At 45.8% G+C, this 144,179-nt stretch overlaps 1 protein-coding gene across 3 annotated transcripts; it reads right to left on the bottom strand.

Moving 5' to 3' along the window:
- Positions 1-29,375: 29,375 nt before the first annotated feature.
- Positions 29,376-85,243, bottom strand: LOC123429749 (ABC transporter G family member 25-like). 3 transcript variants are annotated; one of them, XM_045113760.1, is made up of 15 exons: positions 84,942-85,243; positions 84,737-84,813; positions 57,807-58,070; positions 57,541-57,604; positions 57,298-57,441; positions 57,193-57,218; positions 56,749-56,822; positions 34,922-35,646; positions 32,423-32,719; positions 31,625-32,071; positions 31,399-31,547; positions 30,758-31,047; positions 30,543-30,667; positions 29,717-29,869; positions 29,376-29,635 (listed from the first exon to the last, which is right to left on the bottom strand). In XM_045113760.1, the coding sequence occupies exons 1-14, from the start codon at positions 85,154-85,156 to the stop codon at positions 29,719-29,721; spliced, it is 3,048 nt and encodes a 1,015-aa protein (XP_044969695.1). In that variant the 5' UTR covers positions 85,157-85,243; the 3' UTR covers positions 29,376-29,635; positions 29,717-29,718. The 3 variants fall into 3 exon arrangements, with proteins under 3 accessions (XP_044969695.1, XP_044969687.1, XP_044969702.1); XM_045113752.1 differs by having other exon boundaries at positions 57,184-57,218; positions 84,942-85,242; XM_045113767.1 differs by lacking the exons at positions 84,737-84,813; positions 84,942-85,243 and adding an exon at positions 58,440-58,762 and having other exon boundaries at positions 57,184-57,218.
- Positions 85,244-144,179: the final 58,936 nt, after the last annotated feature.

Genomic DNA, 144,179 nt, shown 5'->3' with positions numbered 1-144,179 from the left:
CGCATTTGGAAAGCTTTTCACTCAGTCATCAAGCCTTCACTCGGATAAAAAAAAGTCCACTCGGAATTCATGTAACTGGACTCCTTGACCGAAGCTCCACTCGTATTTGGAAACCTTTTCACTCGGTCATCAAGCCTTCACTCGGATAGCTATATTTTCACTCGGATGATAAGCTTTTCACTCGGATTTCCCAAACGAAAATACAGCCTGAGCTCGTTTCGCCTGTGCAGGCTGCATATGACCTCGGATTTAGAATTGACCGATTCGACGAGACGAAGACAATCCATGTAGAGCATTCCTTCATCCGAGGTTGTCTTGTAAGTGTAATCGACCAAAAAGGCACTCAGAACATCCAATCATGACAATCCAAGTGTAATTTGGCCCTCAAAACGACACTGAATGTCGACGGCCTAAACATCAAGGTTGTTTCACTCGGCAATATGAACTTTCTCGTATAAAAAACCTTCTCGTCTGAGTCCATCTTTACTGAATTTTGCATCATGCCAAAATCAGGTGTCAACACATGCCCCCCTTTATTCGGCAAAGCTTGCATGCCGAAAATAATTTGCACTACTTTTGTTCTAAGGACGATGTCAACACTCCATCGGCCATCTATATTTCTCAGGGGATAATTATGTATCGGCCATATTTATGCTAAAAGCGGTAATTATATATCGACCATTGCCTAATTAAGCTTCTTCCCATACACTCGGGTGGTACTTCTTCAGATATCTGCCATTGAGAGCTCGAGGCAATAATACTCCTTGTATGGATTCCACCAAATATCAATTCCCGGGAACTATTCTTGCAGTCCTAAAAGGACCTTCCCAGTTTGGAGACCACTTCCCAAATTTTCTATCTCTAGAACCAATCAGCAAAATTACTTTCCACACAAGATCGCCAACTTGAAAATTCTTCAACTTGACCTTTTTATTGGAAGCTCTCGCTACCCTCAACTTGTCCTTCTCTATGGCTTTTAATGCAACCAAACGTTTATCCGCAACTTCATCAATATTGTCCATCATCAAATCATAAAAGTCCACCGCCGATAAATCATTTTGTTTGGCTATTCTCAAAGCACTCAAATTTACTTCTATTGGTAAAACAGCCTCTTGACCATATACTAGCTCATAAGGAGTCACCTTTGTAGCACCATGCCTTGAGATTCTATGTGCCAACAAAGCCTCAAACAACAACTCATGCCACTTTCTTGGATTATCCAAAATCTTCTTCGTGATCATTTTAATCAATATTTTGTTGCTAGACTCAGTGTGATAGCCCGAGACCGACGTTCCAGAAGATTCCCCTTTCTTTCCGTTTTCGTCGTGTGTCTATTTTCTTTTGCCGCATCATCATCGCATCATGCGCATCATCAGCATTGCATCGGCATCTCTGTTGCCGCCAGTTTTCAAAAAGTTGCATCCGTTGTTAGTTGCCGGTTCTCGTCGTTGTTCGTTCTCAGCCCGACCGCACGCGCCCGCGGCATCGTTCGAATCTTGTTTTTAAAAGTGTGTTGAAAACTTTCTCCGTTTGGGGTGAAATTTGACGTGAGGTGTTATTTTAATATAGCTAGGCCGCCTGTCGAATTTCGTCGTGATCGGAGTCCGTCTGGAACCCGAACGGTCGATCGTAGCGGCACCGTATTCGGTACATCGCCGGACGTCTGTCGGTGTTTTCAAAATCGTTGTCGCGTCGCCCGTTTCCCCTCTCGTCTCCGGATATCTATACTACACGGCCACTTACCCGTTCCCACGTGCGGAATCGTCCGAATCCGACCGCATGGTTCGATCCGGTACGAAATTCCGGCTAACCTAGCCCCCCCCTTTTGTCTATATATAGTCCCGTGTGCATTTTTAGACAGTCTCCCCCTTCCAAATCTAGCCCTAACCCTAAACCCCTCGGGATCCGCACCACCTACCTCCTCAGCCTCCCTCTCTCTCCCTCCCAGCCGCCGGGCCCGCCGAGCCCATCTGGCGAGCAGCCGGCCTCCCTGCCCGAGCTCCTGCCCGTGGCACAGAGCTAGTGCCCCTTGGCCCGCGCCGTCCCTGACCGCCTCCCGACGCCGACCGTGCCTCGGTCACCGGAACGAGCCGTTGTAGCTCTTCCCCCGCCCAGGTCCTGCTGCAGCTCGAAGTCACCGCCGCCGGAGCCTCGCCCCAACTAGAGCACTGCCGCCATCTCCAGCGAGCCACTTCCCCGCCCGGAGTCCTCGACATCGCCCCCAAGCTCCGTCCGCCGCGGGAACGCCTTCCCGGCGGCCAGATCCGCCCGGATCCGGTGAGCCCACACCACTCCGAGCCTCCAGGTCGAGCCCCGCTGGTCCTCTGCCTCGCTGGTGCCGTCGTTGTGGCTCCTCGCCTCATGCGGCTGGAGGAGCACGACGAGCACTAGCGCTCGTGCCGCGTGGGCCACGAGGAGCCAGCCACGCGCCGTTTCGGTCCAGGCCAGGCGCCTGCCCATCTCCGCCCCGCTGGCCGAGCCGCAGCCGGCCTGTCCAGCCTCTCCACCAACCGGCCCAAGAGGCCCCAAGGTGAGCCTATCCCCCCGCCCGTGGCGAGTTTTTACTAAGTTGCGCCCTCTTAGTTTCGGCCCGTAGCTTTTAGGATTTTCTCGGAATTAGTATTTTCAGATATTGCTAGATATTAAAACGCGTTTTTCTTTTTATCCGTATGTCGGATCGCGATGAATTAGATATGGTTTTCATGTAGTTTCTCGCGTAGAATACGATTTCACAACTTGTATATTTGTTTGACGTCGTATAGCGTGCCAAATGCATAGTTTTACGTGTTGTCCCAATAGGATATTGCCCGTGTTTAATTTTCGTGCGTGGCCGGATTGCTCGTATGCCGTAGGTTAAATGTCCATATTTTAAGAACACCTTTTCCATGAATTTTAGAGTAGTCTTTGGTATTTTTGCGTGTAGGGATTGCCGCTAGTTTATTTTTTGCGTTTAGATAATTATCTCGCATTTACGTGTGGCTTTATTTTTGTGTAGCAACCCCACATGTTTTATATATTTTCGGGGTAGAAAAATCCATGGGATTTTTCTGTGCAATTAGTTTTAGCTTTTGAGTAAGTTAGCTCGCGCGATATTTTTCCATGTTGCCCTCTTGACTTTTTCGTAGGATTTATTTCGGGCTTCGTTTGACAGAGTTGTCAACTAGAGAGTTGTTCTTAGATGTTTAGTCTAGCCCCTGGTATTTTTGGTTGCAATAGAAATACATGTTTAGGTGTAGTTTGCTTGCTCTCAAGTTGCTAGAAATAGTGCTGATTTGGAGGTGCTGAAATATTTGTAAGTCTGAGATCTGTTGTATTTTGTTGTTGTCTTGTCTTGTTTGTATCTTGTGATCTGTAGCTCTTTTGAGGTTGGTCCAATGGAGTTAGTTGTAGCCCTTGTGCTTCTCTAGCATGCTTTGAATTTTCATGCCATTTGGAGTCCTGTAGCTTATGGTTTTGCTGCTGTCAATATGGCTTCAGATCGAAAACTGCACTTTCATGAAGTATTATTTTCACTAAGTCTGAAATAGTGTGTGAGATGCCATTTTGTGTCTTCTTTTCTTAGTGTTCCCTGATGCCATGCTATTTGTTGTTAGTTGTTTGTTGTAGTGCTTCTTGCCCTCTTTCGCGCCATGCCTTGATTGATTATATTCGAGTTGTGTAGCTCGTAGTTGTGGGGTGTAGAAAATGCTATGTGGCTGATTTTGGGCAGATTGTAGTGATTTCTTGTTTTGCTCGTAGTTGTTGAACCGTAGCTCCGATTTGATCGTGTCCTATATGAAACTTGCTTAGAATCTCGTGTAGTTTCATTTTTCTCTTGCTGGTTGTACGATTTTGAAGTGCTCGTGACCGTCGTTGCACACATATTGCATTCATGCCATCATATCTTGCGGTGCTTGTATCTTTTGAACCGTAGCTCCGTTGGAGATGTTCTCTATGTGTAAATTGCTTGTAACAACACGTAGAATCACGTGAACCTATTTGTTTTGGTGTTTAACAACTAATTAAATGTGTTAGTTCAGATCTGGACAGAATTGTAAATTAACATGTGAGGTCGTTTCGGAGATGCTATATGTCATTTCTGACCTCATTTAAAATGCCTAGATAGGTAGATTAATTACGCTTCACCTCTTGACATGTTTAATAACATTTAATATTGCCGTGCATCTAATCGGGATAGAACTAAATAAATAAACGTGGAGTTTCGTCAATATGCAACTCGTTGCATATTGAACTTCACTTAATGTGTAGTGTTTGATTGTGTGAATTGTCATGCCTTGCATTAGATCGTTCATGCATCATATGTGTCTTGCATCGTGTGGTGTATATCTGTGTTGATGATTGTTTCCGGTTTCCTCCGTCTCGTTAGAGTTCCGCAAGCGTGTCAGATGTGAGGACCCGTTTGACTACGTCGGTTCGTCTGCTTCACGGAGGCATTCTTCTTCCAAGCGGGATCTCAGGCAAGATGACCATTTCCCCAGATACCATTACTATCATTGCCATGCTAGTTTTACCGCTTCTATCGTTATGTCTCGTTGCCTACCACATGTTAAATATCAGCCTCTCAACAATGCCATGTTAACCTTCAACATGTTCGACCTAGCAAACCACTGATTGGCTATGTTACCGCTTGCTTAACCATGTTGTTAGCGTTGCTAGTTGCAGGTGCAGATGCTTCCATGTGATAACATGGGTTCCTTGTCATATCACCATATTTAAATGCAATTTAATTTAATGCACCTATATACTTGGTAAAAGGTGGAAGGCTCGGCCTTTCTAGCCTGGTGTTTTGTTCCACCTTTGCCTCCTTAGTTTCGGCTACCGGTGTTATGTTCCATAATTGAGTGCTCCTAACACGATCGGGGTTGTTATGGGGACCCCCTTGATAATTCGTTTTAGATTAAAGCTGGTCTGGCAAGGCCCAACTTTGGTACTACATTTGCCTCATCACCTAATAAAATTGCATAGGGACTTTCCGGACCCCGAGGATAATTTAATCAACCCCCGGGCCAGTGCTCCTCATGAGTGTTGGTCCAAAAAGGACAGACTGCGGGGCCACCACGGGGCAACTCGAGGTTTGGCACCTGTAGGCTTTTCCATCCGCCGTGTCCTCAGAACGAGATACGCGGCTCCTATCGGGTTCGTCGACACGTCGGGCGGCCTTGCTGGATTAGTTTTACCTTTGACGAAATATCTTGTGCATCGGGATTCCGGTGATGCTTTGGGTAATCTCAGAGTTGAGGTTTTCCACTAGGGAATCTGACGAGATCGCGAGCTTCGTGATTGAGGATTTCTATGCGGCTTGTGGTAATTTGTGATGGACTAGTTGGAGCACCCATGCAGGGTTAAATCTTTTCGGAAAGTCGTGCCCGCGGTTATGTGGCAACGTGGAAACTTTGTTTAACACTGGTTCTAGATAACCTGAAGTTAACTTAATTAAAACATGTCAACTGTGTGCGTAAGCGTGACTGTCTCTTTCGTGAGTTCCTTCTCCGATCGAGGACACGGTGGGGTTATGTCTGACGTAGGTAGGTGTTCAGGATCATTTATTTGATCAACAGTAGTTCACGTCCGCTATGCGTAGATCTTCCCCCTCTTATTTCTGGTATTCGTAAGTTTAGCCATCAAATATATGCTTAGCCGCTGATGCAACCTCACCACTTAACCATGTCTCACCCATTAAGCTTTGCTAGTCTTGATACCTTTGGAAATGAGATTGCTGAGTCCCCTGTGGCTCACAGATTACTACAACACCAGTTGCAGGTACAGGTAAAGGTTATTTGACGCGAGCGCGTTGATTGTTCATTTGGAGTTGATTCTTCTTCTTCTTCATCATCGATCTAGGATGGGTTCCAGGCCGGCAGCCTGGGATAGCAAGGATGGACGTCGTTCTTCTTTTGTTGTTTGTTTTCGTCCGTAGTCGGACCCTGCTCTTACTCTTGATGAATATGTATTGTACTGTTGTGACTCTGATGTAGCATGTGGCGAGTGTAAGCCAATCCTATATATATATATATATATATATATCTTCTTTTCAGTACATGTACTTCTAATGATATCCATTCTTGCGACACGACGAGATGCGCTTCTATCCCTGACGAGGCCTTCGTGCCAAATTGAGGATAGGGTCGCATCTTGGGCGTGACACTCAGCTTGTCCAATAGCTTGGGCATAATATGGAGACGAATTGAGCAATTTTATGTTGTATGATTCATCAAATTCTCTAACTTGATATGACATGAAAGACGAACCTTGATCTGTAGTTAACGTGTGAGAAATGCCGAACCTATGAATAATGTGTTCGGTTATGAGTTGAATTACCTCTGTATGTGTCATGTTCTTGATAGGTACTGCTTCAGACCATTTAGTGAAATAATTGGTTGCCACCAACACGAACCGATCCCCCTTTGAAGAAGATGGATGAATTTGCCCAATGAAGTATGAACCCGATCCTCTAAAAGGCCACGGCTTGATAATAGAATGTAACATAGCAGCAGGAGCCAACTGAATATCACCAAATTTCTGACAAGCTTCACATCCTTTATAATATCTGAAGCAATCATTAATCATCATCGGCCATTAAACTCAGCACGTCGCAACAACCACTTCATCTTGGGAGCCGACTGATGAGTTCCACGAATACCTTCATGTCCCTCTTCCATAGCAATTCTAGCTTTGTCTTTGTCCAAGCACTTCAAAAGAATATCATCAACTGTTCGGCAATAAAGTTCATTATCCCTCATCACATATTTGAAAGCTATACGCCGAACAACCCTATCCACCCTTTCACTCGGATCACACAAGTAATCAATAATGGGCTTCCTCCAGTCTAGATTTTCATTTGTACTAGATTTTTTTGTTAGTGGCCGAAGTTGTATGTCCTGGTTCGGCCTCTCTCATACTGGCAAAGCTATACATCAGCTTTTTAGAAACATGAAACATGCCATGATCAACATGGTAGCCGGATGCTTGTTCTGCCAAATCGTTCGCTCTCCAATTGTCATGTCTAGATATATGAGCAATGCTAAAATAATCCAAAGCAGAAATTATATCTAGACATTTGTCAAGATAAATATTAAGTGATTCATCAATACATTGAAAAACTCTGGATATTTGTTGTACCACTAATAACGAATCACCAAAATCCTCAATATGTGTAGCGCCTATAGCTAACAACATTTCTAGGCCGAATAACAGTGCTTCATATTTGTCTTGATTATTTGTGAAAAAATACTCTAATCGACACGAGGCTTCAAAAACAGCACCATGGGGAGATATATAAACAATACCAACACCTTGGCCATTGCTACATACTAAACCATCAAAATATAATCTCCACGGTACTACCGAGACAATGTTTACATCAACATCGTGTTTGTCATTAACCTGATGCTCAACAATGAAATCAGCAACTATTTGGCCTTTCATGGATTTTAAAGATTCATAGGCCAAATCATATTCAATCAAAGCATAAGCCCACTTTCCAATTCTACCACTAAGAATTGGCCTATGCAACATATATTTAATGGCATCGGTTTGACAAGCTATTATGCAAGCACTCGACACTAAGTAAGGTCTTAGTTTTGTGCAAGCGTAATATAAACAAAGGCATAATTTTTTAATAAAGGTGTACCTTGTCTCGACGTCTAATAAACGTGTACTCAAATATGTAATAGCATGTTCTTTTCCTTCGGTCTCTTGAGTCAAAACAGCGCCAATAACACCTTCCTCCGCTGCAATGTAAAGCCTAAAGGGCTCTTTATATTTGGGTGCTTTCATCACCGGGGGAGTGCTTAAATAAGTCTTGATCATTTCGAATGCTTCTTGCTGTTTTGCCCCCCAAGTAAAATCAGCATCATTCTTTAACCGAAGGATAGGAGTGAATGCATTAACCTTCCCTCACAAACTAGCTATGAACCATCTCAAATAATTGACCTTGCCAAGGATTTTTTTGCATATCTCTCTTGCATGCTGGAGCCTCCACCTTTTGTATAGCTCCTATCTTTTTTGGATCAATTTCTATGCCGTGCTCATGAATAATAAAACCAAAAAACTTTCCAGCTAACACGTCGAATGCACACTTCAAAGGATTCATCTTCAGTCTGTATTTTTTCATTCCTTCACATGCCAAACGCAAATCGGCCAAATGAGATCTAAAAGCATCCGATTTGACAACAAAATCATCAATATAGACTTCAAGTATAATACCGAGTAAATCATGGAAAATTAAATTCATAGCCCTTTGATATGTGGCACCAGCATTTTTTAACCCGAATGTCATCACTGTGTGCTCGAATAGACCAAGGAAACCAGGGCAACGAAATGTCGTCTTGGACATGCCCTATTCGGCCATAAAAAACTGATTGTAACCCGCATTACCATCAAGAAAGCTAAGAACCTTATGTCCAGAAGCATCATTAATAAGCATGTCGGCTATTGGCATGGGATACTCATCTTTTGGTGTAGCCCTATTTAAATCTCTGAAATCAATGCACACTCTTAACTTGCCCGGCCCCTTCTTCTCCACTGGTACAATGTTAGAAATCCACTCAGCATACCTGCAAGGTCTAATAAAATTAGCTTTTAGTAAATGACTGATCTCCTCCTTGATTCGGTCATACGTTCTTGGGTTAAACTTTCTGGCCGATATTTTGTAAGGTCTAAAACCGGCCTTTATAGGTAACCGATGCTCTACTAGCTCTCGGCTTAAACCTGGCATCTCATGATATTCCCACGCAAAGCAACAAACATATTCTTTCAATAGCCCGATCAACTCAGCCTTACGATCGGCTCTCAAATTCTTGTTTACAAAAGTCAGCCGAGTGACTGAACCATCTCCTATATCTATCTCTTCTAATGGATCGGCCGACGTAAAACCTTGTCCTAATTTATCCATGTCATCTAACTCCTGTATAGACTCATACATATCGTTCTCACTAGACCGATATTTTTCAAGACGCTAATGTAACCACTCGGAATTTGAATCCATTTAAACATATCATACCTTGGAGTTGATTGCCTCCAACCGGCTTTAAATAAACTAGCACAAAAACACTCTTTGTAGCGCTGAGAAAATCAAACTCTGATATGTCGCGCCCTGTCAAGCAAGTAGCATTGGGATGTTGCCAATCCACTGATGCATCGGCCAAAGCAACACAAGCCGACTTATCTGCATGAATGACTTCCACTTCATCGTCAACCCACTGAATTAAGAACTCATGCATAGTAGATGGCACGCACTGGTTTGCATGAACCCAATCGCGTCCTAAAATCACGTTGTAATTACCTTGCACCTCGGCGACAAAGAATGCAGCAGCCAAAGTTTTACTTCTGACTATAAGCTCCACGTACATCACACCTTTGGCTTCAATTTTTTCTTTGGCTTCAAACCCATTGAGCACCATATTGTTCTTGATTAATTCATCATCGGGAAAACCCAATTTCCCGAAGAACGAATAGGGCATGAGATTCACCACAGCACCACCATTAACAAGCATCCGAGTGAGTGGTGATCCATTAATTTGACCTCTGAGATACAATGGCTCCAAGTGCGTCACTGGCTCTTTTGGCTTCTCGAATGTTGCATTTTTAGGGCCAAAATCCAGTTGAGACACTTCCCCTTCTTCATCCACGGCACGAAACTCAGGGGGTAGATAGTACACCATATTGATATCCATACCTTCATGAACTGGTGTAGGCTCATAGTCCAAAACATCATCTCCATCCTCAAGCATGTCCACTGACTCCGAAATATCTCCAAGTGAAGAAGTAGTAAACGGTGAAGTGGACGATGTAGTAGCGGCTGCACCGTCCTCCGTTAGTGGTATAGGTGTTGTTGTGATAGGTGTAGAAGCCGCTGCATCTTGCATTGGTTTAGGCTTCCATACTTGTTTTGTAGGCACCATGGGCCGAGTATTATTGAACAATTTATCTCTTTGTTTCTCGGCCTCTCATTCTGCCACCTCTTGATTCCTTAACGTCTGTAGTTTCCTCTTTTGTGTTTTCGTTAGCCCTGGAGGACACCACTTCGGTTGAGTGTATCTAGGAAATCGTGGCTTGGCTTGGCTAGTACTTGCCTTATGATCATTCGCTGAATGTTTTGGCGCGATGGCGAGTATTGGCTCAGTCGGATTGTTGTGTACACTCGGCTGTTGTATAGTGAATGTTTTGTCTCCCAAGATGAGTGAGTCGGTATTGACTTTTTTCCTTGCCTTTTCCAGACTCCATTGCTGCAGCACTTGGCAACTTGACATGCCACTCTTGTTGAGTTTTCTGGCCTACGAAATTTTCACTCAGGCGCACCCTTTTACTCGGATGAAATCCACTCAAACGTTCAACGGAGTAGAATTCACTCGGACGTATTCTTTCGTTCAGATAACTTTCATCCGGGTGCATTCTTACACTCGGAGGCATATTTTGACCAAGCGAGCGATGGACACCAATATTCAGTCGGTTTTCATATGAGCATCCAAGTCGATCCCAAACAGGCTGTCGTTGTCCTTGTAGAAACGGTACCCTCGATCCAGTCGGTTTTGCATACCGACTAAACATGTCAGCTGATGGTGACCTTGATCGCTTCAGGTACGATGACCGATTAGAGATAGAACCGGTCGATTGATTGGCATACTTGGACAATAACATGTCAAAATTTGGCTTGATCCACTTACAATGTACCTTGCCTTCATTCCTCTTCCACCTGCCAACTTCTGGACTCTTGGGCTTAACAAACTTGACATGAGTGTTCCCTTGTACTTGTGGTTGCCCCCGAGTGTAGGATTACTAACGGTGATCTTAATTATCTCCTTGCCACCGGGCTGTTTGTCAAGCATAACTTGTCTCCTCAAGATGTTGTCGCTCTCCTTGCTTTTCCTGGGCTCACCTATGACAACATCGGACTTATTAGCAGATTCGGCTACCTCCGGCCGAATGACCACCTTCTTCCCCTCCAAATCTATGGTGTTCATAGGAAAAGGCTGTTTATCAACTTGCATCTCAGAAAAGTTCAATCGTTCGTCATTAATGGCCGTTTGTATCTGTTGTCGAAAAACATTGCAATCGTTAGTAGCATGAGAAAAAGAATTATGATACTTGCAATAAGCACGCCGTTTCAGCTCTTCAAACCGCGGTGAAGTATGAGATATTCTAATAATCTTAGCTTGCAGCAAAGCATCAAATATCTTTTCACACTTAGCAATGTTAAAGGTGAACTTCATCTCTTCATCACGATTCTTATGAATTGGTTTCAGATCATTGTAAGTAAATGGTTTGGTCTTGGATGGCCAAACAAATTCAGTAGCATAGATGTCACCCTTATCGTCTCAGTGATCACTATCATATTCAACCATATTCACCTTTGGACGATCAGCTTTATATCTATGCACCTCTTTAAGATCTTTACTTCGGCTTTACTGAGCCAAAGCCCGTTGCAAGACTTGGTTGATACTTAAAAATTCATAGCCTTCTAGCTTTTCTCTTATGTGAATTTTCAAACCATTAAGCACAAGATCTGCTAAGTCTCTCTCGGTTATCACCAAACTATAACACCAGTTTTTTGTATCTCTAAATCTCTTGACGTAATCGGAGACCGATTCATCATGCTTCTGTTTAACCGGTGTAAGATGCAATAACTTAAGTTCATTGTCGCCGCTATAAAAATGATCATGAAATTTCTGCTCTAGCTGCGACCATACACGGATAGAGCCATGTGGTAAGGAAGAAAACCATGAAAATACAGTACCAGTTAAGGACGAAGGAAACAAACGCACTTTCAATTCATTCCGTGAACCTGCTTCACCTAACTGGGCTAAGTATTGACTAACATGCTCACATCTGGTTTTCGTGCCTTCTCCATTAAATTAAACAAAATCTGGGATTTTATATCCTGGAGGGCACTGTATTGCATCGAAGTACTCAGGATGCGGTTTTTGATAAATCCGATTCCTAGGTAATTCAACACCAAATTTTCTCGAAGCATTTTAGCCATCTCCTCTCTGAAATTAGCTAGAGCATCGTCCGTATTGGACGATGAAGTTCGCTGCAGTGGCATAGGAGGAGTAGGATTACTAGCGCAGGTAGGAACTGTGGTATATATGCCGAACCATAGTTCGGCAATGGCCTAGCAACGTTTGCACCTACAGGTATCGCTTGGCTCGGTGTTGCCACCGAACTTGGTATGCTCATGATAGGACTAATGGGTGCAGCCATAATATGGTTTGTTTGAGTAGGATAATAATTCATCGGCATGGTAGGTGTCGATGCAATAGGTAAAGACAAATTATGGTTTTCTGCACTACTCGGCATACCAACATTATGAGCAGATGATTGAGGCATATTTTTCTGAGCAATGGTATTTTCCAAAAAAGATTGATAGACCAGATTGTTACCATCGGCAATACGACTCTCAATCTCAGCCCATTGCTCAGGCGAAAAGGTAGTACTCACAGGGGGTTTAACCTGCTCGGCTTGAAGATGAGGGAACTTGATTTCTCCAATCGGAGTGATATTGCCTTGGCGATCCTTCTTGAAGTTTGCAAGGAACTCCTGCAACTCCTTCTCCTCGCGTGGCTTCTTGTACTCCTCATAGGCTTGACGATGATCGGCCGATAGTTCATCAAGCTTGGGTTTAATGATATTATTGGCGTTTACCTCAGATGGGTTGGGCAGATCAGACATGATGGTTGATGATGATGGTTGATCTTCCGTTCCCCAGCGGAGTCGCCAAAAAGTGTGTTGACACACGAACACGTCATGTGTACCCTTGACGCCGGGGGTGATGCACCGCAGTTCACGTCGAAGGTGCCCCGACCGACAGAGCAATGCGCAAGACAGTCGGCAAGTGCTTTTGAGGACATGAAGCCCCACACGCCCGGGAGGGACCCCGTCAGGGAGTGCGGCGGCTATGGGCTTCTCTAGGTCGATTCACTCGCCCCTAGAGCCTCGGGATTCGCAACTCTCAAACTCAAGGAACAACGAAGAACGAGAGATAAAATACGATGGAGAGATAAAATGTAGATGAAAAGTAGTATATTGATGTTCTGATTGTGTGTTGTTTCAATCGACCCTCACCCCCAATATATATAAGAGTCGGCTGGACTTCCCGTATAAGCAAAGGACTCATCTAAGCTTTCCTTACAAGAAAATTACAGCACATCACGTCCTAGAGTCCTAATTCTAGTATAATTCGAATTCAACCCAAATCTGGCTCAATCTTCTGTCTTGCTCCTTGCGTGGGCCGTGGAATCTGCATATGATCTCTGATGGAGACGATCCAAACACCAATTTTGTGCACCTCAATGAGGCCAACAATCCGTATGTTGATCACTTTCCCAAATAAAGCCATCTCGAATACTCCACGAGGTCATCTTTAACTTTGAATCAGCCTCGGTCATGTAGCGGACTGGACCGTCCGAGCGTTGTAGCATTCCTACAGGTTGTGTGCTACCTGAGATGATAATGGCCTTAAAAGCAAAGTTGAGCATGCAGGCCAATCTTTACCTTCTGGTTGATTCACTTGGATTTGGAGCCCTTTAGTCGGTCGAGTGATTTTCACTCGGACAACAATTTTTCTACTCGGAATTCATGTATCAGGACTCCTTGACCGAAGCTCCACTCGCATTTGGAAACCTTTTCACTCGGTCATCAAGCCTTCACTCGGATAAAAAATCCACTCGGAATTCATGTATCTGGACTCCTTGACCGAAGCTGCACTCGCATTTGGAAACCTTTTCACTCGGTCATCAAGCCTTCACTCGGATAGCTATATTTTCACTCGGATGATAAGCTTTTCACTCGGATTTCCCGAACAGAAATACAGCCTGAGATCGTTTCGCCTCTGCAGGCTGCATATGACCTTAGATTTAGAATCGACCGATTCTACGAGACAAAGACAATCCATGTAGAGCATTCCTTCATCCGAGGTTATCTTGTAAGCGTAATCGACCAAAAAGGCACTCAGAACATCCAATCATGACAATCCAAGTGTAATTTGGCCCTCGTAATGACACTGAATGTCGACAGCCTAAACATCAAGGTTGTTTCACTCGGCAATATGAACTTTCTCGTATAAAAAACCTTCTCGTTTGAGTCCATCTTTACTGTTTTGCATCATGCCAAAATCAGGTGTCAACAGGAGTTTTCAGGTGTTTTCGATCCTCCGATCGCGATCGGACGGTCCGATCGGAGAGGTGGTTTTTGGTGGGCTGCGTTAGATAGGCTAGGTGGGGAAGAGAGGGAATGTTTGCGGCCCGTGACTTGATGTTTTAAACACCGAAAACGTCCGACAAATTTTTGGTAACGTAGCATAAATTCAAAATTTTCCTACGCCATATTCACATCTTCCTATGGAGAGACCAGCAACGAGAGAAGGGTGAGTGCATCTTCATACCTCTGAAGATCGCTAAGTGGAAGCGTTGCTGGAACGCGGTTGATGGAGTCGTACTCGCGGCGATTCAGATCGCGGTGTGATTCTGATCTAGTGTCGAACCACGGCACCTCCGCGTTCAACACACGTGCAGCCCGGTGACGTCTCCCACACCTTGATCCAGCAAGGAGGAGGGAGAGGTTGGGGAAGATCTCCGGCAGCACGACGGCGTGGTGTCGATGGAAGGACGAGGTCTCCGGGCACGGCTTTGCCAAGCACCGTGGGAGAGGAGGAAGGAGGGGAGCACGGCTGCGCCAAGGGAGAGGGAAAACTGTGTGCAAAACAGCCCCAAAACCCTCTCTATATATAGGAGGAGGGGAGGGGGTGCCACCCCTAGGGTTCCCACCCTAGGTGGTGCGGCAGCCCCTCCATATGGGAGGTGCGGTGGCCAGGGCAGGGGCGGGGGTGGCGCACCCCTAGGTGGGCCTTAGGCCCACCAGCGCCTAGGGTTTGCCCCCTCTATGTGGGAGGTGCACTAGCCCACTTTGGGCTGGTTTCCCTCCACCTTTTGGCCCACGCTGCCTCTTGGGGCTGGTGGCCCCTCCCGGTGAACCCCCGGGACCATTTCCGGTGGTCCCGATGGTCCCGGTACGCTACCGGTAACGCCCCAAACATTTCCGGTGTCCAAAACCATCCATCCTATAGATCAATCTTTACCTCCGGACCATTCCGGAGCTCCTGGTGACGTCCGGGATCTCATCCGGGACTCTGAACATCCTTCGATGACCTCGTATAACAATTCCCTATAACCCTAGCGTCATCGAACCTTAAGTGTGTAGACCCTACGGGTTCGGGAGACATGCAGACATGACCGAGAGACTCTCCGACCAATAACCATCAGCGGTATCTGGATACCCATGGTGGCTCCCACATGTTCCACGATGATCTCATCGGATGAACCACGATGTCAAGGATTCAATCAATCCCGTGTACAATTCCCTTTGTCTGTCGGTATAGAACTTGCCCGAGATTCGTCGGTATACCTATACCTTGTTCAATCTCGTTACCGGTAAGTCTCTTTACTCGTTCCGTAGCACGTCATCATGTGACTAACTCCTTAGTCACATTGAGCTCATGATGATGTTCTACCGAGTGGGCCCAGAGATACCTCTCCGTCACACGGAGTGACAAATCCTGATCTCGATTGGTACCAACCCAACAGACACTTTCAGAGGTACCCGTAGTGCACCTTTATAGTCACCCAGTTACGTTGTGACGTTTGATACACCCAAAGCACTCCTACGGTATCCGGGAGTTGCACAATCTCACGGTCGAAGGAAAAGACACTTGACATTAGAAAAGCTTTAGCATACGAACAATACGATTTAGTGCTATGCTTAGGATTGGGTCTTGTCCATCACATCATTCTCCCAATGATGTGATCCCGTTATCAATGACATCTAATGCCCATGATCAGGAAACCATGGTCATCTATTGATCAACGAGCTAGCCAACTAGAGGCTTGCTAGGGACACATTGTGATCTATGTATTCACACATGTATTACTGTTTCCTGTTAATACAGTTATAGCATGAACAATAGATGATTATCATGAACAAGGAAATATGATAATAACCATTTTATTATTGCCTCTAGGGCATATTTCCAACATTCTCCCACTTGCACTAGAGTCAATAATCTAGTTACATTGTGATGTATCGAACACCCATAGCATTATGGTGTTGATCAAGTTTTGCTCGAGGAAGAGGTTTAGTCAATGGGTCTGCAACATTCAGATCCGTGTGTACTTTACAAATATCTATTACTCCACTCTGGACATGGTCCTGGATGGAGTTGTAGCAGCGTTTGATGGCTTGGTCTTCTGGTGAAACTTGGGCTCCTTGGCTATGGCAATGGCCCAGTGTTATCACAGAAGAGTGTCATTGGACCCGACGCGCTTGGAACCACTCCAAGGTCGGTGATAAGCTCCTTCATCCAAATTCCTTCATGAGACGCTTCTGAAGCAGCTATGTACTCCGCTTCACATGTAGATGTTGCCATGACTTCTTGCTTGCTGGTGCACCAGCTCACTGCCCCACCATTCAAAACATACAGGTATCCGGTTTGTGACTTAGAGTCATCCGGATCTGTGTCGAAGCTAGCATCGACGTAACCCTTTACGACGAGCTCTTCGTCACCTCCATAAACGACAAACATCTCCTTAGTCCTCTTCATGTACTTAAGGATATTCTTGAACGCTGTCCAGTGTTCCATACCGGGATCACTTTGGTACCTCCCTACCAAGCTTATGGCAAGGTTTATATCAGGTCTGGTACACAGCATGGCATACATTAGAGAGACCATGGCTGATGCGTAGGGGACAGAACTCATCTTCTCTCTATCTGCTGTCGTGGTCGGCGACTGAGTCTTACTCAATCTCACACCTTGCAAAACTGGCAAGAACCCTTTCTTTGAGTTTTCCATATTGAACTTCTTCAATATCTTGTCAAGGTATGTACTTTGCGAAAGACCTATGAGGCGTCTTGATCTATCTCTATAGATCTTGATGCCTAAGATGTATGCAACTTCTCAAAGGTCCTTCATCGAAAAACTTTTGTTCAAATAGGCCTTTATGCTCTCCAACATGTCTATATTATTCCCCATCAATAATATGTCATCCACATACAGTATGAGGAAAGCTACAGAGCTCCCACTCACTTTCTTGTACAGACAGGCTTCTCCGTAAACCTGTATGAACCCAAACGCTTTAATCACCTCATTAAAGCGAATGTTCCAACTCCGAGATGCTTGCACCAGCCCATAGATGGAGCGCTGGAGCTTGCACACTTTGTTAGCACCCTTAGGGTCGACAAAACCTTCTGGTTGCATCATATACAACTCTTCCTTAAGGTTCCCGTTAAGGAACGCTGTTTTGACGTCCATTTGCCAAATTTCATAATCATAAAAGGCGGCAATTGCTAACATGATTCGGACTGATTTCAGCTTCGCTGCGGGAGAGAAAGTCTCTTTGTAGTCAACTCCTTGAATTTGTCGAAAACCCTTTGCGACAAGTCGAGCTTTGTAAACGGTTACATTACCGTTTGCATCAGTCTTCTTCTTGAAGATCCATTTATTTTCTATGGCTCGCCGGTCATCGGGCAAGTCCACTAAAGTCCATACTTTGTTCTCATACATGGATCCTATCTCGGATTTCATAGCCTCAAGCCATTTGTCGGAATCCGGGCCCGCCATCGCTTCTTCATAGTTCGAAGGTTCACCTTTGTCTAACAACATGATTTCCATCACAGGGTTGCCGTACCACTCTGGTGCGGAGCGTGCCCTTGTGGACCTTCGCGGTTCAGTAGTAACTTGATCAGAAGCTTCATGATCATCATCATTAACTTCCTCTTCAGTCGGTGTAGGCGCCACAGGAACAACTTCCCGCGCTGCGCTACTATCCTGTTCGAGAGGGGGTGTAATTACCTCATCAAGTTCTACCTTCCTCCCACTTACTTCTTTCGAGAGAAACTCTTTCTCTAGAAAGGATCTGTTCTTGGCAACAAAGGTTTTACCTTCGGATCTAAGATAGAAGGTATACCCAATAGTTTCCTTAGGGTATCCTATGAATACGCATTTCTCCGCTTTGGGTTCGAGCTTTTCTGGTTGAAGTTTCTTCACATAAGCATCGCAGCCCCAAACTTTAAGAAACGACAACTTAGGTTTCTTGCCAAACCATAGTTCATACGGTGTCGTCTCAACGGATTTAGACGGTGCCCTATTTAAAGTGAATGCTGCAGTTTCTAATGCGTATCCCCAAAATGATAGTGGTAAGTCGGTAAGAGACATCATAGATCGTACCATATCTAATAAAGTGCGATTACGACGCTCAGACACTCCGTTGCGTTGCGGTGTGCCAGGCGGCGTCAGTTGTGAAACGATTCCACACTTCCTTAGGTGTGTGCCAAACTCGTGACTCAAATATTCTCCTCCACGATCAGATCGTAGACACTTGATTTTTCTGTCACGTTGATTCTCGACCTCACTCTGAAATTCCTTGAACTTTTCAAATGTCTCAGATTTGTGCTTCATCAAGTAGATATACCCATGCCTACTCAAATCATCGTTGAGAGTGAGAACATAACGATAGCCACCGCGAGCTTCAACGTTCATTGGACCACACACATCAGTATGTATTATTTCCAATAAGTCGGTTGCTCTCTCCATTATACCTCCCTACCAAACTTATGGCAAGGTTTATATCAGGTCTGATACACAACATGGCATACATTAGAGAGCCTACTGCTGAAGCGTAGGGGACAGTACTCATCTTCTCTCTATCTGCTGTCGTGGTCGGTGACTGAGTCTTACTCAATCTCATACCTTGCAAAACTGGCAAGAACCCCTTCTTTGAGTTTTCCATATTGAACTTCTTCAATATCTTGTCAAGGTATGTACTTTGCGAAAGACCTATGAGGCGTCTCGATCTATCTCTATAGATCTTGATGCCTAATATGTATGCAGCTTCTCCAAGGTCCTTCATCGAAAAACTCTTGTTCAAATAGGCCTTTATGCTCTCCAACATCTCTATATTATTCCCCATCAATAATATGTCATCTACATACAGTATGAGGAAAGCTACAGAGCTCCCACTCACTTTCTTGTACAGACAGGCTTCTCCATAAACATGTATGAACCCAAACGCTTTAATCACCTCATTAAAGCGAATGTTCCAACTCCGAGATGCTTGCACCAGCCCATAGATGGAGCGCTCGAGCTTGCACACTTTGTTAGCACCCATAGGGTCGACAAAACCTTCTGGTTGCATCATATACAACTCTTCCTTAAGATTCCCGTTAAGGAACGTTGTTTTGACGTCCATTTGCCCAATTTCATAATCATAAAGAGCGGCAATTGCTAACATGATTCGGACTGACTTCAGCTTCGCTACATCATAGAAAGTCTCTTCGTAGTCAACTCCTTGAATTTGTCGAAAACCCTTTGCGACAAGTCGAGCTTTATTAAAGGGTCACATTACCGTTTACATCAGTCTTGTTCTTGAAGATCCATTTATTTTCTATGGCTCGCCGATCATCGGGCAAGTCCACCAAAGTCCATACTTTGTTCTCATACATGGATCCTATCTCGGATTTCATAGCCTCAAGCCATTTGTTGGAATCCGGGCCCGCCATTGCTTCTTCATAGTTCGAAGGTTCACCTTTGTCTAACAACATGATTTCCATCATAGGGTTGCCGTACCACTCTGGTGCGGAGCGTACCCTTGTGGACCTTCGTGGTTCAGTAACAACTTGATCCGAAGCTTCATGATCATCATCATTAACTTCCTCTTCAGTTGGTGTAGGCGCCACAGGAACAATTTCCCACGCTGCGCTACTTTCCGGTTCGAGATTGGGTGTAATTACCTCATCAAGTTCTACTTTCCTCCCACTTACTTCTTTCGAGAGAAACTCTTTCTCTAGAAAGGATCCGTTCTTGGCAACAAAGGTTTTACCTTCGGATCTAAGATAGAAGATATACCCAATAGTTTCCTTAGGGTATCCTGTGAACACGCATTTCTCCGCTTTGGGTTCGAGCTTCTCTAGTTGAAGTTTCTTCACATAAGCATCGCAGCCCCAAACTTTAAGAAACGACAGCTTAGGTTTCTTGCCAAACCACAGTTCATACGGTGTCGTCTCAACAGATTTATAAGGTGCCCTATTTAAAGTGAATGCTGCAGTTTCTAATGCGTATCCCCAAAATGATAGCGGTAAGTCGGTAAGAGACATCATAGATCGTACCATATCTAATGAAGTGTGATTACGATGTTCAGACACTCCGTTGCATTGCGGTGTGCTAGGCGGCGTCAGTTGTCAAACGATTTCACACTTCCTTAGGTGTGTGCCAAACTCGTGACTCAAATATTCTCCTCCACGATCAGATCGTAGACACTTAATTTTTCTGTCACGTTGATTCTCAACCTCACTCTGAAATTCCTTGAACTTTTCAAATGTCTCAGATTTGTGCTTCATCAAGTAGATATACCCATACCTACTCAAATCATCAGTGAGAGTGAGAATATAACGGTAGCCGCCGCGAGCTTCAACATTCATTGGACCACACACATCAATATGTATTATTTCCAATAAGTCGGTCGCTCTCTCCATTATTCCTGAGAATGAAGTCTTAGTCATCTTGCCCATGAGGCACGGTTCGCATGTGTCAAATGATTCAAAGTCAAGAGACTCTAATAGTCCATCAGTATGGAGCTTCTTCATGCGCTTAACACCGATATGACCAAGGCAGCAGTGCCACAAGTATGTGCGACTATCATTATCAACTTTACATCTTTTGGTACTCACACTGTGAATATGTGTAACATCACGATCGAGATTCATCAAGAATAAACCATTCACCAGCGGAGCATGACCATAAAACATATCACTCATGTAAATAGAACAACCATTATTCTCTGACTTAAATGAGTAGCCGTCTCGCATTAAGCAAGACCCTGATACAATATTCATGCTCAAAGCTGGTACTAAATAACAATAATTAAGGTTTAAAACCAATCCCGATGGTAGATGTAGGGGTAGCGTGCCGACAGCGATCACATCGACCTTGGAGCCATTCCGGACGTGCATCGTCACCTCGTCCTTGGCCAGTCTCCGCTTATTCCGCAGTTCCTGCTTTGAGTTGCAAATGTGAGCAACAGCACCGGTATCAAATACCCAGGAGCTACTACGAGCGTTGGTAAGGTACACATCAATAACATGTATATCATATATATCTTTAACGTTGCCGGCCTTCTTGTCCGCTAAGTACTTGGGGCAGTTCCGCTTCCAGTGACATTTTCCCTTGCAATAGAAGCACTCAGTCTCAGGCTTGGGTCCATTCTTTTTCTTCTTCCCGGTATCTGGCTTACCGGGCGCGGCAATGGCTTTGCCATCTTTCTTGAAGTTCTTCTTACCCTTACCCTTCTTGAAGTTCTTCTTACCCTTGCCCTTATTGACCATCAACACTTGATGCTCTTTCTTGATTTCTACTTCTGCAGACTTGAGCATCGAGTACAACTCGGGAATGGTCTTCTCCATCCCTTGCATGTTGTGGTTCAGCACAAAACCTTTGTACCTTGGTGGGAGAGACTGGAGGATTCTGTCAATTATAGCATCATCCGAAAGTTCGACTCCAAGTGAAGTCACACGACCGTGTAACCCAGACATTTTGAGTATGTGCTCACTGACAGAACTGTTTTCCTCCATCTTACAGCTAAAGAACTTGTCGGATACTTCATATCTCTCGACACGGGCATGAGCTTGAAAAACTAGTTTCAGCTCTTGGAACATCTCATATGCACCGTGTTGCTCAAAACGCCTTTGGAGCCCCGTTTCCAAACTGTATAACATGTCACACCTAACCAGAGAATAGTCATCACTCCGCGTTTGCCAGACATTCAGAATGACTTGGGCTGCTGCGGGAGCAGGAGGGTCACCTAGCGGCGCATCAAGGACATAAGCCTTTTTAGCTGCTTCAAGGATGAGCTTCAAGTTGCGGACCCAGTCCGCATAGTTGCTACCATCATCTTTTAGCTTGTTTTTCTCTAGGAATGCGTTGAAATTGAGGTTGACGTTGGCCATCTACAATATTTATAAAGACAACTTTTAGACTAAGTTCGTGACAATTAATTTCATTTAATCAAATTAAGTATGAACTCCCACTTAAATCAACATCCCTCTAGTCCTCTAAGTGATACATGATCTATGTTGACTAACCCGTGTCCGATCATCACGTGAGACGAGCTAGTCGTCATGGTGAGCAACTTCATGTTGATCGCATTCAACCATACGAATCATGTTCGACCTTTCGGTCTCTTGTATTCGAGGTCATGTCTGTACATGCTAAGATCGTCGAGTCAACCTAAGTGTTTCGCGTGTGTAAATCTGGCTTACACCCGTTGTATGCGAACGTTAGAACCTATCACACCCGATCATCACGTGGTGCTTCGAGACAACGATCCTTTGCAACGGTGCACACTTAGGGGAATACGTTCTCGAAATTTTTAAGAGGGATCATCTTATTATGCTACCGTCGTTCTAAGCAATAAGATGAAAAACATGATAGACATCACATGCAATCATATAGTGACATGATATGACCATTATCATCTTTGCTCTTTCGATCTCCATCTTCAGGCATCACATGATCATCATTGTCACCGACGTGACACCATGATCTCCATCATCGTGTCTCCGTGAAGTCGTTACGCCAACTACTACTACCACTACTACTATAGCTAACCGTTAGCGATGAAGTAAAGTAGTAAACACATGGCGTTGCATTTCATACAATAAATTAAGACAACTCCTATGGCTCCTGTCGGTTGTCATACTCATCGACATGCAAGTCGTGAATCCTATTACAATATCATGATCATCTCATACATCACACATGCAACATCACAACTTTGGCCATATCACATCACATGTCAAACCCTGCAAAAACAAGTTAGACGTCCTCTAATTGTTGTTGCAAGTTTTTACGTGGCTGATTTGGGTTTCTAGCAAGAACGCCTTCTTACCTACGTGACAGCCACAACGATGATATGCCAAACCTATTTACCCTTCATAAGGACCCTTTTCATCAAATCCAATCCGACTAGAGTGGGAGAGACAGACACCCGCTAGCCACCTTTATGCACGGTGTGCATGTCTGTCGGTGGAACCAGTCTCACGTAAGTGTACGTGTAAGGTCGGTCCGGGCCGCTTCATCCCACAATACCGCCGGAAAAGAATAAGACTAGTAGCGGCAAGCAATTGACAAATCATCGCCCACAACCTTTTGTGTTCTACTCGTGCATAGAATCTACGCATAGAAAACCTGGCTCGGATGCCACTATTGGGTAACGTAGCATAAATTCAAAATTTTCCTACGCCATATTCACATCTTCTTATGGAGAGACCAGCAACGAGAGAGCGGTGACTGCATCTTCATACCTTTGAAGATCGCTAAGCGGAAGCGTTGCTAGAACACGGTTAATGTAGTCGTACTCGCGGCGATTCAGATCGCGGTGTTATTCCGATCTAGTGCCGAACCACGGCACCTCCGCGTTCAACACACGTGCAGCCCAGTGACGTCTCCCACACCTTGATCCAGCAAGGAGGAGGGAGAGGTTGGGGAAGATCTCCGGCAGCACGATGGCGTGGTGTCGATGGAGAGGCGAGGTCTCCGGGCACGGCTTTTCCAAGCACCGTGGAAGAGGAGGAAGGAGGGGAGCACGGCTGCGCCAAGGGAGAGGGAAAACTGTGTGCAAAACAGCCCCAAAACCCTCTCTATATATAGGAGGAGGGGAGGGGGTGCCACCCCTAGGGTTCCCATCCTAGGTGGTGCGGCAGCCCCTCCATATGGGAGGTGCGGTGGCCAGGGCAGGGGGAGGGGGTGGCGCACCCCTAGGTGGGCCTTAGGCCCACCAGCGCCTAGGGTTTGCCCCCTCTCCACCTCCTGCGCCTTGGGCCTCTATGTGGGAGGCGCACTAGCCCACTTTGGGCTGGTTGCCCTCCACCTTTTGGCCCACGCTGCCTCTTGGGGCTGGTGGCCCCTCCCGGTGGACCCCCGGGACCATTTCCGGTGGTCCCGATGGTCCCGGTACGCTACCGGTAACGCCCCAAACATTTCCGGTGTCCAAAACCATCCATCCTATAGATCAATCTTTACCTCCGGACCATTCCGGAGCTCCTTGTGACGTCCGGGATCTCATTCGGGACTCCGAACATCCTTCGATGACCTCGTATAACAATTCCCTATAACCCTAGCATCATCGAACCTTAAGTGTGTAGACCCTACGGGTTCGGGAGACATGCAGACATGACCGAGAGACTCTCCGACCAATAACCATCAGCGGTATCTGGATACCCATGGTGGCTCCCACATGTTCCACGATGATCTCATCGGATGAACCACGATGTCAAGGATTCAATCAATCCCGTATACAATTCCCTTTGTCTGTCGGTATAGAACTTGCCCGAGATTCGTCGGTATACCTATACCTTGTTCAATCTCGTTACCGGTAAGTCTCTTTACTCGTTCCGTAGCACGTCATCATGTGACTAACTCCTTAGTCACATTGAGCTCATGATGATGTTCTACCGAGTGGGCCCAGAGATACCTCTCCGTCACACGGAGTGACAAATCCTGATCTCGATTGGTACCAACCCAACAGACACTTTCAGAGGTACCCGTAGTGCACCTTTATAGTCACCCAGTTACGTTGTGACGTTTGATACACCCAAAGCACTCCTACGGTATCCGGGAGTCGCACAATCTCACGGTCGAAGGAAAAGACACTTGACATTAAAAAAAGCTTTAGCATACGAACAATACGATCTAGTGCTATGCTTAGGATTGGGTCTTGTCCATCACATCATTCTCCCAATGATGTGATCCCGTTATCAATGACATCTAATGCCCATGATCAGAAAACCATGGTCATCTATTGATCAACGAGCTAGCCAACTAGAGGCTTGCAAGGGACACATTGTGATCTATTTATTCACACATGTATTACGGTTTCCTGTTAATACAATTATAGCATGAACAATAGACGATTATCATGTACAAGGAAATATGATAATAACCATTTTATTATTGTCTCTAGGGCATATTTCCAACAAAATTGACCGCCTATAGTGCCGCTATAGGTTTAACGGTTCGGGTATGAAAGGAACTCAGATTGCGACAAAATTTGGCAAGCGTCCTACCTACACTAAAATAAGGCCGTACGCCAAGTTTCAACCCGATCCAAGAATATTTTATACACACTTTTCAAAACAATATTTTAACGATGTCGCTGTCGCGTGCGTGTGTGGTAAGTCCCAAAACGGTGAACGATGAAAACGAAAAGAACCGGCAACTACTACGGATGCAATTTTTGAAAACTGACGGCAACGGAATGCCGATGCAATGCAGATGATGCGAATGATACGATGATGAATGCGACAAATAATCTAATCACACGGCGGCAACAGACTAAAAGGAGAATCTTTTGGAGCGTCGGTCTCGGGCTGTTACAGGATCGTAATTTTCTGATGCGTGTCCATTGGGCAAGGTGTGAGGTGACGCCCAGGGTCAAAAGATATCTAGACAACGACGATAAATGAAACAAATGGACAAGAAAAGTCTACACATTATCGTCAATGATACCCTTGGTTCTTTACACATTCTTTTTTGAATCACCGACACAACATGTCGATCCTATCTAACATAAACAAGAAAAATGCAAAACTATGGCAAACCCATGTTAAAAGTCTCCAAAATGTGATATTTCAATTGAATTTTCAGGGCAATATGTGTCCTAAATATACAACTACAAGGTAAAAAGTGGAATTCACCTTTTTATGAAAATCCAACAACACAAAACGGCACAGCAAAAGCGCGCCCAACCCTTCTGGTAATATATTTAAAGCTTATGGTATTCAAGATATATATTTATGTTTATCTTCATCTTCAAACCTGCCGGCGTGGAAAACTTGGAAAGGTCAGACTTTGGTACTACCAAGATTTTAATTATCTGGCGGGAAGTCCACAGAAATGACTTCTATGTTCAATTCTTCCAGAAGATACATGGCCTGGATGGCAGGACGGCAGGATTAGGCACACGATCCAAGATGTCAATTGTTGCATTGCTATGTGATGAGTTTACCAGCTACCAGCTACTTACAATTTAATTTTCGCAGTTGTGAACTGTGGTGACGTGGAAACAATGGTTAGTAATACCATTGCCAGTTTTTTACCTAAAACGAGAAATGTATGTGTGGAATATTGAGGAATTTTGACTTTGAGCATTTACATATCACTACAAAATTCTCCTCACAAGATCCAAGATCCCAATTTGGTAATGTTGATATACCTATGACTTAGTGTTTTTTCTATCATAAAAGCCTGGACAATTATCTTAGTAAGATCCAAGGTAAGTGGCACCTCTGCAGAATCCAAGGTAAGCGTGTGTTCTATAGAAATGTGGATAAATATATTAAAACTGTTAGGAAGTATTAGTATTAGTCTAGAAATCCTTATTAGTATTAGTATTAGTTTAGAAGTCCTTATTAGTCTATGTTTACTTTCCTTGCATCTTAAGTCATGTGTAATATATATATGTCCCTTGGGCCTTCAATATAGACAAGTTAATTTTCTAACATGGTATTAAAGCCTTAGGTTCTTTTTTTTTTGCACGCGCAACTCGTGCTTCTATCCAATCTCGTCCTCGATCTCCCGTTCGTCTCGATCCAGTCCTCCTTCTCGTCTGCTCCTGCAGGCCCTGCTCGAACCCTACTGGTCATGCCGGATCGCGCTGGCCGCGCTCGAAGCCTTCAGGCTCCCGTCTGGATCGGATCGGCTGCGTCAGCCCATCCCGCTCGAAGCTCTCGGTCTTGCCCGTCACCACTCCTGCTGGATTCGGCCTCGCCAGATCGAGCGGTCCCTCCCGTCGCTCGCCAGATCGAAGCGGTCCGATCGAGGCGGTTCCTCCCATGCCTCGCGAGCCTCCCGATCGAGCGGTTCCCCAGCGGACGTGGTTCCCATCCACAGATCGAGGCTGTTCCCAGCGGACGTATTCCATCAGCAGGGACGTGTTCCATCAGCAGGTTGTTCCTAGCGGACGTGTTCCATCAGCAGGGACGTGTTTCCATCAGCAGATCAAGGTTGTTCCCAGCGGACGTGATTCCCATCTCCAGATCGAGGCAGTTTCCATCAGACGGCTCCGCCAGATCTGACGCCTCATCTCACCATACCACGCCGTCTCCAATCCTGCTGTCAGACGCGGACGCGGCTCGCTGACTGAGTTTAAAAAAATGTCTACTGCATCTGGCTATGTTGTTGTCCCTCGCTGTTCGGTGATCTTCGATGGTACTAACTACACCGAGTTCACTGGCTTCATGCGCATTCACATGCGTGACATCCGTCTCTCGGGAGTTCTCTCTGGCGAGGTCTGTTGTCCGCCACGTCCGGTTCCTCCCATGGCTCCTACTCCGCCAACCCCACCGGCTCTTCCTCCGGATGCTCCTCAGGCCACAAAGGATGCAGCTAAGCTTGATGATGAGGCCGCCGTGAGTGCTTATGATGAGAAGGTCTTGGCTTATGAGGAGGCTCTTCAGGTGTATCACGGTGCTCTGTCCGCTTACACCCAGTGGCTTGATGATGATGCTCGTGCTGCAGCTGTTCTCACTGCTAGTGTTCTGCCTCAGTTTGCCTCTGAGTTTTTGGGCCTTTCTACTGCCTTTGAGATGTGGACTCGCCTTCGTCAGCGCTATGCGCCCTCTGGTGATGCCTTATACCTCTCCGTGGTTCGTCAGGAGCATGCTCTTCAGGAGGGTGACTCTACTGTTGATGACTTCTATGCACAGAGTTCTGCTATCTGGCGCCAGCTCGATTCTCTCCGCACCGCTGGTTGTCGTACTTGCCCCTTTTGCCAGGCTGTCCAGACCAACTTGGAGTTTCATCGTGTCTACGAGTTCCTGTCTCAGCTCCGTAAGGAGTTTGAGCCCCGGCGTGCTCAGTTGTTTGCTCGTGGCCATATTTCTCTCATGGAGGCGCTTTCTGAGATTCGTGCAGAGGAGACTCGCTTACGTGGTGCTGGTTTGCTGGAGGTTCCCTCGGTGCTCGCTGCTCGGGCTACTTCTACGCCACCTGCTGCACCGACCCCTTCTCACTCGAGTGCTCCGCCGCTCTTGCCCACTCCTTCTGGAGGCTCAGGTCGCCCCCGTCCACATTGTGGCTACTGCAACAATGATGGTCATATTGAGTCCCACTGCTACACGAAGAAGAAACACTTGCACCAGGCGAATCATCATCTACAGAGACTTCGTCATCTACCTTGACAGCTTCAGCCATTGCTTTGACTGAGCAGGATATTCTGAGACTTAAGCGTCTGCTCGCTGCTTCAGGTTCTTCCTCGACGGGTACTGCTGGTATTATGACTCAGGCTTCCCGCACTGAGCAACCACCTTCTACACAGTCAGGACCGTCTCACGCACACTCTGGTTGGAATTGGCCTTCGCCGCCATGATATTATTTTTTCTCTTCCGCTGCCATCATCCCTAATCTAGTGTGTGTTTTCTAGTTTTCTTTGTTTTCCGCTGCGTCCACCAAATTCGTTGATATTTTTTGTTTTCTCATGCCATGCGAGTCCACCATACCTTAGTCCGTCAGCCTTTCTTTGGTCCTGATCCTTTCTATGCAATTTTTGTGGCCTACTTGCCCTTGTTGTTTTCTATAGGATTTTCTGGACTTCTTTTGCATTGTCGATCTACGTCCATCATGCCTTATCCGCCGAGCTTCTTTCGCCGACGGTTGTCGTGGACTATGATTTTCTGCACAATGCTTTATTCTCTTGATGTATCATCTTCTTTTGACAAGACATCTTCTTTTGATACTTATCTTGTATCTTCAAGTGATGCGGTGTCTACCTATGATGTGCCATCTCTTCGTTATCTCCTTCGGCGACTCGACAAGTTTTGAAGACTCTTCATGCTACGACGACACTCTCAAGACGCGGATTTGGATTATCATTTTTTTTTTAGTATTAAACTTCTTGAAATGCAATGTTATTACATACGCTTTGCATTTGAGGGGGGTGTTAGGAAGTATTAGTATTAGTCTAGGAGTCCTTGTTAGTATTAGTATTAGTCTAGGAGTCCTTATTAGTCTATGTTTATTTTCCTTGCACCTCAAGTCATGTGTAATATATATATGCCCCTTGGGCCTTCAATATAAACAAGTTGCTTTCGTAACAAAAACGACCAGCCTGCTTTTCTGTCCTAGAACTGGATTTCACACTTTTCATACAGCAAAATTAAATACAAAGGGACAATTCGAGATTACATTTGCATTCGAGAAATGAAGGTCAGCAAGTCATAAGTTTGCATGTACAAGCATACCTCTACCTATGTACTCCCTCCGTTTCTAAATATAAGTCTTTTAAACGATTTCACTAAGGGGCCACATACGGAGCAAAATGAGTGAATCTACACTCTAAAATATGTCTATATACATCCGTATGTAATCTTTTAGTGGAATCTCTAAAAAGACTATATTATGGAACAGAGGGAGTAAGTCCGATCACCCCACACCGCCAAGAGCCTATGGACAAGAATAATAATTACAAATCTGCATATATTCTAGAGGTCTCTACTCTACCGATGCGATAACCTTGTTGTATAGAAACTCCACAGCCGTTGAATTTTGAATATTCAAGAGAACAAGCCCTTGTTCTTTAGTTCGCGAGATGGTAAGAACCTTCATAATCCACATGTCCAGGTTAAGTAAAACGAAAGCAGAGGGAAAATTGACAAAAAAACTAATTATATGCATACTTACCTCTATCTTAGCTTCAACAGACTAAGTAGAGCAACAAACCGGAAGAGTACACCATTAAGCATCATAATGGCGATGCAGAGAGCAAAATAATTGATATCATAACCACCTTTTAGCAGTGCTCCACATCGCGTAATCAGCCATACACCAGAATATCTGAAGGGCAATACCGTAATAATATGTGTTAGGAAAAAGGGTAAAAGGCTTTAAGTTTGATCGTTATACTAACGTGAACCTGATAACCTAAAATTTGTAGAGGGCAACTGAATGAAGAAACTGTTGATATTTACTCCCTTCGTTCCTAAATATAAGTCTTTTAAGAGATTTCACTAGGAGTCTACATACAGAGTAAAATGAGTGAATCTACAATCTAAAATATGTCTATATACATCCGTATGTACTTCACTAGTGGAACCTCTAAAAAGACTTATATTTAGGAACGGAGGGAGTAGTAATTTGCTCTAGGAGACTTTAGTGCCAAATACAAATATAAATACATATGCACTAAAAGGATTAGTTACAATTTTCAGTATATGCCGGAGTGATAATTGCCTGCAATAACTTTCATGTGAGAATATTATATTTTCTTACTCCACCAAACAGTTTTTAGCATTTTCAAGCTATTATAGAACTCAGGGTCTTTTTCTTCTATATAGATATGAATGAGCAATTAGCTCAATATGCTTTTCTAGGAGTTAATATATCCTATCCTGTGCTGCCAACAAGCTTAATTAAATGATAAGAACTCAACTTTTACTATTCATTAATTGGCGATTTGGTGATGAAGGAAATGGGAAATACTAACAACATTGAGGGAGAAACTACTAACTTTTTTGCTCCAGCAATAATGAAAGCTTCTAGTGTCCACTTGGGATAGCAGAATTGTTTAATAAATTGTGGAAATTTTGGGTCAGTACCCACCAGGACCAGTACCACAGGTAGCAATGCAGAACACTGCAAGAGCAAAGTTCATTAAGCTAAATTACCGCCCGTAATTTGGGTTTTCCATAGAATGGTAACTTTTTTTGATAATTGCCTACTTACCAACTGAGCTAATCCTAGCTCAAACCAAATTGCAAGAGTATAACCTATGCCAGTTACACAGTATACTAATGCAAGCAAGACCAAATAATTGTCTCGAAGTGTAGACCGTGGGTTGTTGAAGAAATAAAATGTTGAGAGGAAGACAATTGGTTTAACCACGGTGTTGAAATGATCAATAGTGTCTCTTGCAAGGAAGTAAGCTACAGAGCTCATGCCAGATTCTCTCTCCCTCCAGTATTGCAATCTTTCTGGTGAAAATGATCGCAGTGCCGCAAGTTGGCACAACAGTGCTGTGCACAAAGCAAATTAAAGTCAGGAAGAACGCTATTGTAAGTAATATATACTCCAGGTAAAGATGGCACATGAAGTGATAAATCATTTTTTTAATTTATTTGACAATTTTCTTTTGTAAATTATACAAGCTTAATGAAATGATAGGTCATGTATGGCCAGGTCAGGTGTTACAAATATCTCTCACCAACTTTTATGCAGTCCATTGTACCTAGTGTGTGGGGTGGCTCTCAATATTGTTGCAATCTAATAAGATGCTTCATGGAACAGAACATTTCTTCTTCTGTTTTTTTTTTTTGCTAGTTTATGGTTTAGGACATTTGTAAAAATAACAGATGGAGCCGACTTACAAACTGCAATTATGGTATACCCATAAGAAGCTACACCGAGTGTATCATCGTTTACTTTTGTGATGGTTCCAATGCATATGCCAGCAATACACAATATCAGGTAATCAACAGCCTGCTGTGTAGCTTCACGTAGACGTTGCTTAGCTACCCTGACAACATAATTTGGCTATGAAGTTACAAAATGATTCACCAAAGCAAGTTAGAGAGATTAAGGAGATCGGATTACCTCCCTAAATAGTACTTGTATTGTGCAAGTACACCGGGTGTTTTCCTATTCAGTAAATCATTTCTTTGGCTGACATTTTGGTGCACAGAATCTTTACTCTCTGTCTGTTCTACAGAAGATAGTTCTCTAGTAATGGACCCTACAGTATATAACTCATGCATCATATTGATCTCCTCAAGGTCCTTCCGCATATCTTCTGGAACTTCATATCCATTATGTATAATCCAAAGAAGTGGCAAATGTTTAGGAGTGGCATGCCCCCTCATTTTTGTCTTTGCTATTCCCTCTAAGATGTCAATATAATAATCTGGAGGATTCTCACGATCAGGAACCTTGATCCCCTGGCCTGAGAAATAATTTTCAACTTCACTTATAGGCCCATGGTAAGCAATAAGGCCGCCCCTTGCCAAAAGAACAAAGTCATCAAACATATTGAACAAAGTATAGCTGCCAAAAGAATACATGTTAGATCCAAATTCATCTTAATAAAGTAGAAAAGGATGTGTAGAGAAGATTATTCTAGTCACACAAGGATAAATGACTGCCTGACTAGCCATGTTTACACCACTTATTATATAAAGTTGGGGGATTACTAGGCATGTACATGAATTTGTTTTTACCAAATTTTATAACGCCAACTGATAGGTAGCCCTGGTGTATTGGCTGGCCCATCAATTATTGTTACGAAAAAATGCAAGAGCACTTTTCATATGAGCTATGTCATTTCAACTGAACATTCGACAAGGATTCTTTCTGGAAAAAATAAAGGCATGATTAATTCAAAGTTTACAGGGAAACCTTGGTTGGTGAATCACTGCACAAACATTCACGCCTTGCGATGCTTCATGACGAAGAGCTCTTAGAAGTTGCTGAGAGGAAGCACTATCTAAGCCTGTTGTTGGCTCGTCTAATATCAGAAGAGATGGTTCCATAACCATTTCAATCCCAACATTCACACGCTTCCTTTGTCCGCCAGAAATACCCCGCTTTTCCACTGTCCCAACAAGGAAATTTCTGATTTCTTGGAGCCCTAGTGACCCTATAACCCGTTCAAGAATGAGAACCTTATCAGCTTTTGACATGCTTTTGCTTAACCTGTTTCACAAAAGAATGGTGATTGTTAGAGCAAATGATTGCCTATAAAAGTACAATAAGGATATCATCAAAAGAGTTGCTGAAATTAATTAGGCGATATCACTTTTTGTAGATGCATAGTAAAGAACATGCATCAACTGCTAGGAGCCATCTAGGCACATGACTTATGCCATACAAGAGATATGATTAATTTATACTCCCTGCGTCTCAAAATAAGTGTCTCAACTTGAGGAAGTATATATGAAGGGGGGAATGTGAATAAATAAGTAAAGAAATGATAAACACTTTAATAATCAAACTAAACTATATCTGAAAAATTCAACATCTTTACCCAAACAGGGTTTCCCCCCGCTTTATATTATAAAGCAACCAACACCGAATATATCCGAGAGACCGAATAGACACGCACCACCACCACACACAACGCACACACTCAGGGCAAGATACAAAGTTGTCGGCCGCCGACACACCACCCCACCGACAACCAAGCAAACTACAGATGAGTGAGGAGGACGGCTTGGAGCCGACAGAGACCTCCATCATGAGCATCCACAATAGAGAGGTGAACCGGACTAACAACCAAGCTAGGCATCCAAAGTGGTGCCTCCCAGAAGGGTACGACCAAGGGTAGCCGCCACTGCCCGATCGCGAAGATCAGGTTTTCACCCAGAGCAAGACGATAGAAAAGGAAACGTCGCGTCGGAGCCTTCGGGAAGGATACGGCAATAACGTCCACCGTCACTGTCGGCCAGTCAAAGAACTGGGCAAGTGGTGTACCTCGGCGCTCACACCCCTCCGTCACATCCTAGCTCCGTCAACCACCCGCAACCATGCCACATGTGTGGCCATGGTTGCCCACCCGTACCTGAGACACACGATCCGCCCCCAAAACGCCGCGCCTCCCGCCACTAGAGCCGCCGCCCTGCCACCAGAAAACCCCAAGACCTACACAAAGGCCCTAGCTTTGGACCAACCGGCGGCTCTCAACCAACAGACCCACCTCCAGGCGCTCCGCTGGAAGACCTGTGCCAACTCTCCCGCGGCCGAGGAAAGGGGGAGAAAGGGGAGCGGACAAATCCGGACCGGCACATCACCGTGCCAGCGATAGGTGACGCGAACGCATCGAGGCCACCCATCCCTCCTCCCTCTCCCCTTCCCTCGTGTTCGGCGGGGAGAGGGAGGAGGGGACGCATCCAAACCGGCGACAGGTGACGCGACCGCATCGAGGCCACCCATCCCTCCTACCGAGCTCCGCAACACCACCTCGTGTCGCCCCACCATCGTAGCCGGGACACATCCCCGTGAGGCCACCAACAGATGCACACCCACCGATGAGGGGCACCAGATCGACCCGCTGCCGCCGCCGAGGAAGATCACCAGGGAGGCCCTCCCGCGCCGAGCGCCACCGCCAGCCGCAAGGGCCCGACTGAACGGGGGCCGCCCACATCCACCGTTGTCGCGCCGCCCCCACACCATCACACCACAGCGAGAGAAGTCGCCCGCAGCCCAGGCGGCCGCCCGCGACCCGCAGCATCAGAGGCGGATCCCGACGCACGAAGCCGCCGCCACCGTCACCACCAGCTGGCCTGCACCACCACCATGCCGCCCGTCGCATAACCGCCACGCCCCCGTCCCCAGCCCGCGCCGAGCGCCGATGCGCTGCCGCACCCGGCAACTAGCGATGCATCCTGGTCGCGAGGTCCGGCCCGTGCCGCATCCCCCAAGCGAGGAGACGAAGGGGCCTGCTGTCGTCGGCTACGCACGGGCTTCGCCCACGCGCTCGCTCTGGCGGCAGCGGGGGAGGGGGGAGGGGAGGGGAGGCGGCGGCGCTAGGGTTTCCTCCCGTTGGAGCGCCTCGGGAGGGAGGGGAGTAGACAAAAACTGGGTCCAAAGCTCAATTCGACATCTTTTTCAGTGTAGTTCCTGAAGAAGCTGTAAAAAATAATACTTCCTCCGTCCGGAAATACTTGTCATAGGAACGGATGTATCTAGATGTAGTTTAGTTCTCGATACATCCATTTTATCCATTCGTGCGACAAGTAATTCCAGACGGAGGGAGTATTGTTGAGTTCTGCAGCGAATTGAAATCTAGCAATGCTGTGTCACTGATCCTAATAAAATTGTGCATTGAAAATTTTAGTGGAAGGCCAAAAGAATAATTTGGGAACACAAACGAACTGCGCTTTGTTATGTCTCCAGTACCTGCAGCATCCACTAAACCACAGATTTTCCTCAACCGTCAGGTTTCCATGTACGATATCATCTTGTGGAACAAAGCCAATTATCTTCTTATACGACTGCATCGATCCAGATTTTCCATTTACAAGGACCAATCCATCCTTCTTATAGCCTGATGTTTTACCTAACACAGCGTTGAGAAATGTGGTCTTTCCTGCTCCAGAAGGACCCATAATAGCCGTTATCCTACCTGGTGAAAGTTTTCCAGTAACACATTGCAGAAGTTTCTTTTTTCCAATGGATAATGTCAGACCTTTGAAAGCCACCTCAAGCATTGGCCTCTGTGGTCTGTTTTCAGCAGCTCGAGACACTATTCCAGAGAGTGTTAGTTTATCTTTGTCTAGCTGCAGAGCTCTTTCCTTATCAATCTGACTATATGCACGCCTGAACCTCTCAGTGCGATCATTTAGCTTTCTGCGATTTTTTGATCTCTTACCATTACCTTTATTAGCATGCAGTATCCCATCAGATGATGTAGCTACTTCCTCAGGTGCATCAGAAGACTCATACATTTCCAGTTCATGCCTTAGTACAAGTTCTTTTGCTAATTTCCATCTTCCCCGTGCTGTTGCCGATTCTTGCGCAATTTTTGCTGCCTTTTTACGGGACTTCGATGAAATTTTAGCTCGAACTGCAATGAATTGATCAGAGCAATTGTACACCAGTAGTAAAACGATAATTAAGATAACCTGCATAAACAAGACCACGAGTGAATCATTTACTAAAAACTAGCATTAAACAGTGAGAACAAGATCGTTGGCTCCAAGTAAATATATATTTATAACAATTTAGATTCTCCCATTTAAGTTATGTGGTATTCTACAAAACTGACTTATGGGAGAAACTAGGATACCTTATAGTCACAACTTGCACAGAAATTTGCAGCATATAAACTTGCGTTGGTGTGTTATGACCGGCGCGCATTATAGCCACCCCAGGGGCTCCCGCCAGTCCGGGCCTACGACCATCGCATTCACCTACTGCCGGACACACCTCCAATGGCCGTCCGTCCATACCGCTACCCCCAGCTACAGAAAGATGAACTCAAGCGGCAGTGCGCGGAGATGCTTGCCCAAGGCATCATCCGGCCGACCACCTCACCATTCTCGGCGCCGGTGCTCCTCGTCAGTAAGGCCGATGGCACGTGGCGCTTCTGCATTGATTATCGGGCTCTCAACATCAAGACATCCAATAATAAATTTCCTATTCCGGTTGTTGAGGAGCTCCTGGACAAGCTACACGGGGCATGCTTCTTCACCAAGCTCGACCTCCGCTCCGGCTACAATCAGGTGCGGATGCACCCGGACGACATTGCGAAGACGGCTTTTCGCACTCATCATGGCCACTTCGAGTTCTTGGTCATGCCGTTCGGCCTTGCCAACGCCCCGGCGATGTTTCAGGCATTGATGAACGACGTCCTTCGCCCTACTTACGGCGGTTTGTGCTCGTCTTCTTCGACGTCATCCTCATCTACAACTCGTCGTGGGCGGAGCACTTGCAGCACATTGCCATCGTCCTTAACGAGCTTCGGGCGCACCACCTATACCTTAAGCGCTCGAAGTGCTCGTTTGGCACACCGTCCATTGCTTATCTCGGACATGTCATCTCGGTGGAGGGTGTTGCCATGGATGCGGAGAAGGTCGACGCCGTCGCCACCTGGCCGACGCCACAGTTGCCACGGGCTCTCCACGGGTTCTTGGGGCTAGCCGGCTACTACCGCAAATTCATTCGGGAGTTTGGGCGCATTGCGGCCCCACATACGCGGCTGCTGTAGCGCGACGCGTTCACCTTGGACACCGACGCGGTTGAGGCTTTTCAGACCCTAAAGCAGGCACTCGCGACTGGGCCGGTTCTCCACATGCCAGATTTCGATAGGCTGTTCACAGTGGACTGCGACGCCTCGGGCGTGGGATTCGGCGCCGTCCTACATCAGGATGCAGGACCCCTCGCTTTCTTCAGTCGTCCGTTCGCAGTGCGCCATCACAAGCTCGCCGCTTACGAACGGGAGCTCATCAGGCTGGTGCATGCGGTGCGTCATTGGCGGCCGTATATGTGGGGGCGGCCGTTTCTTATACGCACAGATCACTACAGCCTCAAGTTCTTGTTGGACCAGATGCTTTCCAGCGTTCCGCAGCACCAACGGGTCAGCAAGCTCTTTGGGTTTGACTTCACCGTCGAATATCGCCAGGGCCGTCTCAACGGCGTCGCGGATGCGCTGTCCCGCCGCGATTCCGATCATGCTGCAAGCGCCAGCGATACCGAGGGAGTTTGTTAGGGCATATTTCTCCCTAAATGGTTTTGGTGATTGATGACAATGCCTGTGCGGACTAATCGTGTGTATTGAGCATTTTAGATAATTCATGACTAGGCACAAGACGATTCGATGCCCCTCGGAGTCTTTCAAAGACGGTTGCTTTCTACGTTTCTCTTTGGTGGATTTGAGTCGTAGGAAAGCCGTACTATTAAGAGGGGGTCCGCTTCGGAAAGGTTATGGTGGAATCAACACGTGCACAATTCTATTGCACCACCTTTCCCTCGCTTCAATGGAGCTCCAGCTTGTTTCTCCCTGTCTGTGCAAAAGGACCAGCGGTAGTACCGCAGGCACAGCAGTAGTACCGCTCTCTGGGCGGTAGTAGTTTTTTACTACCGCTCCCTCGGACTTTTTGTGCAACCACGGCCTCTGCGGTGCTAGGCACGGTAGTAATTATTACTACCATGGTTGGTGAACCTACCGTGCGGTAGTACCGCTCCTAGCAGCGGTACTACCGCTCTACTCGGGCTGTGAGTGGGGGGTAACGGTTGGATTCTTTCCCCCACTATATAAAGGGGTCTTCTTCCCCAAGAAGGTTAGCTCTTACCTCCCTAAGCTCCATTGTTGCTCCAAAGCTCATTTCCGCCCGATCTCTCTCCCTAGCCAATCAAACTTGTTGATTTCCTACGGATTAGTTGAGAAGGCCCTGATCTACACTTTCACCAAGAGATATTTGATTCCCCCCACTAATCCCTTGCGGATCTTGTTACTCTTGGGTGTTTGAGCACCCTAGACGGTTGAGGTCACCTCGGAGACACATTCCATTGTGGTGAAGCTTCGTGGTCTTGTTGGGAGCCTCCAAGCTTTGTGTGGAGATTGCCCCAACCTTGTTTGTAAAGGTCCGGTCACCGCCTTCAAGGGCACCACTAGTGGAATCACAGCATCTCGCATTGTGTGAGGGCGTGAGGAGAATACGGTGGCCCTAGTGGCTTCTTGGGGAGCATTGTGCCTCCACACCGCTCCAACGGAGACGTACTTCCTGTCAAAGGGAAGGAACTTTGGTAACACATCCTCGTCTCCACCGGTTCCCACTTGTGGTTATCTCTTACCTTTACTTTGTACTTATTATTGTTGTGGTGTATTCCTTGCTTGCTTTAGTTGTTGTTGTTGTTAGCATCATATAGGTTGCTCACCTAGTTGTTCATCTAGAGAACCTTTTGTTGCTAACCCTAATTTGTTAAGAAGAGCTAAAAATTGGTAGTTGTCTATTCACCCCCCCCCCCCTCTAGTCAACCATATCAATCCTTTCAATTGATATCAGAGCCACGTCTCTTTATTAAGGGTTTCACCACCCGAAGAGTATGGTTGACAACGGTGAGGTTGGGCACGAAGTGCCCGAGGCCGTGGAGTTGAGTTCGATCACACGGGGCGACTTGAATGAGGCTATGGCCTCACTCAAGACGTCCATGACGACCGAAGTCAAGTCCATGCTTAAAGAATTACTTGAGGGGATGAAGAATTCTCCCGAACCGTTGCTTGTGGCTAAACCCACCACATCGGAGTAGGAGGCCAATTCTGAAAAGGAACCGGCTAAAGGTACTCGAACTTCTTCCCCTCTTGACAAGAATGGAACGGGAACCTTTGTCTCGGTTTCTCCTCCCCGGTCTATGGAGGACCGGTCCCTACACCGCATATTAATAACCTTGGTCCTCCTCCTAAACTTGTTAAAAGTGATTTCGCTAATTGGGTCTTTTGCATCAAGTCTCATTTGAATCACAGCTCAACAAATCTTTGGAGAATCATCGAACAAGGCTTCTACCCACATGATCCAAACAACCTCACTCCAAGAGAAGAGGCGGACAATCAATACAATCATTCCGCTTTGTTCATCCTTCAATCAGCGGTTCCTCCCGAAGATCTATCTCACTTGCGCCCCTTCACCCGTGCAAAGGATTGTTGGGAGCCCATCATGGTGTTGTACAAGGGGAGCTCAAGCATTCAACGGTCCAACTTTGAAGTGGTTCTTGATGAGGCCAATGAGTTTGTGATGCTAGAAGACGAGGACCCCCGTGATCTCTACCGAAGGATGACTACTCTTGCCGTTGCTCTCCAAGATCATGGGAGCAAGGATACGGATGACACTTGGATCAAGTGCAAGTTTCTCAAGGCCATCATGCCATTCAACAAAGCCATGTCCTCCGTCATTCGTCAAAGGCCAGATTTCCACACCTTGACCTCAAGGGAAGTGTTGGATGAGTTCATTGCCATGAATATCATGAACAAGACCGCCGACAATGCTCTTGCTCGTGTCCGGTCGAAGAAAGCCTCACCCAACCTTGCCTTGAGAGCCAAGGTCATTTCGGATGAAGAAGAGGAAAGAGGAAGAAGATGGCTGCCCAGAAGACACAAAGTATGCTTATTACGAGCACATGGCTCTTGCATCAAGGCAATTTTGGGGCAACAAGAGAAACTCAAGGCCCAACTTCTCCAAGAACAACTCAAGTGGGTCCAAGAACAAGCAACGAGTAAGGACATGCTACAGTTGCGGCAATGTGAGTCACTTTGTGGCGGATTGTCCATATGAGAAGAGGGAAGACAATGAGGGCAAGCTCATTCACAAAGACAAAGCCAAGTCTTTCCCAAGCAAGAACATCTTCACCAAGAAGACTCCTCCAAGGGGTTTGGTGGCCCATGAAGAGTACACCTCCGATGATGACGAAGATGATACAGGCCATGAGGGGATGGCAACGGCTACCGTGGCCATTGCCACTTCCTCGCCCAAGGTGTCTCTCTTCGGCGCCACCAACGAGAACCGCATCGCCAAGTGCCTCATGGCCAAAGGTATCAATAAGGTAACCCCCGACATCAAGACCACTATCACTACTACTCCTTCATTGTTAGATTGTGTTGATGATAGTGAAGTAGTGGAGCTTGATGAGAATGAGTTTGACAAATTCCTCTGTAAGATCAAAGGTGAATCCAAGAGGCACTTTGTTGCTGTTTTGGAACAACTTGGTGAGGCGAATGATCTCATTGAGACTCATGAGGATACTATCTCCAAGTTGGAGGGACATAGTCGTGATTACGCCGATGAGATTGCGGAACTATCCATTGCTCTAGAGGAAGAGTGTGGTCTTCGTTTGGCTCTTGAGGAGTCGCACAACGTTGATCATGCTAAATTGCAAAAAGATCTTGATCATGCTATTGTTCTTACCTGTGTGCTTAATTCCAAGAAAGTTGCACTTGGGGTTGGCTATGATAGAATAAAGGAAGAATTTGATACACCTGACAAGGCCCACAAGGTCTTGAAAGGTGTTCATTCCTCTCTTAAGGAGTCTCATGATCAACTCCAAGTAAAACTAACCAAGGAGATTTCTACTTGTCCTCCTTTTGTTCTAATTGATAATGCTTGTTCTACTAACCCTTGTTGTGAGCATGTGTATCTTATGGAGGAGAATGCCAAGTTGAAAGAACAACTTGAAAAGGGCCTTGTGTCATGCATCCAAGGCGAGAAGAATCTAAATGACCTTTTGAGTAATCAAAAGGAAGTTGTAGGAAAGGAGAGACTTGGATTTGCACCCAAGTCTAAGAAGAAAAAGAAGAACAAGACCAAGCTATCCCCCCTCTCAAGGACATTTTTGTCAAAGAGGGTGAAAGTACTCATAAGAAGATGAAGAACAAGGAAAGGGGTGATAATGCCAAGAAGGGCAAAACCACCTCTACCAACAAAGCCGGCGACTTTAACCCCTTTTATTTTTTATGTCGTGCTAGTGATGGACATATTTATGCCAAATTTGTTGGTTCTCGTTATGAGTACATTGAATGGGCTATTTGGGTTCCTAAGACCCTTGTTTCTAACATCAAAGGACCCATTCAAGAATGGGTACCTAAATCCAAGCATTAATATCTTGTACGAGTTTGCTTCCGATGGGGTGTCATGGTTGCTCAACAGTGGAGCCACAAATCATACGACCGGGAGCAAGGACTTGGTGGTGGATGTGCATCCAATTCCATCTATGCCCACCCATGTCCAATTTGTTGATGCCTCAACATCTAAGGTAATGGGATTTGGCAAGGTGGTCATCTCTCAAGATTTATCTATAGAGAAGGTCATGCTTGTTGAGTCCCTTGCATACAATTTCCTTTCCGTTCGTCAACTTGCAATTATGGGCTTTGCCACATTTTTTAATCTTGATACTGTGGCCCTTTTGTGGAGCAAGACTCTTAAAGTAGCCTTTGTTGGACATGTCGAGAACGGTCTCTATGTGGTGAACTTTTCGGAGCGACCCACTAAGATCGTGACTTGTCTAATGGCTAAAGTTGATGTGGGTTGGCTTTGGCATCGCCGGCTAGCTCATGTCAATATGAGATCTTTGCAAAGTCTCCTCAAAGGGGATCACGTTCGTGGACTAACAAATGTGAGTTTTATAAGAGACCGTGCTTGCGGTGCTTGTATAGAAGGGAAACTTCATGAAACGGCTCACCGTCCCACGACTATCATTTACTCTAAAAGGCCCTTGGAGCTCCTTCACATGGATCTCTTTGGTCCTCCATATTTTGATATTCTGGGGAAAGAAAGTATTGCTTGGTGATTGTGGATGACTACTCAAGATACACTTGGGTATACTTCTTCAAGAGGAAGAGCAAGACTCAACAAACCGTCATCGACTTTGCTAATGAAGCTCAACGTCAACATGAAGTAAAGATATTGATGATTAGAAGTGACAACGGCACCGAGTTCAAGAACTACACCTTGGATGAGTTCCTTAGTGACGAGGGGATCAAGCACCAATATTCGGCCCCCTATACTCCTCAACAAAATGGTGTGGCGGAGAGGAAGAACCGGACGCTGATGGACGCGGCAAGAACCATGATGGCGGAGTTCAAATCTCCGTACACTTTTGGGCCGAAGCAATTAACACTGCATGTCATGCATCCAATCGGCTCTACCTCCGCAAAGGCTTGAATAAGACTTCATATGAGATTCTTACCGAGAACAAGCCCAACCTCAAGTACTTCCGGGTGTTCGGTTGTAAGTGTTTCATTCTCAAGAAAGGTGTTCGTTTGTCTAAATTCGAAGCTAGAGCTCATGAGGGCGTATTTGTTGGTTATGCTACAAACTCTCATGCTTATCGTGTTCTCAACAAGTCCACCGGACTCATCGAGGAGACGTGTAACGTAGAGTTTGATGAAAATAATGGCTCCTAAGTGGTCTTTGTGATGTAGGTGATGAAATTCCTCCTCGAGCCATAAGAAGAATGGGGATTGTCAAATACTCCCCATTGAGGAACCCCTTGTGGCTGAAGGAGAAGGACAATGTTCTACTCAAGTGGGGCCATCACCTTCGCTAGTCCCACACGCTTCCGAAGAACAAAGTGAAGGCCCTCAACCTGTTGAGCAAGATCAAGGACAAGATCAACCTCATGAGGATCGTGTTGCACCAAATGATGTCCAAGATCATGCTCAAGACTCTGAGTTTGCTGAAGATCAGGTGCAACCACAAGATCAAGGGCAAACTAGTGAGCAAGCTCAAGACGGTGCTCAAGATGATCAAAATGACGATCCTCAATTACCCAGTGAGGAACTCCTAGAGCGTCGCGCTGTCAAAGTGGCTTCCAAGCTCCAGCGTCGACAACATATCTTGGAGAATGTGCTTGGAAGCTTCAATAAGGGGGTAACTACTCGTCAACAATTATCAAACTTTTGTTTGCATCACGCGTTTGTTTCGTGTGTTGAACCCCAAAAGGTACATGAAGCGCTCGATGATGAGGATCGGCTTGAAGCCATGCATGACGAACTTAACAACTTCGAGTGCAATCAAGTTCGGGAATTAGTGCCAAGGCCAACGGGGGAACATAATGTCATTGGAACCAAATAGATCTTCAAGAACAAGCAAGATGCAAATGGTGTTGTTGTTCGAAACAAGGCAAGACCGGTGGCTCAAGGCTACTCCCAAGTCGAGGGTATCGACTACGGTGAAACCTTTTCCCCTGTTGCTCGTCTTAAATCTATTCGCATGTTGCTTGCATTTGCTTCTCACCATGATTTCAAATTGCAACAAATGGATGTGAAGAGTGCATTTCTTAATAGCCCCTTAAGTGAGTTGGTATATGTCAAACAACCCCCGGGATTCGAGGATCCCAAGTTCCCCACTCATGTATACAAACTCAAGAAGGCGCTCTACGGCCTTAAACAAGCCCCACGTGCATGGTATGAGTACCTTACCGAGTTGTTGCAAGATCGTGGGTTTGAAATTGGGAAAATTGAGCCCACCATTTTTACCAAAAAGGTCAAAGGAGATTTGTTCATATGCCAACTATATGTTGATGATATTATATTTGGTTCTCCTAACAAATCTTTCAATGAAGAGTTTGCTGCACTAATGACCGAGAAGTTTGAGATTGTTAGGAAGTATTAGTATTAGTCTAGGAGTCCTTATTAGTCTATTAGTATTAGTCTAGGAGTCCTTATTAGTCTATGTTTACTTTCCTTGCACCTCAAGTCATGTGTAATATATATATGCCCCTTGGGCCTTCAATACAGATAAGTTGCTTTCCTAACATGGTATTAGAGCCTAGGTTTAGGTCTCCGGACGCCGCAACTCATCCTCACGATCCAATTTTTCCCCGTTCCTGCTCCAGCCACCGTTCCCGTCGCTGGATCTCGCTACCGCTCATGATGTGCTCCTGGCCGAAGTATCCGCTACAGGCCGAAGTCCCTCTGGTGCTGGATCTGCTCCTGGCCGAAGTATCCGCTACAGGCCGAAGTCCCTCTGGTGCTGGATCTGCTCCTGGCCGAAGTATCCGCTACAGGCCGAAGTCCCTCTGGTGCTGGATCTGCACCTGGCCGAAGTATCTCGCCACCTCTTCTGGCTGTCTGGATCTGCAACTCCCCCTGATCTGCTCCTGGCTGAAGTCGCTGCTGCTGCTGGATCCCACCTGCCGCTGCTGGATCGTTGGGATCCGGATCCGATCTAGCTGCCTCCAGCCTCCACCAGCGTTACAGGTCCACAACGGCTGGTCTGGTTCTCACGTGTTGTTGACCCTGATGCTTCCAGATCGGATCAACCAGCCACTGTTGGGATCCCGCTGCTTCCACCACCTGCCGCTGGATCTCGCCGCCTCCAGCCTCCCGTCCCGATCCCACCTGCCGCTGCTTGGGTCGTGTTCCAAAAAAAAAACTGCTGCTACATGATGCTATTGGCCACCGCTGCCTCTGCTACACACGTGCTGCTTGCTGCTGCATGCTACCTTGTCGTGGCGTGTACTGCTTAGCTCCTGATTGCATGTTCTGCTCCCGCACGTCCAGCTTGCGTGCTACTGCTATTCCCTTTGCCATGATTTTTTTTTCTCTTCCGCTGCCATCATCCCTAATCTAGTGTGTGTTTTCTAGTTTTCTTTGTTTTCCGCTGCGTCCACCAAATCCGTTGATATTTTGTGTTTTCTCATGCCATGCGAGTCCACCATACCTTAGTCCGGCAGCCTTTTTCCGGTCCTGATCCTTTCTATACAACTTTTGTGGCCTACTTGCCCTTGTTGTTATCTATAGGATTTTCTGGATTTCTTTTGCATTGTCGATCTACGTCCATCGTGCCTTAACCATCGAGCTTCTTTCGCCGTCGGTTGTCGTGGACTATGATTTTCTGCACAATGCGTTATTCTCTTGATGTGCCATCTTCTTTTGAACCCATCTTCTCTTGATACTTATGTTGTATCTTCAAGTGTTGCGGTGTCTTCCTTTGATGTGCCATCTCTTCGGTGTCTTCCTCTTGATGTGTCATCTTCTTTTGACAACCCATCTTCTCTTGATACTTATCTTGTATCTTCAAGTGATGCGGTGTCTACCTCTGATGTGCTATCTCTTCGTTCTCTCCTTCGGCGACTCGACAAGTTTTGAAGACTCTTCATGCTACGACGACACTCTCAAGATGCGGATTTGGATTATCATTTTTTTTAGTATTACACTTCTTCAAATGCAATGCTATTGCATACGCTTTGCATTTGAGGGGGGGTGTTAGGAAGTATTAGTATTAGTCTAGGAGTCCTTATTAGTCTATCAGTATTAGTCTAGGAGTCCTTATTAGTCTATGTTTACTTTCCTTGCACCTCAAGTCATGTGTAATATATATATGCCCCTTGGGCCTTCAATACAGATAAGTTGCTTTCCTAACAGAGATGTCTATGATGGGAGAGTTGAAGTTCTTTCTTGGGTTCGAAATCAAATAAGGAAGAGAAGGAACGTTCATTAAACAAGCCAAGTACACTCAAGACATGCTCAAAAGGTTCGAGCTAGAGGACGTCAAGCCGGTCAAATTTCCCATGCCAACCAAATGCAAGCTTGACAATGATCCCAATGGTAAAGTAGTGGATCAAAAGATATACCGCTCCATGATTGGATCCTTGCTTTACCTTAGTGCATCTAGACCAGATATCATGTTGAGTGTGGGAATTTGTGCACGATTTCAATCTGCACCAAAGGAAAGCCACTACGCGGCTGTCAAACGAATTTTTTGATATTTGACTCATACCCCAAACTTTGGCTTATGGTACCCTAAAGGAGCAAGCTTTAATCTAGTAGGTTACTCTCACTCAGATTGGGCTGGAGACTGTGCCGGAAGGAAGTCAACTTCTGAAGGATGCCAATTCCTTGGTCGCTCTTTGGTAAGTTGGTCTTCGAAGAAGCAAAACTGTGTGCTACTTTCTTCCACCGAGGCCGAGTATGTAGCTGCCGCAAGTTGTTGTGCTCAGTTATATGGATGAGGCAAACTTTAAAGGATTACGGTGTCACTTATGACAAAGTGCCTCTTCTATGTGACAATGAAAGTGCCGTCAAGATATCTCTCAATCCGGTGCAACATAGCAAGACCAAGCATATTGATATTCGTCATCATTTCATTCGAGATCATATCAAGCATGGAGATATTGAGGTCCTCTTTATCAACACTCAAGACAACTTGCGAATATTTTCACCAAGCCTCTAGATGAAGAGGTTTTGCGAGTTAAGGCATGAGCTAAATATCATTGATTCAAGCAATGTGGATTGAAACTAGGCACACCACACCACACTCATCATTATATTTTCCTCTATGTGTAGGCATGGACATAGGGGGAGTATTGTTCTCTCAATGAACTTTCCCTCCCCCCATTATGCATAAATTGATCACGTCTTTCACATTAGCCATTGTTGATGCACTTGTGCTTCAAAGACGAGCTTTGGTCATGAACCCAAGAATAATTCTTCGCGGTGTCATATCAATTGTCTCAAACATTGGTGGCTCCGGCCACCGCCCCTCTCTTCGTCAGAAGATTCGGTTTGGTGTTCGTTTTTTCTTGCTTGTTTCGCTTTACTTACCTTTGCTTGGGTTATCATGTGTTTTTCTCTTGTTCTTGCAAAGATCAACCCGTCTTTTTCTGAAGAGGGCACGGTACTACCGCTTCAGGTACGGCAATAAATTTTTACTACCGTAATGATAGCGGTGTTAGAGTTATAATATAAGTCATGTACCCTTTTGTATTTATCCCAATATATAAGGGGTTTCTTGCATATAGTCCACCACCTGTACATGTATATATATCGGCCTATGGCCTCATGGGAATACAAGTTGCTTATTCCTAACATGGTATTAGAGCATTAGGTTTTTCTCTCCGCACGCGCAACTCGTGCTCCGATCCAATCTCCACGCAGCCGTCGTCTGTCTGCTGCTGCCGGATCTCGCTGCTACCTCTCGGTCTCCTCCTACGGTTGCTTCTCGTTCTACAGCAGCTGCCGGATCGAGCCGCTACAGCCGCCGGATCTCATCGCCTCCCGCTGCCTCCGGCCGCCCAAGCCGCCGGATCCAGCCCCTGCCTCGTCCCCGCTCCATCTCGCGGCGGTTCCAGATCGAGGCGCCGCCCCATCCCACCCCAGGCACGAGGCGGCTCGCATCTGGCCAGATCGACTTCACCGGTTCTGCATCCTCGCATCAGCGACGCAGCTCGAGGTGACTCGATCCCATCCCATCTTCTGGATCGTGGCCAGATCGAGGCGGCTCCATCCCATCTCGCCAGATCTGACGCCCCATCTCGCCAGATCGAGTCGGCTCCAATCCTGCTGTCAGATGCAGACGCGGTTTGTTGATTGAGTTCCAAAAAAAAAGGTCTAACCAGCACGCAACGTTGCAGTCCCTTGCTTCCCGTGACTCCTGACGGCTGTGCTGGTAGTTCTTCTATTGCTCCTGCGAGCTCTACATATGGTGATTGTCACTCTACACCGACTCCTCCCGCGACTTTCATCGGTGCATGTCGCTCTTCCCCGACACCTCTTGCGACTTTCACCGGTTATCCTGGTGCCTATGCCTCCATGGACTGCTCTTCGTCCACGCGTCTTCCCTTGTCGCTTGGTGCTTGTCTGCACACGGCCTCATCTTCTACACCGGTCTTTGCAAACGATACTGGACATGCTACACCGCCATATTTAGCGGCTTCCACAGGTGGTGGTGGTCGCTTCTCTCCTCATGCCATTACGTCGCCTACTTCAGCTGTGTACTTCACCGAGGACGAGATTGCGCGACTTCGCGCCCTGCTGCTTGCCTTCGACTCTCCGTTGTCGAGTGTGTCTACACCGACATCTTTAGTTGCGCCCCTGACTAAGCAGGAGATTGGACGATTTCAATGTCTGCTAGCTCTTCTGGCATTGTGAGACCACCTTCTACACACGCAGGTACATCTCCGTGGGTTCTTGATACTGGAGCATCTTTTCATATGACTCCTGATTCATCCACTCTGTCATCTACTCGACCTCTTGATTCTCATGTTCATGTTCTTACTGCTGATGGTACTTCTCTCCCGGTTACTGGCCGAGGCACTCTTAGCACTTCATCTTTTCATGTTCCCGATGTTGCTCATGTTCCTCGGCTTACCATGCAGCTCCTTTCTGGTGGCCAGATTGTTGACTCTGATTGTCGGGTAATCCTTGACTTTGACTCATGTTCAGTTCTGGACCGTCACACTGGTGCTCTTCTCGGTGCTGGCCCCGGCGCCATGACTCTCAGGGTCTCTGGGAGCTTGACTGGCTTCACCTTCCATCCGTTGCCACCGCAGCCAGTCTCTCCTCCTCTGTTGCCTTGTCTACCAGCTTTTTTCAAGAGTGGCATCATCGTCTGGGTCATTTATGTGGCTCTCGTCTCTCATCCTTAGTTCGACGTGGTCTTCTTGGATCCGTCTCCGGTGGTGTGTCTTTAGACTGTCAGGGCTGCCGGCTTGGTAAACAAGTTCAGTTACGTTATCCTCATAGCGAGACTGTGTCTCAGCGTCCTTTTGACCTTGTTCACTCCGATGTTTGGGGTCCAACTCCCTTTTCCTCGAAGGGAGGCCATCGCTACTATATTATCTTTATAGATGATTTCTCTCGATACACGTGGATCTATTTTATGTCATCTCGTAGTGAGGTATTATCTATCTATAAGCGTTTTGCTGCCATGGTTCACACTCAGTTCTCTACGCCTATTCGTGTGTTCCGTGCTGACTCTGCTGGAAAGTATATCTCCAAGATGTTGCGTGGATTTCTCGCTGAGCAGGGTACACTTGCTCAGTTCTCTTGTCCTGGTGCTCATGCTCAGAATGGTGTGGCTGAGCGCAAGCATCGTCACCTTCTTGAGACGGCTCGTGCGATGATGATTGCTGCCTCTCTCCCGCCTCATTTCTGGGCTGAGGCCATCTCCACCTCCACCTATCTCATCAATCTACAACCTTCTGCTGCTCTACAGGGTGGTGTTCCTTTTGAGCGTCTCTTTGATCGTTCTCCCGATTATTCGATACTTCGCCTGTTTGGTTGTGTTTGCTATGTTCTTCTTGCCCCTCGCGAACGCACCAAACTGACCGCTCAATCTGTTGAGTGTGTCTTCTTAGGCTACAGTGATGAGCATAAGGGCTATCGTTGTTGGGATCATATCGATCGTCGGATGCGTATCTCTCGGGATGTGACTTTTGGCGAGTCTCGTCCCTTCTACCCACGCCCATCTTCCTCGACCTTTTCAGTGGAGGATATCTCTTTCCTCACTTTTCCTGATACACCTCTCACCCCCATCGAGCCTTTGCCTATTCGTTCCGCTCCTTCTGCTTCTCCACCTCTTGTCGATTTGCTACCACCATCTTCCACGGTTTCCTCTCCTGGCATGTCACCGGATTCTGCACCTTCATCTCCGGTGACTTCTACGTCTTCACCCCTCGATTCTACCTTGGCGATTCCCCCTTGCATTGTTCCATCTTTTCCTCAGTGTTACACTCGTCGTTCACGTCATGTGGATGCCTCTGTGGATGTGTCGACATCCTCATCTCAGCCTCCCTATGCCTTGCGTTCTCGCCCTCGTCCGCCTGTTGATCGCCTTGGATTTCCCACCGTTGGTGCTGCTGTTCTTGAGCCGACTTCCTATCATCAGGCTATTGTTCATCCTGAATGGCAGTTTGCGATGGCAAAGGAGATTGCTGCTCTTGAACGCACTGGTACGTGGAATCTTGTTTCACTTCCTCCCGGAGTCCGTCCCATCACTTGTAAGTGGGTCTACAAGGTTAAGACTCGCTCTGATGGTTCTCTTGAGCAGTAACAAAGCTCGTCTTGTGGCTCGTGGTTTTCAGCAGGAGCATGGTCGTGATTATGACGAGACTTTTGCTCCTGTGGCCCATATGACCATTGTTCGTACACTTCTTGTTGTGGCCTCTGCACGCCACTGGTCTATATCTCAGCTTGATGTTAAGAATGCCTTTCTTAATGGTGAGCTGCGTGAGGAGGTGTACATGCAGCCACCACCTGGGTATTTTGTTCCTGATGGCATGGTATGTCGTCTTCGTCGTTCTCTCTATGGCCTTAAGCAAGCCCCTCGCGCCTGGTTTGAGCGTTTTGCCTCTGTGGTGACTGCCGCTGGTTTTTCAGCGAGTGCTCATGATCCAGCATTGTTTATTCACCTTTCTCCTCGTGGTCGGACTCTTCTTCTTCTCTATGTTGATGACATGATCATCACTGGGGATGACCCCGAGTATATTGTCTTTGTAAAGGCCCGTCTTAGTGAGCAGTTTCTTATGTCTGATCTTGGACCTCTTCGCTACTTTCTTGGGATTGAAGTCTCTTCTACCTCTGATGGCTTTTTTATATCCCAAGAAAAGTATATCCAGGATATTCTTGCTCGTGCTGCTCTTACTAACGAGCGCATTGTTGAGACTCCTATGGAGCTCAATGTTCACCTCCGTGCTACTGATGGTAATCCCCTGTCTGACCCGACGCGTTATCGTCATCTTGTTGGCAGTCTTGTCTATCTAGCTGTCACTCGTCCGGATATCTCTTATCCGGTTCATATTCTGAGTCAGTTCGTCTCCGCTCCCACATCGGTTCACTATCTTCGGGGCACGATCTCTCACCGTCTATTCTTTCCTCGCTCCAGTTCTTTACAGCTTCAGGCTTATTCGGATGCTACGTGGGCTAGTGATCCTTCAGATCGCCGTTCACTTTTTGCTTACTGTGTTTTTCTTGGTGGTTCTCTCATTGCCTGGAAGACGAAGAAACAGATTGCAGTTTCCCGTTCGAGTGCAGAGGCTGAGCTGCGAGCAATTGCTCTTTTGACGGCAAAGGTGACTTGGTTACGGTGGTTACTTCAGGATTTTGGTGTTTCTGTCACTACACCGACTCTACTCTTATCTGATAGTACAGGTGCTATTAGCATTGCGCGCGATCCTGTGAAGCATGAGCTCACCAAGCATATTGGTGTTGATGCTTCCTATATGCGCGCTGGTGTTCACTACACCCCTAGTTCTCTTCTCTTTTTCTCGCTTTTGTTTAATCTAGGCTTGGGGACATATGAGTTAGGTTTCATCGTTTTATGGCACAATCTTTTCATGAATGGATGGTTGGAGAGTGCTTCTGTGGTAGAAATTTTACTTAGTAGGATATAACATGTGAGTTTTGATCTCCGGTAGTACCGGATCTGAAGTTTGGTATGTCAGATCTGGCAGTGTTCGCCCGTGCGGTACTACCGCTCCTCCTGGAGCGGTACTACCGCAGTGGGCGCGATAGTAAAATTTTACTACCGCCTGCCCTACGGTACTACCGCTCCCAGGAGCGGTACTACCGTGGTCAGCGTGGTACTAAACTTTTACTACCGCTTGCACTGTGGTACTACCGTTGTTCCCTGAATTCACATGTTCTGTCCTCCTAGTTCTCATTTCTCTGGGGCTTTCTGGTTTGCTTTGGTCTTTGCCTTGACTTCTTTTGTCGTTTTCTTGTGCTTGCGTTGTGTGTCATAGGTGGTGGCTCCAGTTCTAGCTCCAGGCGCTCGAACCCTTCTCAGGATACCGGTTCCAAGCGCCTTCGCAATCCAGAGGCACTCGAGGGATCCCAGGCTCCGAAGCGCAATTTCAAGCGGCCCGCTCACAAGAACAAGGAGAACACTGTCAGTTGGGATGCTATGCCACAAGCTGAGTTTCTGATTTGCCGGAAGCGCAACCCCTATGTCATCGATAGGGTTCATCTCTAGGGATGTGAACTGTTCTGGTCCAAGCAGCAGGCTCTCATTTATGAAGATGTGATCAAGACCAAGAAGAATATCTATGTACCGGTTCAGTGGATTGACATGGATCATCTCAAGAAGGACCCGACGTACTTTGGTGAACCTCTGGACATGGTGGAACAGCTTGGGATTGAGGAGCTCATCTCGTTTCACCTTGACTTTGATCCTGAGATTGTGGCTCGGTTCTTTGTTACAGTCCACTTCCACACTGATGCGGAGCACACTATGACTTGGATGACCAATGGGGAGAGGTTGTCTGCTACTTGGAAGGAGTTTATGGATCTTCTAAACATTCATGATGAGGGGCTTGAGAACCCAGTTGGTTTGCGCCCACACGCAAAGCCATCTACTACACCTAAGGAAAAGTTGTTGCCCTACTTTATTGAGAAGGTGTCCCCATCTGGTGAGATCTCTCATGTGCTGAACCCATTCCTTGATGTCATGCACCGAATCTTTCGCAACACTCTTTTTCCGCGCATTGGCAACAAGGACCAGGTGCATTCATATCTGGTGGATATGCTTTTGATGTGTCAGAAAGGGCGGCCTCGTGCTCCTGGACCGCTTGATGTGTCTCACGCCATGTGGAGTGAGCTTCAGTCGGCAGTATTTCACCGTAAGGTTCTCATCTATGGACCTTATTTGTTTTACTTGATACGGGAGAAGTGGTCGGCGGCCTTTCCAGACATATAGTTTCATGCTCCCGGCTGGATCTACCATGAGCCTATTAAGCTGCGTCAAAAGAACAAGTGGGCCAACACTACCACTACACCTGCTGCTGCCACCATGGATACTAATGAGGATGAGGATGCGGCTGAGGATAAGGGCATTCCAGAGACAAATGTGCCTTCCTCTGCCGAGCCATCTTGGGCCAAGAAACTCCAGGACCGGATGAAGACTTTGTTTTACATGCAGGCAAAGGGGCAGTATATGACTAATGTTGCTCAGAAGGAGAGCCGTCAGCGCGACAAGCTGATTCTGAGGAAGCTCGACGTGCACATCTCCAGTGGGTCTGAGCAAGACATTACTCCTGAAGCTGCTTGGATGGAAAAGAAGAATCTTCAGTGGGCTGAGTCTGATGAGGAGTCTAATGAGGAGTCCGATGGCTGATTCCTATGCATTTCGAGCTACCACATGTGTCTTAGGTCTCCTCTCTATCTTTTTGGTGTCCCGATGCCAAAGGGGGAGAGAGTGTAGGATTTGTGAATTTCTTCGTTCTCTGTGTTGCTTTGTTCGTTGAACTTTCGTTGCTACTTTGATTGGTTTTGTTTTGCGTGTGAGACCAGGAGACGTCGTACTCTATCATATGGTATGAGACATATGCTATAACTCCTATATCTTTATTGTCTCATTATTATCCAGTATGTTACTCCCTCCGTAAACTAATATAAGAGCGTTTATATCACTAAAGTAGTTATCTAAACGCTCTTATATTAGTTTACAGAGGGAGTACTAGCTTGTGAGTCTAATTATTATGTGCCCTTATCTTCATGCTCACATGTTATGCCTTGCTTCCATGCTTAGTGTTTAATCAGTTTGTTGCAAGGATTGCTTCGCCTATAAAATCTAGGGGGGAGCCTGCCTCTAGTTTATAGATATTGGGTTTGTATATGTTATTTTTATATCCTTTAGTGCAAATCCTGTATTGTCATCAATCCAGCAAAAAGGGGGAGATTGTTAGGGCATATTTCTCCCTAAGTGGTTTTGGTGATTGATGACAATGCTTGTGCGGACTAATCATGTGCATTGAGCATTTCAGATAATTCATGACTAGGCACAAGACGATTCGGTGCCCCTCGGAGTCTTTCAAAGACGGTTGCTTTCTACGTTTCTCTTTGGTGGATTTGAGTCATAGGAAAGCCGTACTATTAAGAGGGGGTCCGCTTCGGAAAGGTTAGGGTGGAATCAACACGTACACAATTCTATTGCACACCTTTCCCTCGCTTCAATGGAGCTCCAGCTTGTTTCTCCCTGTCTGTGCAAAAGGACCAGCGGTAGTAGTTTTTTACTAACGCTTCCTCAGACTTTTTGCGCAACCACATCCTCTGCGATGGTAGGCACGGTAGTAATTTTTTACTACCGTGGTTGGTGAACCTACCGTGCGGTAGTACCGCTCCTAGCAGTGGTAGTACCGCTCTGCTCGGGCTGTGAGTGGGGGTAACGGTTGGATTCTTTCCCCCATTATATAAAGGGGTCTTCTTCCCCAAGAAGGTTACCTCTTACCTCCCTAAGCTCCATTGTTGCTCCAAAGCTCATTTCCACCCGATCTCTCTCCCTAGCCAATCAAACTTGTTGATTTCCTACGGATTGGTTGAGAAGGCCCTGATCTACACTTCCACCAAGAGATATTTGATTCCCCCCACTAATCCCTTGCGGATCTTGTTACTCTTGGGTGTTTGAGCACCCTAGACGGTTGAGGTCACCTCGGAGCCACATTCCATTGTGGTGAAGCTTCGCGGTCTTGTTGCGAGCCTCCAAGCTTTGTGTGGAGATTGCCCCAACCTTGTTTGTAAAGGTCCGGTCGCCGCCTTCAAGGGCACCACTAGTGGAATTACGGCATCTCGCATTGTGTGAGGGCGTGAGGAGAATACGGTGGCCCTAGTGGCTTCTTAGGGAGCATTGTGCCTCACACCGCTTCAACGGAGACGTACTTCCTGTCAAAGGGAAGGAACTTCGGTAACACATCCTCGACACCACCGGTTCCACTTGTGGTTATCTCTTACCTTTACTTTGTACTTATTATTGTTGTGGTGTATTCCTTGCTTGCTTTAGTTTTGTTGTTGTTAGCATCATATAGGTTGCTCACTTAGTTGTTCATCCAGAGAACCTTTTGTTGCTAACCCTAATTTGTTAAGAAGAGCTAAAAGTTGGTAGTTGACTATTCAACCCCCCCCCCCTCTAGTCAACCATTCGATCCTTTCGGAGTTGCACTCTGCATCCGCTCGGGACCCTCGTTCGCCCTCATCGACGAAATCCGCCGCGCCACAGCGACCGCGGCGGACGCACAACTGTTACGACATCAGCTCCAGGTGGGCGCGCTGCCTGAGCCGTGGCGCGTGGAGGGCGCCTTGCTCCTCCACGGGCGGCGCCTCTTTGTGCCGAACCACGGCGACCTCCGCCACCAGTGCCTGCTCCTCGCACACTCGGCCGGCCACGAGGGGGTGCAGAAGACGCTTCACCACCTTCGCGCCGACTTCATCCCCGGCGATCGCGCGCTGGTGCAGGATTGGGTACGGTCTTGCGTGACTTGTCAACGCAATAAGACTGAAATGCTGCAGCCGGTGGAATTGCTGCAGCCCCTTCAGGTCCCCTCGCAGGTTTGGATTGATATCTTCATGGATTTCATCGAGGGTCTTCCCAAGGTGGGTGGCAAGTCCGTCATCCTCATGGTGGTGGACCGCTTCTCCAAGTACGCACACTTCATCGCACTCGGCCACCCCTACACCGCCACCATCGTCGCGCGCGCCTTCTTCGACGGAATAGTCCGTCTCCACGGGTTTCCTTCGTCGATCGTCAGCGACAGCGACCCGGTGTTTACCGGCCATGTCTGGCGTGATCTTTTCAAGATGGCGGGCGTCAAGTTGCGGCTGAGCACGGCTTTCCATCCTCAGACCGACGGCCAGTCGAAGGTGGTTAACAAGGTGATTGCTATGTACTTACACTGTGTTACAGGTGATCGCCCACGTGCCTGGGTGGACTGGCTCGCTTGGGCGGCGTACTGCTACAACACCTCCTACCACTCCGCCCTGCGTGCCACTCCGTTTGAGGTGGTCTACGGTCGTCCTCCACCGCCCATTCTTCCATTCCAAACGGGGGCGGCAAAGACCGAGGCGGCAGGCGAGCTTCTCTGCAGCAGGGATGAGATCCTTGCGGAGGTGCGCCAGCGTCTTCTCCAAGCCCAGCAGCTGTCCAAGAAATACTATGACGCCCATCACCGCGAGGCGGAGTTTGAGGTGGGCGATTGGGTGTGGCTACGGCTCCTCCACCGCACCACGCAGTCGCTTGACCCGCGGGCCAAGCGCAAGCTCGGGCCACGTTACGTCGGGCCGTTCCAGGTGTTGGAGCGCATCGGCAGCGTCGCCTACCGGCTCCAGTTACCGCCGGGAGCCCGCATCCATGACGTCTTTCATGTGGGGCTGTTGAAGCCTTTCCGCGGTGACCCGCCGGCGACTTCGCCGACTCTTCCATCAGCCGCCAACGGCCGTCTCCTTCCGGGTCTAGAGAAGGTGTTGAAGGCCCAGCTGAGCCGCGGTGTTTGGCGCCTTTTGATTCGGTGGCAAGGCCTTCCGGAGGAGGACGCCACTTGGGAGCAGCTCGAGGAGTTTCACCAGCATTTTCCAGACTTCCAGCTCGAGGACGAGCTGTTTGCACAGGCGGGGAGAGATGTTATGACCGGCGCGCATTACAACCGCTGGCGGGCTACGGCCAGTTAGGCCCAATAGCAGTTAGGGGCTTGGCCCACTTATCGTATTTTTATTAGCGGCTATGAGATTACATATACTCATGTAAAGACCTATTTTGAGATTGAGAAGTAGCAAACTTATTTGCTCGGCTTCTGCCGGGAAACCCTAAACCCTAGCCGCCGCAGCGGCTCCTCTCCCTCGCGCGATCACGGCGCCCCAGCGTCGTCGGCCGGGCCCCTAGCCTCGCCAACCCTCCTACCACCCCTATAACCTAAGGCCACGCCCTGGTAGGAGCCCAGCCCTGCTCCTATCATGGTGATAACAATCATATACACTAACAAAATAATTGGATCATATTTACACAAAAAGAAATAGGACTTGCACTGGTGATGCATTAGCATTGCATGTAATTCTAAAAGACAACAATTTGATAAATCAAAAGGTATGACGTAGCACTATGTTTGTTCAAAAAATATTTTTTAGAACATCACTTTTATTTTAGGATCCCAGCAAAAAATAGACTTTTATTTTAAGATACATGTTTAGTGAAATGTATCAGTCAAAATGAGTGTTGTAGTCCAGATAATTAGTAAATTGTGCTACTCACAATCAGTATGCCACCAAACAAAGTGATATCTTCTTTTATCGAATTCTCCTTACACCTGCTTTTCCAAGTACACTCTGCAAAATTACATGAGATAAGTGATACAAAGGGTAGATCACGACAATTGTAAAGTTGCACACTTGTTATGAAATACTTCATATGTTTTTACATGAAAAATTGATTGAATCAAGTGCTCTAGGCTATCTAGCTTTTAATTAAAAAGGTATGTCAAGCAACGGAAGGGGGTGAAAATTTATCTTTAGCAGATACTGCAAACTAGTGGTTAGGATTTCAGGAAACTCTTCAACTCTAGAAGGAAAAATAGAACAGTTAACATCATGTTTGAACTAGAAAGCACCAGTTATTCGATAAGTACTAATTCTAACGCATGCTTCTCAATGGGGGGAATTCAGAAGAAGAAAAAAATAAGATGCTTACTAGTTTCACCTGTGGAACCTTTCCTGCAATAGGACCTGAAAAATACAAAGTTTGGTATGAGTCATCATTATAAACATAACAACTTATCACAGAAAAAGAAGGCTAATACAGTACCCCTTGCTGCAGTTAAATTTCTGTGTAGTGGTTGGGCAATGGTGCCCTGGAGGGCAGAAGACATCATTGGTACTAATCACATCAGCCCAAGAATCTGCACTACCACATGTCTGGTTTGATCCGGGAGTTATTTGGTAAGAATACCTAACATTTTCGATCACAAAGAAACAACCATGTGTTATGAAATTCTTATGAATAGTTTCACATGGTAGATAAAGCATCTTCAGTGTAAATTACTCTTACGGGTCACAAAGGTTGGTAGTTTCATTCAGTGTCCCAAGAGGACAATAAGCACCCAAAGGACAAGCTGGACAAAAGAAGAATGGATTTAGAGCAAGTAAACATAAAATTGAGAATATACAATACCAACAAAAAAAGAAGTGGAGGAAGAAACTCTAAAACAATTGATGGATAGGGACTTTGAGGAATATAGTGCTGTTAAACTTATGTTGGTTGCATGCATCATTAAGTTAGTCTTAGGGGTAATTTGTTTGGAAAGAAACACTTACGCATCATGCAGGTCAGTTCACGAGGGCAGAAGAAACCTGGACAACATGGCCTGCAATTCTCTGCTCTGGACGGAACCGGATTCTCAAATGAGTTGTTTGCAAATGAATTGGGGTCCGGGGTTGAGCATGCCCAGCCAGATTGGCACCCAGATGCCCATGAGATCGGGTTGCAATTCCTATTAATCCTTGTAATGCGCTTGCTTCCCAAGCTGCTGAGATATAACTCTATTTCAGCTTTGCTGCACATCATCGCAACCAATCTCCCTGCATACACAATACATTTATTTATTGTGGAAATACTTATGGGACATTTTCTTTCAACAGAACTGAAGTCATGTACTTCAATTCTAGCTCTGGTGAAGGCAATGCAATATCTTCTTATAGAGAAATTCTAGGGTTCGCTGGAACATGGAAAAGCATACTTTTCCGTCCCTTAATTCCCTTGAAAGTATATAAATGATATCTCAATTTCAAACCATGAAACCTTGGTCCCTCAACTTATCAAACCGGATAAGTTTAGTCCCTTGAGTGGTTTTGATCCAACTTGCACACGGTTTTGACTAAAACTTGACACATCACCCGGGTTTGGCTACCACGTCACCGTCTTATCGCCCACACACCATTGCCACCTACCTCGGAGGAGGAGAACGCCCGTGCCTCGCCACGCCGAGGAGGTATGGCAACTTGGTCATGGTGCACGGCACCTCGATCTCGGCCACGACGCGTGCCACCTTGAGCTCGGACGAGGCACATGACTGCATCAGGCGACGGCCGTGAACTGATGACCACCAGCACGCACGCACTTGTACGCTCGCCAGCACTCGCTCCTGTGGCGGCTATAGGAGCTCGCACACGCCCATTAGTTGCTCAGCCAAGGAGCCACGCGGGTGCCGTGCCTCCCTCCCCCGTGCTCGACGTGACCTCCGACGTCAGCGTCGCCGCCGTCGTGTGACGCGTGCTGCACGACCACGACCACGTCGTCGTGCTCGTCAACAACGCCGGGATCACCGGGATCGGCTGCAGACTCCCTCTGCCGCCTCCACATGCACTCCACAATACCCACACCTCCGGACCAACAGCCTGCGGTGCTCTCGCTTCGGCGACGAGGACGAAGCCGGCGAACTCAAGCGCCTCCGCCACGGCCACGATGGCGGCCATCGTTGACGTGTCGAGAGGCCGAGCCCTGGGACTCGGCAGCCACCGTAGACGGCTAGCCAAGGCGTGTAGATCCGGCCTGTGGTGCCGGTGGCGTGCTCCTAGCTGGTGTTGCCTAGTCGGGCGACGTAGTGGTGCCGGTGGCGGAAGTGCAGTCATGCACACAAGTTGCTCGATCAAATGCCTACTATAGAGAAAGGGCGATGCTCTGCTCTGCGCCGGCGCGCGTGGGCCGCCGGATCTATCACCTTAGGCGGACCGCGCCGTTAGATCTTTATGCAATATTTTTTTTTAATGCAACAAATTTCAACGCTATGCAGCAATTTTCGTTAACGGTTGCAACAAAAAAAATTGTAGCAAAAAAATATATCTACGTGATCATAGCAAAAAAAAAAAGATGATGCGTGGTACCAAAAGTCAAACGCCGATTGTATCAAATATCTACGTGACGTGTATGCAACTTTTTTAGTGAATGGTTGCAGCAAAAAATGATGCCGGTTGTAGCAAAAAATAACACGGTTGTAACAAAAGTCAAAACGCCGGTTGTAGCAAAAATCCAACAAACTCGAGTTGCAACCAAACGTATATGCGGCTTTTTTACTGAACAAATGTAGTAAATAAAAAACGCTTGTAGCAAATATGAACGCTGATTGCAACAAATTTAGACGAGAAAAAAAGCTGCATGGAAAACGTTTATATCAAAATAACACATAGTTGTGACAAATTTAACAAAAGAAATGTTGCATACACCTGCCAGCGAGGCGCGCGGCCCGCGTGCGACCGGCCGAAGATTCGACCGACGCGCCGGGTAGAAGCGTTTACCATAGAGAAACAGGAGGAGGAAGAGACACGAGAGTAGGAGAGAGGAATTTTGCCACATCAACAAAGACCGGTCAAAACCAGGCTGAGTCAGCAATGATACCGGATGGGTTGAGAAGAGGTACTGTACTAAACCAGGTTGAGTAGTAAACTTGTCCGGTATAAAAAGTCTTACTATTTTTCAAACTGGGGGACCAAATCTAAATTTTTGGAAGGGGCAAGAGATGAAAAATACTCCCTCCGATTTGAAATAAGTGACATAATTTCGAACTAAGACTAGTTCAACCTTAATTTAACCTACGAGACTTATTATTTTTCGATAAAGGGTGGATTTTATTTACTTAGAGTGAAGCATCAAGTAGATACAAACACGATGACGCACTCACATGTGTCGCCGCCATCATCTTTCACTGGTTCATATTCAGAATAGATTGAGGTACCAGCCTTGGCAGGTGCCTCCACCATCGACGTCACCATGACGCCAAACGACGACCTCCACCTACGCGAGTCCATCTCCAAGCAACGAACGTAGATCCATGCTAGGATAGGGCCGCACCACTGCCGTCGCCCACCACCCACAAGCACCACCCACCCCCAAGGTTCCCAAAGCGGCGCCTTCAGAAAGGGAACGACATCGTGAGTGCCGTCGCCGCCCAACAATGTTAGGGCTTTCGCCTAGGAGACCTAGGGGAAGGAGAAGTGAGGGGATCGGTCCATACCGACGCCTCCAAGGAGTAGATGTTAGACTTAGGTGAGAGGTCTGGGTATTTAGCTCAGCTTGCACCGCTTCATCATATGGATAGGAGTAGCGGCAAATGTTGCCAAGATGGCGGATTCAAACATATTGTTTACTATTTTGTAAGGTCCTCGGGAATAATCAATAAAATGGTCGTATGCATCTCCCACATGCAGAGACCGGGGGTCATCCTCCTTTTCTAAAAAAAAGATACAAACACGATGAACACGCTACCCGACCTCTGCATAGTTATGATGCACACATACTACACCAACACCAACACACAAATACAGATCGCGCCCACGAATAGCAAAGTCATACGAGACCAAAGCTATGCATAAGCGACGAAAAAGAAAATCCTAAAGGGATCAAATCTGCTACCAACCATACTACAACTCTGACCATATCTGCACCAACCATCTCATGACATCGCAAGAACAACGTGGTTCTTCAACAACAACGTCTTGAGGAAAAGAGCGATGCACAATCACCGTCGTCAAAGAATCCAACCACAACTGGCTGGATTCTACGTTTTTAACACTGAAAAACTAGTCTGGGCATATCCGAGCAGTGCCTTCAACAAGGTAACGACGCAAGAACATTGCCATTGCCAGATATAACCATCTTAGGTGAGACTAAGAATTTTCAGCCCGGAGCTTCTAGAAGTCAATCATGTCTTGTTGCTGCCACCTTTTCACAATCCCGAAAGCTACATGCACTAGGTTCCACCCGTCGTCGTTGCACAACCATATCCCCGCAGCTACATGCATTAGGTTCCACCCGCCTCTGCGTCAAGCCATCGCCCGTAGATTGATTCTCAACACCAAAGGCAACCACCAAATCTGGAAAGAGAAATCCTCATGAAGACTTTTTGATGGCCACCCCGATCTGCTATAAGCCAGCCGTCATGGACCAACACCAATGACGGAGCACACCACCGATGACTCGCACCTCGTGCGAAGGGAGTCCTGCCCAAGTCCATCAATCCAGGTGTGACGACTGGATCTGGAGCACGAACGACGGACTAAGGACATCTCCTACAGGGCTGCTCATTTGCCCCGGACCCTGTCTGTTTTGAGCAGGATGGGCCAAAACCAGGCCCCTACGGGGCTGCTTAAACGGACCGTTGTCCATTTTTTGGTCCGGGACTGCTCAAATCCCGACCAAATTTGGTCCAGTTTTGAGCATTGTCCGGACAACTCTGGACAGCAATATGTGTCCACAACCCGTGTCGTGGCCCACCAAAAAGAGGCACACATTTTTCCCTTTCCTCTCCCAACCCCATCCGCCGTCGCTGCTCCACTGCCCTAGCCATGGCCGACGCAGGCGGAGCCACCACCACCGCCACCGCCACCACTGGCCTTCTCGCCCCGGCCCGGCCGACGACGGCCCAAGCCACCGCCCCACCGCAGAAGCCGAAGCCGAAGAGGCCCAAAGACACGCTCACGGAGGCGCGAAAGAAGGAGGAGTCGGCGAAGAGAGCGGATCGGAGGAGGAGGGCGAAGGAAGACAAGGTGCCGCCGCCGCCGATGGAGGACGAGTGGACCAGGATCGCCCAGGCCACGGCACAAGCCGCCATGATCATGCTGGGCATGCAGCCGGCGCCCACCATGAACGTGGCTCCGACACAGGCATGCAACTCGAACGCCTCAGCGGTCCGGCCGCGGAGCGTCCTCCTCGACGCGCGCACAAGGACGGATTCGCCCGCGCCGGCGTACGGGTACGGGTACATGGAAGATTAATCGCCGGCCCGAACGAGGGTCTCGATCGATCTGAACACGGCGCCCGTGTTCGGCCTGTCAACTACGTCATCGAGCAAAGGTGGCCACCCTCCCCCCACGACCGTCCTTCCGGTGCCACGCAACCTGTTCTGCGAAATGCAGGACCCGTACACGCAGACGACGCCGGGCCTGACAAGGGAGGACGGCGAGGGGTTCATGGCCAACATGATCAACGAGGATGGCCAGGCGAGCTACGTCCACTTGGGGGACGAGTTGTACGAGGAGGACGACGAAGTCGAGGTCCAGGACGACCCCCACATCGACGACATGCCCATGTTCATGGACGAGCTCACCCAGCAGGCCAAAGCGGCGAGGAAGAACACGAAGCGGGGCGCCAGTTTCACCGAGGCGGAGGACGAGTGCCTCTGCGACACATGGATGGAGGTGGGACAGAACACCATCGTCGAGGCCGAGATGAAGGGCAACGCCTACTGGAGGAGGATGTACAAGAACTACCATGAACGGGCCCTCCTCCATCCGTACTCCATGGTCACCACAAGGACCGAGGCCTCTATCCAAAAGAGATTTGGGCTCATCTCAGCGGAGTGCAGCAAGTTCACCGGCTCCTTCGAGCACGCCGTGGCCCGGCCTCAAAGTGGCATCGGCATCGGCGACTTGGTGAGTGGCCATACATTCCCATGTCCTTCATTTGCATTGGCCATACGTTCCCATGTCCTCCAATGCCCCTTTTGTGTAGGTTTTTCAAGCGTTGGAGGTGTACAAGGCCGAGCATGGGGGCAAGTCATTCAACTTCGCCCATTGCTACCGGAAGCTCAAGGACAACCAGAAATGGAAGGACCTTCACAACGCCCTCAAGAAAGGTGTGGCCATGCCGGGTGGGGTGCCGCCAATGGCTATGGGCCATGCCGCCGATGGCACGACAAGTGAAAGGCCAAGGGCCGAACCAACTCCAAGCTCGACCTCAAGCGCGATGCCACGACTATCGCATTGCAAGAGACCCTCAAGGGCTTCATCAAGCAGAAGGACAAGACCAGCGACAAGAAGGACGAGAGGGACGAGAAGAAGCGCCGGGAGCGAGAGGAGGTGACGAAGAACTACTTCATTGTGCAAACGAAGAAGCTAGAGATAGAGGAGGAGAACGCGAAGACAAGGGCCATGGAAGCCGCGACTAGGGCCATGGAGGTCGAGAACAAGAAGAAGGGGGTCGAGCTTGCTCTGGCCGTCCAAGAGGCACAGATCATGGCCATGGACCTGAGCCGCTTCACCCCGAGGAAGAAGGCCTACTATGAGAAGAAGAAGCAGCAGTACATGGAGGGCGAGGGGTGATCGACATGGCCTCGACCGTGGCCGGCATGGCCTGAACCGTGTCCGACATCGCTTTTGTACATCTTGACCCTGGCTGGCATGGCCTCACCTGGCCAACATTGCCTGAACCTTGCGTGAACCATGGTCGGCATGGCCTGATCGTGGCCGATATGGTTGGACCATGGCCTCCTTTTGCTTCTTTTGCTATATATTCTAGGGCATTTTGGTATTTGCATATGTTCCATTTTGAATTGTGGCCACCATTTGAGCAGCCTCGTAGGGGGCAGTGGCCAAAACTAGCCGGACAGTGTCCCGGACGGCTGCTCAAACAGACACAACGGACACGAAATTGGTTCGGATTTGAGCAGCCCCGTAGGAGATGTCCTAAAATCACCTCATCGGAAACCGGGGGAGAACTCGCGACCTGCAGGTCATGGATCTACACCCAAGGCATATGCCACCACAATGCCGAAGGATGAGGCTCCAGCCAGTTGACAGGGACATCCACAACGGCCCGCGCGCCTGGATTTGACCAAGTCAGCACAAATTCTGTCGTTCCACGCGTGCCCATCGATCTGCAGTGGCACACCATCCACTTGAAGCGAAGACCATCCACCAATCGCCACGACCCAAGGACCAGCGTGCGTCAGCGTCCAACCAAGAACTGGTGCCCCAATGGACCGGTGGCCAGTAGCCACCACGAGAGGAAGCCTCGCCGTCGCGGTCGTCCGTACGGGATTTTCCCGACGGTGTCCTCCGGCGGTGACGCGGCGGGAGAAAGTATGAGAGACAACGATGCTTAGGATCTCACCGTGCACACGTGTGTTTCGCATCCATCGTGGTGCCTAGGACTTGTTATGAACCAGAGGAAGTATATTTTTGTTGGAGATATGCCTTAGGAACAATCGTGTATGATGATATTTTCTATGCATTTATAAATAAAGATAGTCCTTGGACATTATCAGTGATGTGTATTAACAAGTAGGTGACTTGTTTGTAAGACTATATTTTATGATGACTATCCTAAATGATTCCTAGTCGAAAGGGTTATGTGCACGCGCAACCAGTTAGACTAGCATATGACATGGTGGATGGTCTGGTCTCACTGGCCATATATCATTGGATACTAGCCGAATAATATGGACTCGGGAAGATCTGGTCGGCTTCGACGTAGTTGGATCCTAGTCAAGATAAGGTCTGAGTTGGACAAACCCAACTATGAAACCATCGATAGGTCATATGTGTGTCTCTAGTACAAAATATGTTCTATGTCCTAAGACCTGAGCTGGCGCATGTACTCGGGATAGTGACGGACTTGCTTTGGGCTGAACAAATGCTATTTCATGACCGGGTAGTTACAAAGGTAGGTTTCGGATTTGTCCAGACCCATGCTGCGAGACATGGTCGAGCAAGATGGGATTTGCCCCTCCGATGAGGAGAGGTATACTCTGGGCCCCTCAGGTGATCCGACTTGGATAAGCATGGCCATGCAATGAGGGTTATGAGATAATCCGAAGTGTTGGTCGGATTCACCGGAACGAGAAAGAGGTCGTGCTACACCAAGAATGACCATGTCGCCTTGTGCACGACAACATATATTACACGGCAATGGGAACAGAAGTATGAAGTACCGGTTGGACTAACCAGCTTCATGGGACACTTGGAGACCGCACACTTTGCTAGAGACCGCTACCGACTGGCCGAGTCGGATGTGATCTGACTCGCAACCAAGTGAACGAGAACCTAAGGGGTCGCGCGCTTAAGGGAAGGAGCACATGGGCTTTAGGATCCGTGCGAAGCCTAACAGTTGAGCCCGCGGCGGATGCCTATAAATAGTGAAGGTGCGGCACACTTATTCTGTTGATCGCTTCGATGCTGTCATTAGGGCTTTGCATGTGTTGCAACTAGACACCTTCACCCACCGTGGACTGTGTGATCTGGACCTAGTAGTCTACTGCACGGTGTTCCTCCTGCACGTGCGGATACCATTAGAGGCAGCGCGCTTGCGCCGCTCTGGCGAACCTGTATGTGGGATCCGACGACCGACTGTTCGAGGTAGAGGATCCGACGATTGACTGTTCGAGGGAGATCGAACGAGGAGGAGACGGGCCATGCTGACGCGCTGCTCCACTCTACTTCCACTGCACGACACTATGCGTCTAGTGGTAATGATGTGTGATCCACCTCCATATCATGTTCTCGGATGTTCTGCACGTAGGAAAATTTCAACGCATGTGATGCACCAACAGTAGAACCCAACATTTTTTCCTTTATGAGGGAAGCACAATGATTTGCGAGTCCCACCCTCGCACATAGGACTGTTCCTAGGACTGTTCGAGTTAACATCTGTTCAGGCGAGTTGCTAGTCCCGCCCTAGTGCCCAGGACCGTTCAACGATCATTCACGTCGACTAGGACCAACCTTTTTGTGCGCATGTTCTTTGCTCATAGTGTTGGAAAAATGCCCTAGAGGCAATAATAAATTAGTTGTTATTATATTTGTTTGTTCATGATAATCGTTTATTATCATGTTATAATTGTATTGATTGGAAACTCAAATACATGTGTGGATACATAGACAACACACTGTCCCTAGTGAGCCTCTAGTTGACTAGTTCGTTGATCAAAGATGGTCAAGGTTTCCTGGCCAGAGACAAGTGTTGTCACTTGATAACGGGATCACATCATTGGGAGAATGATGTGATGGACAAGACCCAAACTATAAACGTAGTATATGATCGTGTCAATTTATTACTACTGTTTTCTACATGTCAATGAATCTATTCCTATGACCATAAGATCATGCAACTCCCGGACACTGGAGGAATATCTTGTGGGTTATCAAACGTCGCAATGTAACTGAGTGACTATAAAGGTGCTCTACAAGTATCTCCAAAGGTGTCTGTTGGGTTGGCATGGATCAAGACTGGGATTTGTCACTCCGTGTGACGGAGAGGTATCTCGGGGCCCACTCGGTAATACAACATAACAATAAGCCTTGCAAGCAATGTGACTAATAAGTTAGTCATGGGATCCTATATTACGGAACGAGTAAAGAGACTTGACGGTAACGAGATTGAACTAGGTATGGAGATACCGACGATCAAATCTCGGGCAAGTAACATACCAAAGGACAAAGGAAATAGTATACGGGGTTATATGAATCCTTGACATAGAGGTTCAACCGATAGAGATCTTCGTAGAATATGTAGGAACCAATATGGACATCCAGGTCCCGCTATTGGTTATTGACCAGAGAGTGTCTGAGGTCATGTCTGCATAGTTCTCGAACCCGCAGGGTCTGCACACTTAAGGTTCGGTGACGTTTCAATATAGTTGAGTTATAGGTGTTGGTGACCGAAGGTTGTTCGGAGTCCTGGATGAGATCACGGACGTCACGAGGGTTTCCGGAATGGTCCGGAAACAAAGATTGATATATAGGATGGTTTCATTTGGTCTCCGAAAAGATTTCGGGCATTGCCGGCAGTGTACCGGGAGTGACGAATGGGTTCCGGATCTTCACCGGGAGGGGCCCACCCACCCGGGAGTGAGCCCAATAGTCCTATGGTGGTGCACCAGCCCTTAGTGGGATGGTGAGGCCAGCCCAAGTGGGATATGGCGCTAGAAGAGAAAACCAAAAGAAAAGAAAAAAAGAGAGGGAGGTGGGAAGGGAGAGGAGGACTCCTCCTTCCCCAAATCAAATTGGAGTTGGAGTCCTCCTCTCCACTTCGGACGGCGCCCTAGGGACTCCCTTGAGCCCCAAGTCTAGCCCTCCCCTCCTCCTATATATACTAAAGGTTTTAGGGTTTTTGAGACAACTTTGCCACGTGCAACTCAAACCTATACCTCGTAGTTCTACCTCTTGATCGGATTTCTGCGGAGCTCGGGCGTAGCCTTGCAGGAATAGATCATCACCATCACCGGTGCGCCGTCACGCTGCCGGAGAACTCATCTAGTGCCCCGTCTCTTTTGCTGGATCAAGAAGGCGGAGATCTTCATCGAGTTGTACGTGTGCTGAACGCGGAGGTGCCGTCCGTTCGGTACTAGATCGAGACGGATCGTGGGACGATGGTGATTTGAATCACGAAGCTGTACCATTACATCAACCGTGTTTCTTAACACTTCCCACTGAGCGATCTACAAGGGTATGTGGATCCGATCTCCCTCTCGTAGATGAACATCACCATGATAGGTCTTCGTGTGCGTAGGAAATTTTTTGTTTCCCATGCAACGTTTCCCAACAGTGGCATCATGAGCTAGGTTCATGCGTAGATGTAATCTCGAGTAGAACACAAAAGTTTTTGTGGGCGTTTATGTTCGATTTGCTTCCCTCCTTAATCTTTTCTCGATTCGGCGGTATTGTTGGATTGAAGCGGCCCGGACCAAAATTACTCGTACGCTTACGAGAGACCGGTTTCATCGACTAACATGCAACTTGTTGCATAAAGATGACTGGCGGGTGCCTGTTTCTTCAACTTTAGTTAAATTGGATTTGACCGAGGCGGTCCTTGGAGAGAGGTTAAATAGCAATTTGCAAATCTCCGTTGTGGTTTTTGCGTAAGTAAGATACGATCATACTAGATACCCATAGCAGCCACGTAAAACATGCAACAAGAAATTAGAGGATGTCTAATTTGTTTTTGCAGGGTATGCTTGTGATGTGATGTGACAGCCCGAGACCGACGCTCCAGAAGATTCCCCTTTTATGTCATTCTCGTCGTGTGGTTCGTTTGTTTGTCGCATCATCCACATTGCATCGGCACTCCGTTGCCGCTAGTTTTCAAAAGTTGCACCCGTTATTAGTTGTCAGTTCTCGTCGTTGCCCATTCTGAGCCCAACCACACTCGCACGCGCCCGCGGCATCGTCAAACCTTGTTTTGAAAAGTGTGTATAAAACTTTCTATGATTCGGTTGAAACTTGACGTGCGATCGTATTTAGTTATAAGTAGGCCGCCTGTCAAATTTCGCTGCAATCGGAGTCCGTCTGGTACCCGAACGGTCGACCGTAGCGGCACCGTCTCCGGTCTATGTCGGACGTTTTTCGGTGTTTTAAAATCGCCTTGCTGCGCCGCACCGTTTCCCTATCTTCCCCGGCTAGCCTACTCTACACGTCACTTGGCCGACCCCGCGTTCGAATTCGTTCGATTCCGATCGCGTGGGCGAAAACGGGGCCGGATTCGGATAACCCTAGCCCGTTTTCTATAAATAGACAATCAGACCCTAATCCCCCCGTTTCCCATGCCAAACCCTAACCCTAGCAGCCTCTCTCCCACCTCCTCTCTCATCCTGCGGCCGGCCCTCCAGGCCCGTGCAGGGGCCCGCCCGAAGCCCATATGGGCCTGCCCCCATCGTCGGCGTCCTCGCCGCCAGCGCCGCCCTGCACCGTGGCGAGGTTGTCGGACCCAGCCCACTCGCTCGAAGGCCACCAGAGCCCCACCCTGGGCCGCACCGCTCCGCCCCTGCTCCTCTCGCAGCGCAGCACCGCCGATCTCCCCGAGCTGCTGCCCAAGGTGCCCGCGCAGCCAGGGTGCCGCCTGGCCTCGATCCGTCGCCGCCCAAGGGTCGCCACCGGCCAGATTCGGCCCGGGGCACCCCATCCCCGACCTCGGGCTGCCGGCGTTGACTCCCGCCGTCGCCTCCCCTGCTTGTGGGACGAGACGACGAGGGGACGAACCACCAGCCCTCCAGCGCGCCAGCTGGGGCCCGCGCCAGCCGTCCCAGGCGGTCATCGCCCCGGCCCAGTGTCGCGTCGCCTCGGCCCAGCCGTGCGGCACCCGCGTGGGCCCGATGCAGAGCCGGCCCACCACCTCCTCCTTTCGGCCTGCTGCAGCCTCGGCACCGACCTGGGCCGAGCCCAGCTAGGTAAGCCTGCCACCCCTCTAAATTGCACCCTAGGCGCAGAATAGTTCTTTGCGCCCACTAGTTCGGCCCGTTAGTGATTTTTTAGGTTCTAGGATTTAATTCTTTTTCAGGAATATAGGTATTTGAAACGCCCGTAATTATTTAACCGTGCACCGAATCGCGACGAGTTGTATATGAAACTTTATTAGTTTTCCGCGTAGATTATTATTTTGCAACTTGCATGCATGTTTGAATTAGTTTGACACGCCGAATGTCTAGTTTTGTGTGCTGTCCCAATAGGGAAATGATCCGTAATTATTTTTCGTGCGTGTCCGGATTGCTCAAACCCCGTAGATAAAATTCTCATGTTTTTAAATACCCTTTGACATGTATTTTAGAGTAGTTGTTTGTATTTTTGCATGTAGGATTTCGTTACTAGTTTGCTATACCATGTTTAGGACATATTTCCGCATATTCCTGTGGCGTTATTTTTGTCTTGCAACCCCACATGTTATATATGTTTTCGGGGTAGAAAAGTCCATAGAATTTACCTGTGCAATTAGTTTTAGCTTTTGAGAAAGTTAATTTGCATGATATTTTGCCATGATGCCCTTTTGTGTATTTTGTGGGATTTAATCCGTGCATAATATGAAGGAGTTGTCAACTAGAGATTTGTCCTCGGATGTGTGGACTAGCCCCTGGTAATTTTGGTTGCAGTAGAAATCCATGTTTAGGTGTGGTTTGCTTGCTCTCAACATGCTAGAAAATAGTGTTGTTTTGGAGGTGCTGAAATATTTCTAAGTCTGAAATCTGTTATATTTTGTTGCTGTCTTTGCATGAGTTTATCTGGTGATCTGTAGCTCTTTTGAGGTTGGTGCAATGGAGTTAGTTGTAGACTTTAGGATTCTCTAGCATGCTATCAATTTTCATGCCATTTGAAGTCCCGTAGCTTATGGTTTTGCTGCTGTCAATATGCCTTCAGATCGAAAACTGCACTGTCATAGACTGGTATTTTCACGAAGTCTGAAACTGTGTGTGAGATGCTATTTTCTGACTTCTTTTCCTAGTGATCCATGCTTCCATGCTAGGTGTTATTAGTTGTTTGATGTAGTGCATCTTGATATCTATTGCCTCATTGCCTTGTTTGAGCATTTTGGATTGTGTAGCTAGTTGTTCGAGGGTGTAGAAAATGCTATGTGGCTGTTTTTGACAGATTATGTCTATTTCTTGTTTAGCTCGTAGTTGTTGAACCGTTGCTCCGTTTTGATTGTGTCCTACATGAAACTTGCTTAGAATCTCGTGTAGTTTCATAATATCTTGTTGGTTGCGTGTTTTAAAATGCTTGTGACTATCGTTGCACACATATTGCATTCATGCCATCATATCTGCAGTGCTCGTATCTTTTGAACTGTAGCTCCGTTGGAGATGTTCTCTATGTGCAAATTGATTGGAACGACGCGTAGAATCACGTGAACCTATATATTTTTGCTGTTGAACAAACATTTAGATGTCTTAGTTCATATCTGGACAGAAGTGTAAATTAACATGTGAGGTCGTTTCGGAGGTGCTATATGTCACTTCCGACCTCATTTAAGATGCCTAGTTAGATAGTTTAATTACGCTTCACCTCTTGCCATGTTTAACCATATTTAATATTGCCATGTACCTAATTGGGATAGAACTAAATAAGTCGTATGTGGAGTTTCGTCAATATGCAACTCGTTGCATATTGAACTTCACTTAATGTGTAGTGATTGATTGTTGTGAATTGACATGCCATGTCTTGCATATATCCAACCGTTCATGCATCATGTGTGTTGTGCATCGTGTGGTGTATATCATGTGTTGATGCTTGTTTCCGATTTGCTTCGTCTCGCTAGAGTTCCGCAAGCGTGCCGGAAAGTGAAAACCCGTTCGACTACATCGGTTCGTCTGCTTCACGGAGGCGTTCTTCTTCCAAGCGGATCTCAGGCAAGATGACCATTTCCCCATATACCATTACTATCATTGCCATGCTAGTATTATCGTTTCTGTCGCTATGTCTTGTTGCCTACCAACTGTTAAATATCAGCCTCTCAACATTGCCATGACAACCTTCAACCTGTTCACAACCTATCAAACCACTGATTGGCTATGTTACCGCTTGCTTAACCATGTGTTAGCGTTGCTAGTTGCAGGTGTAGTTGCTTCCATGTGATAACATGGGTTCTTTGTTTTATCATCCTATTAAATGCTATTTAATTTAATGCACCTATATACTTGGTAAAAGGTGGAAGGCTCGGCTTTTCTAGCCTGGTGTTTTGTTCCATCTTTGCCCCCTTAGTTTCGGCTACCGGTGTTATGTTCCATAATTGAGCGCTCCTAACACGATCGGGGTTGTTATGGGGACCCCCTTGATAATTCGTTTTAGATTAAGACTGGTCCGGCAAGGCCCAACTTTGGTACTACATTTGCCTAATAACTAATTAATGCATAGGGACCCGCCGGCACCCGCGGATAATTAATCAACCCCCCGGGCGAGAGCTCTGCATGAGTGTTGGTCCAAACTGGCAGACTACGGGGCCACCACGGGGCAACCCGAGGTTTGGTTTCTCCTAGTGTGACCCATTCGTCGTGTTCCGAGAACGAGATACGCGGCTCCTATCGGGTTCGTCGACACGTCGGACGGCCTTGTTGGATTAGTTTTACCTTTGACGAAATATCTTGTGCATCGGGATTCTGGTGATGCTTTGGGTAATCTCAGAGTTGAGGTTTTCCACTAAGAAGTCCGATGAGATCACGAGCTTCGTGATCGAGGATTTCTATGTGGCTTGGGGTAATTTGTGATGGATTAGTTGGAGCACCCATGCAGGGTTAAATCTTTCGGAAAGCCGTGCCCGCGGTTATGTGGCAACATGGAAACTTTGTTTAACACTGGTTCTAGATAACTTGAAGTTAACTTGTCAACTGAGTGCGTAACCGTGACAGTCTCTTTCGTGAGCTCCTTCTATGATCGAGGACACGCTGGGGTTATGTCTGACGTAGGTAGGTGTTTAGGATCATTCATTTGATCGTTAGTAGTTCACGTCCGATTTGCGTAGATCACCCCCCTCTTTATTCTTGTACTCGTAAGTTAGCCACCAAATATATGCTTAGTCGCTTGGTGCAGCCTCGCCACTTAACCATACCTCACCTATTAAGCTTTGCTAGTCTTGATACCTTTGGAAATGAGATTGCTGAGTCCCCTGTGGCTCACAGATTACTACAACACCAGTTGCAGGTACATGTAAAGGTTACTTGACGCGAGCGCGTTGATTGTTCATTTGGAGTTGCTTCTTCTTCTTCTTCGTCATCGATCTAGGATGGGTTCCAGGCCGACAACCTGGGATAGCAAGGATGGACGTCGTTCTCTTTTCTCGTTTGTTTTCGTCCGTAGTCGGACCCTGCTCTTCTTCATGATGTTTATGTATTGTACTGATGTGACTCTGATGTAGCTTGTGGCGAGTGTAAGCCAATTCCATATGTCTCATCTTTTCAGTACCTGTACTTGTAACGATATCCATTCTTGCGCAACGACGAGATGCACGTCTATCCCTCACGAGGCCATCATGCCAAATTGAGGATAGGATCGCATCTTGGGCGTTACATGTGATATGGCCAAAGACATGATGTGATATATTGGATGTATGAAATGATCATGTTGTAATAGTTAATATCGACTTGCATGTCGATGCTACAGCAACCGACAGGAGCCATAGGGTTGTCTTTAAACTAACGTTTGTGTTTTTAGATGTGTTTACTATATTGGTAAGTTGTAGCTTTAGTAGTAATAGCATAGATAGCACGACAACCTCGATGGCGGCATGATGATGGAGATCATGGTGTGGCACTGGTGATGATGAAGATCATGTCGGTGCTTTGGTGATGGAGATCTAGAAGCACAAGATCATGGCCATATCATGTCACTTATGAATTGCATGTGATGTTAATCCTTTTATGCACCTTATCTTGCTTAGAACGACGGTAGCATTATAAGGTGATCCCTCACTAAAATTTCAAGATAAAATTGTGTTCTTCCCGACTGTGCACCGTTGCGACAGTTCGTCGTTTTGAGACACCACATGATGATCGGGTGTGATAGACTCAACGTTCACATACAACGGGTGCAAAACAGTTGCACACGCGGAACACTCGGTTAAACTTGACGAGCCTAGTATGTGCAGACATGGCCTCGGAACACGAGAGATCGAAAGGTCGAGCATGAATCGTATAGTTGATATGATTAGCATAGATATGTTTACCACTGAAACTACGCTCAACTCACGTGATGATCGGATTTGAGTTAGTGAATTTGGATCATGCCACACTCAAGTAACTAGAGGGATGTCTATTTGAGTGGGAGTTTATTAGTGATTTGATTAGTTAAACTCCAATTGTCATGAACATAGTCAAAAGGTCTTTGCAAATTATGTTGTAGCTTGTGATGTAGCTCTACTGTGTTTATATGTTTCTAGAGAAAATTTAGTTGAAAGATGATAGTAGCAATTTTACGCACTAAGTTCGTGAACTGAGGATTGTCCTCATTGCTGCGCAGAAGGCTTATGTCCTCAATGCACCGCTCGGTATGCTGCACCTCAAGCGTCGTCTGTGGATGTTGCGAACATCTGACATACACGTTTTTTGATGTCTACGTGATAGTTCAGTGCGTAATACTTAACGACTTAGAAGTAAGGCGCCGAAGACGTTTTTGAACGTCACGGAATATATGAGATGTTTTAAGAGATGACATTGGGATTTCATGCTCGTGCCATTGTTGAGAGGTATGAGACCTCCGACAAGATTCTTTGTCTACAAACTAAAGGGGAAAAACTCAATCGTTGAGTATGTGCTCAGATTGTCTGAGTACAACAGTCGCTTGAATCAAGTGGGAGTTAATCTTCCAGATGAGATAATGATGGTTCTCCAAAGTCACTGCCACCAAGCTACTAGAGCTTCATGATGAACTATAACATATCGAGGATATATATGATGATCCTTGAGAGATTCGCAATGTTTGACACTGCGAAAGTAGAAATCAAGTAGGAGCATCAATTGTTGATGGTTAGTAAAACCACTGGTTTCAAGAAGTGCAAGGGCTAGAAGGGATACTTCATGAAACGACAAACCAGTTGCTGCTCTAATGAAGAAACCAGTTGCTGCTCTAATGAAGAAACCCAAGGTTGAACCCAAACCCGAGACTAAGTGTTTCTGTTATGAGGGGAACGGTCACTGAGGCGGAACTACCCTAGATACTTGGTAGATGAGAAGGTTGGCAAAGTCAACTAAAGTATATTGGATATACCTGATATTGATGTGTACCTTACTAGTATTCCTAGTAGCACCAGGGTATTAGATACCGGTTCAGTTGCTAAGTGTTAGTAACTCAAAGTTATAGCTACAGATTAAAAGGATACTAGCAAGGGTGAGGTGACGATGTGTGTTGAAAGTAATTCTAATGTTGATGTGATCAAACATCGCACACTCCCTCTACCATCGGGATTGGTGTTAAACCAAAATAATTGTTATTTGGTGTTTGCGTTGAGCATGAACGTGATTGGATCGTGTTTATTGCAATACGATTATTCATTTAAAGAGAATAATGGTTATTATATTTGCTTGAATAATTACCTTCAATGGTTTATCGAATCTCGATCGTAGTGATACACATATTCATAGTATTAATACCAAAAGATACAAAGTAGTAATGGTAGTACCACTTACTTGTGGCACTACCGCTTGATTCATGTCGGTATAAAATGCATGAAGAAGCTGCATAGTGATGGATCTTTGTACTCACTCATTTTTCAAATGTTTGAAACATGCAAACCATACCTATTGGTATTAACGCATGAAGAAACTCCATGCAGATGGATCATTTGGACTCACTTGATTTTGAATCACTTGAGACATGCAAATCATACCACATGGGCAAGATGACTGAAGGCCTCGTTTTCCAGTGAGATGAAACAAGAAAGTAACTTGTTGGAAGTAATACATTTTTTATGTGTACAGTCCAATGAGTGTTGAGGCACGCAGTGGATATCATTATGTTCATACTTCACTAACGATTTGAGTAGATATAGGAGTATTTACTTGATGAATCACAAGTCTGAAATATTGAAAAGTTCAAAGCTATTTCAGAGTGAAGATCGTCGTGACAAGAGGATAAACTATCTACGATATGATCATAAAGATGAATATCTGAGTTGCGAGTTTTGGTACACAGTTAAGACAATGTGGAAATTGTTTGGTAAGTCATGCCACCTAGAACACCATAGTGTGATGGTGTGTCTGAACGTCATAGCCGCGCCTTATTTGATATGGTGCATACTATGACGTCTCTTATCGAATTACCACTATCGTTTATGGGTTATGCATTAGAGACAACTGCATTCACTTTAAATAGGGCACCACGTATTTCTGCTGAGATAACACCGTATGAACTATGGTTTGGAGAAACCTAAGCTGTCGTTTCTTAAAAGTTTGGGGTTGCGATGCTTCTGTGGAAAAGTTTCAGCATGATAAGCTCGAACCCAAAGCGGATAAATGCATCTTCATAGGACACCCAAAACAGTTGGGTATACCTCCTATCTCGGATCCGGAAGCAAAGTGTTTGTTTTTAGAAACGAGTCCTTTCTCGAGGAAAAGTTTCTCTCAAAAGAATTGAGTGGGAGGGTAGTGGAACTTGATGAGGTTATTGAACCGTCACTTCAACCAGTGTGTAGTAGGGCGCATGAAGTTGTTATTGTGGCGCCTACGCTAATTGAAGTGGAAACTGATGATAGTGATCATTAAGCTTCAGATCAAGTTACTACAAACCTCGTAGGTCAACAAGGTCGCGTACTGCTACAAAGTGGTACGGTAACCCTGTCTTGGAGGTCATGTTGTTGAACAACAATGAACCTACGAGCTATGGAGAAGTGATGGTGGGCGTGGATTCCGACAAATGGCTGGAGGCCATGAAATCTGAGAGAGGATCCATGTACAAAACAAAGTGTAGACTTTGGAAGAACTACTTGATGGTTGTAAGACTATTAAGTACATATGGATCTTTAAAAGGAAGACAGACGATGATGGTGAAAAGTCACCATTAAGAAAAGCTCGACTTATCGCAAAGATGCTTCCGACAAGCTCAAAGAGTTGACTATGATGAGACTTTCTCACTCGTAGGGATGCTAAAAGTCTGTTGGAATTATGTTAGCAGTTGCTGCATTATTTGTCAAATATTGCACATAGGATGTCAAAACATTGTTTCCTCGACGATTTCCTTGAGGAAAGGTTGTATGTAATACAATCAGAAGGTTTTGTCGATCCTAAAGATGCTAACAAGTATGCAAGCTCCAACGATCCTTCTTTGGACTGGTGCAATCATCTCAGAGTTGGAATATACGCTTTGATGAGATAATCAAAGCTTTTGGTTTTATACAAGGTTTATGAGAAACTTTTATTTCCAAGGAAGTGAGTGGGAGCACTATAGAATTTCTGATAAGTATATGTGGTTGACATATTGTTGATCGGAAGTAATGTAGAATTTCTGTAAAGCATAAAGGGTTGTTTGAAAGGAGTTTTTCAAAGGAAAACCTGGATAGAGCTACTTGAGCATTGAGCGTCAAGATCTATAGAGATAGATAAAAACGCTTAATAGAACTTTCAATGAAATGCATGCCTTGACAAGTTTTTGAAGGAGTTCAAAATAGATCAACAAAGAAGGAGTTCTTGGTTGTGTTGTAAGGTGTGAATTTGAGTAAGACTCAAAATCCGACCACGGAAGAAGAAAGAGAAAGGACGAAGGTCATCCCCTATGCCTTAGCCGTAGGCTCTAAAGTATGCCAAGCTGTGTACCGCACGTGATTTGTGCCTTGCCATGAGTCTGTCAAGGGGCACAAAGAGTGATCCAGGATTGAATCACTGAACATCGGTCAAAGTTATCCTTAGTAACTATTGGACTAAGGAATTTTTCTCGATTATGGAGGTGATTAAAGAGTTCGTCGTAAAGGGTTACGTTGATGCAAGCTTTGACACTAATCCGAATAACTCTGAGTAGTAAACCGGATTCGTATAGTACAATAGTCATTTGAAATATTTCCAAATAGCACGTAGTAGCAGCATCTATAGGATGACATAAAGATTTGTAAAGCACACACGAATTTGAAAGGTTCCGAACCGTTGACTAAAACCTCTCTCACAAGCAAGACTTGATCAAACCCCAGAACTGTATGGGTGTTGGATTCGTTAAAATCACATAGTGATGTGAACTAGATTATTGACTCTAGTCCAAGTGGGAGACTGTTGGAAATATGCCCTAGAGGCAATAATAAATTAGTTATTATTCTATTTCTTTGTTCATGATAATCGTTTATTATCCATGCTATAATTGTATTGATTGGAAACTCAAATACATGTGTGGATACATAGACAACACACTGTCCCTAGTGAGCCTCTAGTTGACTAGTTCGTTGATCAAGATGGTCAAGGTTTCCTGGCCATAGACAAGTGTTGTCACTTGATAACGGGATCACATCATTGGGAAATGATGTGATGGACAAGACCCAAACTATAAACATAGTATATGATTGTGTCAGTTTATTACTACTGTTTTCTGCATGTCAATGTATCTGTTCCTATGAGCATCAGATCATGCAACTCCCGGACACCGGAGGAATACCTTGTGGGTTATCAAACGTCGCAACATAACTGGGTGACTATAAAGGTGCTCTACAGGTATCTCCAAAGGTGTCTGTTGGGTTGGCATGGATCAAGACTAGGATTTGTCACTCCGTGTGACGGAGAGGTATCTCAGGGCCCACTCGGTAATACAACATCACAATAATCCTTGCAAGCAATGTGACTAAGAAGTTAGTCATGTGATCTTGTATTACGGAACAAGTAAAGAGACTTGACGGTAACGAGATTGAACTAGGTATGGAGATACCTACGATCGAATCTCGGGCAAGTAACATACCGAAGGTCAAAGGGAATAGTATACGGGATTATATGAATCCTTGACATAGAGGTTCAACCGATAGAGATCTTCGTAGAATATGTAGGAACCAATATGGACATCCAGGTCCCGTTATTGGTTATTGACCAGAGACTGTCTCACGTCATGTCTGCATAGTTCTCGAACCCGTAGGGTCTGCACACTTAAGGTTCGGTGACGTTTCGGTATAGTTGAGTTATAGGTGTTGGTGACCAAAGGTTGTTCGGAGTGCCGGATGAGATCACAGACATCACGAGGGTTTCCGGAATGGTCCGGAAACAAAGATTGATATATAGGATGGTTTCATTTTGTCTTCGAAAAGATTTCAGGCATTGCCGACAATGTACTAGGAGTGACGAATGGGTTACGGATCTTCACCGGGAGGGGCCCACCCACCCGGGAGTGAGCCCAATAGTCCTAGGGTGGCGCACCAGCCCTTAGTGTGCTGGTGAGACCATCCCAAGTGGGCTATGGTGCCAGAAGAGAAATCCAAAAGAAAAGAAAAAAAGAGAGGGAGGTGGGAAGGGAGAGGAGGACTCCTCCTTCCCCAAACCGAATTGGAGTTGGAGTCCTCCTCTCCACTGCGGTCGACGCCCTAGGGGATCCCTTGAGCCCCAAGGATAGCCCCTCCTCTCCTCCTATATATAATAGAGGTTTTAGGGTTTTTGAGACAACTTTGCCACGTGCAATTCAAACCTATACCTCGTAGTTCTACCTCTAGATCGGATTTCTGCGAAGCTAGGGCGGAGCCCTGCAGGAATAGATCATCACCATCACCGGCACGCCATCACACTGTTGGAGAACTCATCTACTTCCGAGTCTCTCTTGCTGGATCAAGAAGGCGGAGATCGTCATCAAGTTGTATGTGTGCTGAACGCGGAGGTGCCGTCCGTTCGGTACTAGATCGGGACGGATCGTGGGGGTGGTGATTTGAATCACCAAGGTGTACCACTACATCAACCGCGTATCTTAACGCTTCCCGCTGAGCGATCTACAAGGGTATGTGGATCCGATCTCCCTCTCGTAGATGAACATCACCATGATAGGTCTTCGTGTGCGTAGTAAATTTTTTGTTTCCCATGCAACGTTTCCCAACACATAGGGCCGCTGTTAGAGCATATTTCTTAAGATGTGGTTTTGGTAATTGATGGACTAATGATTGACTTAAGTTATATTCGAAGGATTTGTTCATAGGCACTTCTTGAAGTCCATCTGTTGGTCTTAAGGAGTTTATATGATGACCGAGGTAGTATTCAAGGTATTATCCAATGAATGGTTATAAAGACACAAGGTTGATCAAGACTAAGTCAAAGAGTAAATCAAGTTGATCAACACAAAAAGCGTACAAGATGTACCCAGAGGGGTCAAGCGATCCCATGGTATGGTAAGCATTATCCATTATGCTCTGTGTACTAACCCATGGTATTCGTGAGAGTTGTGTGTGGTATTAGGTGTGTTTCCATGGGTTTGCGTTACGAAGAAGATCTCATACAACTCATGGAGGATGACATCAAGTGGTGAGAGTCATCAAGATTGCGGTGTGCCAGCTAAAGTGGAGCATCACGAACATATCATGCTTGAAGCTTGTCGTCCATTGTGATGGCAATGGACTTGTGAATATGTGCTAAAGAGTGGCTCACCCCTAGTGAGTATGGGGGAGCAATCGACTAGTCTTCATCAAGCCAATGCAATCAAGAAAGGTGGTCCATCTTGAGGAAGTCAAGCTCGTCATAATATATCTCAAGTGGACTATGTGCAAGGTATATGTTTTCTCTTGATAGGTTTTTCTATTTTAGGATAGATTGTCGTACTGTCAAGGGGGCTCTCAAGTGAGTAGCTTGATCGTATCATTCATTGAGAGCTCAAACCATTTGCATCCCTGCATCATATTTCTTGGTTCTTGTTTGGTGGTTCTCTTTGTTAGTATTAGAGCTTATGGTCATCTTTATGACAAGCTCAAGTTCATCGAAAACGGAGTTCATGTGCATCTTTTATGATGTTTTTGGTGTTGGGGTTTTTGCCGGCCAGTTCTTCATTCATAGATGTCTCACATCTCTATATCATTGGCATTTTCATAACTGCATGTTCCTAAGATTTCTCTATTCGGAAACGGAGTTCATGTGCATCTTCTATGGTATTTTCGTTGTTGGATAGCTCTTGTCGTCCTGAATCCAACACGCTTGAGTTTTCTCAATTCGGAGATCATTTGCACAAGTTATGGCAGTTATGGTCTTACATGTTTTCTTGATGCGGTTGTACCGCTCGCTCATGTCATCTAGTCTAACCACCACTCTAGGGGTGATATCGTGGGGGTGCTGCCACTAAGCGGTCCCTAGTGGTTGTACCGTTGACCCTGGATTGTTGTGCCGCCCACAGCTGGGTGACCCAGGGTGGCAGCCCTGGGCGGTTGAACCGGCCCAACACCGGGCTTCAATCGGACACGTTTCTTTTGAGCTCCGGTTGTAGGGTGGATGTGGACCGGTTGTACAACTATTTTATATAGCTTGGTACTACCGGTGTTCCAGGCGGACCGTTTGGGACTTTGCCGTGTCCAGTGCTCGAGTTGAGTGGAACCGTCGGCCACGTTTCTATTGTGGTCCGGTGGTTGGGCGGTTGTACCGGTCATAGCGGTTGTGCTGCCCGCATCACCGGTTGTACCGCCCCTGTGTAAGTTTGCACATAACGGGCATATTTGTGGGGACCTATTTAAGGGGGTCTTCTTCCACAATGGTTCCCCAACTCTTGAGCTTGTTTCCCCCCCCATTGTTGACCTTCTTAGAGCTTGCTATGTCTCAATCCCTCCAATGATTCTTGCTAGTTTTGGAGGAAAAAAAGAAAGGAGATCTAGATCCACATTTCCATCAATCATTTTCTCCTCTGTGTGAGGGGAAACCCTTGGATCTTGATCTTGGAGTTCTTTTGTGAGCTCCTCGTTCTTCCTCTCATATTCCTCCATAGCTTTTGTTGTTGTGGAGGGATTTGAGTGTGAGGGACTTGACCACTTTGTGTCTTCTTGACATTGGATTAGTTGCATCGGTTTAAGTTCTCCACGATCATATGTGGAAGTAAAGTTTGAGAAGCTTATTACTATTGGGTGCTTGGTATCCTAATACTTGTTCTTCTTGGGTGCTTTGGCATCCTAGAAGCTTGGTGGTTCCTCGGAGCTCAATCATTGTGGTGTAAAGCTCCGAGCAAGCGTCAGGGTCTCCAATTAGGTTGTGGAGATTGCCCCGAGTATTTAAGGTTACCTCGAAGCCATATTCCATTGTGGTGAAGCTTTGTGGTATTGTTGGGAGCCTCCAATTAAGTTGTGGAGATTGCCCTAACCTTGGTTGTACGGGTTCAGTGACCGCACTCAAGGGTCCCTTAGTGGAATCATGGCATCTTGCATTGTGCAAGGGCGTGAGGAGATTACGGTGGCCTTAATGGCATCTTGGTGAGCATTGTGCCTCCACACCGTTCCAAACGGATATTAGCATCCGCAAGGGTGTGAACTTTGGGATACATCATCGTCTCCGCGTGCCTTGATTATCTCTTAGCCGAGCCCTTTACTTATGCACTTTACTTTCTGATAGTCATATTGTTTCTTGTTATATATCTTGCTATCACTTAGTTGTTTATCTTCCTTAGCATAAGTTGTTGCTGCACATAGATGATCCTAGTTATTTTAGGTTTTGTCATTGACAAATTAAACATTAGTTTTATTCCGCATTTGTTCAAGCCTAAACACTAATTATTTTAAAACACCTACCCACCCCCCTCTAGACGACACCCACGTCCTTTCATCCGTCATCCACCCTCAAAGGCAAACCACCACACAAAATAAGGCTTCCAAGGGTAGTCCTCGTCGGAGCCATTCAATAGGATGTCCTTCTGATCAAAGTCACTGCTACTACTTCATGGGAAGTTCTCACGGCGCCTCAACTAGCCCCATGCGTTGTTTAGGTGTAGAAGGATCAAATATGATGGCAGGTTGGTCAGTCCATCGACCACCGTTGGGGGCTCGTTGATGTTATTATGTTGTGACCCAAATTTAAATATGACGGCAGGTTGGTCGGTCCATCGACCACCGTTGGTCGGTCCTATTTAATTGTGATGGTTTTAGTACAACCTTGTACTAAAGGTTATACTAAAACCGCGATAATTAATTTGAATCGAAGGGAGTACCAAATTCAAATTTGGACGGCTTATTATCTAGGTGGATGAATTGTCTTTCTTTTTTCTTAAGCTACATGTTTGTATTATTCGGAAACAAAATTTCCTTTTTGTTTCATATGGTGAACGTTTCCGAGAAATCGAATATTTTCAGAAAATTTAAGATGCAGGGTGTGTTTGATTTTACCCTAACCTTTCCCTACCAAATAGTTGGCGTGACAATTTTGGTGGAGTTTTTGTATGCCCATGAATTGGGCAACATTAACTAGATAAGTGAACTAGAATCAAAGAACTATTGGCATACCAAAATATTAGAAGCCATCCAAACATAGACCAAGATTTTGGCCATGATCAAAAAATTGGTAGCATGGGTGCTTTTTTTTCCTCAGGGAATGTAGTGTGAGTGTCGACCCCTGTGGGAATGTAGTGTGAGTGTCGACCACCCTCCAAACATACCCCTGTATTAGAGCATCTCCAATAGATGGTCCAAAATTTAGCGGTCCAAAACCGAAGATGTAAAATTTGGACCGCCAAAAAGTGCATTTTGGAGCTCCGAAAAAAGCTCAACTCCAACAGATGGTCCAAAAGAGCAACTCCAATAGATGGTCTAAAATGAAGATGTAAAATTTCTTAAAACGACAAACTACTGGTCCATTCAATATAGTTCAAACATCAGATTCAACATAGTTTCATACATGAACTTCAACTACTACTTCAAACTACTAGATAAACTACTACTCATCGTCGGAGCCGCGGAACGGCTCCCAGAACTCCTCCTTCTCCGGGTCGTCGCACCCCTCCTCCTCCGAGAAGTCTGCCCAGTCCTCCTCGGAAGAGGACTCGATGGGCATCATCGTCGAGGGACCGGCCTCGTCCTCCTTCTTCTTCTGCTCCGCCTCACGCTTCTAGTAGTGCTCCAGCTCGGCCTGGACGTACTCCGGATGCTCCCGAGAAAACCTCGCAATCGCCTCCTCGTTGGTCTCACCGGCATTGACGACAACCGACGGCTTCTTCGTCGTCTTCTTCTTCGTCGTGATCTCCTTCATCTTGATGCCCTGCGGCACAAGCATCTCCGCTTCCACCCGACTCTCGATCTTTAGGAAGTTGAGGTGCTCTCGAGGCCTCTCGGCACGCCACACCGCCACGTCGTAGGCACGCGCGGCCTCGTGGGCGGGGGGGGGGGGGGGTACGTGCCGATCCACCAACGCTCCCGGCATCGGAGAACTCCACTCCCCAGTTACCGGAGGGCTTCTGCCTCATGCCGAAGAAGCCCGACTTGCCATTCGGCGTCTTCTTCGGCGCCACCGGAGAGCGGTGAGAGCGGTGGAGCGGCGGCGGCGTGCAGTCGGAGCGGTGGCCGACGGAGCCGGATGGGGCGGAGCTGCGGGGCGGTGGCGGACGGAGCCGAGCGGGGCGGCGGACGGGGCGGGGCGGACAGGGTGGCGACGCACGGGGCGGGTCGGAGCTACGGCGGGCAGGCCGGGGCCGGGCGGAGTTGCGGCGGACGGACGGGGCGGCGGCATGCGCTGCGGCCGGATTCGCGGCGGGCGGGCGGCGGGGCGGCGTGGAAACAGCGGCGGGGGCATGGCGGGGCCGAATCTGATGCGGGCGGCGGCGGGTTGTGGGGGCGGCGGGGTGGAAGCGGACGGGCGGTAAAGAAAATGAAGTGGCGGTTGAGCGTTCGTGGGCGGCGGCTGGTTTTGGATCAGATGCATCTCGTGATGTAAATTTACATCGCGAGGTGTTGTATTTTATATCACGAAGAGGTCACGGTCCAATTTTTTTCATATGAACCGTTTGTTGAAGCTGCGTTTTTGGCCATAGACGGTTTAAAAATTAGTTATTTTTACATTTTAACCTTGAAGATGCTCTTAGCACACGTGAAGGTGCGCTCCAATATTGCCCCAGGATTCCCCGAGCTATTGTGCAGATATATAGGAAGGAAAGATTCGAAAATCATGAAGCCACATGTGCTACAGCGAATTTCTTTTATTTTAGGTTTTGCTAACCTTCGTTTTTATCGCGCTGGAGCGGACAACTTGAAGAATAAAGACCAAACTAAACCTAGGCCTGACCGTTGACCTAGCTCGAACGAGAGACTCATGCTGTCTTCCTCTAGACTCCAAGATATACCACAAGAAAAGTGGCCGACCGATGACTAGCTTGCATGTTGTTTGTACCTTGGCTTTGCTCATTGCACTCCGAGATGAAGCTCGGGTCCGAGTTGAAGCTGAACGTCTGGTTGAAATCATCGTTCCTACGAATTAAAATTCCTCGTTTCTTTCAGCTCACAACCAATAGACCAATATGGGCATCAAGCAGCAAAATAAACAACAAGGGGGGTAAACTTGGCCCGGGGCCGCAGCGCAGGGCGAGAAGACGTACACGCTGGACATGCAGAAGCCGTACTTGCTCTGCACCTCGTCGGCGAGCTCTTGGCCGACGGTGTGCATCCTGGCCATGAGCACTTCCGAGGCGGCGGCCGACGGCGACGGTGGGAGAGCGCGGTCGCCGTCGCCCTGCTGGCATCGCCCGCCGGCTGGGAGCAGTGCGAGGACTAGAGGGAGGAGCAGCACGGCGGCGAGGGGTGCTGGCAGCATGGTATCGAGCTGAGCAAATGTATGCAGGGGGAAAGAAAGAGCCTAACACGGTGGAGTGTGTATATTGCGTAGCCGCCGGGATGTCATTACGTGGAAGACCAGGCTTTCGCTGGGCGACAAGGTCAGAGTCTCGACGAGAACGCGCGCGCGTGTCCGGTGGGAAGTTCCTGTCAGTGTTTATACGTCACGGTTGACCCGGCCAGGGGCAAAAATAATAATGAGTGGGTCAGCCACTCTTCTTCTAATCTCAATTGTTCATACTAATAAGGGGGTGTTTGGTTACAGGGATTTAGGGGGTGTTTGGTTACATGAACTTATTAGAGACTTAGAACTTATAAGTCCCTTTAAGTTCCATCTAAACCAAACATGAGGGACTTATAGAAACTTAAAGTGGGCATTTGGGTCTTATGAAATAAGACTCTGAAGGAGAGTTTTATAGGAACTTATAGTTATAATATAGTTTTTTAGTCCATGTTAAGTTCTAGGAACCAAACAGGTAAAAACTTTTTAGGGACTTAGGACTTATAAGTTGGGACTAAAAAAAGTCCTAGGACTTATGAACCAAACAGGACCTTATTAGGAACTTAGAATTTTAAGTCCCTTTAAGTCCCATCTAAATCAAACAGGAGGGACTTATAGAGACTTAAAGTGGGTATTTGAAACTTGTGAAATAAGACTTTCAAGGAGAGTCTTATAGGGACTTATAGTTGTAATATGGTCTTTTATTTCATGTTAAGTCCTAGGAACCAAACAGGTAGGAACTTTTTAGAGACTTAGGACTTATAAGTTGAGACTAAAAAAAACCTAGAACTCATGAACCAAACATGACCTAAAGAGTGGCGCTTTCCTCTCAAAGAAAAAAAAAGAGTGGCGCTTCCGATCATTGGTTTACAAACACAAGTCCTACGACCCTCGCATCGCCCTCTTGTGGTGACTCAGGGGAAGAACCCTAGCGCCGCCACTTCTTCCTTCATGCCTTCTTACTCGTCTCGCCACGGCCAGAAGCTCTCGTCGACGAAGCCTGGCAGGCTTTGAGGATGGCGGCAATGGGGTGCTTCTCTTGTGGCGTTGCGCGGCAGTGCGGGTCATTGGCGGGTGCATGTGTTGTAGGTCTGCCTCACGCAGAGGAGGTCTTACACGTCGGGGGGTTGCTCCTCTTTTCTCTGGCCTAATGCAGCCGTGGACTTGGAGGGGGAGCGTTGGCGCGCGTGAGTCACTATGGGGGTGTTTCTTTATAGGGAATTTTTGCTGTAGGGACTAAAAAAGTCTTTTTAGTCCCATGTAAAAGAAACAGGAGGGAGTTTTAGGGGCTAAAAGGGGGTATTTGGGATTAAAGAAAGAAGTTCCTATAAAAGGGTCTTTTTGGGACTTTTTTGGCACTTTTTCAATAGTGACCCTACTTTTAGCATGTTATTTAATAACTTCTAGTACATTATTAGGAGTAACATGGTCTTTTTGCATGTCATTTAATGACCTTTAGTCCCTATTTAGTCCGTGGAAAGAAACGGATAGGGACTAGAGACTTTTTAGTTGAGACTAGAAAAAGTCCTAGGACTTTTTAAAGAAATAGGGCCTATGGATGTGCGGCGTTCGGTTTGTGCGATGGTGGCTACTTCACGCATTGGTGGCTGCGAACGGGCGAGCCTGTTCTGGACACGTCCAGGCCAATGCGTTGGTCTTCTAGATGGGGTGACGGTTGGTGCACCTTGTGTTGTGCTCCGACCAGACGGGAGGAGCTTCAAACTATACATCGGATGGTGGGGTGCGTTGGGGCATCGTCCCGATGTAGGTGTCTAGTTTCACCGGGTGAAAATCTTGTTCTTAACCGATGACGACAAAACGTGCGGATGTTGTTTTTTTGTTGGAGGCATCTTCGAGGTGATCAGGCCCTCTCTCAACCCCCGAGATCTACTCTTTGGGTTCAAACCTAGACTGGATTGTCGGATCGGCAATGGCGGCATCATTGGCACTGCTCTCTTCCATTGAAGCATTATTTTAGAGATTGGCCTGTGGGCAGGAGCAATTGGGGTGCGATGATGTGGCTGGTCGGATGTTGGTCATGGCGGGATGGGTATTGTGTCTACGGTGGTGCGTCTAGGCCGGGTGTTGGCTAGCGGTGTTGGGCAGTTCCAGTAGTCTTGGTATGCGATGACGTAAAACGGGTTGTGACCGCCTTCCTCTTATGACCAGAACGACACATGTTCGCTCCTTTTTTGTATTTTTCTTCTCTCTCTTATATTGATAAGGTCGTCGAACAGTTTGTAATTTTGCGACCAACTTCACACCGTGTCAACTTTACTGCAGTCAACGGTTCAAGCTAGATTTGTCCCAAATCTCACAGGAATAGCTTCCGCAGTAAATGAGTCAAAACATATATCAATTTTTTCATTTGCCGCTGCAATGAATTTTTCTTCATGGCCGTGTAAAACAAACGCAACTGTTCCAACAAATGAATCATCATCGAAATCAGCATCTACATTCAATTTAGTATAACCATACCTTGGTTTCGATCATGGAGCCGATTTCACCTTGGCCTTTGAACTCCAAGAAATAATGAAATTAGCCGCTGTCCCTCTGTAACACCCATGGTTAACAGCTATAATAATTCATGTAATCAAGCTACAATGATCACAAGATTAAGCTAATCCATTTTGCTAAACAATGTTTGATCACAATGGAACATTATCTCTTTTCAAATTTCGTTTTGATTTTCAAAATTCTTTTACTAAGTGGTTTAAATATGTTTGCAAACCTCGGAACAAAAATCATGTTGGGGTTACAAATATTCCCCTGGTATTTATAAAACTGAAACCAACTTTCTATAAGGTATTTTTAAGGCTCTAAACAATTAAAAGAGAGGCCAAAAGAATATATTGAATGCCTTTTGAATTATAAAAATATCCAATATTATTTCAATTGCTCTCAAACTTTTGTAGCAATGTTATATTGGTAGGTAATTATTGAGCCAAACTTCATATTGTTACAAAGTATTTTGGTGATAGAATTAAAGCAAACAATAGATGTTAAAAAACAAATTATAAAAAAGAATAAAAGGAAAAGCCCCCTTCATGTTTCCCCCCGGCCTTAGCCCATTTACCCCCAGCCGGCCCACCCGCCCCATCCCTAACTTCCTACTATAGGGAGGCAAGGGGATCGTGGTGGTAATCCGGCCACACCCTCACTAACAATGGCGCGTGCCGGGCATCCAGCGGTCACCCCGCCCAATAAAATCGGCGGCCCCTCCCCTCTCGCCGAACCCTAACCCCAAACTCCTCCCTCGCCTCTCCCTCTTGTCTCAACCTCGCCTCGGAGACATGCCCTACGCGGGCGTAGCCGTCGCCGCCCCCTCCCCGCCGTGTCGCTGCCCCAACAACTCCATCGAGCCTCGCCGACCCCCTCCTTCCTACGACGCCGGTGAGGCCCGGCCTTCCCCCCTCTCTCTTCATGTTGTTGCTGCTTCATTGGCCGCCGCGTGAACTCCCGCCTGCTGCTGCGCCGCGCTGCCGCTGCTTGCCATTTCCTCGCTCGCATGCTCCCATCGCTGCTCGCTTCTGCTGCTCCGTCGCTGTCACGGCTCGCCGGTGGCGCTGCTGCTGCTGTCTGCCGCGGCCTAGCGGTGCATCGCTCGCCCCCATGGCCACGAGCCCCCGCTCGCCCGTGTGCCCGCACTCTCGCGCGCTTGTGTGCGCCCGCCCAAGCCGCTGGCTGCGTCCGCCCATGCTCCCGTGCGCCCTGTGCTCCTGCCGTTGCAGGTGCATCGCTTGCGCTTGCCCTAGCCGTGTGCAGCCTCCCGCTCCAGCCGCCATTGACCGACCGCGCGCCACCACGACCTTCCATACCCCCTCCCGCTTGCTCTCTGTTGCCATCCATCGTCAGCCAGGCTCCGGACGTGGGGTCGACAGTTTCCATGTGCACGCGTGCGATCACGACCACAATGAGTGGCCAGCTGTGTATATGCAAGTGGGCCCTCGGCCCTAGTTGAGAAGTTGACTTGGTCAACTATGCTGACTGGGCACCCCAGTCAATGACTAGTGGGCCCGAGTCGTCAGTTAAGTTAGTTGGTTATTTAAATAATTTAATTAGCCACTCACATGTGGGTCCCTATTAGTTAGTTTAGTTAATTTAATTCCTATTAGTCCCAATGTCTATGACAGGTGGGACCCAATGGTCAGTTTGACCACTCAAACTAACTATTGACTACTGATGTCATGCTCGCGTAATAACTCTTTTATTGAATTAAAATAATTCTATTAATTTTAGAATATTATTAAAACTTTGTAAATTCATACAAATTAATCTGTAAGTGAGATGAAAATATTTTATACATGAAAGTTGCTCAAAAAAATTCCACAAATCCGAATACGCTGTTTGATTATGTGTCACATCCTGTAGCATGATGAACATGGACATTTGGCGTTAGGATCATCTGTGCGTTAGAAGCCAAAGACCCGGGAAATATCGTGAGATATTTCCGGGCTCCATCCGTAACGTATAGTACTGCGTTAGCTCATTCTTAGCACTACATATTGGCATGTCATGCATCGTGTTGCATGTGCTTGCTTGTGTTTGTTGTCTCTTCCTCCTCTTCCCTGTGGTAGACACCGAGACTGATGTTGCTGCTGAGTATGACTACACCCGTGACGATCAGTCTTTTGCAATAGAGCAACAGGTAAGAAAACCCCCTTGATCATTCTGATATCACCCATTCTTTCCCCCTCATGCTTGCATTAGATTTTGCTACTATTGTGGATAACTCCTATTCTGATGCATAGTCTGTTTTTGTTAAACTGTTGTTGTACCCTACTGCATATTAAATGCTTAGTATAAGTTGATTAGTGATCCCGAGTGACCCCACTATGTCCCAGTTGCCCCTGCTTAATCATCGAAGACTCAATGACTCAATGACTCGATCAACCAAGTGGCAAGCTATGACCCATCACATCACCTCACACCCCTTAGTTGTACGACTCTGCAGAGTTACTATCGAGTACCAAGGGTGATACCTCGTAATGTGCTCCTGATGTTAACTTTGTAGCGTAGTTAACCGAAGGTGGATTACGAAGGGTGATTCCTCCTTCACCACTTCTGATAATGACTCTATCGTGCAACCCCTCAAGCGTGAACCATCGAGCGTGATTCCTCCCTGGTCATCTTGACGGTTACATCGCTTTGAATCCATTGATGTTATAGACACACGGTTACTTTAACTTTAATACTTCAACATGATGAGATGTGTGGAGCGGGTGGATTCCCGCGTGATTGTGATGAGGCATGGCCGGGCATTCTTGGCCCTTGCCACAAGTACTTGAGATGGGGTGATGGGACCATATATCGTGGGTCATTGATCATCGTCGCAGTTAAGGCATGGCTGGATACCCGCGTGATTGTGACGAGGCGTGGCCGAGAATTCTTGGCCCTGGCCACACGTCCTCGAGACGGGGTGATAGGACCACAGATCATTGATCATCACCACAATTAACAAAACATTAATGGGTTTGGATATGTGATGTGAGAAGGCCTCTGACCTGTTTTGCACTAACCACCACACATGAATAAGTATGGGCACTCTACATCGTACAATCACCCGAAAGCTCTTCAGATGTCATAATTGAGCGGCACACGCCTGGGGGGTCCGCGTAAGCATCGACTTTGTATAAGGAGGTGCCAAGAGTGACACCAGCCGTCCATGTAACGCGTAGGATTGTGAAGGGAGATTGGCCCATGACCTTTGTGATTAGGATGTAGACCGGCGTGTGGACTCTCTGTTGAGCCTAGGTAGGACTATGATGTGTAGATTAGCCAAGGCCGTCCATGACCTAGGAAAGTGTGTCCGACCGGAGTTAATCGAGCGTGTTGGGTAAGTTTGTGCACCCCTACACGGAAGTATATCTATTCAAATAACCGTGTACACGGTAACGGACGCTCAGAGTTGTATCCCGATCTAATACAACTAGAATTGTGACTCAAATTGAATTGTTGGCCCCGAGATTGCTTTCTCACAGGGAGTCGAGGAAGGATCTCTCGGCATTTTTTAAATAAATTTGCTACAACATAATTTTACATACGCGTTACCGATATGCACTCTTCTAATACTTTAAGACACCGAAGATGCTAGTCTTTGATAGGAGTGGACCCTCTCTCTATTCTGGCATTTCTACAGTTCAGTCCAAAGATATGGCCCCATTCCTTTAAAACCAATGCCTACTTTGATATAGTTCTGAAGTCAGTCTTGCGAGTAATTTTTGTTGGGGAACATCGCATGGGAAACAAAAAGTTTCCTACGCACACGCAAGACCTATCCATGGTGATGATCATCTACGAGAGAAGAGAGTGCATCTACATACCCTTCTAGATCGCTAAGGGAAAGCGTATATAACACGGTTGATGTAGTCGTACGTCTTCGCGATCCAATCATGATCAGTCCCACGATCTCATCATGACCGTCTTGCGATCCCATCACGACCTGTCCCGATCTAGTGCCGAACGGACGACACCTCCGCGTTTAGCATACGTATGGCTCGATGACGATCACCGCCTTCTTGATCCAGCAAGAGGGGCGGAGAGGTAGATGAGTTCTCCAGCACTACGGCATGGTGGTGGTGGTGAACTAATCCAGCAGGGCTTCGCGAAGCTACGTCAGACTAATCTAGACGAGGGAGACGATCTATGGAGGAGAGGGCAACACATGGCTATTTTCTGGTGAAGTTTGCCCTCAAAACCTCCACTATATATAGGAGGAATAGGAGGGAGGGCTGCCTTGCCTCCCCTCCAAGAGGAGAGGTTCGGCCAAACCAAGGTAGGAGAGTCCTCCTCCAATACGGTTTGGTGGAGGACTCCCTTCCTACTTGGTTTCCTCCTTCCACTTTTTCCTTTTCTTTCCCTTTTTTTGCACCTTTGGCCAAAATAGCCTTATTGGGCTGGCCGCACCAGCCCACTATGGGCTGGTGCACCACCTTTAGGCCTATTAGGTTCTCTCCCGGGTGGGTGGCCCCTCCCGATAAAACCCTGAAACCCATTTGTCACTCCCGGTACTTTACCGGTCATGCCCGAAAACTTTCGAGAAGCCAGATGCAACTTTTATATATATCAATATTTACCTCCGGACCATTCCGGAGCTCCTCGGGATGTGCGTGATCTCATCCGGGACTCCGAACAACTTTCGGTCACCAACACACATAACTCAATAATACCGAAACGTCACCGAACCTTAAGTGTGCAGACCCTGCGGGTTCGAAAACTATGTAGACATGACCCGAGACACTCTCCAGTCAATAACCAATAGCGGGACCTGGATGCCCATATTGTCTCCTACATATTCTATGAAGATCTTTATCAGTTGAACATCTATGTCAAGGATCCAGTTAATCCCGTACGTTGTTCCCTTTGTCCTTCGGTATGTTACTTGCCCGAGATTCGATTGCCGGTATCTCCATACCTAGTTCAAAGTTGTTATCGACAAGTCTCTTTACTCGTTAATACATGATCCCGTGACTAACTCCTTAGTCACATTTCTTGCAAGGCTTATTGTGATGTTGTATTACCGAGTGGGCCCCGAGATACCTCTCCGTCATACGGAGTGACAAATCCCAGTCTTGGTTCACGCCAACCCAACAAACACCTTCGGAGATACCTATAGAGCACCTTTATAGTCACACAGTTACGTTGTGACGTTTGATACACACAAGGTATTCCTCCCGTGTCCGGGAGTTGCATGATCTCATTGTCACACCCCAAAATTTTAATAATGTTTTTCTGAAATAAAATATTGTGTAGAATAAAACTTTTGGGAAATAAATTGCTTCATGATTCCTTTCAAAACCTCTTTCCAAAAACTTTTCCTTTCAAGTGGCATTTCAAAGATCGTTTAGTGCTTGAGCCCTTGCTTGAGACCCTTTTGAATTCTTTATTTAATTAGATGGGAATATTATTTTGGCCATGTTTATTTAAAAATCTGAATTTCTGGACTTTTAATTAATCTTTGAAACACTCCTTTTCCTTTATAAGGATGTTTTCCCTAGGTAAATGTTTTTGATAATTTATGTTGGAACCTGAGTACTTGCATAAAAACATTTCTTTTCTTCTAGCAATTTCATGGGATATTTATTTTAATATTTTACCTAGACTTCTTTTATACACAATGACTTATATTTTCTTCAAGGTCCTGTTTTGCACTACAACCTTGTGATCACTTATTCTAAAAATTCTATAAAAATTTGAAGGTGACCTGTCATGTCCGTGGATCACATTTATGCAAAAACTTACCCAAGTGTTTTGAAAAATTTGAGATCATTAACTTCTTTTCTAATCTGGTCCAGATTGGAGTTTGTACTACAACCCCTAGGAATAATTTCTCAATATTTCTATAAAAAAATGGGGATGTCAAGTGATGCATGAAATCCACTTCTATACAAAAACCGCACTATGTGCTTTGTAAAATTTTAGCATAACAACCATTTTTCTGTTCTGGTCTAGTTGGTGCTTTGCAGTACAACCATATTTTTCCTTGCTCTAATTGCTTTGATATTTTGCATGCTTGTTTGGCACCCTACCAAAACCTTAACCCGAGGAGTTGAGCTCCATTGGATGGTTTTAAGTGCATGTGATTCAAGATTCTATCCAGAAATATGTTCTTCAAAATACTGCATTAGCTAGTTTTGCTTTTTTGCCAAACTAACCCTACCACCATTGCTAGCACCTAGAGAGACCCCGAGCTGGAGTTTTTTGGGACTAGCAAATACGAGTGGATGCATGTAGCTTTCTGTCGAGCAGGTTATGTGCATGACCAGATTTGGCACATGATACAGTTTGCATTTGCAACTTTCTCCCCTAGCCCAATATTCATGTCCATCCACTCTGCCTTAGTGTCTAGCGTACCCCTGTGTGTTTGCATGAGCATTGGAGCCCTTTTTCCTGCACTGGCATGGTGTGGAACACATTGTGTGCATGCTGTGGAACACATTGTGTGCATGCTGTGGGTGCACTAGAGCGCACGTTTTGCACGTGGGTGCCGAGCCGTCGCGTCCCTGCTCCCCCTTGCTCTCTCACTAGTCGGAGCGCCGCGTCAACCCCCTCCCCCAATAGTTGGTCGCCGCCATGTGCGGGAGCAGTGCAGCGGCAGCGTAACGGCCGCGGCTTCCTCTGCTTCACTGCAGTGGCCGGCGTCACCCGAGCTCCTTCCGTGCTCCACCTGTCCGTGGACCCTCCCCCTACGTCGTATGCTGCTCCCCCGCTGCCCTGCTGCCCTCCTGAGCCCCTGTCGCCGCCCTGCTTCGCCATGCTGCTTCGCTGCTTCTGGCAGGAACTGCCGCCGTTGATTTCATCCACAAGTGTCGGTGAGCCAACGCGAGCCGGCTATATAAGGACCCCTGAGCCTCACAACTTCACAAGCAGCCTCCCCTGATCCTCAGCTTGCTCCCCCTCGCCTCTGTTCGACCGGAGCTGCTCGTCTCTAACAGTAGCACCACTGCCGCCCTCTGATGAAATACACCATAGCTGAAGCCCCTAGCTGCGCCCCACCGCACCAGCCACACCCCCTGAGCCCCCTCGAAGCCTCGCCACCGCTCTTACTCGAGGAAGAACCGCTGAAGGCCGAAGCAACCAAACCAGAAAGGCCATCCGCCATTATTGAAGCCCCGCCCAGCCTCGAGCTCCGTTGCTCTCCTAACCACCGAAAAAGGATGCGATACCCTCCCGCGAGCGTGTGCATAGTCGGAACGCGATGGGAGGCGCTTTGTGCCGCCGGGGAGCCTCGCTGGAAGAACGCCTCTGCTCTGCCCCGGCTCGCGCGGGAGGTAGCAGGAGGATCCGACAGGCGGGCCCCGCTTGTCGGTGAGTGAGCCAAGCCCCGAGTGGCGCAACCCCCCTCATACATCTTATTTTAAGTAAAGCGCATTACCTTGTAACTGTCACTGCAAATGCACTTCCTCGGTTAGGAAGCGTATATACCCCCGAAACGTTTTCTTTTATATTGATTCTAAAAACAGATTAGGACAGAAACTTCGAATAGCTCTAACTTTTTATAGGAAACTCCAAATCAATTGATTCTTTTTCCTACCTGTTTAGAATTTCATCTAGTTTATGTTAAGATTTATTTCAAAATTATTCAAACAACTTTTGTCTGCTGTTTTATGTTTGCGTGTTGATCCAAATATTTTTCAAACTAAGATTTTAAAGAGAGGATACCTACTCCAAGATGTTGGGGTACACATCCCCTCCTCAAATCCTAAGGCACGAATCTTGTATCCAAATTTGCATAAAGATGTGTGATGATTGTGGTGGTGCATATATTGCGTGATTTGAGGTTATGTTGATAATAATCTCGCATGAAATAATACTTTGCATATTTCATGCATGCTACTCATATTATAACAATGGTGAAACATGATGATGGCATGTGCTAGTTATGAAAGGTCGTGGAATAACCTAGTCACGCGGAATGTGATAGGTTATGGACTGGTCATGACATGTGCACGATGATGCTAGTAAAACTTGGTTAACTCCAGTATCGACCTAGATCGAGTCTTGTCCGTGTCGTACTTCTATAACGTGCTACCACAGTTTTTTGGATAATGGATTCGGTAAAGTCAGTTGTAGACCTATTATCAGTCACACACCAATTAGAGGGGCCGGGATGAAGGTATCCAGGGCAGTGGACTAAATCCAGTCATCCGGTTAGGGGGCATGGGTGTTCTCGGTTTGGGACCGGGAGGGAATGGCCCTTCCCAGGGAGCACACGGTATAATTTTTTGATCCCATGCTTGTCGAGGTCGGAGCGTCCCCATCTTATGGTTTTACCTTGGCAGCATAGTCCGAGTGAAACCGAGCTTAGTGGAGGAAAAATCGATGTGTGCTGATTCTGAGTGTGTGCTTCTAAAATGCCGTACGCGGGATTAGTCTTGTCGACTATCGGAAACCGTGAGATATGGGTAAAGAGTACACCCTCTGCAGAGTCAAATTTATTCAAGTAGCCGTGTCCCCGGTCAAGGACGTTGTTTGACGAGTCAAGTGTCGGTCCTAGAGTCGGTCTTTGGAGTATAAGCGGTGATAATAATAATGGTTGTGGAAAAATCATATGATAATGTGGGACATGATCATATTATTATTATTACTCTACACTAACCACCATGATTATGTTGTTGAATAGCCCTCGGATGGTTCTACCTCCTGGATATTCAGTATTTATTATTATTTCTTATAAGCCCTTTCTGTGGTGTCGCTCAGACGCCCGACTGCGGCATGCTTATTATCATTTCTTATAAGCCCTTTCTGTGGTGTCGCTGAGACGCCCGACTGCGGCACGCTTATTATTACTTATTCATTATTACCTTCCTTGCTTGTTTATAAATCATTGGTGGTTGCATATCTTCATGAATGCATCCATGAATTAAACTCTAATGGCAAGATATAATTGTTAGTGGAAATTTACATGCATCTCACCTGCTTAACTTAATTATTTTCTTGATGTTTGCGAGTACATTCAAAGTACTCACTGGCTTGCCCCTGGCTATTGTCTTGGCCAGATTGCGTTCGGAGAAGAGCACGCTGACGTCAACCCCGGAACCTAGGAGTTAAGGATAGCCCTCTTGTGAGATAGGAATTTATCCAGGCCAGCTGTTCATTTGGGAATGGAGTCCCATGGGCACTGGAGATTCCTCGAGTCGCTTCCGCCGTCAACCTTAGACTTTTGTTCAACCGAGTAGACCTTCATGGTCTTGTAACCCAGATTTTGTATTCTTGCTTGGATATTTTGTATCAAGTAAGTGTCTACCAGCTAACAACAATCCTGGGGATGGTAAACACCGAGACCTGTTTTCTGGAAATTATTTTCCGAAAAACACGTCGCTACAACCTTGGTTTCAGAGCCAGGCTGACCATTGACAAAACCTATCTTAGCCAGGTCGCTATCCCTAAACCGGATATTTATATATCCACACCCCAGCCTAGCCTACCCAGTAGCCAACCAGAGTGGCCATCCGACACCTTTTGGCAGTCGGTGCCTTACCTGTCAGCCCAACCTTTAAGCCGTGTGTCTATGACCGACACGGAGTTGTCCCATCCTCTAGCATGCGATGAAAGACTTCCTTGCCTATATAGGGAGGCCTTGCCTCAACCCAGCAACCCGCAATCGCTACCCTAGTAAACCCCTTTGACTTGCAAGATGCCTGGCCGCATTCTTTGCAACGAGACCCCCATGTCCGAGCCTGGAGACTTCGTAGTCATCCTCACCGACCTCAGCCGCCAAGTTTTTGCCATAGAAGAACCTCCAGTGTATGTTGTACATGAGGATCCTACGAGTGATGCTATTCGTTACTTTTGGGCCTCGGTGCACAGCTATGAAGGGAATCCCTCGTTGGAGTGCCCTCACCATTTCACTGGTAGAGCAGCCACCAGCGAAGCCCAAGCCCGTCAACTTGCAGCCCGAGAGGCTATAGTCCAGCTGCGACATCTGTCTCCATGGATGAACAACCAACCGTTCTGCTACTATCCTATTCGTGAAGGCTATGGTAGTCTGACCCTAGTTGCCAGCGAAGACCTTGAGGCAGACCCTGCCCTGGTGTAGGTTGTGCGCTATTTGAGAGCGCATGAGGCACTCATCGATCACATCACCTCTGACCTCGTCATGAGCCGCACACCAACTGCTCGCCGAACTTCGACAAACTATGAAGCCGCAACCACCTCCAACAACCAACACATCTTGGTTGGAAGACCTGTTGGATCCCTAAGGCCTACCCCACCGACCATGACCCCACCAGAGCTTCACCGCCGTTTGGATGCCTATTGCAATGAAGCTGTGCCAAGAGCGCATCGTCTGAGACGTCGTTGCCACCGCAACCCTGTAGCCCCATTCCATGGCCCTGTTGACTAAGAGCCTCGGCGAATGGAGGAGCCTTATTGGTTACTGAGCCCGTCATCTCAGAGGCCAATGAAGGCGGAGCGAGTCCGTCGGAGTAGCTGTCAAGCCCTAGTAACCACGTTACCATGGAACGTTGTATTCACGTATTATGGTAATTCGGTTTTAATAAAATTGCATGATGCATGCACACCTTTTTTTATAAGTAAATTTACTAGTCCGCATGGCCTTAGATTAAATTTTTGGGCGTGACCACCCAGCCACCAAGTCAACTACCCGAGTGATGTATCACTTAAGAGTTGATACCGAGTTTTTGCCCCGGTGAATGATACGTCTCCAACGTATCTATAATTTTTGATGGTTTCATGCTATTATCTTGTCAACCTTTGGATGTTTTGTATGCCTTTTATATCTTTTTGAGACTAACTTATTAACTCAGTGCCAAGTGCCAGTTCCTGTTTTTTCCATGTTTTTGACCCCTTTCAGAGGAGGATTTTAAACGGAGTCCAAACGGAATGAAACTGCCAAAAAGATTTTTTCCGAAACAGAAAAAGATCGGGAAGCCTTAGAATCAGGGCACGGGGCCACCAGGGACCCCACAAGCCCCCTAGCCGTGGCCAGGGGGGCCGCGCCTCCCAGGCTTGTGGGCTCCCTGGGCCACCTCTGCCCTAGCTCTTTCGCCTATAAATTGTTGGAAATATGCCCTAGAGGCAATAATAAAATGGTTATTATCATATTTCCTTGTTCATGATAATTGTCTATTGTTCATGCTATAATTGTATTAACAGGAAACAGTAATACATGTGTGAATAAATAGATCACAATGTGTCCCTAGCAAGCCTCTAGTTGGCTAGCTCGTTAGTCAATAGATGATCATGGTTTCCTGATCATGGGCATTAGATGTCATTGATAACGGGATCACATCATTGGGCGAATGATGTGATGGACAAGACCCAATCCTAAGCATAGCACTAGATCGTATTGTTCGTATGCTAAAGCTTTTCTAATGTCAAGTATATTTTCCTTCGACCGTGAGATTTTGCAACTCCCGGATACCGTAGGAGTGCTTTGGGTGTATCAAACGTCACAACGTAACTGGGTGACTATAAAGGTGCACTACGGGTACCTCCGAAAGTGTCTGTTGGGTTGGTACGAATCGAGGTCGGGATTTGTCACTCCGTGTGACGGAGAGGTATCTCTGGGCCCACTCGGTAGAACATCATCATGAGCTCAATGTGACTAAGGAGTTAGTCACACGATGACATGCTACGGAAGGAGTAAAGAGACTTACCGGTAACGAGATTGAACAAGGTATAGGTATACCGACGATCGAATCTCGGGCAAGTTCTATACCGACAGAGAAAGGGAATCGTATACGGGATTGATTGAATCCTTGACATCGTGGTTCATCCGATGAGATCATCGTGGAGCAAGTGGGAGCCACCATGGGTATCCAGACCCCGCTGATGGTTATTGGCCGGAGAGGCGTCTCGGTCATGTCTGCCTGTCTCCCGAACCCGTAGGGTCTACACACTTAAGGTTCGATGACGCTCGGGTTATAGGGAATTGTTATACGAGGTTACCAAAAGTTGTTCGGAGTCCTGGATGAGATCCCGGACGTCACGAGGAGCTCCGGTATGTTCCGGAGGTAAAGATTGATATATAGGACGGATGGTTTCGGATACCGGAAGTGTTTCGGGCATCACCGGTAACGTACCGAGACCATCCGGACCACCGGAGGTGGCCCCGGGGGTCCACCGAAGGGGGGCAACGACCCTGGGAGGTAAGGTGGGCCAAGTGGGGAAGGGAACCAGCCCCTAGGTGGGCTGGTGCACCTCCCCACTCAACCCAATGCGTGGGGGAGAGAAAAGGGGGGGGGGCAAACCCTAAGCCAGGTGGGCCTAAGGCCCACCAGGGGTGCGCCACACCCCTCCTCCCCCCTTGGCCGCCGCACCAGCCCCCATCTAGGGCTGCCGCGCCCCAGGAGAGGGAAACCCTCAAGGGGGCGCAGCCCCTCCCTCCCCCTATATATAGTGGGCACGTTTGGCCATTGGAGATCAGACTTTTGCCTCTCTCTCGGTGCAGCCCTACCCTTCTTCCTCCTCCTCTCTGCCGGTGCTTGGCGAAGCCCTGCCGGGAGACCTCGTCTCTCCATCGACACCATGACGTCGTGCTACTGGAGTTCTTCCCCAACCTCTCCCTCCTCCTTGCTTGATCAAGGTGCGGGAGACGTCACCGGGCTGCACGTGTGTTGAACGCGGAGGTGCCGTAGTTCGGCACTAGATCGGAATCGCTGCGAGTACGACTCCATCAACCGCGTTCTAGCAACGCTTCCGCTTAGTGATCTTCAAAGGTATGAAGATGCTCTTACCCCTCTCTCGTTGCTGGTCTCTCAATAGGAAGATCTGAATATGCGTAGGAAAATTTTGAATTTATGCTACGTAACCCAACAGTGGTATCCGAGCCAGGTTTTCTATGCGTAGATTCTATGCACGAGTAGAACACAAAAGTTGTGGGCGATGATTTGTCAATTTGCTTGCCGCTACTAGTATTATTCTTTTCCGGCGGTATTGTGGGATGAAGCAGCCCGGACCGACTTTATACGTACGCTTACGTGAGACTGGTTCCACCGACAGACATGCACACCGTGCATAAAGGTGGCTAGCGGGTGTCTGTCTCTCCTACTCTAGTCAGATTGGATTTGATGAAAAGGGTCCTTATGAAGGGTAAATAGCTTTGGCATATCATCGTTGTGGCTGTCACGTAGGTAAGAAGGCGTTCTTGCCAGAAACCCAAATCAGCCACGCAAAACTTGCAACAACAATTAGAGGACGTCTAACTTGTTTTTGCAGGGTTTGACATGTGATGTGATATGGCCAAAGTTGTGATGTTGCATGTATGATGTATGAGATGATCATGTTATTGTAATAGGTTTCACGACTTGCATGTCGATGAGTATGATAACCGGCAGGAGCCATAGGAGTTGTCTTAATTTATTGTATGAGATGCAACACCATGTGCTTACTACTTTTACTTCACTGCTAACGGTTAGCTATAGTAGTAGTGATAGTAGTAGTTGGCGTGACGACTTCACGGAGACACAATGATGGAGATCATGATGATGGAGATCATGGTGTCACGCCGGTGACTATGATGATCATGCGATGCCTGAAGATGGAGATCGAAAGAGAGAAGATGATAATGGCCATGTCATGTCACTATATGATTGCATTGTGATGTTTATCATGTTTTACATCTTATTGCTTAGAACGACGATAGCATAATAAGATGATCGCTCTTAAAATTTCGAGAACGTATTCCCCTAAGTGTGCACCATTGCGAAGGTTCGTTGTCTCGAAGCACCACGTGATGATCGGGTGTGATAGATTCTAACGTCCGCATACAACGGGTGTAAGCCAGATTTACACACGCGAAACACCTAGGTTGACTCGACGAGCTTAGCATGTACAGACATGACCTCGAATACAAGAGACCTAAAGGTCGAACATGAGTCGTATGGTTGAATACGATCAGCATGAAGTTGCTCACCATGGTGACTAGTCCGTCTCACGCGATGATCGGACACGGGTTAGTCAACATGGATCATGTATCACTTAGATGACTAGAGGGATGTCGATTTAAGTGGGAGTACATACTTAATTTGATTAAATGAACTTAATTGTCATGAACTTAGTCTAAAAGGTTTGTCTTTATAAATATTGTAGATGGCCAATGTCTACCTCAATTTCAACGCATTCCTAGAGAAAAACAAGCTGAAAGATGATGGTAGCAACTATGCGGACTGGGTTCGCAACTTGAAGCTCATCCTTGAAGCAGCTAAAAAGGCTTATGTCCTTGATGCGCCTCTAGGTGACCCTCCCGCCCCCGCAGCAGCCCAGGACATTCTGAACGTCTGGCAAACGCGGAGTGATGACTACTCTCTGGTTAGGTGTGGCATGTTATACAGTTTAGAAAGGGGGATCCAAAGGCGTTTTGAGCAACACGAAGCATATGAGATGTTCCAGGAGCTGAAGCTAGTTTTTCAAGCTCATGCCCGTGTCGAGAGATATGAAGTCTCCAACAAGTTCTTTAGCTGTAAGATGGAGGAGAACAGTTCTGTCAGTGAGCACATACTCAAAATGTCTGGGTTACACGGTCGTCTGACTTCACTTGGAGTCGAACTTCTGGATGATGCTATAATTGACAGAATCCTCCAGTCTCTCCCACCAAGCTACAAAGGCTTTGTGCTTAACTACAACATGCAAGGGATGGAGAAGACCATTTCCGAGTTGTACTCGATGCTCAAGTCTGCAGAAGTAGAAATCAAGAAAGAGCATCAAGTGTTGATGGTCAACAAGACAACTAGTTTCAAGAAGGGCAAGGGTAAGAAGAACTTCAAGAAAGACGGCAAAGCTGTTGCCGCGCCCGGTAAGCCAGATGCCGGGAAGAAGAAAAAGAATGGACCCAAGCCTGAGTTTGAGTGCTTCTATTGCAAGGGAAAAGGTCACTGGAAGCGGAACTGCCCCAAATACTTAGCGGACAAGAAGGCCGACAACGTTAACGGTATATGTGATATACATGTTATTGATGTGTACCTTACCAGTGCTCGTAGTAGCTCCTGGGTATTTGATATCGGTGCTGTTGCTCACATTTGCAACTCAAAGCAGGAAGTGCGGAATAAGCGGAGACTGGCCAAGGACGAGGTGACAATGCGCGCCGGGAATGGTTCAAAGGTCGATGTGATCGCCGTCGGCACGCTACCTCTACATCTACCGTCAGGATTAGTTTTAAACCTTAATAATTGTTATTTAGTACCAGCTTTAAGCATGAACATTGTAACAGGGTCTTGCCTAATGCGAGACGGCTACTCATTTAAGTCAGAGAATAATGGTTGTTCTATTTATATGAGTGATATGTTTTATGGTCATGCTCCGCTGGTGAATGGTTTATTCTTGATGAATATCGATCGTGATGTTACACATATTCATAGTGTGAGTACCAAAAGATGTAAAGTTGATAATGATAGTCCCACATACTTATGGCACTGCCGCCTTGGTCATATCGGCGTTAAGCGCATGAAGAAGCTCCGTACTGATGGACTATTAGAGTCTCTTGATTTTGAATCATTTGACATATGCGAACCGTGCCTCATGGGCAAGATGACTAAGACTCCATTCTCAGGTATAATGGAGAGAGCAACCGACTTACTGGAAATGATACATACTGATGTGTGTGGTCCAATGAACGTTGAAGCTCGCGGTGGCTATCGTTATGTTCTCACTCTCAACGATGATTTGAGTAGGTATGGGTATATCTAATTGATGAAGCACAAATCTGAGACATTTGAAAAGTTCAAGGAATTTCAGAGTGAGGTCGAGAATCAACGTGACAGAAAAATCAAGTGTCTACGATCTGATCGTGGAGGAGAATATTTGAGTCACGAGTTTGGCACACACCTAAGGAAGTTTGGAATCGTTTCACAACTAACGCCGCCTGGCACACCGCAACGCAACGGAGTGTCTGAACGTCGTAATCGCACTTTATTAGATATGGTACGATCTATGATGTCTCTTACCGACTTACCGCTATCATTTTGGGGATACGCATTAGAAATTGCAGCATTCACTTTAAATAGGGCACCGTCTAAATCCGTTGAGACGACACCGTATGAACTATGGTTTGGCATGAAACCTAAGTTGTCGTTTCTTAAAGTTTGGGGCTGCGATGCTTATGTGAAGAAACTTCAACCAGAAAAGCTCGAACCCAAAGCGGAGAAATGCGTATTCATAGGATACCCTAAGGAAACTATTGGGTATACCTTCTATCTTAGATCCGAAGGTAAAACATTTGTTGCCAAGAACGGATCCTTTCTAGAGAAAGAGTTTCTCTCGAAAGAAATAAGTGGGAGGAAGGTAGAACTTGATGAGGTAATTACACCCCCTCTCGAACAGGATAGTAGCGCAGCGCGGGAAGTTGTTCCTGTGGCGCCTACACCGACTGAAGAGGAAGTTAATGATGATGATCATGAAGCTTCGGATCAAGTTACTACTGAACCGCGAAGGTCCACAAGGGCACGCTCCGCACCAGAGTGGTTCGGCAACCCTGTGATGGAAATCATGTTGTTAGACAAAGGTGAACCTTCGAACTATGAAGAAGCGATGGCGGGCCCGGATTCCAACAAATGGCTTGAGGCTATGAAATCCGAGATAGGATCCATGTATAAGAACAAAGTGTGGACTTTAGTGGACTTGCCCGATGACCGGCAAGCCATAGAAAATAAATGGATCTTCAAGAAGAAGACTGATGCAAACGGTAATGTAACCGTTTACAAAGCTCGACTTGTCGCAAAGGGTTTTCGACAAATTCAAGGAGTTGACTACAAAGAGACTTTCTATCCCGTAGCGAAGCTGAAATGAGTCCGAATCATGTTAGCAATTGCCGCCTTTTATGATTATGAAATTTGGCAAATAGACGTCAAAATAGCGTTCCTTAACGGGAACCTTAAGGAAGAGTTGTATATGATGCAACCAGAAGGTTTTGTCGATCCTAAGGGTGCTAACAAAGTGTGCAAGCTCCAACGCTCCATCTATGGGCTGGTGCAAGCATCTCGGAGTTGGAACATTCGCTTTAATGAGGTGATTAAAGCGTTTGGGTTCATACAGGTTTACGGAGAAGCCTGTCTGTACAAGAAAGTGAGTGGGAGCTGTGTAGCTTTCCTCATACTGTATGTGGATGACATATTATTGATGGGGAATAACATAGAGATGTTGGAGAGCATAAATGCCTATTTGAACAAAAGTTTTTCGATGAAGGACCTTTGAGAAGTTGCATACATATTAGGCATCAAGATCTATAGAGATAGATCAAGACGCCTCATAGGTCTTTCGCAAAGTACATACCTTGACAAGATATTGAAGAAGTTCAATATGGAAAACTCAAAGAAAGGGTTCTTGCCAGTTTTGCAAGGTGTGAGATTGAGTAAGACTCAATCGCCGACCACGGCAGCAGATAGAGAGAAGATGAGTTCTGTCCCCTACGCATCAGCCGTGGGCTCTCTAATGTATGGCATGCTGTGTACCAGACCTGATATAAACCTTGCCATAAGCTTGGTAGGGAGGTACCAAAGTGATCCCGGTATGGAACACTGGACATCGGTCAAGAATATCCTTAAGTAACTGAAAAGGACTAAGGAAATGTTTCTCGTTTATGGAGGTGACGAAGAGCTCGTCGTAAAGGGTTACGTCGATGCTAGCTTCGACACAGATCCGGATGACTCTAAGTCACATACCGGATACTTATATGTGTTGAATGGTGGGGCAGTGAGCTGGTGCAGCAGCAAGCAAGAAGTCATGGCAGCATCTACATGTGAAATGGAGTACATAGCTTTTTTCAGAAGCAGCTCATGAAGGAATTTGGATGAAGGAGCTCATCACCGACCTTGGAGTGGTTCCAAGCGCGTCGGGTCCAATGACACTCTTCTGTGATAACACTCGGGCCATTGCCATAGCCAAGGAGCCCAGGTTTTACCGGAAGACGAAGCACATCAAACGCCGCTACAACTCCATCCAGGACCATGTCCAGAGTGGAGTGATAGATATTTGTAAAGTACACACGGATCTGAATATTGCAGACCTGTTGACTAAACCTCTTCCTCGAGCAAAACTTGATCAACACCATAATGCTATGGGTGTTCGATACATCACAATGTAACTAGATTATTGACTCTAGTGCAAGTGGGAGAATGTTGGAAATATGCCCTAGAGGCAATAATAAAATGGTTATTATCATATTTCCTTGTTCATGATAATCATCTATTGTTCATGCTATAACTGTATTAACAGGAAACAGTAATACATGTGTGAATACATAGATCACAATGTGTCCCTAGCAAGCCTCTAGTTGGCTAGCTCGTTAGTCAATAGATGATCATGGTTTCCTGATCATGGGCATTAGATGTCATTGATAACGGGATCACATCATTGGGAGAATGATGTGATGGACAAGACCCAATCCTAAGCATAGCACTAGATCGTATTGTTCGTATGCTAAAGATTTTCTAATGTCAAGTATATTTTCCTTCGACCGTGAGATTGTGCAACTTCCGGATACCGCAGGAGTGCTTTGGGTGTATCAAACGTCACAACGTAACTGGGTGACTATAAAGGTGCACTACGGGTACCTCCGAAAGTGTGTGTTGGGTTGGTACGAATCGAGATCGGGATTTGTCACTCCGTGTGACGGAGAGGTATCTCTGGGCCCACTCGGTAGAACATCATCATGAGCTCAATGTGACTAAGGAGTTAGTCACATGATGACGTGCTACGGAACGAGTAAAGAGACTTACCGATAACGAGATTGAACAAGGTATAGGTATACCGACGATCGAATCTCGGGCAAGTTCTATACCGACACACAAAGGGAATCGTATACGGGATTGATTGAATCCTTGACATCGTGGTTCATCCGATGAGATCATCGTGGAGAAAGTGGGAGCCACCATGGGTATCCAGACCCCGCTGATGGTTATTGGCTGGAGAGGCATCTCAGTCATGTCTGCCTGTCTCCCGAACCCGTAGGTTCTACACACTTAAGGTTCGGTGACGCTAGGGTTATAGGGAATTGTTATACGAGGTTACCGAAAGTTGTTCGGAGTCCCGGATGAGATCCCGGACGTCACGAGGAGCTCCGGAGTGGTTCGGAGCTAAAGATTGATATATAGGACAGATGGTTTCGGACACCGGAAGTGTTTCGAGCATCACCGGTAACGTACCGGGACCACCGGTACCACCGGAGGTGGCCCCGGGGGTCCACCAAAGGGGGGCAACGACCCCGAGAGGCTAGATGGGCTAAGTGCGGGAGGGAACCAGCCCCAGGAGAGGGAAACCCTCAAGGGGGCACAGCCCCTCCCTCCCCCTATATATAGGGTTACGTTTGGCCATTGGAGATCAGACTTTTGCCTCTCTCTCGGCGCAGCCGTGCCCTTCTTCCTCCTCCTCTCTGCCAGTGCTTGGCGAAGCCCTGCCGGGAGACCTCGTCTCTCCATCGACACCACGCCGTCGTGCTGCTGGAGTTCTTCCCCAACCGCTCCCTCCTCCTTGCTGGATCAAGGGGCAGGAGACGTCACCGGGCTGCACGTGTGTTGAACGCGGAGGTGCCGTAGTTCGATACTAGATCGGAATCGCTGCGAGTACGACTCCATCAACCGCGTTCTAGCAACGCTTCCGCTTAGCAATCTTCAAAGGTATGAAGATGCTCTTACCCCTCTCTCGTTGCTGGTCTCTCCATAGGAAGATATGAATATGCGTAGGAAAATTTTGAATTTATGCTACGTAACCCAACATAAATTCCCTAAAATCCTAGAAAAAATCAGGAGATCATCGAAAGTACTTTTCCGCCGCCGCAAGCTTCTATTTCCCCAAGATCCGATCTGGGGCACATTCTGGTGCCCTGCCGGAGGGGGGATTCGGATACGGATGGCTTCTTCATCAACACCATGACCTCTCCGATGATGCGTGAGTAGTTCACTATAGACCTAAGGGTCCATAGCTAGTAGCTAGATGGTTTCTTCTCTCTCTTGGATCTTCAATACAAAGTTCTGCATGATCTTCATGGAGATCTATCCAATGTAATCTTCTTTTGCGGTGTGATTGTCGAGATCTGATGAATTGTGGATTTATAATCAGATTATGTATGAATCTTATTTGAGTTTCTTCTGATCTCTCTTATGCATGATTTCATATCCTTGTAATTCTCTTCGAGTTGTGGGTTTTGTTTGGCCAGCTTGATCTATGATTCTTGCAATGGGAGAAGTGTTTGGTTTTGGGTTCATACAGTGCGATGACCTCACCCAGTGACAGACAGAAGGGGTAGCGAGGCATGCATCGTGTTGTTGCCATCAAGGGTAAAAAGATGGGGTTTTTAACATTGGTTTGAGTTTATCCCTCTACATCATGTCATCTTGCTTAAGGCGTTACTCCGTTCGTCATGAACTCAATACACTAGATGCATGCTGGATAGCAGTCGATGTGTGGAGTAATTGTAGTAGATGCAGAAAGTATCGGTCTACTTGTTTCGGACGTGATGCTATATGTATGATCATTGCCTTAGATATCGTTATGACTTTGCGCGGTTCTATCAATTGCTCGACAGTAATTTGTTCACCCACCGTAATACTTGCTATTTTGAGAGAAGCCTCTAGTGAACACTATGGCCCCCAGGTCTACTCCACACCATATTTTCAGCCTTACACTTTTTCTTCGTTGCACTTTCCGCCTTCAGATCTCACTTTGCAATCAATCTTGAAGGGATTGACAACCCCTTTATAGCGTTGGGTGCAAGCTCTTTGTGTTTGTGCAGGTACTCTAGACTTGATGAGATTCTCCTACTAGATTGATACCTTGGTTCTCAAACTGAGGGAAATACTTACTGCTCCTGTGCTGCATCACCCTTTCCTCTTCAAGGGAAAACCAACGCAAGCTCAAGAGACGACAGAAGGTTTCTGTCGACGTAGCACAAGGTTTTCTGGCGCCGTTGCCAGGGAGGATCAAGTCAAGAACTCATCCAAGTAAGTGTCGCAAACTCATCTCTTGCATTTACTATTTTGCCTCTTGTTTTCCTCTCCCCCAATTCTAAAAAACAAAAAATTACAAAAAAATCTTTGCCTTTTTCGTTTGCCTTTTCGTTCGCCCTTTTTCTCGCTTGCTCTTTGTTCGTTTGTGTGCTTGCTTGCTTACCGAAGTCACCATGACTGAAAACACCAAACTTTATGACTTCTCGAATACTATTAATAATGATTTTATTAGTACTCCGATTGCTCCCGCCACTAGTGCGGAGTCATACGAAATCAATGCTGCTTTGCTGAATCTTGTTATGATAGAGCAATTTTCCGGCCTTCCTAGTGAAGATGCCGCATCCCATCTTAATACCTTCATAGAGCTTTGCGATATGCAAAAGAAGAAAGATGTGGATAATGACGTGATTAAGTTGAAGCTTTTTCCTTTCTCGTTGCGAGATCGCGCAAAAACTTGCTTTTCGTCTTTGCCCAAAAATAGTATCGATTCTTGGGATAAGTGCAAAGATGCTTATATATCCAAGTATTTTCCACCGGCTAAGATTATCTCTCTCTGTAATGACATCATGAATTTTAAGCAACTTGATCATGAACATGTTGCACAATCTTGTGAGATAATGAAATTTATGATTAGAAATTGCCCCGCTCATGGCTTGAGTCTTTGGATGATTATAAAAATCTTCTACGCTGGCTTGAATTTCGCTTCTAGAAATATCTTGGACTCCACCTGAGGTGGAACGTTCATGGAAATCACGTTAGGAGAAGCTACAAAACGCCTAGACAATATCATGACGAACAACTCTCAGTGGCATACTGAAAGGTCACCTACTAGTAAGAAAGTACACGCTATAGAAGAAATTAACTCGTTGAGTGCTAAGATGGATGAGTTAATGAATTTGGTTGCTAGTAGAAGTGCTCCTCTAGATCCTAATTATATGCCCTTGTCTTCCTTGATTGAGAGTAGCAACGCTAGCTTGGACGTTAATTTTGTTGGTAGGAATAATTTTGGCAACAACAATGCTTTTAGAGGAAACTATGTTCCTAGGCCTTTTCCTAGTAACTCCTCTAATAACTTCGGCAACTCCTACAACAATACTCATGGAAATTACAATAGATTACCCTCTGAAGTAGAGAGTAATATCAAAGAGTTTATCAACTCGCAAAAAAAATTCAATGCGTCCATAGAGGAAAAACTACTCAAAATTGATGATTTGGCTAAGAGCGTTGATAGAATTTCTAGTGATATTGATGCTTTGAAAGTTAGATATGCTCCTCCCAAGATCAATATGGATGACACTTTGAAAGCTATGCGTGTTTCCATGATTGAGAGCAAAGAAAGAACCGCCCAAATTCGTGCTAGACATGAGTGGCTTAAAAAGGCGTGTTCTCGTGATAAGAATCACGAAGATCTTAAAGTGCTTGGTGTGACTCCCATTGAATCTTTGTTTTCTTGTGTCAAACCTAATGATGACGGGGCTCGATATGAATACACTTTGGTTGAAAAACGCCCCAATGATTCGGAGTCCATCTATCTTGATGCTAAAAGCATTGAAAGTGGAGTAGAAGATATTAAACTTTGAGTAGTAATGAAATTACTACCTTGGATTTCAAGGAATTCAATTATGATAGTTGCTCCTTGATTGAATGCATTTCCTTGATGCAATCCATGCTAAACTCTCCACACGCTTATAGCCAAAACAAGGCCTTTACCGATCATATCGTCGAAGCTATGATAAAATCTCTTGAAGAGAAACTTGAATTGGAAGTCTCTATCCCTAGAAAGATTCATGATGAGTGGGAGCCTACTATCAAAATCAAAATCAAAAACTGTGAATGCAATGCTTTGTTTGATTTGGGTGCTAGTGTTTCCGTGATTCCAAAGTCTTTATGTGATGTTCTGGGTTTTAATGAGATTGAAGAGTGTTCTCTTAATTTGCATCTTGCGGATTCTACTGTCAAGAAACCCATGGGAAGGACCAATGATGTTATTATTATTGCAAATAGGAACTATGTACCCGTGAGTTTCATTGTGCTTGACATTTATTGCAATCCTACATGCCCTATTATTCTTGGTAGACCTTTCCTAAGGACTATCGGTGCTATCATTGATATGAAGGAAGGGAATATTATCTCGGGAACCCTTGCATGCATCCCGTTGATCGTCCTCGGAGTGTACGTTAGTCCGGTAATATGTTTTCCTCATGCTAGGAGAGTAGCGATGTGCTATTTGATTGCATTGTTTGCAAACACGTATGAATGATTGTTTGCTATATGATTGCCTTGTTGTATGTGCAATTGAGTGATCCTGTTCCATGTTTCCATGAGTGAATTATTTTTCTTTCCTAAGAAAATCTCGGGGACGAGATTTATTTTTAAGGGGGGTAGTGTTTGTCACACCCCAAAATATAATAATATTTTTTGAAATAAAATATTGTCTAGAATAAAACTTTTGGGAAATAAATTGCTTCATGACTCCTTTCAAAACCTCTTTCCAAAATTTTTTCCTTTCAAGTGGCATTTCAAAGATCATTTAATGCTTGAGCCCTTGCTTGAGACCTTTTTGAATTCTTTATTGAATTAGATGGGAATATTATTTTGGCCATGTTTATTTAAAAATCTGAATTTCTGGACTTTTGATTAATCTTTGAAACACTCCTTTTCCTTTATAAGGATGTTTTCCCTAGGTAAATGTTTTTGATAATTTATGTTGAAACCTGAGTACTTGCATAAAAACATTTCTTTTATTCTGCCAATTTCATGGGATATTTTATTTTAATATTTTACCTAGACTTCTTTTATACAAAATGACTTATATTTTCTTCAAGGTCCTCTTTTGCACTACAACCTTGTGATCACTTCTTCTAAAAATTCTATAAAAAATTGAAGGTGACCTCTGATGTCCTTGGATCACATTTATTCAAAAACTTACCCAAGTGTTTTGGAAATTTTGAGATCATTAACGTCTTTTCTAATCTGGTCCAGATTGGACTTTGTACTACAACCCCTAGGAATAATCTTTCAATAATTCTATAAAAAAATGGGGATGTCAAGTGATGCATGACATCCACTTTTATACAAAAACTCCACTATGTGCTTTGTAAAATTTTAGCAGAACAACCATTTATCTATTCTTGTCCAGTTGGTGCTTTGCACTACAACCATATTTTTCCTTGCTCTAATTGCTTTGATATTTTGCATGCTTGTTTGGCACCCTACCAAAACCTTAACCCTAGGAGTTGAGACCCATTGGATGGTTTTAAGTGCATGTGATAATAGCTTCAAGATTTTGTCCAGAATTGTGTTTTTCAAAATATTGCATTTGCTAGTTTTGCTTTTTGCCAAACTAACCCTAGCACCATTGCTAGCACCTAGAGAGACCCTGACCTGGAGTTTTAGGGCACTAGAAAATACCAGTGGATGCATGTAGCTTTCTATCGAGCAGGTTATGTGCATGACCAGATTTGGCACAGGATACAGTTTGCATTGGCAACTTTCTCCCCTGGCCCAACATTCATGTCCATCCACTCTCTCCTAGTATCTAGCTTACCCCTGTGTGTTTGCATGAGCATTGGAGCCCTTTTTCCTACACTGGCATGGTGTCGAACACCTTGCGTGCACGCTCTGGGTGCACCAGAGCGCACGGTTTGCACACGGGTGCCGAGCCGCCGCGTCCCCGCTCTCCCTTGCCCTCTCACTAGTCGCAGAGCTGCGCCAACTCCCTCCCCCGACAGTTGGTCACCGCCATGTGCGCGAGTAGTGCAGCGGCAGCGCGACGACCGCGGTTTCCTCTGCTTCGCTATAGTGGTCGGCACCGCCCGAGCTCCCTCTGCGCTCCATCTGTCCCTGGTTCCTCCCCCCTACGCCGTATGCTGCTGCCCCGCTGCCCTGCTGAGCCCCTGTCGCCGCCCTGCTTCGCTGCTTCTGGCAGGAGCTGCCGCCGTCGATGTCATCCACAAGTGTCGGTGAGCCGACGTGAGCCGGCATATAAGGACACCCGAGCCGCACAGCTTCACAAGAAGCCTCCCCTGACCCTCAGCTCGCTCCCCCTCGCCTCTGTTCTACCGCAACTGCTCGTCTATGACAGTAGCATCACTGCCGCCCTCCGGTAAAATCAACCGTAGCCGAAGCCCCTAGATGGGCCCCACCGCACCAGCCACACCCCGTGAGCCCCCTCGAAGCCTCGCCACTGCTCATACTCGAGGAAGAACCGCTGAAGGCCGAAGCAACCGAACCAGAAAAGCCATCCGCCATTGTTGAAGCCCCGCCCAGCCCCGAGCTTCGTTGCTCTCCTAGCCGCCAAAAATGGATGCGGCGCACTCTGCGAGCGTGTGCATAGTAGGAACGCAACGGGAGGTGCCCTCTGCCGCCGGGGAGCCTCACCGGAAGAACGCCTCTACTCTGCCCATGCTCGCGCGGGAGGTAGGACGAGGATCCAACAGGCGGGTCCCGCCTATCGGTGTGTGAGCCAAGCCCCGAGTGGCGCAACCCCCCCGGTGCGTCTTCTTTTGAGTAAAGCACATTTCCTGGTAGCTGTCTCAGCAAATGCGCTTCCTCGGTTACAATGCGTATATATCCCTGAAACGTTTTCTTTTATATTGATTTTATAAATAGATTAGGACAGAAACATAGAATAGCTCTAAATTTTTATAGGAAACTCCAAATCAATTGATTCTTTTTCCCACCTGTTTAGAATTGCAACTAGTTTATTTTAAGATTTATTTAAAAATTATTCAAACAACATTTGTGTGATGTTTTATGTTTGTGTGTTGATCCAAATATTTTTCAAACTAGGATTCTGAAGAGAGGATACCTACTCCAAGATGTTGGGGTACACACCCCCTTCTTCAAACCCTAAGGCAAGCATCTTGAATAAAAATTTGCATACAGATGTGTGATGATTGTGGTGGTGCATATGTTGTGTTATTTGAGGTTATGTTGATAATAATCTTGCATGAAATAATACTTTGCATATTTCATGCATGCTACTCACATTATAACAATGGTGAAACATGATGATGGCATGTGCTAGTTATGAAAGGTCGTGGAATAACCTAGTCACGCGGAACGTGATAGGTTATGGCATGGTCATGACATGTGCATGATGATGCTGGTAAAACTTGGTTAACTCCAGTATCGACCTAGATCGAGTCTTGTCCATGTCATACTTCTATAACTTGCTACCACCGTTTCCTGGATAATGGATTCGGTAGTCAGTTGTAGACCTATTATCAGTCACAAACCAATTAGAGGGGCCGGGATGAAGGTATCCAGGGCCCTGGATTAAATCCAGTCATCCGGTCAGGGGGCATGGGAGTTCCCGATCTGGGACCGGGAGGGAATTGCCCTTCCCAGTGAGCGCGCGGTATAAATTTTTGATCCCATGCTAGTCGAGGTCGGAGCCTCCCCATCCATGGGCTTGCCTTCGCAGCGTAGTCCGGGTGAAGCCGGGCTTCGTGGAGGAAAAATCGGTGTTTGCTGATTCTGACTGTGCGCTTCTAAAATGCCGTATGCGGGATTAGTCTTGTCGACTATTGGAAACCGTGAGCTATGGGTAAAGAGCACACCCTCTACAGAGTCAAAACTACTCGAGTAGCCGTGTCCCCGGTCAAGGACGTTGTTTGACGAGTCAAGTGTCGGTCCTAGAGTCGGTATTTGGAGTATAAGCGGTGATATTAATAACGGTTGTGGAAAAATCATATGATGATGTGGGACATGATCATATTATTATTACTACTCTGGACTAACCACTATGATTATGTTGTTGAATACCCATGGGACGGTTCTACCTCCTGGATATTCAATATTTATTATTATTTCTTATAATCCCTTTCTGTGGTGTCGCTCAGACGCCCGACTGCGGCATGCTTATTATCATTTCTTATAAGCCCTTTCTTTGGTGTCGCTCATAGGCCCGACTGCGGCACGCTTATTATTACTTATTCATTATTACCTTCCTTGCTTGTTTATAAAACATTGGTGGAAACATTGCATATCTTCATGAATGCATCCATGAATTAAAATCTAATGGCAAGATATAGTTGTTAGTGGAAATTTACATGCATCTCACCTACTTAACTTAATTATTTTCTTGATGTTTGCGAGTACATTCAAAGTACTCACTGGCTTGCCCTTGGCTATTGCCTTGGCCAGATTGCATTCGGAGAAGGGCACGATGACGTCAACCCCGGAACCTAGGAGTTAAGGATAGCCGCCTTGTGAGATAGGAATTTATCCAGGTCAGCTGTTCCTGTGGGAATGGAGTCCCATGGGCATTGGAGATTCCTCGAGTCGCTTCCGCCGTCAACCTCAGACTTTTGTTCAAACTAGTAGACCTTCATGGTCTTGTGACCCATATTTTGTATTTTTGCTTGGATATTCTGTATCAAGTAAGTGTTTACCAGCTAACAACAATCCTGGGGCTGGTAAACACATAGACCTATTTTCTGGAAATTATTTTCCAAAAAACACGTCGCTACACTCATGGTCATTGGAACAGATACATTGACATGAAGAAAATAGTAGAATAAACCGACACGATCATATGCTACATTCATAGTTTAGGTCTTGTCCATCACATCATTCTCCTAATGATGTGATCTCGTTATCAAGTGACAAAACTTTTCTATGGCCAGGAAACCTTGACCATCTTTGATCAACGAGTTAGTCAACTAGAGGCTCACTAGGGACAGTGTGTTGTCTATGTATCCACACATGTATTTGAGTTTCCAATCAATACAATTCTAGCATGGATAATAAACGATTATCATGAACAAGGTAATATAATAATAACCAATTTATTATTGCCTCTAGGGCATATTTCCAAAACTTTGGATGAGTACTCATCGTTGCTTTGCTCCCCCTTTCCCCCTCTTGATATGATTGCTGCGACCAAATGACAGAGCCTAGGAGATGGCTGATCCTGCCAACGACTACTACTACCCCGATGGAGCCTACTACTACGTGGAGGCCGCTGACGATCATGAGTAGTTAGGAGGCTACCAGGCAGGAGGCCTTGCCTTTTCGATCTGATGTTATGTTTGTGCTAGCATTCTTAAGACAAAACTTGTTTACTTATGCATGTACTCAGATACTATTTGTTTTCGCTAACTCGTTTGTATTCAAGCTTGTGTATTCGAGCCCTCAAGGCCCCTGGCTTGTAATATGAAGCTTTTATGTCCTTAATTTCTGTCTGGAGTTGTGTTTTGATATCTTCCCGCGAGTCCCTAATCTTGGTTGTACACATTTGCGTGTATGATTAGTGTATGATCAAAATAGGGGCGTCACACCCTCTAACCACCTAGTTGATTTGGGCAACACTTTGGGCCGCTTCCCCGTGGGTCAACTTGCGATGTTCAAACCACAAGTGCCATGCATCAGTGGCCATGGTCTCCTTTAACTTGGGAAGCCAGAGAACTTGGATATCCTGCTTAGGAAGGCATAATAAATGTTCTAGGATTGCTAATATGGTTATCCGTTTGTGTTATGTTGATTTCCGTTCTGTATGCCTTGTAGCACTTTTGACCTAGTTTAGCTAGGTGGGTGTGTCACTATAAAGATTTTTGTCCATTTTAATTTAATAAACCAAGCAACCATGAGCTTTCTTCTTCTGCAATCGAATCTTAGCATCTATCGTGCTATTTTTTTAAGTTAAATAATAAAAGCTGGCTCATAGTAGAGTCATATAGTTATGCAAATGACATGTTATGCATGTATATAATAGGATGCATAAAGTCTTTTCGGAGTACATAAATAATGCTAGGCAATATGATTACACCAATTTTAATAACTCTTAATCAATGATTAGTACATAATTGTTAGCTTATATTTTGTTGATTATCTTTTCCTCTTAGATATATATACATCATGTTCCAAAACAAATTTTCTATGAACTAAAAAGATAATCCCTCTGATCCATAATAAGTGTCACAATTATGAACTAAGGCTGAACTAACCTTAGTTCAAAACAACTAAAATTATTATGGACCTGAGGGAATATATGAAATCGTAGTTCTCATCCCAAAGAATTTACCCCAAAGTTAACTCCACTCCAATTATGTTTAATGTAGGGTAATACAAAGTCTACATTAGTGCAATATTTCATGATGGGAGACAGTTAGAGCATATTTCTCCATATGTGGTTTTGGTAATTGATGACAATCCCTATGGACTAATGGCTGCCTTGAGTTCTATTCGAAGGATTTGTCCATAGGCACTTCTTGAAGTCGACATGTTGGTTTCGAGGAGTTTATATGATGACCAAGGTGGTATTCAAGGTTTTATCCAAAGATTGGTCATAAAGACACAATGTTGATCAGGACTAAGTCAAAGAGTGAATCAAGTTGATCAACACACAAAGCATGCAAGATGTACCGAGAGGGATCAAGTGATCCCATGGTATGGTAAGCGTTGTCCATTTTGCTTTGTGTACTAACCCATGGTCTCCATGAGAGTTCTATGTGGGGTTAGGTGTGTTTCCATGGGCTTGGGTCGAGAGGATGATCTCATACAACCTATGGAGGATGACATCAAGTGGTGATCGTCATCAAGATTGCGGTGTGCAAGTTCAAGTGGAGCATCACAAAGATATCATCCTTGAAGCTTGCCATCCATTCTGGTGGCAATGGACTTGTGAAGATCTGCTGAAGAGTGGCTCACCCATAGTGAGTATGGGGGAGCAATCAACTAGTCTTAATCGAGCCAACACAATCAAGAAAGGTGGTCAATCTTGAGAAAGTCAAGATCGTCATCTTCTAGCTCAAGTGGACTATGTGCAAGGTATATGTTTTCCCTTGATAGGTTTTCTATTTTACCGGTCTCACGGTGGTAGTTGGGAGACTAGGTTATATGATAGATTGTCGTACTATCAAGGGGGCTCTCAAATGAGTAGCTTGATCGTATCGTTCGTTGAGAGCTCAAACCATTGCATTCTTGGCATCATCATATTTCTTGGTTCTTGGTTGTATTTTCTCTATGTGGGTTCTTGAGCTTATGGTCATCTTCATGAAAATCTCAAGTTCATCGAAAATGGAGTCCATGTGCATCTTCTATGATGTTTTCGATGTTAGAGTTTTTGTCGGTTCTTCATTCATAGAGGTTTCACATCTCTATATCTTTGGTACTTTCATAACCGCATCTTCTTAAGATATCTTTTGTCACTGTTGGATAGCTCTTGTCGTCGTGAATCTAAGAAGCTTGAGTTTGCTCGATTCGGAGCTCATATGCGAAAGTTATGGTAGTTTTGGTATTCATGCTTTTCATCCTGAAAAGGTCCAAGCGGTAGTACCGCTCCAAGCGGTAGTGCCGCTCCGAGGGGGGTACTACCTCTTATCGGAGGTAGTACCGCCCAGGTAAGTGGTAGTACCACTCTAGGGCGGTAGTACCCTCACCATTGCCGTTGTCTGAGGGTCTCGACACTTTTCGTGTCGGACTGAGCGGTTTCTCGAGTGGTTGTTGTGAGCGGTACTACCTTTGATAAGAGGTACTACCTCTCCACCGAGCGGTACTACCTATCAAGTGATACTAGATCTCCCTCGAGCAGTACTACCTCTTATAAGATGTACTACATCTCCCTCGAGCGGTACTACCTCTCTGGCAAAACTACACTCGTGTTTGTCTGTCTCGTTGGGCTGTTTTGGCCTTGCTAAGCAGTAGTACCGCTCCCCCGAGCGATAGTACCACTTTAGCATGACTTGTGGGCATAACAGTTGGATTCGGGGGAACCTATTTAAGGGGGACTTCTTCCCCAATGGTCCCTATCCTTTGAGGTCATATTTGCCCCCCCCATTATTGACCTTCTTCGAGCTTGCTAACTCCCAATCCCTCCAATGATTCTTGCTAGTTCTTGAGGGAAAAGAGAGAGGAGATCTAGATCCACATTTCCACCAATCACTTTCTCCTCTATGTGAGGGGAACCCCTTGGATCTATATCTTGGAGTTCTTCGTGTTCTTCTTCATTCTTCCTCTCATTTTCTTCCATAGCATTAGTTGTTGTGGTGGGATTTGAGAGAGAAGGACTTGGGTACTCCGTGTGCCCTTGCCATTGCATTTGGTGCATAGGTTTGAGTTCTCCACGGTGATACATGGAAGTGAAGTTGGAGAAGCTTATTACTCTTGGGTGCTTGGTACCTTAGAGCTTGTTCTTCTTGGGTGCTTTGGTGTCCCAGAATCTTGGTGGTGCCTCGGACCTCAATCATTGTGGTGTAAAGCTCCGGGCAAGCGTTGGGGTCTCCAATTAGGTTGTGGAGATCACCCCAAGCATTTTGTATGGGTACCGATGACCGCCCCCAAGGGTTGTCATTTGTACGGGTTCAGTGACCGCCCTCAAGGGTACCTTAGTGTAATCACGACATCTTGCATTGTGCGATGGTGTGATGAGATTATGCTGTCCCTAGTGGATTCTTGAGGAGCATTGTTCCTCCACACTGCTACGAACAGAGATTAGCATCCGCAAGGGTGTGAACTTCGGGATACATCGTCGTCTCCGCATGCCTCAATTATCTCTTACTCGAGCCCTTTACTTATGCACTCTACTTTGTGATATTCATATTGTTTCTTGTTATATATATTGCTATCACTTAGTTGTTTATCTTGCTTAGCATAACTTGTTGGTGCACACATGTGAGCCTAGTTGTTTTAGGTTTTTTGCTTGACTAATTAAACGTTAGTTTTATTCTGCATTTGTTCAAGCCCAAACCGTAATTATTTTAAAGCGCCTATTCCCCCCTTCTAGGCCACACCCACGTCATTTCAATTGGTATCAGATCTAAGTCTCTCATTATTAGGTTTTACCACCCAGAGAGTAAGGATGTTGACTAGGGGATTATGATTCTCTAACACTCTTATTCTCAATGGCACAAATTTTGATGTTTGGGTAATTCGCATGCTTAATCTGTTTAGAGTCATGGACCCAATTTTATAGAGAATTATATATATGGGTTTTCTCCTCCAAAGTATTCTCAAAACATATCTTTAGAGGATGAGAAAAACTCTTATCTCAATGCTCAAGCTTCTAATGTGATTCTTTATGCTTTGAGCAATGTAGTTATATTTCATCTTGTCATCTACCTTCGTTCGTATTGTCTTGTCATCTACTTCACCTACATGTGGATTTCCACAAGGTAATGATATTGTGAGTGGTGGTGATCATTGCAATGATGATAATGGGCTTATTGTTGATGATCCTTCATCACTATCTTATTGTAATGCTTCATCTTTGGGCGTTAACACTTAGAGCAGTCTAGATGTTTTACATGCTTGTGTTGATAGTCCTTGCATATTATGTAGAAACTGCTTGACTGAACCTCATGATGATATGATAGTTATATCTTGTTGCCATTATAAAAATGTATCTATTTCCTCGAGTTGTTATGCTAACAATCTAGAGTAAACTCAATGCTCCATGGAACAAGATGTGGTCTTGAATGACGCTTCAAGGGATCCTACATCATCATCTATTGTTTCTCACTTTTGCCTTATGGCTAAGGCTTCAAAGGTATCTCCTACTTTGAATCCCAATCTGTCTCACGATGATGATGCTGATGATAATGAGGATGAGGATAATGATGAAGAGAGTGATAATATTGCTTCCTTAAAAATTAAGGGTGAAATGATTTTTATATCTCTTTATAAGAATAAACTTGCTTGTTCCAAATTCATGGAAATCATGTCTATTGCCATTGAGGGCAAGAAATATATTGAGGAGTTGGAAGCTCATCTTGAGGAGCATGTTGCCACCATTTGGAAAATGGAAGGTCATGAACGTGATTACGCTAATGAGATAGCGGAGCTATCCCAAGCTCTTGAAAATGAACAAACCACCAAGGAATCTCTTGAGGAGTCCTTTGCTTTGTAATTATCTAGATTTATGGAATCCCATCGTAAAGCTCTCGAGGTGGCTAATGATTTTAGAACTAAAAATGATAATCTTGAAGTTGCACATGCTAAACTCCTTGAGAACTTTGAGCACCTCAAAAATCGCTCACTGACCATTAAGAGTTTGCTCATCTAACTCATCAAGTCTCATGCTCAACTTGAAGCTTCATATGCAAAAGAGCTTGCCATGTTTCCGTCTCCTCTTGTTGTTAATGATGATGCTTGTGCTACTAACTCCATTTATTGTGAAGCATCCATATTAAAGGAGAATGTTGAGCTAAGGGCTCAACTTGAGTTGCTATCTAGCAATTATGGGAAATTGGAATAAAGTCATGTCATGCTCACAAGCTCTCATGATGATCTTCTAGTATCCCATAATGTGCTAAAGTTAGCTCATGATGCTATTATTACCAAGGTAATATCAAGTGAGCCTCATGTGGACATTAGCACTACTTCTAGTCAAAATGCTATATTGCCATGTGCTAGTCCTTGTAATTCATCTACCCATAATGTTGCTACATCTTGTTATGAATTACGTTCCTTGCCTTCTTCCTCTAACAATGATGCTTATACTTCCTCTAGTACTTGTGTTGATACTAACCATGTAGAGCAAAAGAAAGAGCTCAAGGCCCAAGTCACTTCTTTGAAGAAATACTTGGAAAAAAGTCATGAAGGGATGTCCACACTCAACAATATATTGTGTGGGCAAAATCCTGAAATGACAAGGGTGGACTTGGATTCAACTCCAACAAGAATAAGAAGTCCAAAAGCTTCAGGAATAAGGGCCAAGAACAAGTCAAGACTTCTGCCAAGATTATTTTCTTCAAGTGCAAGATTGAAGGGCATCATGTTGGATCTTGCCCATTGAAGAAGAAACCTCATAGTGACAAGCAACAAGGGAAGCAGCCACAAGTTCAATATCATGCTCAACCACAAGTTGAAGAAAGGCGTCTTCCCAAGAGGACTCAACTTAATTCTTCTCATGTTGAGAAATCAAGTGAGAAGAAAGTGAAGAGTAGATGTTGGTACTTATGTCACGAAAAAGGTCACGTCGCTTATTCATGCACGAATGGTACCTTATCCAACCCTATTCTAATTGATGATATTTATTGTCTTGGGAAGGCTAAGGTTGGCAATGTGTTTGCCAAGTTTGTTGGTACTCAAGGTGATGTCAAGAAAATAATCATTTGGGTAGCCAAGCCTATAGTGACTAACCTCTTAGGACCCAACATGGTTGGGGACCAACAAGCTCAAACTTAATCAATAGGTGATGTTGGAGGGCATTTGAAACTTGGCTACATCAAGAAGAATTAAGGGATCTTCATCATTCATATTATCTCAAGCCAAGTCTTTTGGATTATCATGTGTCTATATTATAACCAATGGGCCTCCTTATGGTAACTTGTACTTAAAGTGTTTACATTGTTAGTTACTTGCCCCTTTGCAGGTTATGGTTTTGTACCTTGCATGTGCTTATATATGTTGTGTTTCCAACTTTCTTATTGATACCTATCTGTTGTATCTATAATTTTTGATTGTTCCATGCCAATAGTATACAACTTTCACATATTTTTGGCAACATTTTATATGATTTATTGGACTAACAAATGATCCAGTGCCAAGTGCTAGTTCCTGTTTGTTGCATGTTTTTTGCTTCACATAATATCCATATCAAACAAAGTCCAAAAGAAATAAACATTTACGAAGAATTATTTTGGAATATATGTGATTTTTGCGAGGCAAAATCAACGTAAACGGAGGCCCACAACCTCCACTAGGTACGAGGGTGAGACCCATACCCACTGGAGCGGGGTAGTTCCTAGTGGCCACCTCGTAAGTTGGTTGGGGCTCTTCTTCACGCGCAATAAATCTAATTTATGGATAAACCCCCCTCAAAATTTCAGCCTGATCGAAGTTATGGATCTCCGAGAATTTAAGAAATGGTGAAGGGCCAGAAAACAGGTGCGTGAAATAGAAGAGAACAGAGAGGGAGAGCCAACCTCGGAGAGGCTCCTGCCCCTCCACTATCATGGAGGCCATGGAATAGAGGGGTAACTCTCCTTACATATAGGGGGAGGCCAAGGAAGAATAAGAAGGAGGGGGATCTCTCCCCCTCTCTCCCGGTGGCGCCGGAGTACGGCCGGGGCAAGGAGTGTGACAGCTATCTACATCAACAATCTTGCCGCCATCAACGCCAACTCTCTCCCCCTCTATGCAGTAGTGTAACACCCCTTTTCCCATTATAACTCTGTACTTAAACTTGCTTCTAACACTACATACTATTTCCTAATGATATGTTGCTATCCTATGATGTTTGAGTAGATCCTTTTGTCCTACTGGTTAATTGTGATATGATGTTATTGATATGAGTTGTGTGTTGATATGGTGTTGTCCTAAGGTGCCTTCAGTGAGGCGCACACGTGAAGGATACACACTGGAGGGTTTGCAATATGTTTATGATTCACTTATAATGGTTGGCAAGAGTGACACATACTTACACCCGAGTAAAGGAGTTGTGCGTGTATGGGAGTAAAGAGGACTTGATGTTTAATGTTATGGTTGGGTTTACCTTAATGATTTCTAGTAGTTGCGGATGCTTGCTAGAGGTCCAATCATAAGTGCATATGATCCAACTACGGAAAGTGTGTTAGCGTATGCCTCTCTCTCATTGCACATGATAAGTACCTATCATGTTATATTCAATTGCCTATGGAAAATATTTCTCTTGCGTTACGCAAAAACCTTTCCACTAAACAACCCCAAACTTTTATTTACTTGATCTTTATTTTCTTGCAAAGTACTTCTAGTTTTATTCTTGTTTTAGGCAAACGTTAAGTGTGTGTAGAGTTGTATCAGTGGTCGATAGAACTTGAGGGAATATTTTTTCTACCTTTAGCTCCTTGTTGGGTTCGACACTCTTACTCATAAAAAAGGCTACAAATAATCCCCTACACTTGTGGGTTATCATGAACTTTTTCCGGCGCCGTTGAGAGGGAGCAATAGCTTGGGGTGAATATTCTCGTGTGTTCTTGTTTGCTTTATCATTAAGTAGTTTTTATATTCTGTTCTAAGTTGTTCTCCATCTTTACTTATGGATATAGAACATGAAATACCAAAACAATTAGGTGTACTTTCTACTCATGGAGACTGGGAACCTCCAAAAAACCCTCGACGCTTGTTCTGTGGAAAATATTAAACAGTACTTTGATAATCCTGAGAAAAACCCATTCAACTTGATAATGGGAGTAACTTTGGATCAACGTCAATACTTTAGGGACTATCGCTTGACTCAAAAAAGGAAATTATTATGGGATCAAATTCATATGCTGCATTGGTATGCTTGGAATTTATGCCAGAGATATGATTATACTTGTAGCTCTAGGATGAAGGCTCGACACCTTCCCTTTTCATGTGAATTTAATGATAATGAAACCTTAGCTTCTTATGCTAATGGTATATATGATTACTATGATGTGGAACAAATAGAAGAATTTGTTGCTTTTAAGAGTGCTTATGAAATTGAATCTTTGTTTGAAAAGTGTGATAATTATGATGATGCTGTTTACAAACCTGAATTTTTTGCTATACTTAAATATTGCTATGATAATTATGAATACAATTACAATATTGATGCATTTCTTGAGAAAGTCTCCGCTGTCCAAGAAGAGAATAATATTTTGCACGAGTCTATGGAAGAAGAAATTGCTGAAACTATGAGCTCATTGGATGAAAAAGATGACGAGGAGAGTGAAGAACAAAAGGAGGAAGAGCGGATTAGCTACCCGTGCCCACCTTCTAGTAAGAGTAACTGTTCAACTCATACATCGTTTAAGTTCCCTTTGTTCTTACTCAAGGATGAATGCTATGTGGATTGCTATGATACCTTATATTCATTTGAAATATCCCCTTTTGATGAAATTGATGTTTACTATGCTTGTGGCCATGATGCCAATATGATTTTTTCTTATGGAGATGAACTTGCTATAGTTCCTTATATTAAGCATGAAATTGTTGCTATTGTACCCACACATGATAGTCCTATTATATTTTTGAATTCTCCCAACTACACCATACTAGAGAAGTTTGCACTTATTAAGGAATATATTGATGGGTTGCGTTTTACCACTACACATGATGATTTTGACGAATATAATATATATGTGCTTGCTTCTCCTACTTGCAATTATTATGAGAGAGGAACCAAATCTTCACCTCTCTATGTTTCCAATATGATAAAATTGCAAGAAGCCACTTATGTTATGTATTGGCTTTTACTTGATGTGCATGAATTGTTCTTTTATGACATGCCGATGCATAGGAAGAGAGTTAGACTTCATCACTGTGTGATATATGTTTCTTTGTGCTCACTACTAAATTACAAATCATTGTTAATTAACATTGGCTTTGATATACCTTGGGATCCGGGTGGATCCATTACTTGAGCACTTGATGCCTAGCCTAATGGATTTAAAGAAAATGCCGCCTAGGAGACAACCTAGAAGTTTTAGAGATTCATTTATTTCTGTTGTGTGCTTTCAAGATATTTAAAAGAAAAAAAAGTGGGGAACTTCAAGCGTTTTAATAAAGAAAAGTGAAAGTGAGAGGGACGAGCATCGTTGAAGTGGGGCTTAGCCTTGAACTTTTTCATGCCCATGCAAACATTGTGAATCTTGATTACAGAAACTTGTTAACAAATATATTTAACCCCTTGTATAAATACCATTGTATTATAAAAAAGTGCCAAGATTTGGCTTTAGGATGATTAGATTGCTTGTTTGTATGTGCGGTGCAAAAACAAAAACTTTGGCTGTAGTGCGTGAATTTACATTGTTTACTCGAACGTTGAAAGTTTCTAAAAATTTTAAACGGTAATGCTATGAATTATTTTTATTTCCTCCTAATATCTCAGCGTTTCTTAAGTTACATAAGTATGGTCAATATTCATATTACTACAGGTTGTCATGTTTTTGATTGATTCTGTTTTTGATGCATTGTTTTGCTCGTTTTGATGAAACTATCGATTATATCGGTGGTATAAGTCATGGATAAGTTATATTAAAGTAGATATAATGCAAAAAAAATGAATGGGTTTGCAACAGTACTTAAGGTAGTAATTTGCATTATTATACTAACAGATCTCATGAGTTTTCTCTTAAGTTTTGTGTGGATGAATTGTTCGAAGTTCGATGATGTCTCGGTGTGAGGAGATGGAGGAGAGGCAAGATTTAAAGCTTGGGGATGCCCAAGTGACCCCAATTAAATATCCAAGGAGACTCAAGCGTCTAAGCTTGGGGATGCCTTGGAAGGCATCCCATCTTTCTTCAGCAAGTATCAGTATGTTTTCGTCTTTGTTTCGTTCATGTGATATGCGTAAATCTTGGATCATCCTTTGTGTTTAGTTTTCACTTTTATTTTATGCACCATGCTGGTATGAGATAGTCCATGGTTGATTTATATAATGCTCATTGCACTTCACTTATATCTTTTTGGTTATGGCTTTATAGAATGCTTCATGTGCTTCACTTATATCATTTGAAGTTTGGGTTGCCTGTTTCTCTACATATATAAAACCGTTATTTGTAGAATGCTCTTTTTCTTCACTTATATTTTATAGAGTATGGTATTCTGTAGAAAGAATTAAACTCTCATGTTTCAGTTATACCTATTTATAGAGTCAAAATGAATTGGTCATTTAAATGGTTAGTCATAAAATCCTACAGAAAACTTGTAGATCACTGAGTATGATATGTTTTATTCCTTGCAATAGTTTTGAGCCATTAAGATAGTAATATGTGGGTGCACTAGTTGATGATTGTGGATCAGTAAGAATGTTGATGTTAAGGTTTGTGATTCCCGAAGCATGCACGTATAGTCTCTGGTTATGCGATGAAGTTGGAGCGTAATTTATCCTTGATTGAAGTCCTTTGTGCTGTTATAATCGGAGTTGCGCAATGGTTAACTCCACCCAACCTTCTCCCTAGGGGCATGCGAGTAGTGCTTTTCTTTTAGAGAGCTAATAAAATCTTGCAATAAGTATGGGAGTTCTTTATGACTAATGTGAATCCATGGATATACGCACTCTTACCTTTTCACAATTTGCTAGCCTCTACGGTACCGTGCATTCCCTTTATCACCTCGAGAGTCGGTGCAAAATTCGCAGGTGCATCCAAAACCCGTGATATGATACGCTCTATCACACATAAGACTTATTATATATTCCTCAAAACAACCACCATACCTATCTATTATGGCATTTCCATAGCCATTCTGAGATATATTGCCATGCAACTTCCACCGCTTCCGTTTTGATGACTTGAGCATTCATTGTCATATAGCTTTGCATGATTGTAAGATAGCTAGCATGATATTTCCATGGCTTGTCCGTTTTTGTATGTCCGTGCTATGCTAGATTATTGCACAACATGGTACACTGCAGATGCATTCATATAGAGTCATACTTTGTTCTAGGTATCGAGTTGTAATATTGAGTTGTAAGTAAACAGAAGTGTGATGATCATCATTATTAGTGTATTGTCCCATTGAGGAAGGATGATGGAGACTATGATTCCTCCACAAGTCGGGATGAGACTCCATCTGAAAAATGAAAAATGGGGGAGGCCAAATGATTCCACCACAAAAATTTAAAAATAGAAAGAAAAAAGATGAAGATAAAATAAAGAAAGAAAGAAAAGAGAAAAGGGGGGAAATGAGAGAAAATAGAGAAGGGGCATGCTAATTCCACACTTGTGCTTGAAAGTAGCACCATGTTTTTCATATGGAGAGTATCCTATGTTGTCACTTTCATATACTAGTGGGAGTTTTTCATTATGGAGTTTGATGCACACCCATTTAGTTTTCATATTGAGCTTTCATACACTTATAGCTCTTAGTGCATCTGTTGCATGGCAATCCCTACTCCACACATTGATATCTATTGATGGGCATCTCCATAGCCCATTGTTATGCCGAGGTTATGCGAGACTTTCTTCTTCACTTTTACCCCTCTGAAACCTACCACCATATTCTATTCACCTTTATGCTATATCCATGGTTCACGCTCATGTATTGAGTGAGTAATAAAAAGCTGAAGCGCGTTAAAAAGTACGATCCAATTGCTTGATTTGACACCGGGGTGCTCATGATTTATACCTTATGATAGGAAGACCAAGCATGACAAGCTATATGATTTTATAGGGATAGCTTTCTTTAGCATTGCTATTTTGAAAGGACATGTTTGTTTGCTAGTAAACCTGAGCATGGATGTCTTTTTGTCAAATTATAGACTATTGCCTTGAATCACTTGTATCTTAATATTCATGCCATGATTAGATATATGATCACGATTATGCTAGGTAGCATTCCACATCAAAAAATTATCTTTTTTGTCATTTAGCTACTTGAGGACCAGCAGGAATTAAGCTTGGGGATACCGATACGTCTCCGTCGTATCTATAATTTTTGATTGTTCCTTGCCAATATTATACAACTTTAACATGTTTTGGCAACATTTTATATGATTTATTGGACTAACATATTGATCTAGTGCCAAGTGCTAGTTCCTGTTTGTTGCATGTTTTTTGCTTTGCAGAATATCCATATCAAACAATGTCCAAACGCGATAAAAATTTATGAATAATTATTTTGGAATATATGTGAATTTTGGGAGGCAGAATCAATGCAAATGGAGGCCCACAGCCTCCACTAGGTACAAGGATGCGACCCAGACCCCCCGGCGTGGGGTGGTGCCTAGTGGCCACCTCGTAAGTCGGTTGAGGATCTTCTTCGATCGCAAGAAAGCTAATTTATGGATAAAAATCCCCTCAAAATTTCATCCCGATCAGAGTTACGAATCTTAGAGAATTTAAGAAATGATGAAGGGCTAGAAAATAGGAACGTGAAATAGAAGATAACATAGAGGGAGAACTATCCTCCCATCTAGGGGGAGGCCATGTGAGGGGGTCCGGGACTAAGGGTTCCTCGGACGGTTGGCCCATTCCTTACAGGCCGATCTAATGGTTCGTATTGTTGAAGACCGGACTGCGTGACGACCTCGTGTTTAGGAAGGAAAGCTCCAAAGGCTGGCATGTTATCCAAGTTAAGTAGACTAGATCGACACATCTGTCCCCAACTGGAGGTCAGTTGTATGTAACCCTAGGAACCCTTGGTGTCTATATAAACTAGAGGGTTTCATCCGCATAGGCATGTTGACTCATCTAGGGTTTTACCTCATATGATCTCGAGGTAGATCAACTTTGTAATCCTCATAAACATCAGTATAATCAAGCATGCCGTAGGGTTTTCCGTCCTCAAGAGGTCCTGAACCTCGGTAAACACTGTCTCCATCGTCCCGTGTAACCCATCGATCCAAGGTACACAGCTCGGGACCCCCGACCTGAGATCTCCAGGTTTTGACACTGACATTGGTGCTTTCATTGAGAGTTGCACTTTGAGATCACCGGAAGGATTGATGGCTCGCTTAATCGTTAGTGATCGAATCAACAAACATGACATCTTTATTCCCGGGCAAGTTCTCGCGTTCGGCAACTTCATGCTGCGCGCCGACCCGGCCGGCCGCCTCGGCTAGATCGGAGGATTCGTCCCTGGTCAGGAGATAAGGTTTAGGAATCCTGAATTCTCCGCCGACTCCCTGGGCGATATTTTCCCCAATAATATCACAGTTTCCTCGGATGAGCTCCAAAATCCTAAAGCCTTGACTTCGGATTTCTTGCGTGGCCATGACCTCGGTTCCCTCTTTGACAGAGAGTTGGCTTTGAGTCTAGACCCGACCTCAATGCCCGAGCAACAACAAATGGCCATTGCTGAATACACGTCCCCCATGGAAGCCGCGGAGGTCAACTCCGAAAACCATCAAAAAATCGATCAGGACAGCCTCACGATGTTAAATGAGACGCTCGACTAGATCCAATCGCTGAAAATCGCGGACGGCCCGTGAACGACCTATACTCAGACTGGTCCAAATGCAGATTATCAGGACTTTTACAGCCCACCCACCACCGACTTGGTAGCCACCGTCTAAGACTTAACCGACATGTTGGATTACACCTCCGAGGATGTTGAAGACATGGATGATGAGGCTGATGACCCCGCCTCTGTTAATACCGGGCAGTGGACTGCCACCTCCACCTGCGACGTCTACATGGTGGACACACCCGACGACAATGGTGATCATGCCCCCAAACAAAATGGTGATAAGTCCGGAGAGAAGCCACTAAAGCGCTGAAGGCAGCATAAACAAGCCAAGGCGAACAAGGGAAGGGGGACCATACAGGGCACCGAGGAAAATAAAACCACGGAGGATCGCGGCAACCTCGGAGTTCCCGAGCAGCCACTTAAGGACCCGAACAAGCCCAAGTGACAGTCCGATCCCGATGACCCCGACTATTCAGACAATGATAACTACACCTCCCCGACGATGCAGAAGACAACCTAGTGGCCGAAGACTTCATAGTTCCCGAGGACCTTGATGGTTAGGAACGGTTCACGCAACAGCTCATAGCTACCGCCCGCGACCTCCAACAGAAGCAACAGGGGCTCCAAGACGAACAAGATACCATCAACAATAGATGGACAAAAGTATTAGCAGCCGAAGAACGATATGGCGCCGAGTGGCCAGATCAAAACAAGAGCTACCCACGCCGGCACCTACTGCCTCAGATCAATGACGAGGCCCCAGAGCCCGTGTTCCCCAGGCGCACACATTACGATAAACCCGATCGCCCATCTCAAGGGCGTGATAGAGCGGTCGGAGAAGCCGAGTATAGACCCGAGCCTCCCCTTAGGAAAGGAAAGGAACATGTGCAACCCAGGGGCAGATACGACCTACGACACGACTTGGACAACAGAACAGGTTGCAACATGTCCATCTATGGATCTAAAAGGTACTCTCCCACTCGATGGGATGGAGACCAACCTCAGTTTACCCTCAACAACAGAGATCGGAACCGTATCGACCACAACCAGTGGTCGATCCTTCACATAGTATAGCCCGAGTCAGTGGCGCCGCCTAGCCACTGTGCTTTACAGATGAGGTCATGCATCACCAATTCCCGGAAGCGTTTAAGCCCGTGAACATATAACAATACGATAGGACTATGGACCCCGCTGTATGGATAGAAGATTTCCCTCTGCACATCCACATGGCCAAGGGAGATGACCTCCACGCCATTAAGTACCTACCCCTAAAGCTCAAAGGACCAGCATGACACTGGGTAAACAGCTTACCTGAAAATTCCATGAGAAGCTGGGAAGAGCTCGAAGAAGCCTTCTTGTCTAATTTTCATGGAACTTATGTCCGACCGTTGAATTCCTACGACATAAGTAACATCGTCCAAAAGGCGGGCGAACCGGCTAGAGAATTCTAGAATAGGTTCCTAACAAAGAAGAACAAGATCGTGGACTGTTCGGATACCGAGGCGATAGCCTCCTTCAGGCATAATATGCGGGACAAATGGCTGGCTTGCTAGCTCGGCCAGGATAGGCCGAGAACAATGATCCGCTCTTGTGAAGACAAGGACAATTGGCTAGCTCGGCGCGAACATAATGCAGACGACCCCGGTACCTCTAAAGTTTGGGATAGAAATGGCAAGCCAAGACGAAACAAGAACAAGCACCGCCACTGTAACGGTGACGCCGATGACACAACCGTAAATGTTGGCTTCCGCAGCTCCAAACCTGGACATCGGAAGAAACCCCTTAAAGGGAACATGGTGTGGGGACCCCGACTTGTAAGTCGTGATCACCGAATGCATGTGTACAATGATCCCAGAGATCAATGCTCACTGAACACACAAATATCGAATAACAAGAGTCTTACATCCATACATAATGTTTGATACAAATAGGGGCCATTAGGGCCAAGTCATTACATAAATACGGCCTCGAAGGCCGACACGCCAACACACTACTGAATGCTGATAACTTGGTTGATAGCGTGAACCCATGCCATCTGCCTTAAACAACATGCATTCTGATTGGGAAGTGTCCTAGATTGCATGTTCATCCCCGACGAACTCTACTCCAAACTCCGGTTCTTCCATGTCTGGCCAATTAAATTACGAGTCGCAAGCCAATGAGTACTTTGAATGTACTCTCAAGCAAACCATGATGTGTAACAAGGCAATAACAAAATATGACATAACACTAGTATGCTCTTTTTGTGGAAAGTTGGTTTTCCCTAGTGCAACAACATGTTCAAATTCTTGGGCTACATGCATCAAAAGGCATAGCGGTAACCCAATGAACAGGTTACAAATATCAATACCAACTCAGGGCCAAACATCCCATGTCCACCCAACATGCCAAGTCATCTGACTTAGCTCAAGCATCATCTTTCCCATAACACCATATTTTTCTCATACTCTCCCCCCCACACACACTTGGTTTATGCGGAAACAACTGGACGTAGTTTAAGCAGGATTACCCAACTGTCCTTGAATGTGTACACGACTATTCGAATAGTTTTACACTCTAGCGCGCTGTACCCACAAGACTCAGGAACTTCAATGTCATCCACGACTCGTGGTATATAACATACCCGAGGTAAGCACCCGAACAATGCCTTTCCCTTGGCGACAGTAAACAAAGAGTCCACTCGTTGGTGCCTTCCCTCATGGTGTACATCATACAAGCCTCGCTCTAGATTGTACCATCCACGAGGGCATGCAACGGTGTGCCCGGTGCATGTAAAAACAGCTCATGGTCGCCTTACGCGGCATGACACCGTATCGAGAGTGACCACGTCACTCCCGCCACTAGTAATGCGGGCTCTCTGCTAGCATTGACCAAAGTAATCAACAAAGCCCATCCCATAAGGGGTATCATGGTCGCACATGTAAGGTTGGGACGATTGACAAATCTTAAATCTAATCCCGTTTCCGAAACCACACACACAAAACCTTTCTTGGTACACCACTTCTTTCTCAAGTGGTCATCCATCTCAACACCTTCACCCTTGGGCATTAGTGGCACCCGATGGTTTTTTTGAAAAGCCTTTGTAAACACTCCCTTCATCGTCACCATGCATATTCCCATCCCTTTTTGCGTAGCAACTACTAGCAACTAACTACATCCCACATGCACAACCCTCATAGGTGGTAGGGTCATGCCCAAGTGCAGGTTTCAATGAAGTATTCTTCAGGGACAACCCAACAAGGGGGTCTTCGATCCAACATGAATATATGCATAAGTAAGGTGCTATATGACATGCAAATAAAAGTTTCTTAGGCATGGTCAAAGGGCTACTTGCCCTCTTCAACAAAGTCTCCAGGGTCTTCGAAGTCTTCGCGTCCAACTCCTTCGTCAACCACGTGATCTATCATTGCGATAGTAATAACAATAATAAGAATCACAACAAAAATAGAACACAAAACTCACCTCTAAAATGTTACCCTACTTTGTAAAATACTAACTCCACATCTAAAAATATTTGTCCCTAGTTTTGGAGTGAAAAAGGCTTTGAAATCTATTTTAACACAGGCTAAAAATACTTAAAACTAGGTCTTTAAAATAAACTATGTATAAAAGGTTTTGTAAAAATTACATGAGTAGTGTTATTAAATACTACATATTTTTACAAGATTTATTGTGGAAAAGTAATTGGATTTGGAGGATTATTTCTCCGTGTGTCATATTTTGCAAATGCTAGAAAATAAAAAAGAAAAGGGTCACAATACCCTCGGCTAGACTCGGACAGCGGCTGGGCCAGCCTAGCTAGCCAACCAGCCGAGGCGCGTGCGCCATTAGGTTTGAACCTGATGCACAGGTACCTGTGGTCAGTGATTAGAAGAGGAAGAGAGAGCAAGGCAGAGGCCGACAAATGGGGTCCCCTGATACATCTCCATCGTATCTACTTTTCCAAACTATTTTGCCCTTGTTTTGGACTCTAATTTGCATGATTTGAATGGAACTAACCTGGACTGACGCTGTTTTCAGGAGAATTGCCTTGGTGTTGTTTTTGTGCAGAAATCAAAGTTCTCAGAACGTCCTGAAAATTTACGGGGAATATTTTTGGAAAATATGAAAAATACCTGCACAAAGATCCACCTGAGGGGGTGGACCAGTGGGCCACAAGACCTGCCACCGCCACCCCCTGGTGGCGGATGCCAAGCTTGTGGGGCCCACGTGGCTATGCCGCCCCCAATCTCAGCTCTATAAGTTTACTTTCATCCCAGAAAAAATCAAGAGAGAAGATACGGAGGCGCCGCCACAACCCGTTCTTCATGTGGAGGGCAGATCTGGAGTCCGTTTTGGGCTCCGGAGAGGGGAAATCGTCGCCATCGTCATCATCAACCTTCTTCCCTCTCCAATTCCATGAAGCTCTTCGTTGTTCGTGAGTAATCTATTCGTAGGCTCGCTGGGCGGTGATGAGTAGGATGAGATCTATCATGTAATCGAGTTAGTTTTGATGTGGATTGATCCCTAGTATCCACTATGTTCTGAGATTGATGTTGCTACTACTTTGCCATGCTTAATGCTTGTCACTAGGGCCCGAGTGCCATGATTTCAGATCTGAAATTATTATGTTGTCACCAATATATGTTTGTTTTAGATCCGATCTTGCAAGTTGTAGTTACCTACTATGTGTTATGATCCGGCAACCCCGGAGTGACAATAACCGGAACCACTCCCGGTGATGACCATAGTTTGAGGAGTTCATGTGTTCACCAAGTGCTAATGCATTGGTCCGGTTCTTTATTAAAAGGAGAACCTTAATATCCCGTAGTTTCCTTTTGGACCCCGCTGCGACGGGAGGGATGGACAATAGATGTCATGCAAGTTCTTTTCCCTAAGCACGTATGATGACAGACGGAATGCATGCCTACATCACATTGACGAATGGGAGCTAGCCACATATCTCTCCGTGTTATAACTGTTGCATGATGAATATTATCCAAACAAATCACCGACCCATTGCCTATGAGTTTGTCCCACTGCTGCTGTTACTTGTCTTGCTCTGCTGCTACTGCTGTTACTACTGCTGCTGTTACTTGTCTTGCTCTGCTGCTACTGCTGTTACTACTGTTGCTAATGCTGTTACTTGACTTGCTGTTACTTGCTACTGTTGCTACTTGCTATTGCTGTCACTACTTCTGTTCCTTGCCACTGCTATTACTCTTTACCTTGCTACTACTACTTTACTTGCAGATACTAATCTTCCAGGTGCGGTTGAATCAGACAAATTCAGCTGCTAATACTCGAGAGTATCCTCTCACCTCCTGTTGGTGAATCAAAAAATTTGCGTCGAATACTCTACCCTCGAAAACTGCTGCGAACCCACGCGCTGGTGGGCCGTCAACAACATTCTTCTAGTTTTGTTGCCGGGGAGTGCTAGCAGCATTCTTCTGGTGCCGTTGCAGGGGAAGGTCTGTTGTTACAGAATCAACATTCGTCTAGCTATTGCCAGAGAGTGCCAGTCAACATTTTTTTGGCGCCGTTGCCGGGGAGGTATTGCTATATTCTCTGAGTTACTTGAGATTTATATCTGCTGATCATTATGAAGAATATTAAGGATCCAAAAACCAAAGTCTTGCCCTCAACTACGAGGGGAGGTAAGGAACTGCCATCTAGCTCTGCACTTGATTCACCTTCAGTTATGAGTAAGTTTGCAACATCACCTCCTGCTAGAAATCTTGATATGTCGCCTGTGCTTGATGATGCTTATGATGCTACTGCTAGAGATACTATGCTTGATACTATGCCTGATGATGCTATGCCTGATACTGCTAGAGATGCTATGCCTGATACTGCTAGAGATGCTATGCCTGATACTGCTTTGCCTGATGATGCTAGAGATGCTATTATGCCTGATGATGCTATGCTTGATACTGCTAGAGATACTACTTCGCCTGATGTTCCACTAGGGGTATTCCTAGATGCTCATATTGCTACAGTTACTGCCAATGCTCGTGATGCTTCTGAAACTGCCGATACTATTGAGATAGAACCTGCTTTTGCTCCTGTTAGATCTAGCTCTCCTAGATATGAATTGGCTGATATACGTGAGGGTTACGTTATGGAGAGAGAGATAGCTGAGGATTTTCTTGTGTGTAAGGATGCCTATGATGCTGAGAAATTACTTCTCAAGTGGAAGGAAAAATCTCTGAAAGCTAGGATGAAATACGACCTGAAGTTTGCCACTTCACCTATCTTTATCACCGATAAGGATTATGAATTCTCTATCGATCCTGAGATGATCTCTCTAGTCGAATCTGATCCTTTCCACGGTTATGAGTCTGAGACGGTCGTAGCCGATCTTACCAAACTACACGATATAGCCACCCTTTTCACTAGTGAGGAGAAGATCCGCCACTACTATATCCTTAAGCTGTTTCCTTTCTCTTTAAAGGATGATGCTAAAGCCTGGTTCACCTCTCTTGCTCCTGGATGTGTGAGTAGTCCCCAGGATATGATCTATTACTTCTATGAGAAATATTTCCCTGCCCATAAGAAGCAAGCTGCCTTGCAGGAAATATACAACTTTGCTCAACTCCAAGGAGAGAGTCTCCCACAAGCTTGGGGGAGGCTCGTCCAGCTACAAAATGCTTTGCCTGATCACCCTCTTAAGAAGAATGAGATACTTTATATCTTCTATAACGGACTTACCGATGCTTCTAGAGACCACCTAGATAGTTGTGTCGGTTGTGTTTTTAGGGAACGAACTGTAGAACAAGCTGAGACTCTACTGAATAACATCTTGATCAACGATAATGCTTGGATTATTCCCGAACCACCTCCTAAGCCAATTCTGAAGAAAAGAGGTATTCTATTCCTCAGTCCCGAAGATATGCAAGAAGCCAAGAAATCTATGCAAGAGAAAGGCATTAGATCTGAAGATGTCAAAAATCTACCACCTATCGAAGAGATCCATGGTCTCGATAACCCGATACAGGTAGTAGAAGTGAATTCTCTGCGTAGGTTTGATGAGAGTGATATTCCTTTTGACAAACCTGCTAGCCTATGCTTTGATGAATTTGACAACTTTGTTGCCAAACAAGAGAGTTTCAATGATTATGTTAGCAGACATTTGGAACAAAGTACTCGTATGCTTAGCCATTTAAGTGCTTGTGTAGACAGAAATGTCAATGATCTGAAGCTTCTGAGTAAACATGCCTCTATGATTACTACTCAGGTAGAACAAGTACTTAAAGCTCAGAATGACTTGCTTAATGAATTAAATGACAACTCTATCACAGTCATTACTAGAGAAGGCAAAATGACTCAGGAACCTTTGTATCCTGAAGGTCATCCTAAGAGAATTGATCAAGATTCTCAAGGAATTAATGTTGATACACCCAGTCATCCTAAGGAGAAGAAGAAGGATGATAAAAACCTACATGCCAGTTCACCAAATACTGTCACACCTGAAGAACCTAATGATATTTCTGCGTCTAATGCAAAAACAGAATCTGGTGATGAACATGAACCTGGTGACAATATGGACAGTGATGTTCATAATAATGCTCAACCTAGCAATGATGAGGATGTGGAGATTGAACCTACGGTTAATCCTGATAACCCACAACCTAAGAAATACGATAAGAATGACTTCACTGCTAGGAAGCATGGTAAAGAAAGGGAGCCATGGGTTCAGAGATCTATGCCCTTTCCTCCTAAGCCATCCAAGAAAAAGGATGATGAGGATTTTGAGCGCTTCGTTGAGATGATAAGACCCATCTTTCTGCAGATGCGGTTAACTGATATGATCAAGATGTCTCTGTATGCCAAGTACATGAAAGATATTGTGACCAATAAACGGAAGATACCAGATCTTGAGATCTCCACCATGCTTGCCATCTACACTTTCAAAGGTGGAACTCCTAAGAAACTTGGTGATCCCGAAGTGCCCACTATACCTTGCTCCATTAAAGGAAACTACGTGAGAACTGCCTTATGTGACCTTGGAGCCGGTGTTAGTGTTATGCCGCTCTCTCTTTATCGTAGACTTGAATTGGATAAGTTGACACCAACTGAAATTTCTCTGCAAATGGCTGACAAATCAACTGCTTTCCCTATCAGCATTTGTGAGGATGTGCCTGTTGTGGTTGCTAACACCACTATCTTAACAGACTTTGTTATCTTGGATATTCCCGAGGACGATGCAATGGCTGTCATCCTTGGAAGACCCTTTTTAAACACGGCACGAGCTGTTATAGATTGCAACAAAGGCAATGTCACTTTCCATGTCAACGGTAATGAGCACACAATGCACTTTCCGAAGAAACGATATCAAGTACATTGCATCAATGCTATCGAAAAGACTTCATTGATTCTTAATGGGAGCTTTGAATGCCCTATTCCTCGTGTCAAGATGAAGTATGATTTGCTTGTTGGGGAGATACATATCCCCATTGAGGTGACTTAGTGGCTATTCGAAAATTCTCCGTTTTCTCTTGCGATTCGAGAAGGTTTTGTCATGAGGACTTGATCAACCCCGTTGACGGATTTCTTTCGATGACCATGAAATGGATGAATCAAAGAGTCACATACCTCTGTTTTGAGCTTTCATTTTCTGTTGCTTAGAAGAAAAATGATAGATTTAGTTTAGCTTTTCCTGTTTTCTGTTTTAGCATCCCGGAGAAAAATACCTTGAAAATAAAAGTTCTCCGATGGTCCTGAAAATTTAGTATGATTTTTTCTGGAATATTTGAAAAATACTGGGCCTGAGAGCTGGCCTGGGGGCCTGACCAGTGGGCCACAAGCCCTGCCACCGCCACCCCCTGGTGGCGCCTAGCAAGCTTGTGGGGGCCCACAGGGACCCCCTCCACTCATTCCAGCTCCCATCCTCATCTTCCACCTCCAGAAAAAATTGTTTCGCAGCTCAAACCCGTGTTCTTGCTCATTTGGCTGTGATTTTCGATCTCCTTGCTCAAAGCACCATTCTCCGAACCGTTTTGGGGAAATTACTCCTTGGTAAGTGACTCCTCCATTGGTCTAATTAGTTTTTGCTCTAGTGCTTTATCCTTCGCGTATTCTTGCTACCTTGGTGACCCTGTTCTTGAGCTAGAAATGTTGATTTTAGCTGGTCCCAAGTAGTTTTAGTGCATGATACGGTCTCTAGACACTAGTAGGAGTAGTTGCTACAAGGTGTGGTTGGCCTTTATTCACTTTTCTCTTGAACTTCAAAAATTTCAGCAAAAGGAAATTATGTTCAGGAGGAAGTTTCATGGTGGTTCCTCAAGTAAGAAGGGTCCCCGTCTTTCTTTTCGGGAGCCCGAACCTTTTCAACTAAGGGACGTGCCGGTACAACCATGTGAATGGCCTTCCGATGAGTTCATCATCGAAGCATGTTTCAAGGATGAGTTTGATACACTTGTCCGCAATGCCGGGTTAGAAGAATTCCTCTCAGATAAATGTGAACAGTATGCTATGCTCAGTGCCTCTTTCGTGCGTAGATTTAAATTTTCAGTTGGCCATGACTCATCCATACTGTTTGATCTGTATGATAAATCCTACGCCATGGATTTGGAGGATTTCAATAGGATTTGCAAGATACCCGATGGGGGTAGTATTAATGATCCTTCTAAGTCTTCGGTCAGAGACTTTGTCTCGAGTATAACTGTTGGAGAAACCAGAGATATCACGCAAGCCACCATAGGAAGCATCCATTTCCCTGCCTTGCACTACTTTGCCCTCTTCATAGGTAGGTGCATTAATGGCAAGGGTGCACATTGTCACCTATGCGCTTCCGACCTTAGTATCCTTAAGAGCGCAGTAACAGGTGACATGATCTTCAGTATGGGAGCTATAATAGCAAGGAGGCTGAATAATAATGCCAGTGAGGGGGATTTCTTTGGTGGAGTTTATGCTACACGCTTAGCAAATTTTCTTGGGGTATCCATCCATTCAGAAGACCCTCCTCTCCGTACAGCCTACCTTGATCGTGTCGCTCTAACACGCTACCAGTTCCTTGAGAGAGATCATGGATCATTCCTATACTGCTTGATATTTAACCGGCAGCGTGTTTTCCGTATTACCCTTCCTGCTCCTGCTTTCTTTGACTTTCAGGTAAAACGAAGATACTACATAACCATAGGAGAGGCAGAGGAGTATGAGAGGGAGGCTACAGCTGCTCGTCTACGTGAGGCAGCTATTCAGGCAGTGGCTGCAGCACTCCCGTATAACACCCATTATGATTTTGGGTTTCGTCAGGACCATCCATGGGTGTAGACCAAGCTAGGCCAAAAGCCTAAGGTTGGGGGAGTACGTGTTCTCACCGACTTTACATTCATGCTTATGCTTTCACTTTGCTAGTCGGAGTTCACACTTTTCCATTGTATTATCCATGCTAGTTTATTTTCTTTTCTTGTTTTCTTGTTTTGTGTCCTTTTGAGAAAACCCAAAATGATTTTCCTTTCTTCTTTTGCTTGTTGGGAGTTTTCTCGTGTCAATAGTTTTATTTTTCTTTGGGTCAAGGTAGAAGATATTGGTTACAATGTTTAGTGGTTCTTGCATGCATACCTGTTTAGCTTTCAAAGAGCCATATTACTTTGTCTTCTCCTTTGTGTTGCCTGCAGATTCAGCTTAGCCCATTGCAAGAGCACTCTTATTATTGTTCACATCGTCCGACCGTGCTAGTGAAAGGCAATAATGATGATATATGATGAAGTGACTGAGACTGAAAAGCTGGTATGAACTCTATCTATTTTGTTTTTGTAAATATGACTAGCTTGTCGACCCAGATTCGACTTTGTTGTGAGAGAACCATGTTTGCAATGACAACTTAGAGATCATAGTCTCTGGTGCCATGCTTAACTAGCTGAGAGCTTATAATGCTTTGTCTTGAATGCCAACATAGATTTTGAGATGACTATGATGTAGTATGATAGGATGGTATTCTCCTTTGAGTGATTCAAGTGGCTTGACTTGGCGCATGTTCATGCATGTAGTTGAAACAAAATCAACATAGCCTCTATTATGTTCGTGTTCATGGTGATTTATATCTTGTTCATGCTTGCATTCAATGTTAGTCAAACTCATTGCATCTTGATGACTGTTGTCGCTCTCTAGTTGGTCGCTTCCCAGTCTTTTGCTAGCCTTCATTTGTACTAAGCGGAATACTGCTTGTGCATCCACCTCCATAAACCCAAAAGTTTTTCCATGAGAGTCCACCGTACCTACCTATTTGCGGTATCTACCTGCCGTTCCAAGTAAATTTGCATGTGCCACTCTCTAAACCTTCAAGAAATAATCTGTTTGCATGCCCGAACCGCTCATGTGGTGATAGGGGGCTATTGGTATCTTCCATGCTAGGAGTGTTATCCTCGACATGTGTTTATTCACTGTCATTCACGAGAAAGGGGCCGGTAATTGGAATGCCCAGTTCCACGCTTAAATCGAAAACATAACTGTAAAACAAGACTCCCCCCGGATTGATGTTAGTATGGACGGTACCCGAGGATTCGGCTAGCCGTGGAGTGTGATTGATTTGTGGTGGGGGAGTTAAAACATTCCTTTTCTGTTTGGGAACCGCCTATAGCATGAGTAACATGGAAGATATTGAGAACTCTTGGTCATTGCATTGACAAGGAAAGCATGCCACCCAAAATTATTATCTCTGTTTTCAAAGCTTGAGCTCTGGCACCTCTGTAAATCAATGCTTCCCTCTGCGAAGGGCCTATCTATTTATTTTCCTGTTGAGTCATCCTCTTCTTTTATAAGCAGCAATCAGAGAGCACCTCTGTAATTTTTATGCTTTGCTTTTGATTGATATTGAGTATGACTATGACTGGATCTTCGTTGCTATGAATTACAATGTTTAGTCAGCCCTTGATCTTTGAAAGTGCTCTGCATTTTTGTTTTGCGGTCTCAGAAAGAGCTAGCGAGATACCACCTATTCATATTGCTTCATGCTTGTTTAGATTGAAGTGTTGGTTTTTGAAACTCATTAATATTTGCTCGTTAGCTGATTATGCCATTCATATTAGTTTACTGTGAGACCTTTGTGTTACTTGCTTATGTGGTTAACTTGTGATCTTGCTGAAATTCTGGTTGCTCTCTCAGTTTGTCAACTGAGTTGCTTGAGGACAAGCAAGGTTTTAAGCTTGGGGGAGTTGATACGTCTCCATCGTATCTACTTTTCCAAACTCTTTTGCCCTTGTTTTGGACTCTAATTTGCATGATTTGAATGGAACTAACCTGGACTGACGCTGTTTTCAGCAGAATTGCCTTGGTGTTGTTTTTGTGCAGAAATCAAAGTTCTCAGAACGTCCTGAAAATTTACGGGGAATATTTTTGGAAAATATGAAAAATACCTGCACAAAGATCCACCTGAGGGGGTGGGCCAGTGGGCCACAAGCCCTGCCACCGCCACCCCCCTGGTGGCGGATGTCAAGCTTATGGGGCCCACGTGGCTATGCCGCCCCCAATCTCAGCTCTATAAGTTCACCTTCGTCCCAGAAAAAATCAAGAGAGAAGATTTCGTCGCGTTTGCGATAAGGAGGCGCCGCCACAACATGTTCTTCATCTGGAGGGCAGATCTGGAGTCCGTTTTGGGCTCCGGAGAGGGGAAATCGTTGCCATCGTCATCATCAACCTTCTTCCCTCCCCAATTCCATGAAGCTCTTCATCGTTCGTGAGTAATATATTCATAGGCTCGCTGGGCGGTGATGAGTAGGATGAGATCTATCATGTAGTCGAGTTAGTTTTGATGGGGATTGATCCCTAGTATCCACTATGTTCTGAGATTGATGTTGCTACTACTTTGCCATGCTTAATGCTTGTCACTAGGGCCCGAGTGCCATGATTTCAGATCTGAAATTATTTTGTTGTCACCAATATATGTGTGTTTTAGATCCGATCTTGCAAGTTGTAGTTACCTACTATGTGTTATGATCCGGCAACCCCGGAGTGACAATAACCGGAACCACTCCAGGTGATGACCATAGTTTGAGGAGTTCATGTGTTCACCAAGTGCTAATGCGTTGGTCCGGTTCTTTATTAAAAGGAGAACCTTAATATCCCGTAGTTTCCTTTTGGACCCCGCTGCCACGGGAAGGATGGACAATAGATGTCATGCAAGTTCTTTACCCTAAGCACGTATCACGACACATAGAATGCATGCCTACATCACATTGACGAACGGGAGCTAGCCACATATCTCTCCGTGTTATAACTATTGCATGATGAATATCATCCAAGCAAATCACCGACCCATTGCCTACGAGTTTGTCCCACTGCTGCTGTTACTTGTCTTGCTCTGCTGCTACTGCTGTTACTACTGTTGCTGCTGCTGTTACTTGTCTTGCTCTGCTGCTACTGCTGTTACTACTGTTGCTGCCGCTGTTACTTGTCTTGCTGTTACTTGCTACTGTTGCTACTTGCTACTTCTGTCACTACTGTTGTTCCTTGCCACTTCTATTACTCGTTACCTTGCTGCTAGTACTTTGCTTGCAGATACTAATCTTTCAGGTGCGGTTGAATCAGACAAATTCAGCTGCTAATACTCGAGAGTATCCTCTCACCTCCTGTTGGCGAATCAACAAATTTGGGTCGAATACTCTACCCTCGAAAACTGCTGCGAACCCACGCGCTGGTGGGCAGTCAACAACATTCTTCTAGTTTCGTTGCCAGGAGTGCTAGCAGCATTCTTCTGGTGCCGTTGCAGGGGAAGGTCTGTTGTTACAGAATCAGCATTCGTCTAGCTATTGCCAGAGAGTGCCAGTAATCCCCATGTTGGGATCATCTTCTACCTGGGGACACAAGGGGGTGGAGCTCGCCGGCATCAGCTCTGTTGATGGGAAGGGATGGTGAGCGCAGGAACGTACTCCTCACACTTCCGTCGTTCGGATGGAGGTCTAGGGAGTGGCTGGGGTGGCCGGAGTCGCCGCTGGTGAGGAAGCCACGGCGAAGGGCGTTGGGACGTGGTTGCTGCCAATGTCTTGTGAAGGAAAAGGAGCGGGGGAGAGGTGGGGGTGAGGCTGGGGCTCGCTGCGGTCACGATGAAGGAGAAATGGAGGCCAGAGTAGGCCTGTGTCCTGAGATTGACGGAGCCCCGACGCGGCGGCGCCTCGGTCAATCTCAAGCACTGGTGCTCGGGGAGCTCAATCGGGGTGTTCGTACGATCGACTGGAGGGGAGAGAGAGATCCGAGAGGGGAGGAGAGAGGCCGGGGTGGCCTTTTTATAGGCGGGGCGCGGTCCACCGAAAGGTGGTGTGCGGGCGAAGCCGTGGCAACGACTAGGGGAGGAAAGGATGCTCAGGAACGAGCCCATGGTCTTCATGGGCGTGGTTTATGTCCAAAAAAGAAGATTAGGGGGAGCGGGGTTGGCTCCTGGCACGTCGTGGTGGCGAGCGCCACTGACCGCTTCGGGCGGGCACGGACATGCGTCGCCAAGGGGAGGAGAAGGGGAGAGAGGAGGGGGCCGAGGCGGCGCAAACACCGGTCATCAAGGTGGTCAAAGCCAAACAACATGTGGGGGCGAGGCCTGGCCGGGGCTGGCCTCCCTCAGTGCGGGTGTGCACTGTGGCGCGTCCAGAGCACAATTTTGGCATGCCATGGCATGATGGCGCGCTCTGGCGCGCCCCCATCGTGTCTACTAGTGTTTGAGAGCTTTGGAGATGCTCCTTGGATGCTTTGGAGCCGAGGAGAGAAGTAGAGCTCAGAGGGTAAGGGAGAGGCAGTCTTTACCAGGGGTGAACTAGAAAAGGAATTGAATATTTTTTCCTCCTCCTATTGAATTAGAGCTAGACCTCCCGACTCCAGATGTGGGGCTGAAT

The sequence above is a fragment of the Hordeum vulgare genome, chromosome 1H (assembly GCF_904849725.1).
Source record: "Hordeum vulgare subsp. vulgare chromosome 1H, MorexV3_pseudomolecules_assembly, whole genome shotgun sequence".
NCBI classification, from domain to species: domain Eukaryota; kingdom Viridiplantae; phylum Streptophyta; class Magnoliopsida; order Poales; family Poaceae; genus Hordeum; species Hordeum vulgare.
The sequence above is the reverse complement of the archived record's forward strand: the minus strand, read 5'-3'. Positions and strand labels throughout refer to the sequence as shown.

Coding starts and splice junctions, on each gene's coding strand:
- LOC123429749 (XM_045113752.1), bottom strand. CDS start 85,156: ATGCTGCCAGCACCCCTCGCCGCCGTGCTGCTCCTCCCTCTAGTCCTC. Junction 84,814..84,941: donor GGCTTCTGCATGTCCAGCGT/GTACGTCTTCTC, acceptor TTTAATTCGTAG/GAACGATGATTTCAACCAGA. Junction 32,072..32,422: donor GCAGTGATTCACCAACCAAG/GTTTCCCTGTAA, acceptor TTCTTTTGGCAG/CTATACTTTGTTCAATATGT.